Raw genomic sequence first — 110223 nt, 5'->3', positions numbered from 1 at the left:
TAGAAAAAGAGCAAGACTTCGTCTAGCTGCAAAAGTAGAATATTAACAGTATTCTGGAAACTATCTATGATCTTGTGCTTATTCATAATTCTGATGGAAGTGATTAGCCAAGAAACTATGGAAATGCCCCAGAATTAGTACAGGGCAGCTGAAATGCAGTTTATAACCTTGAGAAACTACTACTGCCTTCCCTACCTACTGCCACCTGCTGCATCTTGCTATTGACTTCATCAGACTGATGGGTTCACATAAATGTTTGGAAAGGAAATGTCACATTCCTACACCATCTCTGCCTTTGTGTCCTCAGCTCTTGTCCATAACAGGCTTCAAGATCCCATTGGGATTTGTGGTATTTGGGCATGGTATTAAGCACTTTATCTAAGGTCTCTGAAATACCTGCTCACTGAGTTCTCAGCTCACATCTGCTGCTCACTTATGCTGGAAAGCTTGTAGACCTTTTCCTTTTGCATTATGGGAAACTATCTCAGAAATGGCACTCTGGAGAGTTAAACTTTTTTTTAGAAAAGACTGAAGGAAAAGAAAGGTATGAAAATAGATTAATTTAAAGTTAAATACATGAATTTAATGCTGCTGTGCTTGTTCTAGACTGTCTGCTCCATCTTTTTTTCATCTCCTCCTAAAGGTATAGCTCATTGCTTGCATGGTCTCTGTGCTTGTTCTGTTTGAATTAATCTTTCTCTATTATCCACCTGTGCTAGTGTTTCTGAGCATATATTAAAAAAAAAAAAAAAAGCAGCTTATTTTTAATCTTTAATTTGATAACATAATATAGGGATGAGGCTGGGGGAAGGGAGAGGAGGTTTCTCTGGCCATATTGTGTAAACATAGTCTTTGTCCTGAATCCAGTAGATTACCTTCCAGGCAGAACTATTTGCACCACATAAAGAAAGGGTTAAAAAATGCAGGCAAACCACAAAGTGGAATGGAGAAGTAGATCAACAGTTCAGGCAGGACTTCCTTATTTTGCCCATTCCAAGCAGTGCTGCTTTGGCTGTGGCAGCTGCTCTAGCTCTAAGGCAGAAACAGCAGCTGCCAAATACTACCTTGAGGTGCTGGATTTTTTTTTTTTTTTTCCCCTTTTAATCTCTTCATGCTGGTCTCATGCTCAGCCACGGTGTACTGGTGCAGGATTTAGGGATCAGGCAGCAAACATTAAAACAGTTCTAGACAGTGGTTTTTTTATCCACCATGTCTAAATCAGTGCAACCCTAGAAGGAAGGTAGTGAATGTGCTAATATCAAAGATAATTGCTACACAACAACACATAAGAAACCTTATTATAATGTCCTTAATATTCAAATGTATTCTGGATAAAATATTTTATGCCTGCATATAGTTTTAGATTGTGAGGTAGAAGAGTAAGAACAGAGCAGTAAGTGTGTTAGACGTATTTCTAATACTTGAAAATTGCTAACAAGTCTGAGTGATGAATTATTCCTTGGTTTTACAGAAAAGCCTCTTTATACTTTAAACAAATTATTTGACCCCACGTGGGTTTTCCACTGGTTCCAGAAACCAAAACCCTAGGGACAATGTGTGCATTCCTATGGTCTTGCCCAGATCATAAGGGAGGAACTGAGTTAAAACATAGAGATGATACTTGCTTTTTGCTTTTGCAAGCAATTAACTATTACAAGTACATTCCAATAGATCATTTATTTAAAGGGAGACTTAGCTGAGGATGATCTTCAGGATTACTGCTTTTGCAGATTTCTGCAAGCTGCAGAAGCTAAGTGAGCTGCAAATCACCTTTGTACTGAGAAGAAAAACTCTACCCTAGTTCAGCTAGAAGCTGGGGAGATGCCACCATCATTTTGTTGTGGCTCATGTACTCTTTTCCTGGGTACCCATTTTGGGTGTGTTAGAGGATACCAAACTAGACAGACCTTTGGTCTGACCCAACCATCCATTCCTGCAGGCATAGCTCATATAACATCATTTAGGTAAATGGTAAATGCAGTCAAATCACTGAACTGCGTTGACTGTTGACCATTTTAAAACCTTAATTGGGCAGTAAAACTGGAATCTAGATTATGGGTGGAGTTCTTTGACAGGAAGTATTGTGTGGGAATGCTAATCACTGCACACTTACGGTACAAACCTACCAAATACTTATTAAAGGCTTGTTCTACCTGAAAAGTGAGTGGTAAGTAGAGCATTTTTACATCAGACCACTTCCTTTACCTGCCAGTAATTTCTTCTGATGCTTGTAACTAAAAAGAAATGTACCTGTTATCTTTTGCTGCTTGTGCTTCACAAGCCATATCTATAACAAATAGCACCTTTCTTACACAACTGTTCATTAACTTCCAGTCATTGCCTTCACTAGAAACCTGCTGAAGGCAAATGGAGTATACAGTTGTCACTGAAGACATAATTTAATGGTGCAGCATATCTCTGAAAATTGAGGAATTCACTGAGGAATTCAGCCTTTTTATTGTGGTTAATTGATGATGTGTGGAGAAGACAGTACCTTCATTTTGCTGATCTGTCTGTGGGAAGCTCATTTTCTTCTCCTTTGCTTTTGTATGTGATAAATGGAGCCTTTTTATTGAAGAAGCCATCAAGGTACAAAGTTGAAGCCCTGGGGTACTGCTTTTACAGTCTCCTTTCAGAAGGTACCTCCTCCTTCAAACAGCTGGTGTCCAAGTGGCCCCCAGCATCCCCTACAAAATGAGCTTGTTTCACATGTGGTGAAAAATGGTATTGCTGACCTACTGTGTTAACAGCAATAGTAAATATTGATGGATAGATGGAAGCATTTGGGTGAGAAATCTGTGACAGCCTTTTTATGTGAAAACATTTAGTATCTGTTCTCCCTTTAATCACATTATTTTTACATCAGTGACAAAAACATCCTGCTGTAGTAGGAACACTGGGATCCCATCTGCAGGCAGAAGGAATGGTGTTAGACAGGCCTTACTATCATGTAGATGCAACAGTGTATCAGGCAGACACATTAGTTGCTAGATTTACTGATGCTTTTAGCACTGCTTGAAGAAAAAGTTGCTTTAACCAGGCTTATGAACTTTCAGATGGCTACATAAAATTATATCTTGTCTTTGTTTATCCACAACATAAAGCTACTCTAGTAAAAATAAAATAGAGACATTGTCTTTTAGAAGGTTTTCTATACTTTTATGTCGCCTTAAGGCTGCTTCTCTTTTTCTTGGGAGAAAGCTGATTCATATTTCTTCCAGAAAAGGACCTGTCACTTTCACTTTGTAAAGGCTAGAGCTGTTTGTGATAAATCATCAGTCCTTTCAGTCACATATATGTTTGAATGAAGTGTAATAGTTATTTTTCTTCTGTGGTTTAAACATACACGTTTTGTAGTTGTGCATACTCTCACTGGATTAAGTGTTTTGTAATATATTCAAACATGTCATTGCTGTGACAGAAGTATCCTGGGAAAAAACCACTCTTCCTTAATCCTGTAACAGAACTCAGAAGTAAGTATCAAAACAGATTATGACATATGGAATCACAACAGGCTGTGTAAGAATTAGGAATATGCTCCAGATTTAATGTAGATGAAACTGGAAGCACTTTCATACCCGTCAAAACCTTTTAACAGTGTTTTGAAAACTGATGTTTATATTCTTGAAATGTTTCATCTAGAAGCAACCTCCTTCTTTGGCAAACTTGGTTTAAATTATCTTGGACCTCTGACAACCAAACTGATGGATATACTGATACACTCTGATGTTGTCCTGAAGCTTGTTTTCAATAGGAGATTTAACAGAAGTATAAAATAAAGACTGAGATTTGAGAAACTAGCTCCTGATGAAGAACTAATGTTCTGAACCACTCTAGTGATTTACTCCAGTAAATCACAGTAGGAAAAAACAGTCATATATCAGTCAAGATAAATTTTAGGAATACTGAAAAAAAGTAAAGTGCAGGAGTTGCCAACAGTATTCTCTTTTAGCAAACATTTTTCTTAATTACTCATTGTCTTCTGCAACTCCTGACCCTTCTGTGGTACAGTGTTGCAGCATACATTGCAGTAGCACAGTGTACCTACTGTTTAGCTTGCACATGGTATCAAATGATTCAATAGTTATTAGGTTGTCAAACTCGTGTTAGGTGGAGGGTTAGGCTTACCCAGTCCAGTTTTTCTCATCAGTTCTTACTATTTTCCTGTCCTTAACTTTCTCCATAGATACAGGGTTGCATCCTAGTTCCAGTCCAAGAGAAGGAATGGGGTGAAGGAGACCTGTTCTCCCTCTTAACTCTTCCCCAGCAAAGGAGCAAAGCTAACAACAGCTGCGCAGTCATAGGGTCAGGATGCATCCATGGGAAGTGAGAGTTTCTGGGACCCCAGGAGATGAGAAGATGCTCTACCCTCCCCTTTGGGTTACCAGCACAGGTCCCACCTGTTCCCTTCTCCAGCCCTTACAAGTGAGGTGAGGTGAGATGGAATTGGATTATGAAAGAAAGACAAGCTCTTGTAGTGCACTCTTTTTCTTACTTGCCATCTGCCTCAAAGCATATTTTTATTGCTACTGAGAAAAAAGTCACCCAAAAGAGGTGCAGTGCTCCTGGAGCAAATTAGTGGTATAGGTGAGGAGTACAGAAATTATCTGCTCCTGTTTGCTTGGCTTGAGCAAATGAGCTCTACCCATCTTTATTCATTGCGTGTCACTAGAACAAATGGAGGACATGAAGTGCTTTGTTCTCACCTGGGCTGGAAAGGAAAAAAAAAACCACCAAAAGTAGCATTTAATAGACAGAAGTCTTGGATTCTGGAGTAGAAGTCATGTATGACTGCCTCTCAGATGACACTCCAATTCAGGAAAAGTGCTGAAAGGACAACTGTTGGCAAGTTGCCTTTTTGGGTTATTGAACAGTAAGTCGAAAAGCAGAAGAGATGAGGATGTCTGGGATCCCAGCTGACCATGAGAAATCAAATTGCAGTCTTTAAAAGAAAACTGATTACCAGACATATTAAGCTTTAATCTTATTTGCAGCTAGTAGCCCCAAAGAGAATGCTTTGTTGGAGACCTTCCAAGAACAGCTATTGCAGACAGCTTGTAAAACAAAGAGAATGCGATGGAAATAATGCAAATGTAGTTCAACATTTGCTATAATAAAGTTAGTTTATGACACCCTTTGTAACAACCTCAACAATAAATGCCAGTTTCATTATTGGCAAGTAGTTCTGGTGGGACAAACACTTCCCCAAAGCTTATGTGAGGACAGTATTTACGTATTTCTTCTTACAAAGGGGAATGTGTCTGGCATGGAGATACACTTTTTTATTTTAAAAGGTTTTCTTTTTAAAACACCGTGTAAATACTCACTGAGTGCAAAATTACCTCCATTAAGGTACTGCTTGTTTGCATTTAGTTTGAATGGGTTGCTGCTTCAGATCCTTATGTAGCAAACTGCCAAACCCTGACACAGTGACCTGCATTAGCTGGGGAACTTTTTAATCCCCCTTCTGTGAGGATTCTTTGGCAAGGCTTCTCCTGGCTGTTGTCCTCAGGACATTAAGCCATGCTGCTGACATGATTTACGGTTACATATATCCTGTCAGTGGGATCTGGCTCCTGGTGCCTCTGTTTACTTTGCAGGTAGGCTGAACTTCAGTTCCTCTGCCCTGAGCCTGTGTTGGCATTTGTCTTGGTCCATTCACCTCTCTGCAGCTGTAGGTGAGCCCCACATGTAGGATAAAGATCTATGTAGGCAAGTGCACCCATTAGTGCCTGCTACAGTACAAATTACACAGTGGGATCCCCTCAGCTGTGCGCTAGCTGTTCCCTCTCTCCCCCCCATATTTTGTGGGGTTCTGGGCCCATCAGAGGAGTGGTGCAGTAACAACTGCAAGAATTTTTGCCCCCCTCTAAGCATTCTGCAGTATGTGTGTTAGAATAATTTGAGAGTCTCATGAAATCAGGGTAGCATTGACTATAATTACAAATAATCACAAGGATTTAAAAAATCTGTTTATTTGCTTTCATGTCTTGGAGAGGTCCATATTTTAAAAAATCCCTCTAGTAATAATTTTACAAAGTTGATGTAGCAGTGCTTCACAATCCATAAGCCTGAATCCCAATATACTTCTCTTAGTACAAATGCCATAAGTCCCTAAAATATAGACTACATTTGTGAATGTATACTTACTGCAAAATTACATCTTTTATCATTATGGTTTAGTGAATTCACATCACTTCTAAAGTGACTTTGGCTGTATCTAGATGTTTCACACTGACTTCTTTTCATGAAATTGATACCATTTTTGCTAAGTGAATTTCCTGGACTCAGCTGCAATGCAATAGAATCAATAATCAAGGTGTCATAAAGACATTGCACCACAGTGATTTTGGAGGCATCCTATGTTATCTTTGATCATAAAGGTACAGGTGTTAAGCTGCTTGCATATAGTAAGTTGCTTACTTACAATAGATCATCCTTGCTAAAACTTTTTAGCGTAAATTGAAAAGACACATTTTTGGCATAGGAAAGCCTGATACTTCTTTATACTCACTGCCTGTGTAGAAACATAAGCACATATTCAATCCCCAGCCTATACATGCTAAGCAAAGGCAAATATACAGGGAGGCTGCCTGTTGTAGTACTCAGACCTTGATGAATGTATCAGCTGAGCAGTACAGCAAAGCTCAAAACTCTAAGCCCACAAGGAATCACATTCAGTTTATAGGAGGTGAACATATGCTTAAGTCCTGTGCCAGGCCAAGAATGCCTCCTTGTCTTACTGTTTATGTATTGCCTTGGTATTTTTACATGTATGTTTACTCTGTCACCTGACTACAATTTTAAGCATTTTTCAGAAAGTTTTTTCTTCCCAACTATTTCAGTCAACATTAGTCAAAGCCACTTTTAGTCTAATCCTCAGCTTACCCTGGCTAGATGTCTCCTCCTCAGGAATCCATCATTTGCTTTTGATTATCCCTAGCGAGGGGAGCACAGGCAGCTGGAGTCCAAGTTGCACTTGGTTGTGGCTGCACTCTGCTGCTGCCTGCCCTCTGCTGCTTGAAGAGGCTGGACATGGAGTATCTTATTTAATGCCTTCAAAAGTAGGCAAGTATGCTGCCGCCAAAATATGTGTACATCAAAATATATGGAGAAACAGGATTCTCTATGCTCGCTACCTAGCAAACTAAGTACTCATCCTCAGCAACTCTGTGGTCACAGATTTGTAAGTCACCAGTTTTGTCTAAAGAAAAAGTATCCCAAATGAATAGTTAGGTTGAAAGCTAAGTGCCTTTAAAAAAGGCTAAGTTACTTTAAAAGGTAAGAGCAAGTAGCATCTGCATGTGTGGCAAAGAGGGGAAAAAGAAATCGATCTTGCAGTTAGACAAAATGAAATTACAAGTGGGCTAGTGGCAGCTGCAAGTGTGTGGTAGGTAATGGACTAGAACCAGTGTCTCAACAGAAAGATTTTTAAAAGAGGGACAGAGAACTGCTTGAGAGAGTCCAGCACAGAGGCACAAAGATGATAAAGGGAGTGGAACAGTCCCCTTATGAGGAAAGGCTGAGGGAGCTGGGTCTCTTCAGCTTGGAGGAGACTGAGGGGAAACCTCATTGATGTTTACAAATATGTAAAGGGCGAGTGTCAGGAGGATGGTCAGGCTCTTCTCAGTGGTGTTCAGTGATAGGACAAGGGCTGACAGGTGCAACCTGGGTCACAGGAGGTTCTGCATAAACATAAGGAAAAGCTTCTTCACTGTGAGGGTGACAGCACTGAACAGGGTGCCCTGTGGGGTTGTGGAGTCTCCTCTGGAGACATTCTGAACTCACCTGGACATGTTCCTGTGTGACTGTGACCTACACCAGGTGATCCTGTCCTGGCAGGGGGGCTGGACTTGGTGATCTTTCGAGGCCCCTTCCAACCCTTAACATTCTGTGATTCTGTGAAGCACCAGCAAAATTCCCCCCAAAATTGTGGGGCATCAGTATGCAAGTCTTCCACACTCACCTAACTTTGTCTTACAGGGTTTATTTCCAATTATTTTTTCCCCTTGTTTGAATTCAATTTAGAATCTAGGGTTTCTGCCAAGGAACTTCTTAAACATGTTTATAATAAGCATGGCATGGTTTTTGGGTTCTGTAAACAAATACCTCTTTAAACTTACACATCTTTTCAGAGACTAAAGATTCACTTGTCAAGGAAACCCAGTGTTTTCTGCACAGAAACTTTGCTAGTTAGACTTTTTTTTAAAGAGGGCATGCAAACTTTGATCTATAAATTTAAAAAAGCTGAATTTAGGAGCAGGGAAAGATAAAACACTTCCCAGAATCCAAGTGTCAAAATGTATCTTGGGGTGGGTTTGAAGCCATTTTCTAGCTGTATTAAGTAAACATTGTTATAGGGCACAGGTCTCACATTTTGATGCCACAGTGGGCCCTATACCCATCACTTGGAGGCTCAGTGGGGGCTTGTTGCAGCCACACGACCCAAGGCAACATTTCCTCCAAACGTGACTCTTCCAGCTGCTGCTGGTGTGCCACTTGGGTACCTACACCTACAGCAAAGGCATCCCTGGCCCCGCAATGAGCCCGGCATTGCTTTTTCAGGTGGCCCCCACCAAAAGGCATCGGAAAAACAGTCTGATAGGTCAGGCAGCTCTTGAACGTCCTTACAGACCAGACCTATTTTTAAGGCATCCATAACCGTGCATGCCGCAGGTGCAGCACAGAATCATTGAATCACAAGATCACTTTGGTTGGAAATTACTTTTAAGATCATCAAGTCCAGCCGTTCACCCAGCACTGCCAAGTTCACCACTAAACCCTGCCCCAAAGCACCACATAAACACGTTTTTCAAGACACCTCCAGGGTCGGTGACTCCACCACTTCCCCGGGCAGCCTGTTGCAGGGAGGAGGCAGGGACGGCACAGGGGAACCAACACCGCACCTGCTGCCTTACCACACACCCTGCGCACCAGGCAGAGCCTCAGTCCCTGCCGGCGGCCACGTATTCAAAGCCCGGAGGGACGTACGGGACGCAGAGGCGCAAAGTTCCCCACCCTGCATCCAGAAGAGCCCTCCCCACACCTGGGGACCAGGGGGTACCGAGGGCACCAGCCCCGCTGTACCGGAGAAGGTGGAAGGACAGCACCAGGTACACCGGCACCACCGAACCGGCACCACCGAACCAACCCACTTCGGCGCACCGCTCCCCCGCCCACCGCCCTTGGGCAGCACCACCACCGCCCCCCTCCCCCTCCCCACATCCGGGGTAGCGGAGGGGCGGGGAGCGCGGGCTCCGCCCCGGGGTGTGGGGGACGTGTTCGCGCGCCGATCGGCTCCCCGCCCCTTTCCCTGCGCCCGCCCCCCCCAGCGCCGCCACCGCCCCCGCGCCGGTGATGGAGACGCGGCGCTGAGGAGGGTTGGGGCGGCAGCGGTCAGAGCAGGGGTGCCGGTGCCACCGGTGCGGTGCGCGGAGGACGGGGCATGCGGAGCGGGCGCTACCGGGGAGCTGCAGCTGCGGGCTCCGAGGCGCTGAGGGAGAGGGTGGCGGCGGCGGCTCCTGCACGGGGCTCTGTGTGACCGCCCGACCGCCCCGCTGCACCCGGAGCGCGGCTCCCGGCAGCCGCAGGAAGAGGGGGGCCGAGGAGGTGGTGTCGGCGCGGCGCTTCTTCCCCTGCCGCGGAGCCAGGCAGCTAGCGGAGGCGCCGGTTCCCCGGTGGCTGTAGCGGCAGCGGCCGCCGGCGGCAGCCCGGCTGCGCAACGGCAACGGCGGCCGCGCCTCAAGTTGGTGCGAGGCAGCGGCCGCCGCGACGAGCGGGCAGTGTGCTGCTTGTCCCCGTCCCCGCCGCCGCCCGGAGGATTTATCCTGCGGGACTCTACTCCCCGGGAGCCCGGTGACAGGCGCAGCAGCGGCGGGGCCGGCGGCTCCCGTTGCTTCCCCCCGAGGGCCGTCCTCCTTCCCTCCACCGGCCGCCCTGCAGCGACAGAGAGGGCCGAGGTGAGTGCGGGCTCCGGGCAGCTCGGGTTCCGCTTCCTCCCCTCTCTCTCTCTCGCCCCGCGCTAAGTTCAGGCAGCGCCGCGGGCTTCTTCCCCCTGCGGCCGCCGGCAGGGGAGCCGCCGCCTTGGCTGATCGCCGCTTCCTCCCTGCCGTGCGGACGGAGGACCGGGGCAGCCCCGGCTGCGGTGCCTTGTGGTGGGGCAGCCGCCGAGACGGAGCGGAGCTGGGGGGAGGAACACGACACACGGGCGCTCAAAGCCTGCATGCTGCCTTCCAGCGGCTCCTCGCCTTGCTCCTTGGCGGGGAAGGGGGCGGGCGGGGGGAAGGGGCTTGGTTTCTGGGGGCTGCTCCGTCCTGTTGCTCCTTCCAGGGGTCGGGAGCTGCCGCTCCGTGTCGGCAGCCTCCGGGAGGGCGTGCAGGGGGGTGCCGGGGCAGCATGCCCGCCTCAGCCCCCGCCCCGCTGTCACATCGGGTTCGATCAGTTAATGGTTATTACATAACATGCGACTAATATTTTAGACTTTGTTATCTGCTGGGAGCCGGATCAGCCTTATTTTATTTCCTTTTAATTCATTAAGCTGTCGGGGGATTGGGGAGACGAAGTAGTTGCCTAAAGCAACTTAGTTTTTAAGTGACTTCACCCGTCTTAGCAAAGGGTTACTGCCTCCTTCCACTCCAAGAAAGCAGAATTGTGTGTCGCTCGTCCGACCCGTGTTCCCTCCCTACCCCCCCTCTCTCCCCCTTCCCCTTCACCCCCCCCCCCCCTTTTATTATTAAGTACGGGAAAGTTTCTTTAGCTTCTGCTTGGTTTTAGCAGTCTCTGGAACCTGCCCCTTTGTAAACTTCCAGGGTGAGGTACTGAAATAGAAACTGATTTTAGTGCGGCAGCTGCTGAAAGAACTAAGTTTTATGGCGATGAACAGGAGCGACCCATCCCCTCCTGTTTATATAAATGATGGTGGCATAACGTGAACTGTAAATGAGCGTAGCCAACAGCTGTGCAAACCAAAACTATGCAACTAACCATGTATTTTAATAAACTGCTCCTCTCTGCCTTTGCTTCTTTGCAAAGGCAGTGAAAATCATGCTACTCTGAGCACTTGGAAGACCACAGAGCTCGTTTTTCTTGTAAATACAAAGGATTGCTTATATTGAAGAAAGCATTTCACTTTCTAGTGCCAGCTTCATCGTTTTTTGTCATTTGGAGATGACAAACCATTTTGTCCTTCTGTGATGCTGGTCTCTTGTAAGTGCTATTGCTAGCACATTGAATTTGCTGCATTTTATCAGGCTTACCTTATCAGTAAAACATGAATGAGAAATGTTCCTAAAATGACTGTCGATAGGGAGATTGTGGCAGCGTGGTCATCTTCAGAAAAATGATAGAAATGGTACCTGGCAAGGACACCGTATACAAGACACCCTTCAGATCAAGGTGATAATGGCAACACTGTTACTGAATGCGGTCTGGCTTTTCAGAGTTGAAAGCTACGTGAATGAGGATACCTTATTCACCATACGCCCTTTTTTCAGTAGGAACGGGGTTATTGAAAGACACTAATGAAAGTCATGGAAGTGTTTTAAAAATACCCTGTGGCAGTCATTGCATATCCTAGTGGTGAGGTGGTACTGTTTCGCTTTTATAGAAAAATTCCACACTCACACACTCCCCACTCCGCCCATCATCTGAAACTGGATTTGTTTAAACAAGATCAAATGAGGAATAACCTGTGCAGAGAAATAATGGTGGAAATTTAGGGTGAATTGCAATGCCAAATTACTGCTTTAGTGAAATAGTGCTCTGCTGTCCTTTCCTTGTTGAAAATGTGTTGGTAAAAAATGTATTTGTTGTACACTTTTAAAGTATTTTTTTTCCTTATATCATAGAAAAAGTGTGTGGCTTGTCTTTGGGATAAGAACAAAAAGTAGCTTCAGGGACACTCATCTAAAAATAGGGTACTTACAAATACTTAATTAGAATGCAATGTACATTATGTTTAGCACAAGAGAGTCTTGACAGATTTTATATTTTTAGTGATCTATTTTTTTAGTGCACATAATTCTCAGACTATCCACCTAGAACAAAAGTTTGATTCAGAGAAGCAAGATGATATGGTCTTTGTCTCTGGCATCCTCCCCAGTCTGTTTCTTTGAGTGTTGTCCATGTAGAAGTGCAGGAGCCATCTCTAGATGCAAGTTGACCTGTACTAGGGGCCTTCAGTATTTACAAGGAGAAGGTCTGGCCTACTAATTGAAATAGAAAAAAAATTTAAGGAGACGTAAGACGCATTAAAACACCTTTAGCAGTTGGAGTGGTAGAGACTAATGCTGTTTCATACTTATAGACCAATAACTTTATCAAGTAATTTTTAATCTTGGAAGTTTGTAGTGCTGTCCTTTAGGCCAAGCTACAGTGTATGTTTTGCTTTCTAGGTTTACTCTTCAGCAGCTTGAATTTTATAGGTTGTTGGGAAGGTGGTGGTTTTGGGGTGTGTGTGTGTGTGTCCTCACAGGGCCAACGTGCTGATTTTAGCACTGAAATTTTGGCAGGGGAGTTCTTCCTGGAATTCGTGGTGAAAAGCTGATAGCAGATATTGAATATTTCTATTATAGTACAGGCCTTACACCAGTACTTAATAAAAGACATGAATCCTTGAAAGTGATCTTCCTCACCCCAGTCCAGTTTTCTGTCCTTCTTTGCCTATTGGCAGATTTTTTACTTACGAAGATGCACAAGAAATTGCTCTGAGTGTTTAATTCTACATACATCTGAACTGTATACTTCCTGCTTTAACTGAGCACTATCTTAATTTTTGAGGTATAAATTATTAACCTCCTGTTTATGTTGTTTAGCCTACTTGTAAATATGTATTTTTCATGTCTTGCTTTGTGGTTTTTTAATATAAGCAGCTTTATTTGCTGATTCTCTTTATACAAGTTCCTTCAGACACCTAATTTAATACAGCAGCTTTTTTCAGGTAACGATTAACAATGAAGCATGAGTTTTATATGAAGGTAACTTGCCACTGATGCTTTTGAATCCTGAGACTTAATTTTCAGTAGCGATGTTCTCATGTTGAACAGAGATCTTCCTTGACTTCCACCGGGATGCTTGTAATCCTCTTGTTTAGACTAGATTTACTTAATTTAGAAGGTTGCTGACCATACTAATAATTCTGTCTTTGACTTTCAGTGACACTTCTTCTGCATTTATTAGCACTGAATTTTGTCTGCCACCGTGTTACCTGTACATCATGGTTGATTAGCTCCCAGCTGGTTCCATTTTTGGCTTTCTGTACTTGACTAACCTACACAACTGTTAACTTTTCTACTTTATTTTCTAGATCATTAATTAGTGTCTTTAAGTGTTGCTCGCTTTATGAATCATTGTAGCATTCTGCAGTTAACCTTTTGCCATGTTGAAGTTTGACTATGTATTCATAGTCCAAGCTTCCTATTTCTCAGAACATTTGAAGTGAAGTATAAAGTCTGCAAAATATATCTGCAATGTTGTAATCATGGCTTTTACTCAACTTTTAGCAAAAAGTCTATTCTTGACAGTAGTATTCTAAATTTGACATCTCTAAATAAATTGTTTTAACCATATATTTGTCATAAAAGCATTTTGACACCGTCTCCCACTAACTCTGGCAAAGCATTTTTTCCCTTTTACAGTATTTCTAGGGAGCTTGGTCCATTATGTGAAATCAGCCCAGTACAAAAATCAATGGAATTGATATACTTTTAGCTAATGTATTAAAGAGCTGGCTAACTGCTCTATTATTCATTTTCTGATTGCTTAAATATGGTTTTACACTATGAAATATGAAGATCCTTAAGGGGCATTTACTTTTGGCTAAATTAGAAGCTTGTGACTTTGAGTACTGCATAAATATCTCGTGCATGTACTGCTATAGTAACTCCCAAATCATTGAGGCATTCTTACCATTGGGTTCACATAAAGGTCTGGTTATAATCCACTAAAGAGAATTAACTTGAATTCTAAAGCCCCAGACTGTGCAGGTGCTTTGTAGTTTCTTGTTGGAAATACGAGTTTTATTTCCTGTGCCTTTGTTTGAAGGGCCAATGGAACAGAGCAGTCAAGTTAGGGAGCTATGTTTAGCGGGCATCTTCATAAGCATATGGGCTTGGGGATCTGGTCAGTTAAGAAAAGGTTCCCTTGGCAAGGTGCTCTTCCTAGATTGTCTCTTGATATTAGTTACTTCTGTGGTCCAGGGCTTTATTTTCAATCATTTAAAAGAAAAAACAAAACAGGGTTGGGTTTGTTTTTCCCCTTCTCTTCTGTCTTTATGTGGTAGGTAACTGTGGTATAGAACTTTTATTTTTTACAATAATTTTAATACACAATTTTAATACTTTTTACCAAGGTATTTGGTTTTGGTATTGGAGTGGTCAGCTTCATTTCTATGGAATGAAAAAGGTGTCAAGTTATCCCCAACAGTCAGAGCTTTGTAATGGTGTCTTTTCAGTGGTAGTGTTCAGTGACCATTGCAACACCCATTGATAGGTTCAGCTCATGTGTTTTTCCTTTATTAACGATTTTTTCCAGCATTTGAGAGAGATATATAGGCAGGGCTATAGAGCAGTTCTGTGTTGTGGGCTGCCACGCTGCATAACCTGATAGTCTTTAAGACATTTGTTTGTTCTCCTGTGAGAAGTTACTGCTAGCAAAGAGCAGTATAAATCAGCAGCAGCTCAGTGCTGTGGAAGTTCAGACTGTGGGACCAGCTGATGTGCAGCTGCTGTGAAAATCATTCCTTGTTAAGGAGGGGAGTGGTTTTGTTCTTCTTGTCCTTGTGCCATGCTGGCATCAACTTCCAGAAACTTTGTGCTGTTAGAAAATTTACTCTAACAGATAGGCCAGTTCAGTGTTCTGTGGTCTAGCTGGAAGAGCATTAGCATCCTTTGGAGGCAGAACATGTGAACTGCTCTTTTGTTTCTTAAGACATGTCTTGCTTTTTAAAACTTTGTACTGTAAATCGTGAGCCAGTGTCATGTTGTAAATATTTCACAAAGTCTACTTTATTTTCACTAGTGCTAATACTGGTTAAGCTGTGCAACTGTTAGAATTCTCTAGGAAATTTTTGGTGGGATTGCTTACAGTAGATAAGCTTCTAGTAATTTATTTTTTTTTTACAAATAGTATTTCTTTGTAATCGGATGTGGTACTGTTTCCATGTTGAGTTCCAGAATTTCGTCATGTAAGAGAACACCTGATGTGTAAATGAAGTCGTATGACAAAATTTGTCATTCCAGTTAGGTGGAACAACTGAATCAGGATGATATTCAACATCTGTGTTGCCTGTGAAAACTTGTTACAGGCAAGTGAAACTGTACATCATGTTCTTTGACTTTTTTGTTTTACAGTTCATCAGAATAGACTCCAGAGCTTCAGCTGGTACTTCCACTTCCCATCAGCCACAGGAATTATTATAATATCTCACATGTGCATAAATATCTCACATTAAGTAGTTCTACAGGAGAAAAGAATATACTAGCCTCATTTTATAGGCACAACATAATGAAGGCCAGCAGAGCACAAAGAACTTGAATCCTAATCTGTTTATTTGTATAGAGCCCCAAGTCATCCTTATCATTTTTACATGTGGTTTCAGTCTGCAGTGTGCTAGCAATGCTTTAGTGCAAATTGTAAATGATTACAAGAATTACTCTGATAATTAAAAGTGCAAGGGAGAAGAAAAGCAAATTCTGGTTTGGTTTTCTTTGGTTTAATTTGTTTTTTGGGGGGGGTTGTGTGTGTGTATATTTTTCAGTGTGTAGAGAGATTTGTGCTCATTAAATATCTGAATTAAGAGGCTGACTGATAAGCAGAGTGAAAAATAGATCAAATTACCATGAACCTCTATAAAGAGACAGAGCTGCTTACTACTGGCCTTAAACAAATGTCTCCACATCAGTGTTCTAAAATGAGTTTAACTAGAGCAGCAAGGACCTAAGACCAAGCATAAAGCTCTCACTACAGCCAAAAGCGAGTGATGTAATTTCATGTGGCTGGTTCTTGTCTTTGCTAGGTGATGCTTCTTTAAAAAACAAGCAAAAAAAAAAAAAAGCCTACCACCAACAAAGCACAAGAGACTTCTGAATCTTCACATGGTCCAAGTGCAAATTAGTTGGAGGTGAAAAAATAGGACTGGTGAGAATTGTGCTCTCACTCTGTGACAGTCATTAGTTTGATTATCATTATGAATAATTTACCATTAAGAACAACCTAGGCTCTTATTTGCATATGCTGTTAATGATGTTTCTGCATTAAATACATTGAAGGGAGAACGTTCACTGATGTGGCATTTTTAAAGTATCTTTAAGGATTTATTTAAGTTAAAATGAAACTAATGGATTTATTTAGTTTCCATTTAATTGTGTATTCAGGGTAATTGGGATTGATACACTTTTCAAACACAGAAGCTGAATCCTAATTGCAGATGCAAAACTCAGCTTTGACTATTGTCTCTATTAAGTACTTCTGTAAGAAATTACTTCAATTTCTCCTCATTGGAATGCTATTTTAAATGTCCAGTTTGAGTTAGTAGCTGTCATTAAGAAATTAAGGACACATTTCCACAGAACATTTTTTAAAGACTACTTGATTGTTTTAAACTCTATCTGTAGCATCATGTGAATGAAGTTAATGTCTGCTATCTTTATTTTTGAAAAATGGCTTAAGGCAGCCTACCAGAGGAATCCTGTTCAAAAGAGATACTTGGAATAACAGGTATACTTAAAATAGCAAAAAACCTCTACCCTGGCAAGCAGTGTGGGACTTTTTTCACCCCTTTTCTGGTATACTCTTGCAATTTTTTCTCCAGGGTTCACTGCTCAGATGTTTAAGAAATATAGGAACTTAAGTTAGTAATAGTTGTTTTCAGTTTTCAAATGGTAGAGGTAGTGCTGACATGTGCACATCCTATTACAAATATTAAGCTTCCCAAATTGCAGCAGAGGTTCTGCCATTTAAATATGTTTATTTGAAATATATTTCAAGGGAAGTGAAACTAACACCTTAAGGCCTTCTGCATGCAAAGAGAGGTTATAAAATTTAAATACTTTTTCCGGATGACACTTCTAAGTATTTGATTTTGTGGTTTATTTTGCTGAACTGATGGCCTCAGAAACAGCATGAAAAACACAGGAATTTTATTTCAGTAACTTTAGGAAGTAGGAAAGCACCTTCAGGAGCCTCAGTGTGAATGAAAAATTACGCAGTCTTTGTAACTTCTCACAAACTTGGAAAGGCTTTTAGGTTCTTATCACAGCTTATATTTTCCTCCAGTACTGTTTGTCTGAAAAAAGGGTTACAGATAGGAGCAAAAAGTCCAGTAAGTTACACTTGCTTTTGCTTTCATCTTAATATCTGGCCTCTTAAAAGAACAAACTGATAATGCTATTAAAGTGTGGTCTAATATAGCTGTGGGAAAACAGTTCGAAGCTGCTCACTGGTTCTTCAACTTGTGCTGAAGTTACTTAGGCACTGAAGTGAATAGGGGGAATAATGTGTCAGAAGGGATGCACAGGAATTCTTTATTCTTTATAAAAGCTCAAGTTCCCTGCTAAAGCAGAACAGAATAGGATGGCTCCTGATATGTAAAATGGCATATTCATTTGTTTGTTTGTTTTGCAGCTTTAAATTGGTTTTAGCATATGGCACCACAGGTTTATGTACATGGGATTAAAATATTCTTTAAGTATGTAGATCAACATCAGCCTTAAGGATTGCTCCAACTGTGCAGAGTTCTAGAAGTATATGGTCAATAATGTTGCCTTCAAAATAACTCTAATGTGCTGAGACCTTAAGAAGTATTGATATTATAGCTTTAGAAAAACTAGTAGTCATAGGTTTTACATCTTCTAAAATCTGTATTTGATGTTTGGCAATTAATTGGATTTCTAGGAGCTGCATCAATATTGTATCAAGTCTAAAATAATTTGAATGAAGTAGAAATATGACTTGTACAAAATGTTAAAGAATGAGGCAAAATTTATACTATGACTGTCAAATAACAGACTCCTACAGAAAATATTGAACAATCCATCAATGCTTGTAAAAGTGCATTTGGGAGAAACGCCTAAATGTAATACTGCAGAATCAGTAACTATGACAAAAGCATATGAAAAATCTTGCTGTATATTCAAAAGGCATATGGGACAGTTGTTAGAAGTCAAAGGCTATGGGTGTTTTTTGTTTTTTGTTTTTTGTTTTTTTTATTATAAATTCAAGTCCTAATTTGTAATATTACTCACATTATACTGCTATGATATAATCTCACTGAATGGAAAAGGGTGTTCAAGCATGAACCATTCTAGTGAGTAACCAGAACTGGTTAATCATAACTTGAAAGCACCGTTCACCCTGTGTAGACCCAGCACAAAACTTAATTCTCTGTCAAAATACGCTTGTCAGGCAGTATATATGGTTTCACTTGTGACTCTAATTCATAAAAGCTTTGTATCTGCAGTAGTTTATTTTCAAAAATGCAAGATAACAAATACCCAACAGAAACCAAGTAACCTTGTGTATTGAATTTGTTAAATCTTTAAAAAACCCTCTAAAAAAGCAAAAATCAAGCCTTTTGTTTCTAGAGTTTTTTTGTTTCCTGAATTCCTTGTGTTTTCTTTCTTTTAGTTCATTTTTGATTTTGCAAAGATGTCAAATCACATCTTTTATATTGTCTTGATATTGTCCAGGCAAACTAATCATTGCAAACAGTGCTTGAAATCTGCTGTGTGCAAGAAACCAATTGTCCCAATCTCAGCTGTGATCTGATTCATGAAGTACAATAATATATAATTTTGTTGCTTTGGATTACATCAAATCTTTCTTATGTAGCTTCACGCTATCATGACTACCTTTTTTTTTTTTCCCAAATAATTTTGCATTCCCAAACATGGCAAGAACTTCTTCTGAGTTGTGAAACAATACTTCATGTATTGTTATGTATATTTGAAAGGCTGGTTAGGACTCTCTTTAACCACATTTTCCGCTTTATTGGAAGCATCATAGGACATCTCTGCTTCTTCCTGGAAAACAATGCCTTTTATTTCTTATAGCACACCTCATATCATTTGCAGTGGAGCTGAACTGAGCTGAGTCACAGTCACTGGTTTGCACTAATCCACGAGTTTGGATCACTAGTGTTTTTAAACAAAGAATCTGCAACAGGATGTTTGTTTTGCTTTTTTTTTTAAATGAGCAGGCTTTCTTTATTGTCACTTCTATGCACAGGAACTGAGACTTGCAAGTCAGCTACTGATTTCCAAATCAAATGTTTGACTTTGTGATCCTCAGATAAATTTTCAGTTTCAAGTCTGTTAAGAATATTTGATACCAACTTCTGTATAATCAAACCACCTTTTGTTGCAAAGATTAATGAAATTGTTTCACCACTGATATGTCTGCAGGGATGAGCTGTGCAGTCTATTTCTGTGGAGCAGAAACAAGAACAATTTCTTGTTTTTCAAAGAGACTGCATTTACTGCTGTATCTGTTGCTTGTAACATGCTGGCCAATTGTTTATTTAAAGCAGCTCTTACCAATTGCTATGGTAGCATACCACCTTAACAGCTTTCCTTAATATGTGATTTCTCCATTGCTTCCATTTATTATATTTGAGTGTGTAATGACTGATTGGGTGTATCATCAATATTTATTCAGAATGATGTGGTAATGATTCAAGAATGGAAGTAGATTAATGTATCTGAAAAAAAAGAAAGGTAAAAATAACAGAAATTGCTAGTAATTTGGAGGTTTTTTGTTATCTAGTTTGACATGTCTTGGAGACCTAGGTGTCTCAAGGTAAAGCTCAACCTTTTTCATAAAGTCCTAACTTTTTAAAGTGTAACTCAGGTATTTCAGATAAAGACGAAAATTGCTTCATCGTCAACTTACTGAGAATATTTATTATGCTGGTACTTGGATAGTATTCAGAAATGGCATGAGGTTTTGTATTTTACTTTGCATGCCAGTTCTTGACATAATTTAATTTACTAGAGATATTTCTATGTATTTTGAGTAACAAAATGAATTCCTTTGTTTTAACCTTTGTGTTAAACCATTACACCTCGATGCTGGGGAAGATTATGGAGCAGATCATCTTGAGTGCCATCATGCAGGTTGTGGAGGTAATCAGGCCCAGTCTGCATGGGTTCATGAAAGGCAGGTCCTGCTTCACAAACCCTTCTGCCTTCTGTGACAAACTGGCTTGCTTAGTGGATGAGGGAAAGGCTGTGGATGTTGTTTGCCTAGAATTTAGTAAAGCCTTTGACAAAGATTCCCATAGCATTCTCCTGGAGAAACGGGCATCTCATGGCTTGGGTGGGTGTATGCTTCACTGGGCAAAATGGCTGGATGGCCAGGCCCAAAGAGTAAGCAGAAATGCTGTTTTCTGTTCATCTTCATAAATAAGGCTTAATAGTTACAAATAGTTTTTATGTGATTCCCTCAAGTGAGAGGAAAGTTAAAGACAAGACTTCAATGCACAAATTTTAAAGGACATCTGGAAAAACTTGAAGGCACATGCTTGGCTGCACCTCTATGGATGAAATGTCCAGTCTTCAGTAATGGGAGGGACATTTCCCTGGCTGTACCAGCACTGACTGGGGCTCTGTTCTCTTCCTACAGTTTGTCTGTTTTCTCATGGTATCTTACATATGATAACACCATGGCCTGTGTTAGTCCTTCTTGTAAAATCTAATAGTGTTTTTAGGTGGATGTTTGTCCCAGCCAAGCAACAAAAATAATTTCAGCAAGAGAGGAAGAGTTTGATGTACTGCTCTGTTCACCTTTAGCCCTCCCATCTTGTTTTATCCTCGTGCCCTCTTCTTAATTTGTAGGTTGCTTTTTAGTTATGTTCAATGTGCAGAAGTCCTCAAAATACTCAGGTGGCACAAATTTGGAGAAAATTGAGGAGGAAGACAACAGCTCTACAGTTGCCTGTTCTCTTTCAAGCCTGTCAGTTCACCTGTGAGCCTGTGTTTGGGACTGACCAGATGGCATACCTAGACCTTGGAACAAACCATAGCATGTGGTATGACTTACTGGTTTGGTAATTAAGAGACTTTGTGAAGGTGTATCATGTGGGAAATGGGTGTTTTGGGGTGGAGGAATAAAGGGGAGCTTCTGGCAGCAGCACTAAGGTACTGAGGTTATTGTGAGGGATCAGCCCACAAGTTGTGTTTTCAACGAGGGAGGGTACAGGGGTTCTAGCAGGGGCTATTTGCAGACAGACATTTTCTAAATGTCCACATCCTGTCAGCTATTTTTCAGTGTGCTGATGCCTCTACTGCAGTTGGCCCTTTTAAATTATGAAAAAGTAGACAGCTGCTTCTAGAGGGTAGTTTTTTTAGAAAAATGTGGAGATGTTAAACGACTTGGCTTGCATTAATGAGTAGTTGGTCATATTTCTTTTCCCTGACAGTTTCCACACTTGCTTATGAATTTTGAAGGCTGAATTTACTGAATGTACTTTTTTTTTTAATGGCAGTAGTTTGAAATCCACCTTACAGAGTAGTTATTTTGTTATTTTGTTGTCTTCTGTCCTCTTGAAAAACCAAAGAGCAGAACAGAAGAGCAGCCTTCGAACAAGATGAAGAAATGAATATATTGTTCATACAAGTAAAGTGTGTAAGATGATGTAATTAGGGAGAGGGATAACCTAATTTATTTCCTTCCTGAATGCTGTGAGGAAAAGGAATGAAAGAAGCTCAATTCACTGTCTTCATGCTAATATGGTCACACTAAAATGAAGCTCAGTACCCTTACTGCCTTGGGAAAACCGAGGTTTGTTTCTTAACTGTGGCAGATACGTGTACAGAAAGGTGGTATAAGAAAATTAATAAAGCATCTATCTGCTCAGGCTGTCTTAAAATTCAGTTGTTGGATACTTAGTTATGAACTAATTTGCTTGGTGAGCATCTGATCTACCATGTAATGTCACAGAAACTATTAGGAAATACTTCTTACACTGCAAATGATCCCATAATTGTTTATAATAGTACTATTTCATTTTCCTGAGTGAATGCTACTAAATAATAAGTGCTTGGGTGCTATTAAGAAGTGGAACACTAATGGCAGCGTGGACATGTTTTTAACACCATTGTCACCTATACTCCAGCTTTTACCAGAATCGTATGCTTTTTCTACATGTAACACTATAACAACTTTCTTGTCATTTAAAAAAAAAAAAAATCATTGAAAGAGTTGTTTGCTTCAAGCCTTGAAATGAGCATATCTGAAGAAAAAGCATAGATTATCTTAAGGTGTATTGTAACTGATTTTTCATTTGTTGGTAGTGGTATCTGAATTATATGTTTATCTTGATTTGCCTAGCAGAGATTGCCCTGTATTTTTCTTTGTTGAAGGCTATTTCAAAAGAAGTAGATTGCCTCAAAGAGCCGGTGTTTGAGACCCAGGAAAACTGGGACTGGTTGGCATAAACAATGTTGCCCACCATCTTTTAATTATTAGAAGTAGTTGGTTGTGGGTCAGAACTGGAGGCTTTAGGAGCATCTGAAATGTGAGCCTTGAAATGTGAAAACTTGGGTGCAAGGTCCTGTTGATGACACTAAAGCTGTGATCTCCAGCTGGACAACAGACTGCAGTGGGCAATATGAATGAAACAGTGACACTTCCCTTTTCAACTCTTAATTTGTTGCAGCTACAAACACTGGAGAGTCTTCTAGTCAATATTTGCCTAAAGCCATGCCTTGAGTCTGCAGGTGTAGGCACACATGAATTAGGGCAACAGAAAATTGGTAGGAGAGGGGAACAGAAGAGCTGCCAAGAGAGAATAAAATGTAAACGTCTTGCACTAAAAGGTAACAAAAAATATTTAAATGGGTTAATGGTATCTCAGTAATTAATTTGTCAAATAATGAAAGATATAGTTGTATAGCAAGCTAATTACCCAATGAGTTTGCAAATCCAGAACTATCGAAGTGTTGACTAGGGAGAATCTACTTACTGGCAGGTGGAAGTTTTGACTGGAGTGATTATCCTGTCTGGCCAACCTCAGGTAGGAAAAAGTCAGTTTGACCTACTTCCTTCCTGCCTCTCTTGACTCTGACAAGAGTAAGATTTACTCTTAGTTTCCTTTCTGTGATTCCTTGTGTTTTCTGAAAATGCAAAAATAACAATGGAGAAAAAAAAAAAAAGAAAAGCTTTAAATGCTAAAGACGTTTATATAATTGAGGCAAAAGAGGATAAGCTATGATTAGCAGGAAAGTATCAGTGGGATCTTTGCAAGAAAAGGGAAGTGTTTATATACCCCAGTAAAATGTAAAATAAGCATACTGTCTGCTTTCAGTTACCGCTTAGGTCACACCATTGTAGCCCTGGGGTATGTTGGAATAATTGTTGAGGAGGTAGACAAGACAGTGGATCTGTTTAGGTAAGATGTGAGGTCTCTTTATCAAAAAATTACATGGTAGTCCAAACCAGACAGACAAGATAGTTGTGTAAGAAGTTAAATTTACATGCCTTCTAAATTCTTGTTTCTTTTACATACATGTGCTGAAGATAGCACTGAACTTGTAGTTTTTTGCAGACTTTTTTTCAATATTCATTCTTGATGAGTGAGCAGATTACTGTTGTTATAGTATGGAAAATCTAATTGAATTTTTTCGTATATACATGAGTGTGGAAGGTTGATAAGGCTTTTGCTGGAAGGATCGTATTTAAGTAATCATTGTTATATTCAGAACTTAGTTTCTGTAAATGTGGAATCTTTTTGGTGCAAATCTAAGAGCAATGCTGACAAATCAATGGTTTTAGTATACTTGGTCTGTAGAACACTTCAGTGTGCAAAGCAGAGTGTTCTCAGCATTTGAAGGTGTTGAAGCACATGAGCAGCTACTTATAAATTGTTTCTTATTAATTTTATATCAAAGCTAAATTCATATCAAAGCTAAATGTTCCTGTATCATATCGGGGAAACCCAGCTAAGGTATTTTGACAAATGAATGGGATTCTATTTTGGTGGGATCCTCACAGGGAGATAATTGCAAGCACCAAGTTTTCAACTGCAGAGGAAGGTCTTAATAATGCTTCCTCAGCTGGCAATTCTTATCCAGTTCAATTACTAATGATGAAGTGGATTTGAGTGTTTAAAAAACATAGTGCATTTCCCAAAAAGTTGATACTCTTCAGGTGAGCCAATGTTAAGAGGTGGTTTAGCAAGTGTTGACTTTGTGAAACAGTTGAGTTGAACGAGTTGGAAGGCTTTGTTTTGGCCTGTCTCAAGGTGTGCAAAAGTATTGAGAGTTTCCTGCATGCTTTTCTTAATGTCAAGTGTTTTAAGACAGTATTGTATTTTCAAGGATATTTTCCCTTTTTTTAAACGAGTAAAAATAATTCAGTGTTGATTGAACAAAAGAAGGACATTTCATATTTTTCTTTTCACTTAGATGTATTTTTAAAAGGTGCCTTATTTCATTTTGGTGCTTGTGGAAGTATTCTATGGTATAGCATACCTGCTATCAAGAAAAATGTTCAGATTTTATTCTTCTGAAAGGCACAGTTCTCTCTCTGTATGCTGACAGAGAAACACTGAAAATATCGAGCCTGCTTGTTACAGTTTTATCTTTAGTAACTTTGTTTTTACTGGTTGATTAAAAATTTAAATATTCTGAATGTTTTTGTCTTTCTAGTTTTCATGTACTCTGAGGTAAGCTTCTATAAGATTACTGTTTCACCCTTTTTTAAGAATATTTGAACAAGAATTATTGCTCAATCCTGAACCAGACAGGTGTTTTGGGGAGGCAAGAGTTTATATACCTGTATGTTTTTCCAGTTTCTGAAAAAGCTAAATGGCTGAATTTATATCTTAAAAGGTAGTGGAGGTTTCTAGTAGTGAAAGTTTCTCAGACCTTGAAGCAGTCTGCTAGGTATTGGATTAATAATCATTCCCTCGTGATGGGATGATGTAATTCACAATGTGCCTGGTCCACAGCAGCTGCTACAGAGGTGTTTAAATTGAGGTGGAAAACAGATATAGAATAACTGAAAAAACAAGCAATTGGAGAAACTAGAAGAAATAATTACCATGTAGCAGGCCTGCTAAGATTTAGTGTAACAAGAAAGGCAAGTCACCAAAAATTAAGAATTAAATTGTTGGCTTCACAAGTGCATCAGCCTGCCACTGCTGCTAAAGTTAAGTCTTTTCCTGGCCATGCTTTCCCTTCCTTAGGCATGTATTGTGAAATAGGCTGAGAAATGTCTGTATATCAGTCTATTTCTGTGCTAAATTAGCTCTAACATATATTCAAATGTGATAATGTCAGAAAGGAGTTGGGGAATAGAAGCAAATGCTTAGGGACTAAGGGGATGTTGTTATGCGTTCCTGGAGCTGCAGTGCTGATTTTCAGTGTTCCTCATTTTTAGGCATGATGTGTTTGTAAATTGCTTATGTACCTTGCTTCCTGCATACTGAAGGATCCTCTAGGTCTGTATGTGTAAAAAAGAAAGGCACTGAAAACAGCTGACTGCCTCAGCAGTTGATGAAACTGGGTGTTTCTAGGAAGAAACCTTAAGGTTTGCGGCAGGATTTGGGGAACTGTGTGCTGGATTGCTGCATTGCCAAGGGCTGCATTAAGACAGCAGTGCTTTTTTAAGAAAAGCCAATTCATTGGTTTGTTGTTGCAGTTTCCTCATCCTTGTTATGACGGTGTTAGTACCTGCTACTGGTTTTACAGAAAGAGACTTATGATGGATATTACTAACTACATCCATTGTTTTGGAAACTTGATAATGTAATGTTTCCTGTGTTCCTTTGGGCTAAACAAAGATTCCTGAAATAGGGACCATTATCTCACCTGAAGCAAGAAAATATTTGCCTGCCAGTTTCTATTTAGAAGAGGAATAAATTTGTTTTTGTTTGTTTAAAGTGATCTTCCTACTCTTGCAAATGAGAAATGATAGTCATTTATCAGCTCAGCCAAATTTCAGACACTGTTGTAAGCAGCAGAGCTTTGCCTGGAGGCAGATGAAGATATCCAAAACTAGATTTTCTGTGGGAGAGTTAGTATTTGTGTATGGAGACATATGCTCAGTCAAGCAGTTTGTTGTTTTAGGGTATGTATTCTCCTGTTGACACTGACAGACAGTCTTACTGAAATGCTTTAAATCTGGCAGAAGGCAGCAAATCATTCCCTCCTCACTACCATTTATTTTTCTCACCACAAAATTTGTGTTTAAGTAGAACCTTAATATTGTCAAGGAACTAAGTCCCCAGGCCAGATATTTTTTCCTAAGGGAGGGTCTGTGTATTACACGTGTGCTTTAGGCAAGTTTTTTCTAAAGGTTTACTTTTATGTGCTGTAAACTTACGTTCCCTGAGTTAAAAGTTCTCCCAGTAAGCAATGCATTATTTTAGACTTTGATGTTACAATATATTTGTTCACCTAGTAAACATCTGTCTCCAATACTTCCATTACTTACTAAGGGACTAATGTTGTGATGTGTCATAATGGGCTTCGTAAAAGCTTGTGGACAAGAATATAATTTTCTCATTTTCCTTTTTGACTATGAAGTTCTAATTATACCTGGCAATAGAGTACTCCCCATTTGATTTGTGAGGTTTTTTTATGGTTACATTTGGTTCCAAAGTTAGTAAATATATAAACAGTCTTTTTTAGCCCTGTATACAGCCATAAATGATTTGATTATTAGAACACAACTCAGATTTTTTTTTTTTTTTTAAATGAAGCTACAGAGCTGAATAGACAGTAGTGTGTCCCTTTTGCCAGAGTGGTGGAAGAAATTATATCTCACTGTCTAAATAGTTGTAATTAGATGTGTAGAGCAGTGGTTTTACTTTCGGGTCTTTTTACCACTTAGCACTTTGTTTATTGTCTTCATACGATTGAGATCCTTTGTAAATGTTGGAAGCATTATGTAAATTTAACATTTACATTTCCAAATTAACTAGTTGATTTTTTTCAAGAACTGCCCCTTGTGAATAGCAAGTCTTAGGATCTTGCTTAGATATTTCCCTTTCCCACTGTGCTCACTTTAAAAAATATGCTATAGTGCACACTTAAGTACCCTCTATGTGGGATCTCCAAAAAAACTAAGCCATTGGATAGAAGCAGAACAATTATGTAGTTCCCTTTTTCTATGTATAGGACAGAGCTGTTGTATTTTTTTTTATCCCACAGTTGCCTGCTGCCACTTGCAAACTGGTTTCTTTGCCTTCAGAAGACTGAGGTTGTGATCTTTTAAGCAGCATTATTTGAATGTCCATCACTCTTCATCTCTCTAAAAGCATGGGAAATATTTGTAGTTATCTCACTCTCTTGTAGTACCATTAAACATTCTCAGTGGAAATGGGGAAACTGGGTATGACTGTAAGTTGGGCACATTTTTGTTTTTTCCTAAACCGTTCTTGCGCAACCTCCCCATGTAAGCTTTTCTGCTATTTGGTGTTTGAGGGGCTTTTTTGCTTCAGATTGGAAAAGAAGAGGTTACATATTACTCAACTGGGTATTTTACCTGGGAATATAGCAGACAGCTTTCTTGAAACTCAAAGTTTGAGGGCAGAAGTGATCTGTTTTAATGTAGTTATGTATTTAAGTATTTTGTATTCGTAATTTAACAAGATTTTTTTCCTCAGTAGGTTTGGCTACTTTCACTCTTTTCTCATGAGTCAGGGGAGACTAGAAAAAGCTAAACAGAAAGCCCTGTCTTTTGCAATTGAAGGGATTCTATGTATGATTGCTAGTGTTAATGTCACACACAATTCTTCCAGCAAAGAACAGTACTTTGAAAGTGGAAATTGAGCCGTATTTGTAACTACTACATGAAGAAAACCACTTTGCATTCATACCCCTATGCATGTGTATGCATGCACATATCTATAGATGTAGCTGGGGTTAATGCCAGTTGGCATACTGGAAGGAGTTGATGATTCTGAGTTGTTGCTGTTGCCTGGGTTAAGGCTGTTGCCATAATAGCATTTTTTGAGGAAGATGAGTAGTTGAGCTGTTACAGCAAGTGGTAATTATCTGCTGTCTCCTGAGATTCATGTGATTTCTGGTGCAGTGTCATCAATAAGGTCCAAAGTCAGTGCTTTGTATACAGAAAATGTGTTGGCTCTCATTACAGAGTTCTGCATCTGCTGGAGGTCTCATCTGAGATCTCACAAGTAGAGGCAGAGAAGACGACCTGAGTTTAAAACTACTGGGGAATAGTATAGGAAGGTGGAGATTTTGAGAGGGGGGTCCAGCTTTGTCTTTAACCTTTCAGTAGTCCAGTGCAATAGAAATATTACTGAAAAACTAAAATTCCCACTCTTTGTAGAAAAAAACAACATAAAACTTGTAGTTGACACTAAATCTTATTTTCTTGACTTCTAGTGTTCCTTCATAGTGAATGCTTTGTCAACTGGAGGAGCTGAGAGGTGTCTAATGCCTTTGGCACTGTGGCTCATCCTCCATACAAACCATGCTGGTTGCTTTGCATTGTGAAACAACAAGGGAAGGGATTCCTGGTGGCTGAAGAGAAGGTGCAGAAAGGTGTCTGCCAGCTGGCAGGAGTCATCATACAGTTCTTTGTTGATAGTCCCATTGAAGGCAAGCACACCTGGACCATTGATGCTCCATGCTCATACTTAAGGCTGATGAACATTAATGCTGTAAAAATAAACTGATTTTTTGATTGCATTACTAATGTTTTTGGGTCGTGATGGTTAAGAAAGACTTCCATCATCTTTACAGACTTACAGTGTTGCTTCTGATTTGCAAATTATTTGGTTTTTTCGTCTTTCTGGAGAGCAGTTGTAAGGTTGTGAAAGATAGCTTTTATCTATGCAATTCTGTGTAGGTACTGTTTGAATTATGAAAAAGATATTTCTTACAGTCCAAAGAAATTTATTGATGATGCTGAATATGATAGTTGACACTTTACTGTTGAGAGTAGTAGATTGTCTTGAATTTTTTTGTTTGTTTTTTTTGTGCTTTCCAGAGATGTAGTACTCTCAAGCAGAGTGAAAGTCTTGGGTGAGGAGAGTATTTTACAGTTAACTTTTAAAAAGAATATTTACTGTAAGAAAACTGAGTTCAGTCATTCTTGGTCCCTTTCATACTCTGTGTTGCTTTGAGTCCATGTACCCAGAAGAAAGAAGGTGGTGGGATGCGAGAGCTGTGTTGTTGGCATGGCTGTACTTAGTGGAATCATTGCTTGATTAGTGAACAAACTACTGATGAAGGCCAAGAAAAGTAAGGGCATACACTTTAGATGTCAGCTGTATCAAAATAACTGGTACCCTGATGATTTTTTATTAAGTTTTGGGGAGTTAGTATGATAGCAGTGTGTATTTTACATATGCTAAAACACATATCTGTGTTTATAGTTTTGCTGATTGGGTAGTATAAATTATGCCTATGAATCTTATTTTTTTCTGACAAATTGCATGCAGGAAGAAATATTTGGATTATCTCCATTAGGAAAGATTTATTTTTTTCCCAAAGTATTTCCCTTGCTGTCTTTCTGTATAAGCTAAGACCATGGAGAATTATGGAATGCTTTTGCTGTATGCGCTGGTGTTTTGGTGTGTCAATGGTCGCTTCTTTGAGACAAACAGATGTGGTTTTCTCTGCGTTACAAATCTCTTTTCTTTGGAGTATCATGTCAGGATAATAATCTTCTTTCCTTTTCATGATTTCCTGTTCACTCTTTCTCTGACGTTTTTGACCATGTGAAGGGTTATACCACGGGACTGAGCTGGTAGAAAAACAAGGTGATGATGAAATAGAGTTGGTCACATGCATTATGGCATCTGCATTAATTTTTTTTTAGGGGGGAGGGAGGTGTGTCACTGAATAAACAGAAATTGACTGTACCCACTGGGAACATAATGCATGATTGAAAATTCCCACAGTCAGTCTGCAGGAAGAGATGAAGCTGGTAAGTGGGATAAAGAGTGAGAATTAGGAATATATACTTCATTGGGCATAAGTAGCTCTGTGAGACTGTTGCCATTGTTAACAATAGATGTGTCAGAAGGAAGTTCTCTGAATAACAGGAATGCAAATATTGAGGCTGCTCAGTATAGACACAAACTTGAATATGAGAATTATATTTTGCACTCAACGAACATTGTGGCTGTGAATCTGGTCAGCACTTCAGACTAAAATTTGCTTAGGTTTGAATGAAGGGTCGGAGTATTGGATTCCCCTGAAAAGTCAGTTTTCAAAAAAACCTTTCATTGCTGGATGCCATTTACAAAAGCTAAGGACACCCACTGTGCAGAGGGTGTGGTGCACGTGTTGGTGGTTGTAATGGAGTATAAAACAGGACAGTAAAAATTACTGGCAAGGAAGATCTCTGCCTAAAATCATCCTCATCTAACTTTAATTATGTGAAATACTTTGAGTTGATGTGAGAACTTCAGTTTTAACTGAAGCTGGCTGCATTCAGAGTTCCAAAGTCTCAGCTTCCAATTTGAAGTCTGTAGGTTGTGTGCACAGTTTAAAGCCAAAGTAGTTTTCACTTTGAATTATGTAGCAGTGTAATGTAGTATGGAGCACTTAAGACCTATTCCTACTTGTACCCTTCATCTAATTTACTCATAACTGCTTTTGCAGCATATGGTTTCTTGTTTTTGTTCACCTACATATTCTGTTACTGGTGTCCAGGTCTCATAACCCACATGCCTGTCCATATCAGCACTGTGTATTGGTTGTTACTTTTTTCTGAGTTACTTAGGATTTACAGCAAGAAAATAAAAGGGCACAGTGGATTTTCTTCACCTTGGTTTCTTTTGTCTGCTTCTGGTTAAAATGGCTTTTGTTTAGAGTCAAGACCACGAGAAAATCACCAGCCAGTTCTGTGCACACCGTGCCTTTTATTTTTGCTCTTGACAGAATGTAATGGAAAATCCAGTTAGAATAGAAACGTACTGAAGAGATTTAATTACAGGTAAGACAATCCTCTCTTTGAACATGCAGTTTAGGGAGGTAAATTTGGAAGCCTTATTGTGAAGATGAGAAACACAAAATCAAGCCAATCTAACTTCCTCTACAACAGGAAGCTTGTGGACTGGAGAAAGCCACATGTGATATTCTTGCAGAGCAAGCTAAGGAAACATGGCCTAGATAAAAGAAAAACAACTATTTTAGGCTGTGTATAAAATCTTTAGATTAGCAGTAGTTGGAGTTATATTTTTCAGTAGTTCACTGTCATCAAGGGGAAGCATACTGTATGGGATTTTGTGTGGTTGTTTCAGTTTACTGTTCTTCACAAACTGTTGAATGGAGTGGCATATGCTTATGAAATCTGAAGGCAAGAGGTGTTTGTGAATAAATGCAGGTACACAAAGCAAGGATGGCAATTCAGAAGAATCTTGAATGTTGAAAGAATAGGATGTGATTTGGAAGAATAAATGAAATGATTTATATTTAGGAAAATAATATAAAAGATGGAGAAAAAATATTCAAGTTGTTTCTGCCACCCCATTTCCCTCCCTTTATGTAGGACGAGCCATGGTTTATCAAATGAGATTTAGTAATCCAGCCTTATTCAGAAAGAAGAGGTGTTTATATGTATTGGCATGAATAAATTATGATAAAATTGGGAGGACATATGGCGTTGAAACTTCTGCTCTGTTCTGTATGGTAAGGTTAAAGTACTGTGTCAGTTTTGGCAATTGTACTTAAAGAAAGATACAGGCACAGTTAATTTGCCTTAGGAGGGTAATGGTAATGCCTGGTGGTTTAGAAAAGGTGGTACATACCCAAAGAATGATTGAGTTGGCATTTTTGTAACCTCGAGAAAAGATAAAGGGAAATTAAAAGCTTTTAAGTGTCTGGAAGTTCACTACAAAAAAGTGACCGTCTGTCCTTGGTGGACATGCCCTGCTTACTAATGGCAATATGGACTGTTCTCTGTGTCCTGCTGTTATTGTTTGCTTTCTGTGAGCTTTATGGAGGCTGTTTCTGTCTAGTGTCTGGACAGCACTGAACAAAGATCATCTTAGGATCTTTTGAAATAAAAATGTAAATGAGCAAAATCACTGAAATATGGATCGTCACCTCTCTAGACAAATGTATAGATAAATACTTCAGTTAAAACTCTTGGGCAGACAGAAGAAAACTTGCTCCCAGATTTACCAGCTTGCTTAGCCAGTAACAGGCTCCTTTTCCCATCTGTAAAAATTAATCATATTCTCCACTTCTGTAAGGCACTTGGGTTTTACTGAAGAAAAGGGATAGTAAAAAAGCTAATTTAACTTAAACAATACTGAGAGTTTTGTGTACTACATGTTGCAGTTCAATGTATAGAGATAAGAGAAGTTTGTGTGTGTTTAACCTTCTTGCTGGCTGTGACTAACTTGCTTTGATAAAGGCAGTTGGGTCTCTTCAGAGTCATGTCATGATCTCTTAATATTTAACACTTCCAGAAATGTAACAGTCTTGATGTATATTAGGTGTCCTGCTTGGTATGTCTTGGAACATTTTGTGAGTCTATTTTTCTGTCCCTTTGAAATGTCACTTTTTTTTTTTTTCCCAGGTTTGGTAAAAAATGGTATTATTAGCCAGAACTTAACTAGTTCTTTTAAAATCCAGTCTATAAGATACTAATGTGGATTAAAGAACTGCTTACCATTCCTATACTATCAGTATGCTTTATCAGTATTTTAGTAATCTATCCTCAAATGCAGAAAAAAATTAGGAGTAAAGGCATTTTGCCTTTCTTCTTTGATATGCAAAAGCCAGGGAACTGCCAAGTCTTACTCTTATTTCACCAGCCTCAGTACTGGAGTAATAATTTGTTTCAGAATAAGCAGTTGATAAACATCTTGCCTGTCACTGCCAATCTTAGCTTTCCTTACCATGTATTTTCCCCATGCTGTTATGTTATCGTAGTGTCAGCAGCTTTTCTTTTTTTTCTCCCTTTGACATAATTTTTCATCTGGACAGGCAATACATAAAGCTAATATTTTTAGCAGGTAGAGCAGTACACTTGAATAGCTTAGTAGGCTCATAAATAATATGGCAACTACAACACAAGCTTATAATACAAGGAAAATATTACTTAACTGTAGACAAGTTACAATTGCATTAAAAATTGAAAAAAAATCTGCTTTTTTGTCCATTAAGATTGTTCGCTCTTCAGTTGCCTAGAATTCTCTTCAGACATTGCTGTATGAACTGGCTAAAGAGATTTGAAAGAATTCATTCAATATTGCTGAAATGATAACCCTTAGGCTCAGGAGTTGTTTTTCAGATAGCACTTTTTTTTAGGAGTGAAAAAGCATTACTTCTTAATTTCCAGGTCTGTGTTAGTTTAACACTTGTTTTTTACAAAAGCTGTCATTATAAATGCTAATGTTTAACTTGTGGGCGAGATGAAAAAGTGTTAAAAACCCCTACATCTATCAGCTAGAATATGTATGGGAATACTTAGTCCAAAAGGATGATCATCTGGGAGCTTCTGAATGTGTGCCATTGAGGAGGCTGTTTTCTAGCCTTATCTAGAACAATCCATAGGTTGTTGTGCTAAGTGTTGATGATTGGACAGAGAGCGACATACATAGAACTCAAAAATAGATGACTGCTTATTTGGGAGGACAGGCAGTCCTCCTACTTAAATCATATCATCTGAAAGGCTAACACATTTTAATGACTCGTTCCACCTCTCCTTCTACCCTGCATATGTTGTTTTCCCCACATTCTCAGTTCGCTGCCTTTTTTTAGAAGCAGCCCTTTGGCTTCTCCCTTGCACAGGATTTTGGATTCCCAAATCTTAAATGATGGAAAACTTCCTCCACCCCACCCCCCCTTCCACTTATACCTCAAGCTCAGCCACAGTTGAGTGAAGAACTTACTTCAATTTCTGTTCTTCTAGGACAGCCTTCAGACCTTGTGGATGGAAGACTTCTTTTGCTTCTGTGTTCACATCAGGATGGCTTAGGCCAATCCATTGCTCTACGGTTCCTACCACAGGTGCTCTGCAGCACTGCGTCGGGGATTTTGTCACCAGTGTTGGTGGATCATCCAGATGGCTGTAAACCTGAGGAAGAGGTCAGTACAGTACAACATATGAACCTGGAATTTTTGAACTCTGCTGTCTGTCTGCTTTGGAGCACTTGGAGACTGCAGGCATGCTGCTACTTGGTCACTGTGTATTCCATATTTTTCTGTTCCTTCAGGCTTCTGGTGTACCAGGTCAGTTGTCTGCAGCTGTTAAGTAGGTGTCCATAAGAATGTCTTTTGATACTAGCACAACACTGATTTATGTTACAGTGGTTGTTTCTGGATATTGGAAATGACAATATCCAAGTGGGTAAAGGACCCCATTTTTAGTTCTCTTAAACTTGCCCTTACTCTCTCGGAGGATATCATGTTGAAAAGATTGATCTAAACCCATTATCTTAAGTTTGTATCAGTTTTTCATTCAGCTGAGAAAGCCTGGGTTTTATTTTCTGTGTTTCTACAGTAAATACACTTCTCTTAAAGCATCCTTGTCAGACAAGAGATGACTATTAAACTACCACTGTGTAGTCACTGGTTGCCCAGTGAGGTGTGTAATGACCAAGTTCTTGTCAATTCATCTCTCTGTGTGCATCTCCCCATTTACTATTGTTTTTTTTTTAAAACCTCAGTGAAAGAACATGGAGAACTCAAGTTTAACAACAGATGAGCAGAGATTGGGGAGGACAAGTCGATTTCCTTTGGCAGAGGGATTAACCAATTCAGTTGTATTTAGCGTGTTGTCCTCCACTTAATATTCTTGGTATTGACCTTTTGTGCTTATTTTTCACCTTGTATTTTTTTTTCTTTCTTATGAACCTCTTTGCACTTTCCATAAAGTTAGTTTTCAGAGACTGAGTTCTGAAGAACTCATTTGGGCTGACTTTGAAGTTCAGGTTCAGTGGGGTAAAAAGGGAAAAGCTTATTTCAGGTCTAAGTGGATCCTTTTCCAGTCGCCTTCAAAAGATTTGTCTCTGTCTGGCATGTACTCTTAAAATCAGTGATGTAATCATCAGTTTAGGGGAGAGGGAAAAATACACCCAAAATTACTAATACTGCTGAATAATAGTAGAGACTGCTCAGAATTTTGAAAATAGACTAAAATAAAAAAACCAAACTTTTTTTATTTATTTCTGGGCTTAGTGCTTATGGCCTCTCAACTTGTAGCTCCACTGATGTTTCTTTCACTGTAGCCCAGCCACGTCTTCTGTGGTTGTTGACTCTAGTGGTGAATGTAATGAGGTAGCAGATTAGAGAGAAAATAACTGCTGTGGAGGGATACCTGACTGGTCTTCATTCTTTGGTCTGGGTCTGTACTGGGAGAAAGATCATAGAATCATAGAATGGTAGGGGTTGGAAAAGGCCTCTGGAGATTAGTCCAACCCCCTTGCCAAAGAAGGGTCACCTAGGGCAGGTCACTCACAAACATGTCCAGATGGGTCTTAAGTCTCTAGAGAAGGAGACTTCACAACCTCTCTGGGCAGCCTGTTCCAGTGTTCCATCACCCTTATAGTAAAGTTTTTCCTCATGTTGAAGTGGAATTTCCTGTGTTCCAGTTTGTGTCCATTGGCTCTTTTCCTATCACAGAGCACCACTGAAAAGAGACTGGCCCCTTCTTCTTGGCACCCATCCTTCTGTTATTTATAAAACATTAGATCATGTGTTGGACACTCTCTAGTATATCCATGTCCCTCTTGCACTGGGGAGCCCAGAACTGGACACAAAACTCCTTCAACTGCTGGAACACTCATCTTAATGCACCCCAAGATAACACTGGCCTTCTTGGCCACAAGGGCACGTTGCTGTCCCATGGATAGTGCACCAGAACGTTAAGGTCCTTCTCCATGGAGTTGCTCTCCAGCAAGTCAACCCCTAATCTGTACTGGTGCATGGTGTTACTCCTCTGCAGGTACAGGACTCTGCACTTGTTCTTGCTCATTAGGTTCCCCTTTGCCCAGTTCTCCCATCTGCCCAGATCTTGCTGAATGGCTGCACAGCCTTTTGGAGCATCAGCCAATGCTCCCAGTTTTGTATCATCAGTAAACTTGCTGAGGATAAATAAATCCAGGTCATTGATGAGGATGTTAAACAAGACTGGGCCTAGTACTGACCCCTGGAGAATGTCACTAGTTGCAGGTCTCCAACTGGACTCTGCATCATTGAACTTGACCCTCTGAGTTATATTGTTTAACCAGTTCTCAATCCATCTCAGAGTCCACTCTTTTTAACCCATACTTTCTAAGCTTGCCCATGACCATGTTCTGGGAAACAGTGGCAAAAGCCTTGCTAAAGTCAAGGTAGACAACGTCCACTTCTCTGCTTATATCTACTCCAGTAGATTCGGTCACACCATCATAGAAGACTATCAGATTAGCCAAACATACTTTCCCCTGGGTAAATCCATGCTGGCTGCTCTTGATTAACTTTCTTTTCTTCCATGTGCGTAGAGATGACCTCCAGAATGAGCTGCTCCATCACCTTTCCAGTGATGGAGGTGAGTCTGTAGTTTCCTAGATCTTCTTTCTTGAAGATTGGAGTCACACTGGCTTTCTTCCTGTCTTCAGGCACCTCTCCTGTTTTCAATGATCTTTTGAAAATGATGCAAGACTGGTAGAATAGCAGCACCAAACAGCTCTCTAAGCACTTGTGGGTGCATCCTGTAATGCCCATGGACTTCTGTATGTTCAGTTTACCCAAATGGTCTCTAACCCAATCCTCATTGACCAGTGAGGAGTCTTCCTTCCTCCAGGATTTCTCTCTTACTGCCAGGCTCTGGGATTCCCCAGGATTAGTCTTAGCAGTAAAGACTGAAGCAAAGAAGGAAACCAGTAACTTCCTTCTCTGCATCCTCTGTTACTAGGGCTTCCATCTCATTCAGCAGTGGGCCCACACTTTCCCTATTCTTCCTTTTACCACTGATGTATTTGAAGGAGCCCTTGTTAACTTTTACATCCTTTGCTATATTTAATTCTAAGACGGCTTTGGTCTTCCTTGTTGCTTTCCTACATATCCAGACAATGTTCCTAGGATTCTCCCAAGTGACTAGTCCCTTTTTCCACATACTTTCTTTCTTCTACATGGCTTTTTTTCAGCAGATCCTTGCTCATTCATGCAGGTCTCCTTCTTCCTCTACTCGATTTTTTTACTCAGTGGAATGTGCCTATCTTGCCCCCTACTTTCTAGAGTCTTAGCCCACCAGGTTCTTCCAAGTAGGTCTTTGAAGAGGACAAAATTAGCCCTCCTGAAGCCCAGGGCTGCAGTTCTATTTATTGCCCTGCTTCTTCCTTGTGGGATACTAGACTCTACCATGTCATGATCATTGCCACCAAGGCTGCCACCAACCTTCACGTACCCAACTAGATCTTCTTTTTTCATTAATTCAAGGTCCATTGGCTTTTCTACCACCTACATCAGGGAGTTATCAGTACAGTTCAAGAGCCTTCTGGACTGAGTATGCCTATCTGTGTGGCCTTTCCAAAAAACATTAGGGTGATTGAAGTCACCCAGGAGCACTAGGGCATGCAATCCTCAGGCTCCTTCCAGCTGTCTTTAGAAGGCCTCATTGACATCTTTCTGGTTTGGTGGTCTGTGGCTGAAAACCCACCCTTGTTCTTTATTATTTTTCAGTTTGATCAGTTCCCTGATTTAGTTTATTCATTTCTGGTTAAAATCTTTCTGGCAAAGCAGAAGGCTGGCATGTTGGAATGCGAGAGAAGATGGTAGCAACTATTTACACAGTAGTGTGTTGGTGTAACCATGGTCTAACCGTGTGGTACAACTTTTCAGGTGTATCTGTTCTCTTGTGTTATAAGGATTGTAGTATCTTCAGAGAAGCTAAAAATCTTTCAGACAAGTTACTGAAAAGTAATTTTAAATTAGTGGAGCACAGAAATTTAAAAAGGGCTTTTAAAAGTATCTGATTTTGTTTAATTTTTTATCAGTGATTGTATTACCTAAATGCTGTGGTTTCCAATTAATATATAATTGGATTTACAAATGGATTTACATTGTATCATATATAATATAACTGGATTTACAAAGCAGTTCCATCATATCCTATTTTTTAGTGTTTTCTGACACATTAACCTTTTTATGGTGACCTGTATCTGTCTTGGCTTCCAGTCAGGTATGAATTTTGAGCTGTAAAAAAAACTTAGGTTGCTGCCAAATTTATACCTCAAAAATGATGTGTGCAATTACATACATTAGCTGTTTTTTTACAAAGCACCTGACAACTTCTGGAAAAAAATTGGTGAAGTAGTAAGCATGGGAGTGTTCAAAGAAACTTAAGTAATTTAGTGAAATCTATTACATCTCTGCCATACCTAATGTTCTACTGATTGTTTTCTTTATGCATCTATGCAGAAAATTGTTAGCAACTATGTAGAAAATTGTTAGCATCAATCTTACAGGTAAATGGGAGATTAAAGTGAACTTTTAAAAGAAATAATCTTTCTGCCTTAAATTACCTATCACACCCTTCAGATTTCTCTGGACTGCTGCACAGTGCAATAAATAACAAATTCTAAATTTTATTTACTTTTTTCCCTTGCTGAAGTAATGCCTGTATCTTGATATGGCTATTTCATTTAAATTTGACAAACCTTCTTCATATTCGGATGGAATTTCACAAGATATGATGGATGGAAAATCCTTTTTGGAATCATTAGCTTTAAGTTAGTCTTGAAGTTTGACATGTGGGTGAATCTACCATTTTTCTTTTAGAGAATTAAGAAATAAAATATAGCAATATTGGAAAAGCATGTACTACAGAATGCTTAAAAAGTAGCATTTCCTTGTGAAAACAATTTTGAATGCTTCCCATTATTTAATTGAAAACTAATTTTTTTCCATTTTACTAATTTTTGGTTTTTTAGCACTTCCTTTCACAAAGGAGATCAAAAGCCAGTACATTTGTTTTTTAAAAAAAAAAACACACAGGATTGCAGTATTCTACAGAAGTTAACTTATTGTTTGCATGATACTGCTTTTGATCAAATGTGTGCTTCAAAGTAATTTTAATTTTTTCTTTTCAATGAAGTTGAAAATTGGGAAGAGTTCTCAGTAATTCTATTTAACCTTTGGAAACCCAGCCTGGGATTCCCTGCACAAATGCTGTGGTTACAGTGACTTGATAGGACCACCCAAAAGCTGCTTTAAATTTATATCCACTTAAATTTATATGTAGACTTTTTTCTTTTCTTGTTTGAATTTCCTCTCATTAATAATGGTGTGTTTTCTATAATGGTGTGTCCAGAGTGCAGAAGAAAGTTCATTCTGAAAAACCTATAAAACTAAAATGTTCTTTTTCACATTTGGCTGTACTTATGTACTGCAAGCTGCTCTCTGTTTATACTTTGCATTTTGAAGCTTCAGCAAACCAAGTTTCACTAATGGATTATTATTATTTGTTTTCTTAATTGTTTTGAAGTACAACTCTAGTGAATATGAAGAGGATTACAATATTTACTGTAGTGTGTTAGAGATGAGCCTGAGAAAATTCTTCAGTGTAGCCAGCATTTAGATTCTTTGGAAATACTGGCAAATGAAGTCTTGTTTCTAAATATCTTTTTATTAGGTTGTCTAATATATCTTGTTTAGAACATGGGGGAGAGCACAATGCTGTTTACAATGAAACTGATAGACTGCATTTCCTGTCCTTTTTAGTTTTTCTGTTCTTTTATTTTTTTTCCTATAAAGTCTTTGTATTCTGCAGTTAAAGGTGATTTTATGTTGCTGGCTGACCATGTGTTGTCTCTAGTTTGCCATCATATTTCTGCAAATCTTTCATGACTATTCAGGTGGGCTTTTTGTTAGTCTACCAATCTAGTTTTTTCACACATTTATCTTTGTTAGGGTTTAATTTATTATTATTAGCACTAGCATATGACCTGGGTGGGTCAAATAAATTCTTTTCCTTCTGCTTAATGGAATATGGAAGTTTTGCCTGCTGGTAACTTAGAATAAGCCAAGTATATATCCATGCTCTGTGTAATGCTTAGGGCTATTTTATATATATGTGTGTGTGTGTGTGTGTGTGTGTGTATATATATATAAAGTTGTCTACTTTTATAGTTACACAAAGATGCATTTGGTAGGGTGGTGAATACTGTGTGCATAAGGTTTGTTGAATCATGTGGTCAGCTGTATATTCTTTAGACAGGGTGGGGTCTTTACTTCTCCTCCATCTTTCTCATGATGTTAAGCACTCTTGATTCCAGCAGCAACAGATCACTTTTTCATTCTGTCTTTACTTTACCTGTTATCTTCATTTTCATTTGTATGGTAGCAATCCAGGAGATGTGAATGTAAGAGCAGTGAGGGAAGAACACATCTGCTTGCATGGAGCAGAACTGGTCAGAGCTGCTCCCTGCCTGAGCATTGAGGATGCTTGCTTGACTATCAGAAGGGGAGAGATGCAGTGAAGAGGGAAAGCAGACTTTTGTTATGACAAAGTCCCAAAACGTGAAACTAGTGTTTGTGCCAGTTCACAGTTCAGGATGGGACTGGAGCCTCTGTAAAAACTCTTTTGTGTTGTCAGGCATCGTAGGTGCTTCAGCATATAAACCTCTGCAGCTCACCTGAAGCTTGAATTCTAGAGTTTAAGCTCTAGTCCTCTGGAAATATCAGTACCAGTGGTGAAGACCAAGATGCCATAGGAACAAAGAAAGTATCCACATCTCTAGTCCTGAAGAAGAACCATTGCTATAGCCATTGCTATGCTGGGCTGTTTGCAAATTATTGTAGTGACTTCTTCGTTTCAGTTTCTTTTTTCTTGTCTGGTCTTGAAATTGATCCCAAATTCTAAAGGATTTCCAGGATTCTACAAGTCTGCCTATTGAGGTTTTTATCTGACAGTTCTCTTCTTGCTTACCTATCTGAAGTAGAACCCAAAATATAAACATTGCCTACTTTAGAACTATGCTTTGCTTGGACTAATTTATAGGTCCTTAAAGAAAATCTCGTTTTTCTATTTATACCATGTGTACATTCATGTGGATTGACAATGGAAATAAAAAGCGTGGTATTTCTCAGATGTGTGTTGTCTGAGATCTCTGGGAAGACAGAATTAAGAAAGCTAAATCCTAAAGCAAGTGAGTATAGTGAGTAAGAGGGAAAGTGAAGGATGTATGTGAAGAATCTTATCCTCAGTGCAATACTCCATGTGTTAATTAAATAGAGAACAGTTGTTAAGCAGCAGAAGTTACCTGCTGAGCAGACAGCTTTATGATGTGAAAACAGACTTCATGTGTGGATATATATGCTTAAGAGCTATATGACCAGTCTGTATAAATACAGCCATTTGCTTTCTATGTGGAATTTGTGTTTGCATATGGGTATAGCAACGGGGTGCAAGTTTTTGTGAGAAACACTGCAATAATTTCGTTAATGTATCACAGAATTCAACAGTGCTAGCTTTTAATTTTTTTTTCCTCCCATTTCTGCTCAGGATTTCTAGAGGAAGGGAAGCAAACATATGTTCTCATTTTTTTATAATTGTTTTGGTGCTAGTTTTTTTTTAATGGAGAGCTAAATACTTTCTCTATATTTCAAAAAGCATTTAGCCCTGCAGAACTGTTGAGCTACTTCTGGCTAGAATTTCTGTGTTTCCCTAGGCATGTGTGAAATTTTAGATTTTCTTTTATTATCTGCAGCATCACTATTAAAGGGATGGGAAGTAAAACATGTCAATGAAACCTGTGAATTCTTTACCATTCTTCATTTTATATGAGGTAATGCAAGCCACCATATGTTAAATGTTTGCCATCCTTATTTTTTTCAAATTATATTTCCTACTTCAAGTCTTCATGTTTAGTCACATGCTTTATGCTATTCAGCAGTTTCTAACTTATCTCCTGTATTTGATTTGTCAGCAAGTTCTGCAGTTGCTCTAGGCAGAATTCAGCCAGATTTTCTAGGATTAACACCCTACAGCCTCAGCATGCAATATCAATTTTTCTTTACCTGTTTTGTTTTCAAAGCTTTTTTTATAGAACACTTATACTTTTTTTTTTTAATGTTTACCATGTGTATTGAAGACAAAGAAAAACATTCTTTAAATGTATTTTGTATTTCTTCAAGCTCCTTTTCTGAATTTTAAATCTACAATAGAAAGTTTTCAGGTTTAGAGGTTTCTACAGTTACTCACATAAGGGTAGTTAAAACTGTTCCCTGCTATTTACCCAATGTTCCCAGGACTCTCCTTTCTAATCTGTTTTCTAAATAGCTGATTCTGCTTTTCTTCAAATTTTTTCCCATTAGTGATTCATCCATAATGATGACTGTTTGCCTATGTAATTTTCTGCTTCCTTTAAAAGTGTTTGAAGGATTAATGAACAATTTCATTTCACTCTAGCTTTTGGCTTTGATACATATCTAAAGAATAATTAGGAGCTCTATGGAGGCTAGATATTTTAGAACGTTTGAGACTTAGCTTGCAAGATTGAACAATTTCTCCTAACAGGAGAGAAAGTTCAAGAATGTCTTGTGAAAGATTTATCCACTTGATTGTTCATAATCAGTCTAGGTCATTGTCTCTTAAAAATGTGTAACTAGGTTAGTGACAGTGAATTCCTTTGACCTTGAAGTAGTCAAAGATTTCCTCTTGAAATTTGTGACTATTTTAAATTTTTTTTTAAGTACTCGCAACTTTTTAACTGAGTTGCTAGTTTTATGTTCTAATTTCTATCTTAAAAGCAGAATAGAAAGTAAACTCCAACCCCCTTTGTGTTCATCAATTTTTTCTAAAAGAATTTGCTTATTTCCTCAAAATACTTGAAAAGCAAATGGCACCTGACGTTTGTAAATGTTGATGTGCAGGTTCAAGAAAGTATCATCTGCAGAAAATTCTATTGAGTATTTTAAATCTGTGTGAAGAGTGATCTATTGATAAGGACAGTATTCATTTTACTTCAGTCTCAGCTGGTAAAAACTGAGTTTGCTGTTTCACATTTTAATGTAGAACTTTTAAAAACTTTGGAAGTGAATTTTATTCTCTTGACTTTGCAGAAATATCATAAAAGAAGATGAAAAAATACAGGCTTTGAGAACATAGAACAGCTTGCTGTCTTTTTACTTAGTCTAATCTATTGCATATGATTTATTAAAGAAGATTGCTGACAATAGTAAGCCTGATTTTTTTTTTTTTTTAAACAGGAATTTTAAATTTTAAAAGAATCCTGTCAGCCAACTTCTTCTACTTATAGATGATCTTGCACCTATCAGACGTTTTAAAGTAAACCTTGGAATCTGTGGCTCCTTTCAAGTACTCAAGAATTTCTAATAACCATGTATTTAGTTTTAGTTAGTATATGCCCTGTAAGGCCAAGTGATGCTGCTTTTGGCTAGAAGCCTTCGTGCTGTGTTAACATGGCTGATAAGTATCACATGCCTGAATATCTTAAATATGTGGAGGTGTTTACAGGTTTTGGTTGCAAATAGCAGGTAGTATACTAACTGCCTAATCTCTACTACTGTGACAGGATCTGTTTGTTATATAAATTTTGGGTAGTTCAGTTTTTTATTTCTTGAAAGAGCCTTAAAACTGTCATTCAGCTCTGATAGGGAAGCTAAAATTACATAATTAAAAAAAAAATATTTCTTTTAAATAATGGTGAACTTCCAAGGTCTGTAGTCCACATGACAATTTTTTTTTTTTTTTTTCTTGAGGCAATGGAGGTCTTCACTTCAAACACCTGTGCTGGTGTGACCTGGATTTTCCTCTTCCACTCCTGTAGTGCTGGGGTTGGAAGACCAGCTAGCACAGCTCCTCAGGGATTTATTAAAGGCTGGAGTCAGTTTATAGCTCTGGGATGCTGATTGGCAGGAATGTTTCTGTACTGAAAAAGCTAAGTGCTGGATCACCAGCTGTGAGTCTTTCAAAAAGAAAACACAAAGAAAATCCCCCCTCGGGCCTCTGTGAAGGGTAGCAGAAGGCTCAAGTAGGTCTTACTGAGGTATCTTCAGGAATTAATTATTGTATGTCAAGGATTTATGAGCTTGTTGCATTGCTACCACTGACATGAAAATCCTCTCTTGCTCCTGTTAATAACAAAAGCTTTCCACTGGTAAATTGCTCATTGTCTTCATGCTGCCTGATGAAAATAAGTCAGTATTCTTTACCTGGCTGTTAATCTAAGTCAAGCACACTCAGTAGCCCTCTCTGGGTGTGTATGTGAAGTAGCTGTGCCTCTGAAGAGGAATGTTGTCTCTGTCAGCATCTGAAGCATCAGTAGCCCAATTTAAGACTGCAGTTGTTTCAGGAAAAGAAGTAACTATCTGGCAGCTTATAAATCTGCTTTTTCTAAAAGGATTGCCTGTTCTGTAACTGTCAAGAGAGGCAATAACTGCTCTTCAATGTAAGAAGGAGAAGATATGAATATTGATGGTTTAACTTGCATGCCTGTACTGTAATACTCACGAACAGGATGCCTATGCAAAAATTTACTGACATTACCTTTAAGGTACTACATATCTATGTGTTCATTTTGTTATATGTTGTAATTAAACTAATGATATACTGATATAGTGATATACTCCTAATATTTAAGCAGTATGAAGATGTGTTGTTTGTTGGTTTTTTTTGTATAGGATTGGCAGTATTAAGGAATGGATGCTGAATGTTCATTGGACATAGAAGTGTATTTTAAATCTTAAAGCTGTTGAGAGGATGGAAATGTCTGAAGGATCCCTGAATAAGCCTGTTCATTTTTAGATAATTTTCATTCAACCTGGAGAGCAGACGGAAAAATGGAATTGTTGCCTCAGTTTGATAGCTACTTTGACGTCACAGAATGGGATTCTAGTGAATATCAGTTGTTTATATGAAAACAGTGCTCTTTGTACTTATATACTGTACTCTTGGTTTCCAAAGTTTAGCTATCTTCTTGAGCTTGTGTAGTATTTACAGTGATGTACTGGTAGGGAATATTTTGTCTTCCATGTGGATCAATTTTTTTTAAATTTTTTTTTTTTTTTTAGGTAGAAGTGTTGGAAAAAAAGTATGTAAATCAAATATCTGTGGATTAAGTTAGTTTTGAACATTTATTATTTGATTAAAATAGTATTCATCCAGTTCTTTGAAACTTCACCCATTGCAGTTTGTTCCTGCAAGCAAGATAGGGATTTCTTAAATTCAGTCTAAAAAGTATTTTTATCCCCTAAGGCTGGGGAAATGAAGTAACTTAAGAAAGCCTTTCAAAGAATTTAAGTTTAGGAGTTCTGTTAAATAATCTTCTATTTATTCCCAAAAGCAATCTGTTCGGATAATTTGACATCCAGGGAATCTATGAGTGTGCCTTTTTTTGTTGTTTTTTTTTAAAACCAACTTGAAAACAGCATCAAAAAGAAACTCATGACCCAAGCATGGGGCTGGTACAGAAGAATTTTATGACAAAGATCTGGCATCTGCATTTGCTTCTGGAAGCAATTACTTTCATTGTTTTCATTTATATTCATTACTTTTCTGTGAATTCCAGGCTGTAAGAGTGGGAATAGAAAGGATTGCTTGGATCATTCCCCCAGTCCAGTCCCCTGCAGTGGTCTCTTCTAAACCCACAGGGCTTTGAAACATCTTGATTAAACATCTTGATAGCCAAATACATAGCTCTCCCTCTGCCCTTCCCTTGTGAAATATGTGTATTTACTACCATGTGTAGTAAATTACCAGACTTTGCATTGAAATTTTACATGACTGTGCTTTTTGGGACCTAAAGGAAGGGTTATACGGACTATCCTGGTTTTACCAGAGTAGGTAATCTCAGTTGGTTTTCTTGCATCTTGGGTTTGATAATTTCCATTTCCGTGCCCCTGTTGCAATTAATTTTCACACATTTAACCTTTCTTAAATGGAGATAAACTATATCTATATAGTATAGTTAAAAATTAGGTCATATGAGGTAGTTATTTATCTATAAATGATAATTTTTGTATGAATAACACTGATTAGGAAGAGAATCAGGAAGGACTGTGTAATTGTGGAAACTTTTTGAAAGTGTTGACCAAATGCTTGCTTGATTTCTTGTTAAAATCTGAGGAGACTTAATCAAGATAATACATGACTCATATATTATAGACTCATTTGAGAAACTGCTAAGCCCTCTAATTTGCAAAATTGTAAACTGTTTTCAGAAGTTAAATGATTGTAGTTAGGATGTTTTTGAAAAATATAGGTACCAAAATAGCAATGTCCTTTTCTTGTAGTAACTGAGAGAGTTTAGTTTTGAAAGGGTTTCTACTTAGATTAGAAATGTTATTTCCTTACTATGTGTCTGTACAAGTAATTAGAAATAATCATAAAAATGTAGAAGTTAAGTAAAAACTACCTAGATAACTAAATCAGGAAAATCAGAGGTTCAAATACACAATGACTTGGGTTGATAGAGTTACAAACATTTTGACAAAATTGTGGATAAATACCTGTTGTTCCATTTTTGGCATTACTTTTCTATGTGATGAGCCAGATTTTAATCTCAAAGGAGCTTCTGCTTTTCTAAGCATATTTATGCTTTTAATTCTAATATATAATTCTAATTTATCTGTAGGAAAGTCTTAATGGACTGTTAACTTCTGTCTTTGTGTATAAAGTTAAAACCTGTTTTTTCAAGTCTAGGCAGCTACTCCTGTGTTTCCATTTTATTCTTCATTCCAAGGCCTACCACTTTTAGAAACATAATTGATAGGTTTTTTTCAAATGGTCAATAAAAAAAAGCTAACTGCAAGTTCACTTCTGAATTAAAAGTATAGTCTTTCTGCACAGAGCAAGAAGGATAGAAATGGATTTTTCTGACCTATCTTTCACAGATCTTTCTGAATAGCATAATTGCTTTTAATGAATTTTCCTATTATACAGACATTGCTTCTTCAGAACTTACTGTTGCTGAATTGTACTGAACAGATGACTTTGGAATACTAAAACCTTTCAAAATCTATGCAAGAAGCATAGGCCAACAAAGAGCACTTCTCTCTGCTTTAATTTCTGAGCAGAAGAGGGTATAGGCATCTTTGCTCATGAATGTCTTTCTTGCCTGCTGAAATTTTTCAGAAAAGTTTATTTCTGTGAAGAAGACACAGACCACACTGGTTTTCCTCAGATTAGGTGGGCTGTTTCTCTGATATGAATGTTTTTTTTTTTTCACATTTGCATTTATAACATTAGAACTAGATTTATCCTCAAGCTGACCTATTTACTGATGACCTGATGGTAATGACCTCTCTGCAAGTGAGCACTAAAAACAATCTAACTGAGCGTGGGCCAGTAGAAAGACAGAAAAACCAAATAAAAAACCAGCACAGTAACAAAAGAGTGACTAGACTTGAGTCTACTGTTGACATCACTTTCATTTTCAAATACAGGCATGTTCAAATGGACAGGACAGATATATGGAGTTTGAGACAATGCTCATATTGACAATTTCCGTTTGTGTATGCTTAATGTGTTACCTTAGAGTATGCCAGTCTTTTCTTCCTCATTACTAAATAGACACAGAAGCTAGAAATTGAGATATACGTAGGCCATCAATCTTTCCTTAAATGTTGTTCAGTTGATCACTTGGTTTAAATTGATATTTATAGCTTATAAATAGCAAATATTGTGTCAGGATTTTGATAAGGTATGCCAAAGTCTTTTTATTCATATCTCAAAATTTGGAAAACAAACTTTACATCAGCTTTGTCAGTTTAGGTGCCATATCCAGTGTAGAATACTGATTTAGGTGAATAACTGCAATGAAGTCCATTTTCAGGTCTGTTACAAAGTTGTATTGATGACTGATCACTAGTACAAGCAAAGATGAAATTGGTCAGAAGATAAAACTGACTGAATAGTCGTGTATCATCCTGAAAAAAATTAACAGTCTTCCCCATGCCAACTGTGTTGGTAAAAGAGATGGTAAAGTGAAACAGTGCACTTTATATGAGGAGTATTTTAAAGATGACCTTTTTCTATAGTGTCAAGTGTATCATGGATTTTGTCAAGGGAAAAAAAAATAAATCACTTGACCTTCAGAAGTAACAACGCTTGAACATACCCATTTTTCTTCCTTTCACTTTATTCTTGATATATTACAGCCTCAGTACTCTTTCCAATGTGATTTTAATACTCCTTTTACTTCCAAGCTGTAGAGGTTTTGCTATCTTTTATCCAGTATTTTTAAGGAAGAAAAATACCCGTTTTTGTAAAAATGGTCAGTTTTATTATATTACTCAGTAGCACAGACAATTAAACCTCTTTATTTGGGGGTTTTTGCTGTGGTTACCAAACTTGTTTACAGGTGCAGTTGACTCCTTTGCTGTAAGCACAGACTGCAAGTTCATAGTAAAGTTTCTATTAGACTTCAAAGATGTCCTGCAGAGCAGCTTCGTAGCCTGTTGACACCCAGTCCATATGGATAATAAGGTTATTCCATGCTGGGAACTGGGCTTTGTACTCATATTTATTGAACTGTTTGACATTTTTAACTTACTTGCTTTTCTAGCTCTTGAATGTCCCTTGGGTTGGCCATCCAAAGCTGTTCTGGGTTACTTTTTCAGGGTATCATCTGCACGCACCACTCCTAGTTGGGTGTCACCAGCATCCTTGCTGAGGATGTATTTGGTCCCAGCTGTCAGGTTCTTTCTCAGTGTAGACACTGACCAGTATCAGCTCCAGTTTTGAACTCTGAAGGACAGCACTGATGACTCTGTCAGCGGGACTTTTTACTGATGGTCAAAACTCATATCCAGCTAGCAGTCCAGCTAGCAGTCTATCCACCTGGTAACCCACTTCAATCAGAATATGTCATTAATTTCTGACAATGTAGTTTGGAAAACTGTCACAGTTCTTGATAAAGTCAAGGCAAACAGCGTTTACTGCTCTTGCCTTGCTCATCAAACCTGTCTTCTCCTTAAAGCAAGGTTCTGGGTTGGTCAAGTATGAGATGCCTTCAGTGAATCTGCACTGTCTGTTCCAGGATGCCCTTTTGTGTTTTGTCCTGTGTTTGGTTTCTTTGTATGTGTGTGTCCTGGTATGGGACAATAAATCTGTCATGGTTTAAACTGAATGACAGTGTGATTTGTTTGCTTGTTAGTATTTTTGGTTTCCTTTTGTGTGTGGATGTAGGTGCCAGGAGGAGTGGTTCCATAGTCTTTGCAGGGATTGAAGTGATACTGACTAGCAGATGGTTCGTCAGATCTTTCTTTTCCTTCTTGATTATCTCTTTTCCAAATTCTGAGGCAGCTCTCTGGATCACCATGACCTTTCAGAAATGATAGAAAATGACCCTGCAGTAAGGTCAGTCTGCTCCCTCAATACCTTCAGATGCCTCCCATGTGGAGTTCCTCAGCCCAAATGTCTTACGTGAAACTGCTGACTCAATCTGTCTGTACTGCATGTGACGTTTCTCTCCCACAGATTCTGCTGCTGGACTCTGATCTGTGGCACCCAATGACAAAGGAGGCATAAAAAGCACTGAGTATCTTAGCCTCTTTCACACCTATTGTCACCAGGTCTGCTTCCCTGCTGAGCAGTGAATCCATGTTAACCTCAGCCTTTCTTATGCCACTATACTTACAGGTGCCTTTCTTTTAGCTGCTCTTGTTTCTTCCAAACTTGAAGTTCAGGGTTCCATGGGTACCTCCCGACATTTTCAAGAGATGTTTCTGTATTCCTCCAAAGTAGCTCTGCTTTGGTGGTCTTTGTATTTCCCAGAAATAGTGCAAGAGCCTCTCCCTGATGCCCCTTTTCTCACTTGGTCACACAGATCCCAGGCAGCAGCCTTCGTTCATTAAAAGTGGGTCCTATGGTTTTAAGAGCCTGTGTTTGACACCAGCCATGCAGCCAGGTATTGACAGGCTGTCTGCACTCCTGCCTGAAACTGCAGGAGCTGAAGGAGAGCTCCCATGGGAGCAATTGAGGAGAGGAGTGCCTGGGTCCCAGGTCTCTTATGCTTTACCCACCCCCACACAGCACCCCCACCCCATCTCCCCAAGTGCTGCAGTCACTGTTCATATGCTCAGGGGCACACTTGGCACTTTCATTGGTTCATACATGAATGAATAACCAAGGGGTGGCTGTCTAAGAGCTGAACTGGGGCAGACTCACAAGTCTTTCCGCAGCATCCCAGGTAGTGTAACTGTTCTGGAAACACACATCTGCAGGCTTTCCTTCTGTTGCCACAAGTCACTGATTTTCTGGATTTGTCCCTCACTCCGCTCCAATCTTGGGAGTCTATGTTCACTCATCCTTTGAGTGCAATGCGTAGGTGTCTCCCTTGGATCTTGGGGCTCAGACTTGAGGTGCTGCACCTCTGTGAGGACCTGTCTACATACTGTTTGCCCTACTCATGGTGTACTTATCTGCCCACGTTGTTCTGTAGCTCCTTCACCTTAAGAAGCATCACCTCAGGTAGAGAACCTCTCCCGTGAGTGAGGCTACTCTCACTTCTCCAGCACCAGAGAGAAGTACATCGCATTTCTTGGTGATTGGGTCCTCTTCCAGAGGTCTGTCTGTGTCAAGTCTCTGGTATACTAAGAGTAATTGCTTTAACAGTTTCTGGGCCCTTCTGCTTCACTGCTGTGCGGCCTGAATTCTACTAGTAGGCAGACAGTGGAAGTGCTGCTATGCTATGTATTTTTATCACTGGTTTTAATTCATGAGATGGTAAACTGCCCAAGGGAACGGGAGCCTTTGTCTAGAGAAACAGGGAAGGGCCTTATTGATGGTACCTGGTGTGCATTGAACTTTGCATTGCTGTCTCTTGATGACTTCCCTGGACCCTCAAAGGATTCAGAAGGTTCACAGAGTGTCTCTGACATTTCACTGAAATCTCAATGGGATTTTCTTGCATTAAGAGCAGACATAGTGCCAGCCTATGCATTCTAAAAGACTTGATATAGTTGGTATTTTTATGGACAGAAAGCCTGGGTAACCGTTCTCTCATCCTGGTGTTTTGCTGATTTGAGGACCTTAGTGCTTAGGCACTGTGCACCTGAGTGTTTTTACACTTTCTTTTACATCCTGGTATCTCACAAGTCTGAACTTCAGTAAGTCTGAGGCTGTAAGAATTTATTTAGTTTTCTTTTAAAGCATGCTATTTTTAGTAAGCATTTGTTTTCTTTAAATACAAGTAGGGCAGTGGCATGACTTGATTCTTTGCCAGATCATTTCTATGGTATCCCAAATTAGAGCAGCAGAAAAAAACTATCATGTGGAGAGTTTAAGTGCAGCTCTACCATGTCAGACAGATTTTGTCTGTGTACAGTATTTGTTTCTGCCAGTGGCTGATCCTGTGTATCTAGGGAAGAGAACAGGGGAAGCTGTAATGATACTTCCTCACTGTACTCTCCTCTCATTCAGTGACTTGAGGATAACAGCCAAAGACTGCCTGAAGTGGGGATGAGGACTTGGTGTTTAATAGCTGATGTATAGACCTGCAGCAGTGGAGGGTGTGCTGTAGCAGGCAGTTCCTCTGTAAAACTACATGTTGTGTTGAATGGTTTCCTTTTGTTTTTTAAACTCCTGCTGCTAAATTCACTTGCCAATATGAGTAGGAGTAACAGACAAGAGTTGTTCTCTCTTTACAATCTCCATGCAGCTATTGATTTTATAGATCTGACACTTGATTTAGGTTACATCTCCTCTAGCTAGGAAGAATGCTGCTTTCTTCACCAACATCTTATAGTGAAGCCATCCCTTGTTATCTTTGTCCTTTTCCCCTTCTCACTTGTCCTTTCTAAACCTATAACCTTTTCAAAATGACAAGACTGGATACTCACACAGTGCTCAAGATGAGAAAGCAGATACTGTGTGATGGCATATAGTTATGGTTTGTTTTCTGTTCTTCTTTTAGTAGTCTGTAAGTTGTTTTTTTTTTCCACCTGATGGTTTTATAGAGCTTTATAGCGCACTTCCAAGATCCAGAACTGAGACCCATCCTTGTGTTTATTTAAAGAAACAACAACAACCAAACACCCCCTAGGATTTTTTCTTAACATCCCTCCCTTAATGTTTTTTTTTTGTGGTAATTTCATCTGCTATTTTGTCATTAAGTTGTTAATTAGAGATACATCTGCAGTTCTTTATTTTGTATAGTCATCCCTCTGCAGAACTATATAGATGCAAACTGAGATTGTCCCAGACAGAACTTTATTAGCATTTGATGCACACCTGTGCAGGAAGGAGAGGGATTTACACCCTTCCAGTCGTGTGCAGGTGAAACACTGCAGGCTCCTGCATTGCTGTGCCATCCAAACCTATGCCACTAAGGTATAGCGATGCATAGAGGTGTGAATCTCTGCTGCTGCTAGGAAGAAATAAGCTGTATGATGAAGAGGGCTGTCATAGTATTTTCCCTCAAGAAGTGAGGGAAGGCAGGAATCAAATTATGACAGTGAAATGCTATAGGATCTGAGTCTTAGCGATACAGGTTTTCTATGAAGTTTTTATGTAATCGTGGCTTACACTGAAGTTCTTTCCAATACATTTTTCAGTTTAAGCTGAAAATATGTAGGAGAGTATGTGTGTATGTCAATTTTAAAATTCTCATATGTTTTTGAAGAGTCTTATTTTCTGCTGATTTTATAAATTAAGGTTGCAATTCTGGTTTTAACTAGTAAGCTATTCCCACTAGGAAATACTTTGGGGGTAGTTTGTGTTTAAATAAGTCAGCACTGATGGGGAACCTGCTGGTAAAAATTAATTATTTTTTTTAAATAATATTTTAGTGTAAGTTAACAAGTCCAAAGCTGTTCTTGATTCTGCTTAACCCAATTGTCAGTCAGAAAAATGAGCAGTCCTTATAACAAAATATGCTTGTAATTTGAGTAGGACAATGGGAAGTTTCAGAGGCTCGTATTCTAAAATGTATACATGCTGAAAAAACATGTAAAAGTTTGCTCTATAATCAAGAATTAATCTATTAAAGTCACTTAAAAGATTGAATTTATTAGTTTGAATGTCTAGTGAGCTCAGTGGCATGTGCATACTTTCTTTGCATGCTGTATAACTTTTCCAAAAGGATTGTTTATTTTTTATTTGCAAAAAAGACGTTTGTCTTTTTGATGAAGTTGTAATGTGTCAGTAGACTTTATATAAAAGAGGCATTTGCTGGGCTAGCATGTACTATACAGGAAGAGCATGAGGCATATTAGCCATAGGCTTCATAAAGCACAGATTGATACCTTGCTTCCTGAGGTGTTCCTGGTTTTCATTCATTTAGTTTGTCCTGATTTCCAGAGGCTCCAGATAATTTCTTTTAATTTCTTTACACGTGCTTCTCTAGTGGTCACTCATTTTAGGGCTTCAGTTGATGCATGTTACCATGGCACACAACTGGGGTTATGCTAAGTGACCCTATTCCTTTCATCTCATTTGACTGCACAGCGCATTCATTTTGGTTCATATAGCATTTGTTAATTAAAATTGTGCCTTTAAAATATACCTTTAAAACTTCCTCTTACAGCTGCTGTTTTCAGGTAACTTTTTTGTGACTGTTTTTTTTTTTTGTTTTTTGTTTTTTTTCCAGATATAGAACGTGGTCTCTCAAGCTGGATTGAAGCAACCTGTTGATATTTTTATTTATACTTTTTTTATTTTTGTATTTGACTTAAAGTGCCATGAAAAAATTTGCATATTGCAAGGTGGTCCTTGCCACCTCTTTGGTTTGGGTCCTTCTGGATATGTTTCTGTTGTTGTACTTCAGTGAATGCAACAAATGTGATGAGAAAAAAGAACGAGGCCTGCCTGCTGGAGATGGTAAGTTTTCTGCCTGAATAATTTTAAAACTACACCCATTTAAAGTTGCACTCCTTTTAAATATTTGTGGTTTTTCCGCCCAAAGTATAGTATTGCATCAGCATTTGGGTGTTGCAGAATGTTCATTGTTTCTTTGAATAACTGGGAAGTAAGCATATTGCTTGAGATGTATGTTACAGACTTAAAAGCCTACTTAAGATGTAGAATTTTAAGCACTATTGTATATGGGAAAACTATGCAACAAGCAGTTCAGGAATGTAAGCTATGTTAATACAGTCTAAAGTGTGTTCTAAGTTTTCACCCGTGAGGAGGAAAAGGCGCTGTTAACTTCACTAGAATTGATGGTAAACCAAACCAAAAGCCAGTCTTATTTCTCGTCCTGACCCCACAGCAGAAGCATAGCTAAAACAAAAAAGAAAAACTAAGCCAAAATTTGACCAGTGACTATAGCAATAAGAGACTGTGAATTTTGTGATTAAAAAATATGAAAATAATTGGAATAAACCTGTCTGTAAAACTGACAAGTATGAGGGGGTAAGTACACACAGGTGTCTGTAATTTTTTTTCTTGAAGCTGTATTATTCAATACTAAAGCTCTTCAGATATGCTTTCGGTTTTGTTACTGCCATTTCAGGTTCTGGGTACCAGTTAGATGAGCTCAGTGGGGTGGGGGGTTTTTTGAAAGCCAATACTATTCATGTTGCCAACTTTATTTTAGGGAGGTCATCATGGTAGATCATATGGTAGAAAGGGTTGGCACAGAGAGAATCCTCATCTCATCACTGTCTCAGCTCAGGCATTTAGAACTGTAGGAGGCTACTACCTCCAATTAATTTGTGAAGCATCTGATTTTTCTAGTATGGTGTATCTCCAACCAGAAAAGCTGTGTCTGGGCTTTTTTTTGCTGCTATAGGGAACTGATGCAGTGATGCTCATTATTAAGTCTCATGAGCCAACTGTACTCAGTTAATAGTTTCTAAGAAAACTTTTTCACCTCTTGATATCTGGTATGTACGACTTTGACCTAGCTGGGAAATTTTCTGAGATGTTTTTAAAAAAATATTGCTGTGTTACAGAATAACACTGTGGACACATTTAGGAAATAGTAGTTTTGTTTTGGTTTTTCCAACAATGAAAACAGACTGAGGTTGTTGTTCTCCCCAGAGAACAAAAATATGTAGATATGTAGAGTTGCTGTGCTTAGTACCTCTGAACTGCTGTTTGCAAAACTGTATGCAAAGATTTCAGAGAGGTTCTGCTTCACTTGAGTTCTGTGGGAGAGACTCAAATATTGAGTTGCTTGCATTTCATGTTTAGTTTCTTTTTCACAGAATTGCAGAATTGTCATAGTTGGAAAGGGACCTCTTAATATACCTCCTGAATAAAATACATGTGTCTGGATCACCTACTATAGCATGTCCTTTCTCAAAAAGTGGAAAAGAAAATTAGAAGAAAATGTACTTTTTAAATAAATTTAATCCATCTTTTATAGGACTCAGTCTTTCAATTTTGTCTTCAGAAGTTAGGAAATTTTCTTGAGCCTAAGAAGATGACTGATACTGAGGTGTTAAGGAGTAGATTGCCACGAAGTTTTTACATTATGCTAACTGGAAAATTTGTGCCACAGTTCTCTAGTTCTGTGTTTCAAATAGGATTTTGTTGTTGTTGTTGGCAAACAGAGTTCAGTGCAACAGATGTCAAATTTGTTTTGATAACTGGTGATGTTGATGTTTACATATAAAGTCATTGGGGAATCCTTCAGATGAGGGAAACTGCTATTTTTAGAGATTAATATTGTTACTTTCCCTATTCAAATTTGGTTTCACTTAGTTGAGTATTGCCTTAATTCTGGCTATTTCCTAGCCATTTTATGTGAAGATCCCTGATATCTTTTTTATATCTTATTGGCTTGTAAAGAAACAAACCAACCAAAACTATATGTATGTAGTTTTATACAATTTTTCCAGTTTTTAAACAGCTGACATAGTGAAGTATGCACATAAATACATCTGCTTGACACTATGATTGTAGTTGGCACTGAGACTTGCTTTTAACCTGGTTGCATGCCTGGTCTTAGATATTCTTACTTGCTACTGCAGTTCACTGATTTGGAGTCTGTAGTGGATTTCTTCTCACTCAGCGTGCCTAGAATTTCCTCAGATAAGATTGAGACTATTTTTTTTCTGTAAAGCTTTTAGGAAATTCTGCTGTTTCTCTTATTTTTTTCTCCTCCTGTTCATTTCCATAATTGGCATGATTCAGCATAAATTATGTAAGCATTCTGAATTTAATAGTCTCTTTGTCCATGTCACTCTGGTATATGGCCTCTCTTTGCAATTCCTGGAAAAATTCCATAGCATCTAATGAACCCACTTGACACAGGAGTAAGTTTTTCTGAAGAATTATTAAGTTTATTTCAGCCTGTGCTTGCTCAGTTGGAAATACTAGTCTTCAGACATTTCAGCAGGAGCAAAGGCTTTTGAGGATAGTGTAGGGCAGTTCACACTTTCATGAAGCTAGAAAGTTGCTACCCTTTAGGATTTTAATACAGAAAAAGGAGGGAGTTGCTTTTGCAGAATGAGCCTTCACCTCTGTATTGATGCCATCAGATACTAGCATCTTAAATCATGACCTTCAGCTTATATGTCTAATGGTGGATTGGATGTCTACCACTGTTCTATTTTAGAAATTGCTCAAAATAAGAACTAAGAAAGGAATGGGAATTTGTGGAAAAGTCTGGGTACATGATTCAAGGGAGCTGCAAAATGAATGGGATGAAGGTCTTTGTCTCTGCTGTTTAGGAGATTGAGGGCTGGGAGTTGAAATGATGGAAGTGTGGATCTGAGGGGACACATGGGGAGGTGGAAAAGGAACAGTCACTGGGCTGTGAGAAAGCTGGTGGGATAAGGGGGACTGGCACAGTGTAGTATGGGCCTGGGGAACAACAGTGGTACCAGAGGAGGAAGGATAGTTGAAATCTAGTGACTGTACTTTTGTGGGATGATTTTGGCCAACTGGTGGGCTTCAGCCTTTGCTCACCCCTCTGCCATTGCAGAAGAGAACAGCAGCAGCTTCAGGAGGCAGCCTAGGGAAGTGGAATGGGAACACCTATCAGTCCATGGGAGCTGGGAGGGAGCCTGTGTTTGGCCAGTCTGAGACTTCAGCTCTTTCTTCTCCCCACTGTGACCACTGCAGAGAGGAGGATATAGGTCAGGGGAAGCTTTCTCCTGTGCTCAGCTCTGAGGTTTTCTCACCTATTCTGAGCAACCCAGATGGTGTACAACCCTTGCCCAAACTGCCACAGGTGTTCTTTCTATTGCCATGTCTTCTGGGTAGCAGTTGCTTTTTTTGTAATTACTCTTTGCTTATCAATCATGCTCACAAAGACTAATTGGTGCTGCAAGGCTGTTTCAGTAAGTTGAAAGGATGTTACAAATTGGAAAGAAAATCACTGAACTTTAGTAAGCATCATCCATGTTCTACAGTAGTTTTTTCCAAACTTTAGTATGATATCTAGTTGAGCACTGTTGTTTCTAGATAGAGATTTGTCATTGCAGTCTAGATTTCACAGCCTGGAACAGAACTTAATGATAAGTGCAAACAAGTTCTAGACTTGAAAGAAAGACTTCAAGCAGTTCTATAGCAATACGAAAAAAGGAACCATTCCTGTAGATAAAAGATGTCCAGATAGTACTGTGGGTGTACTAATTATTTTTTTTTTTTACAGCTCTGTCTTACTTCTGTAAGAATTCTGTATGTCAGGTCTGAGTTGTCTTGACTTGAAGATTAAATGAGTCCTTCATTACCCCCAGCTTTAGACTTAAAGATATGGCTGCATTCGATACAGTTTATTTAGAAACTTCCCAAGTTACCATGTTCTAGACCTAGGACTGGTATTGCAAGAGTCTTGTGATCTCAGCTTGTTGTTATTTACACTCTTTTCTTGGGGTACTGACATATTTCCAGTAGGACCAGTCATTTTTGTCAAATGCAAAGCAAAGCCTTGTGTTCTGAATTTTGAACTCTTTGATAAAATGGAATGTATCGCTTGGTTCTGAGTGTTCTTTTTTGCATAAAAATCTGCAAAGAAGAAAAGTGAGAAAATTTAATATATAAAGGACAGATTTAATTTTTTAAAGTAGAAACTGTTCATCATAACTCAGTCTTATTTTACTAAGGCTGAGGTGTGTAAGAGAGGCCTTCTCTGAACTTTTACCTGTCCAAATGCCTTTCTTGTAGTTGTGATGTTTCCTCCAAAGGTGACTTGGCTTTTTTTTTTTTGTCAGTTTACCAATTTATGTCCCCTAAAGACATGTCATGGAAGAATCTACCCCTTTGTTCTGGAATTGGGTGGTCTTACATTTTGAAGTATTTGTTTTTCATCAGACATTGGTTAAAAAAAAAGAAATTGTAGTCCATGGACATAAGGTTCCTCTTTTTTAACAAATGTCTGGAAAAGATCAAGCCCTGTTTGAAACTAATGGTTTACTGATACAAATTAGAATTGTCTGGAAAAACATGACTGTATTTCCCATCAGATCAGATAATGAGTAAGTCATAACATACAGGTCTGAAACTTGAAGCTATAAATTAAATTTCTGTTTGTTTAGAAATATGTTAAGTACACATTTACTGTCCTTCAAAGGAAATTCTTTTCATGGTTAACTTACAAAACAGCACTGTTGGCATTTTTAGCCACATGTATTAGTCATTTTGGGAGAGTGTTGCTGGGTTGTGTTTATATGAAAACTACTATGCTTTTGTGGGAAAGCAGATAACCATCTTCTCTCAGGTCTATGCATTTGTGGTAACCTTTTCTCTCTGCCTGCACACCAAGCTTACCTGTGTTTGCATTTAGTGAGTTCCACTACATAGTACCTGGGTGCAGGTAGCTGTGTCTACATTCTGTAGCAGAAGAGCATGCTTTATTTAGGTAAAATGTTTAAGCAGGTAGTGTATGTTTGCTAATGAAATGTAAAAATTCAACTGATGATCCAACTCGCTAATGTGCTAAACTAGCATTTAACAGCAAGATCTGCAAGTGTGAAAGATGAGTTTTCAGTTAATTTAGCTTTTCAGTTTAAATGGTTTAGTTGAAGTTAAACTTGGGGAATGTAAATGAAAGCAGGAAATATTTTTTTCTTCTAAATGGCAAATAGGATAGGATGAGTTTGGAGAATGCTGAAAAACATAATAAACACAACTATTCTAGCTTTTTTTAATTTTAGGTATGTTGAGCATTTGTAATTTAGCCCAAGTGAACCTATACACTAGTAGTGATACACTTAATAGAAATATTTATGATCTGCCAGTTAATAAAACCAATCTGAATATAGAATATGAAGCCCAAATAATTGTCGTATTGTAAACTGTAATGTTGTGTTAATTCCCCTCCAAAAGGCACAAAAATGTTTCAAAGGTCATGCAACTGCAGATCAGCAGGTTTTGATGTGGGTTCAACCAGACCTTCCCAGGAGGCAGAGATGCAAAGCAAACTGTTGGCTCATGTTAGCTGTGGTTGAAAAAAGTATCTGAATCAGTCTGCTCGGGCTAAAATATATTTATTCATCAGTTTTGGGTGTATGAGTGGCTGGCTGGCTGGCAACTTCTAGTATGACATAGATCAACTTGCAGTGAAGGAATGTTTAATAAGAAGAAAAGGTCTGGTTTGAAGATTTTCTGGATTTTCTCTGCTAAATGTTACTCTGCCTATCAACTAGTCCAGTTGCTTCAGGTACTTGAAAATGAAAGTTTCTCAAGGAACATGTGCTTCTAGCTGATAAATGCTAAATTAAAGCTAGAAAAACGTTTCAGTTGTTAGGAAGTATCTATTTTAAGTCTTAGCATTTCAGCAAGGGGGTAAGGATTGGGCTTTTTAAAAGAAAAAATAATATTTTTACATGACTCCTTGCTCTTGGCATAGGTTTTAATTACACTGTGCTGTTTAAGATGCAAATCAAGGATAATATGAAGCTAAGCTTTTTACTGAGGGCTTTGGTGCCTTTATTGTAAAATACCTCCTGTTTCTCTGTTTAGATCTTAAGTTACTATTTTATTAAAAATTTGTACTGAATTTGTAAAGTAAATGTATTTCAAACTCAGTATTCAAGCATTTCAGTTCAGGAGAAAAGTAAATGGATATTTGTAAAGAATATGTAACAGTTTTTCTCTGCTTTTGGTTTTTCACCCCTTTTGTTTGAAGAAAAGCCCAAACAGTTTGTCTGGTTTCTTTTTCTCCCTTATCAGTTTGATCAGATATTTGATATTTAATTTCTTTTGGTTTAAACATGTGAAGTGTTAGTGTTTCTGTTTTGAGCACTGATGTGAAACTACAAATGTAATTATGTTTACTAGAAATAATGTTAATTATACCAGAAGTTATTTCCAAACTGTAAATGCTGATGTCATCCTGTCAAAATAAAAATGTGGAAATAAATATGAAGTTACAATATTAATTAAATTTAATCTTTACTGAAATCCTTGCAAAGCTAAATATAACTTTTCCTGAAAAGCTTGTGTATGCAAGAACAGTCTGGGGTATAAATGTCTGTTTTTCAGGTACTTTAACAGCAAAGTGAATTGGGACATGATGATGGATAAATATAAACTCTTAAAAGTTTTTTTCAAATGAGTTGTGGTGTCTACAGCAGCACTAAACTAATTCTGTGAAACTTCCCAATATGAAGATTTGTTTTGGGTTCCAAAACCTGGTTCGTTTAGAACTCAGTTTTAGACTGGAACATTCCTAGAATGTGAAATAATATATAAACAAGCAAAAGCAAGCATAGAAGTAGTTACCAACATTTTATTTATTCTTAGTTCCAGAACCCGTACAAAAACCACATGAAGGACCTGGAGAAATGGGGAAGCCTGTGGTCATTCCAAAAGAGGAGCAAGAAAAAATGAAAGAAATGTTTAAAATAAATCAATTTAATTTAATGGCAAGTGAAATGATTGCACTCAACAGATCATTGCCTGATGTCAGGTTAGAAGGGTAAGTGCTTTATATTGTATTAAAAATGTACTGTACTTAAATGAACAGTGTCCTAAGAGTGATCCAAAAGATTTCAGTTCTCTATTAATTCAAAGCTCTGTGTTAATGTTGAAATGAAAAGTAGGAGGGTTTCCTATATATATCTGACTTATTTGTAAAATGAGATTGAACAGGAGAAACCAGGTTGCTTCAGTGTTCTTTAAATTTGAATCTGATTACAAGTATGAAGGTTGTTCAGGGAACAGCAACTAATTTGGTTGAATAAAACAAAGTTAACCTAAGACTTGGCATTTCAGGAAAGAATTAGGTTTTTAAAAAAATTCATTTACCTCTTGTAAAAAGGCAGAGTACAATTCTGCATTATATGGAATAGAAAAAATTTGATGAGGAATAGGTGAAAAATTTCTTACCTAATGAAATGTGCAAAGCCTGATTTAGTTTGCATTATAATTTTTCTATTATTCTTCTGGTTTGGTTTTGATCTTGCCTCTGAAATATTGATCCTTTCAAAGCTATTGGAGTCACAAGTAATTAAAAAGAAAATAGTAGCCTTGTTTTAAATAAAAATAAGATTACTTTATTCTCCTGGGGCTACTCTGGCGGGGTAGCTGAGGACTCCCCCCACCCCAAGCCCCCTTTGTTTATAAAAGGGACTTTCAATTTAAATAAAGCTCATGAAACAAGATTTTTTTCCCAGGCAATTATCTTCATTCTCCTGCAGGAATCCTGATATAGAAAGCTCTGATGTTGCTGCTTCTTTATACAGAAATTCTGGTGGTGCTGGTGTTCTTAATAATTGAGCTATATGTTTTTCAAAAATATTATTTCTGAAGTTTGAATTAATGTAACTTTCCAAGTGATTTTCAGATTTCTTATTAGTCACATTTTATGGTAATCACTTGCCTATTTTTCAGTATAAGGGAAGAAGGCAAATAGTGAACTTGCAGGATTTTCTTTCTTAAATCAGCAGATGTTATGTGAGGAGGGTTAATTGTTTCATGTTACTGCTCTGGTCATGGCTGTAAAGTGCTGACTTCCACCAGTTAACAACTTGTAGTTAGCATTCTCAACTGGTCTTTGCTTTGAGGAAAATGAGTTTTGGTTTTGAGACTTTTGTCAAAGCTGGATGCTAATTTGGGGTAATTACTCTCTTTTGGTTTTGGGGTTTTTTTCTGCAACAGTTGAATGAAAGAAATTAACAGAACTTTAGGCACTTGGTTATTTGGAAGGGAAACATGAGTAATTATTTTTTTTTTTATTATGACCCTAGAAGTATCGAGGAAACTAAATGGCATTATCTGTTTATCAGCATTCAATTAAAAAAATCTGTATTTTTATAATGTAAGTACAAGCATAAGAAAATAAAGTTGTGGATCTATAAAGTTGACTTGATTTTACATTTTGTAAATTCTAGGCTTTGAATTAACTGAAAACTGAAAGAGAAATTTTTAACAGAATTTTACTTCCTAAGCATCAGTCAAGCTTTTGCTGGCAAATGAAATTATAACTTTATTTTAAAGTTGAGCTATAGGAAATTTTGACTTGCAGATTGAGCCGTGCCTTTGCACTTACTGTGCTTCACAGCAAGATATGCAATATAAACTTAGTAATGTTGCATTTGTTTCTCTTGTTCATTTGTATGGACTCAAATTCTATCAAAATACTGTGTGTAGGAGAGTAGAGTCATAAAATAAAATTTTAGGTAAACTGTTAGGGCAGAGCTGGATGCTCCTTTTGTAAATTGCTACCAATAATTTTAACATTTTTTTGCTGTGTGCATTTTTATTAGATTGTGAGAAAAAAATGATCCCTAAAAACCTCCTCCTTTTGTCATCTTTTTGGTGTGTTCTTGGTAAGATCACACGAAATTAACAAGGCTGGGGAGCATTGTAAGATTTCCCAGCAAATCTGAGAACAATAGACAAGGGTATCTTAATCTGTGTGTGTGGGGATTAGTGTTACTTTCCAAGAGTACTATAGCCATTTTCAGAACTATAGAAAACTATAAATGTTTTCCAGTGTTGTGTGTGTGTGTCTTATTGCAGTCTTTATCTGATTGTTCAAAATGCTCACATGGTCAGGAGCACTGTCTGCTGTGTTAGTAGTGTTGCTATATTTATAATTTGTTCTATCTATGTATCCCTGATAATATGGAAACAGTTCTGGGAGAAGGCAAATGGATAATTTCTGATAATTTCTTGCCACATTTACATGGTTACTGCCTGGCTTCCAGTAGCACTTTCAGTCGAGGTTTTGAAAAAGTGGGATATGTTCAAGGGCATACTTTGTGTTCAACCATGTAATTTGCTTCACAGGCTTTGTGGGTTGGTTCCTTTAATGTGATATGGGGGGAAGAGATGACTGTGTCGAGTCCAATAATTCTCTGGTATGTTTTTCTGAAATACAGAAATATGTAGAAGTGGGTTGTTTGGTTTTTTTTTTTCCAAATGGCTAATCATTAAAAAACTGGTGGAAGTCATTGTGCCAGGACCAATTTACCACATGTATTTAATGGGGATGGCATAACCTGTCAACTGCAGAGCAGCTTTTGAAGTAGTTGAAATTATCCTTAATTCTAATTTCTGATTCTGCCAAAACCCTCTGTCACCTGTGTGAAAGCAAGCATGTTTGTGGACCTGCTTGGTCCTTGGGGCAGTGATTTCCTTCATGGGTTACATGTTCTGTCTGGCATGTCTGCCTCTGGGTGCTTTGTAGCTCAATCTCTAGAAGTCACCCCCTGCAGGCATTATGTTTGTGTTATGGCCAAGAAATTTTGTTTCTTTACTAGCAAAACAAATATGTGAGCTGATTTAATAACTTCTAGGCACTTCTGCAGCTCTGGGAACTCCTTAGTAGAAGACATCTACAGAAGCTGAAATCTATGTTCTACTGAGCTGTGCCCCAGTCATATTAACATATTATTTGTGCCAAATAATGAAAATATTTGGCACAAAATTACTGAGGCACATAGATGCTTTTAAAATAACTGACATATGCCTGAGTTGCTAGTCATTTGTGTCTGTAATTGGGAGTGTTATTTACATATTCTTCTTGTTATCCCAAATACATCATTTGCTTAACAGAAAAAAACTGAACCAGAACTAATTTTTTTTAGCCTGGGTACCTCCCTGAGTCTGGACTGGGGCATGTTAATTTAACTAACTAATGTAACTGGCAGTGCCACAACCTCTGGAGGGATGTTGTTGCTGGGAGAGAAGCAGATGTGGGTAGCAGATTGGTTTTAAGTTGTTAATAGAATAATTCTTGAAGCAAGTCATATTCTGGTCTGTGAATCAGTCATTGAAGTGGGAGCTAATTCACAGTTGCCAGGAAAATAGGCAACTGTGGGCTTGACATGATAGCTAAGAGTAAAAGATGGGTCATTGGGAACACTAAAGTCTTGACTTGATTTTGCTGAAGATGAGGCAGGCAATCAATAAAATAGGTGTCATAGACTAGAATAGGTGTTCAGCTATGCTTATGTGTCTTAGCCCAATATTCAAGCTGGAAAGTAGTAAATACATGAATTTTGTATGTGTCATATTACTTAGTTTTGCTCTCGGTGCTGTTGGAGGTGACTTAGAAGCTCATTTGTGAAATGAATAAGTATTGTGTTCTAAGGCTGGAATTTCCAAGCTGTAGTCACTACTTAAGAATTTGTGGAATATACAAAGCATTTAAGGAGACATTTGGGTACCTGGTGTGAGAGTTTAAATCAAATTCTTACTTTTTGCGCTAGAAAAGAGCATCTTCAAACACTTTTCTGGGCTCAAGTGGTCAAGACTGGAAGAAGTGGAGGTGTAGCAGGGACAGGAAAACATAATATGGTTCATGTAAGCTCTGGTCCCCAGTGGAGCTTATGATGCAGCTCTATGATGTGAGCTTCTCCAAAAAGAGCAGCAGCAAGAAGCATGTGGGTAGCTTCAGAATACTGTAGCAACCCTGTCTCCAAGGCTCCAGGTTTTGTTGTACTTGTCATAAGATCTTTTAGTTTTGTTACTTAGTTGGTATAATTTTGCCAGAGCTAAAAATATCAGGCATCTTATACCTGAGTTAGTTCTGCATAATATTTGGTATCTTTTAACTGCCCTTTTGTCAAGCTGTCTGCATTCAGGAGGCAGGCACGTTAGATTTTGAGTTGTACAGATGGTGTTAAGGTATAACCAGAGTTTTGGGCCAGATGGTCCCATGTATTTGAGTGAACTGGGTCTGAATTCATATGAACTGTGACTTCAGCCAGTTAACAGGAGAGAAGGATGCAGATCTCTAAGACCTAAATGTTTGACAAGTACAGTAATGTGGTCAGCTTAAGTTATTATTAAAGGTTGGTTTGCTGAATCAAGCTATCCTGCTCAGTTCCTGCCACCAAGCTTACTTTCACAATCAGGAGGAAATAGACAATTTTATTTCTTTGGTTTAAAGCCAGTCTTCTAAGTTTAAATTACAAGATTGCTTAGAGTTTATAGCAATTATGCTGGGCTTCTTTCTGAGTGAGTCCTTCGTATGACTAATTCTGTTTTTTATTTGAATCGTATTTGGATTTAGGCACTTTTAATTATATGATAAAATATACAAATGTCCTGTTATGGGACTGCAATTTGACTTTCATGAGTGTGCTTTAAAAATATATTGTTATTTTTAAGCCTAAAACGTACATGTGAGAATACACTGGAATTTGGATTTTTAACTTCTCAAAACAAGTTGCTGTGCTGTATACTGTAAGATACTACAGGTGACTCATAATATGACACATTCATAAAACTTACAAAATCCCTGTGTGAGGAAAATATTTTGAGTAAACCTATTCAGAGTAAAATTAGTAAAGGCACACAAACAAGAGCATGCTGTTGGAACTGAAATGTGTGATATTTTACGGGCTTTTTAAACGGCAGCACTTGAAGTATTGACTTCTGCATGAGGCATGTGAAGGTGTGCTTGCTTTTATTTATTTTTGTGTAGGAGAAGAGTTGAAGTGGTAATTTGATACTACCTACATTTGGAGAAAAGGTGGAGTGCAGCCAGGAGTCTTCCCACTGCTCCTGTTGATCCTGATCTGTCAGCTGTGTGGCCATGGCATTCACTGGCTCAATGGATTGCACAGCAAAAGGGGGAAAAAAGTGTATTTTGGTGGATCAGCAAACTGAAGCAACAGACCCCACAGTTATACAGTCTGGTGCAAATAAGAGGGTAATATAAACCTGTAGTGGTGAAAAGTGCTGCTTTTGGCAGCAGCTCACTGTTGCACTGAATTATGTGTAACATGGGGAGAAAAAAGCCTTTCTGAAAGAAAATATGAATTAAAATCCCTATGTGATCATGGGGATTTAAATAGCTCTATAAATTGTGATATGCTTTGTGAACTTCAGGTATTCATTTAGCTCAGGTCATAGCAATGCAAATAATTTAAAAAAAGTTGTCACCATAGGTGGTGGAAAACTTCAGAAGTCTGATCAATGTTTGGTTACAAGCTTGAAATCCAGGCTGTTAATTCAGCTGGCACTTGTGAAGGAAATCTACTGCTCTGATGACCAGCAATGTCACGATGGAAGTCTAAAAGCCTAGAAGGTAAAGACTGCGTAATTCTTTCAAATAGAAAGCCTTCTTGGCTTTTGGGGTGCATATAGCTTGTTACTGGCCCACTGCAGAATTGATATTTGGAAATGTTCTTGTTCACATCAACTTTGTGAGTTGGCTTGAAGAAATTGCCAATAAGTCTTTTTCCTACAGAAAGTTTAGAAGGGAAAGGTCACTTTTAAAATCAGCTTGCTTGCTGTAAACTTTTTTTTTTTTAATACATGTGTGTCTGTATATACACACAAACACTTGTCAATCTCCTCAGTTATGAGTGTCTTCCATTTTGGATGAGCAGCCATATCCTGAACTTCATTCAAATTGATAGGTCAAGTATGGAACACAATTTGGCTAAAAAATTTGTTTGGTTTCAGTCTTTGAAGACAGAATTGTTCTTGCTTCTGTCAAGAGATGCTTTCCTGTGATCAGTTTTAGGATAAGGAAAATTGTCAATTGCAGCTAATTACTTTTGTGAAATTCTGCTTGAATTTTGTAACCACAATGGTTTTAAGAACCATTTTGGATTTTATTTCCAGGGTCTAAAGAAGATTTCTACTTGACTCATGAGATAATGCTACCTTTCTTATATCCAAATCTTTGAGATCAGAAGAAAGGAAAATTTCATACTCTTGATGTCAGGTAAATTATGAAATACTATTGAAAGCAGACATTAAGCTGGTTGGGTTGATATTTAAATAAGAAATTTGTCTGCATTCAGGCTCCCTGTTCTGAAAGATTAATTGGAGTTGTGATATGAATCACAGAAGTTAAAACATCTTTCTTAACCAAATTTTTCTTATTTGATTGGAAGAAATAGCATGAGGGGTAGCATGAAGTTCTGTGCAACCTACAGCACAACCTCTTTCTGAGGCCACAAGTGTGGTTGTATGCAAAGTCTGTGTAGTGAAAAGCTGTTTGGCATGTTTTGGCAGTGATTCCATCTTTCTTGAAAGAATTGGTTTTAGCTGTCTTGTTTCAGTGTGAAAACTTTATGAAGCCCTCAATATGAGGGTTTGGGGTATTCTTAACATTTGTCTCAGAAGCAGATTTATTAACACTCTTGCTCATAACCATGATGTGAGGCTGCTGCTCATATCCAGGGAAGATTTAAGTCAGTGTTCATCAGAAACAAACCACTTGGCTTGACATTGGTGATTGCTGTAGTGTTTTGGCACTGCTACAGGGCGTTACCCTCTGGTGGAAATGTAGGTCAGTCTCAGCAGCTTCAGGGGGACTGAGGCTTATTTCAAAACTGTTTCACCTGTTATTTAAGTAGAGAGGTCTTTTTGCTTTGGGCATAGCTGTGTCTCAGCTTAGTTACGTTAATTCTATTGTTGGCTGTAACTTACGGCAAATGGACAGGTGAACAATGGAGTACTGGCATTTTATGGCACTGCAGTGATGTTCACCAGATATCTGTCATTAGAGTCTGAAATTTCATGAGGCGTTCAGGTTTCTTGATTTGCTTCTCTATTGATTTGACATTACCTTTGGTAGCCTCAATAGAAATGTGTGTTTTCAAGCCTAAGGATACTGATGCTTACTTCCCAGAGACTCCAGTATAATTTAATGCTGAAGATTATGTTGTTTGTACTTAACCAGTAAAACTGAAGAGACTTATTACAGGGGCTCTACTGTGTAGCATTTCCTCAAAACTCCAATTCCAACCTGATTTTCATCAAGACTTGAATTATTCCTTTGTCAGATTTAAATTCTGGGGTGCAATTTATTTATAAGTTCAGCTTTTATTTACAACTGTTGTTTGTAGTATGCAAGATGAAAGATTGTATTAAATCTGTAAGAGGACTAAATATGTTTCGTTCCCTGCCCAATCTGTTGCTAGTACAGCTTTCAACTCTACTGAAAATGTGTCGGTATTATATTGCATTATATTGCACATATAAGCTCCAATCTAAGGTCCACTAGGATTTCCCAACTGAGCTGCTTAATTCACAGAAGACTCTTTTGCTTGTGTTCCATCTCTGTTCTTCTATCAGAGTGCTCTGGGTTGCGTGGCTGGGTAGGAAAACAAGGGCTGCAGAGTTGTTTTACTGCTGCTAATGATTTTGAGCTATGGTAACTTACTGGTCATGCCTTGTAGCTATGAAAGGCTGGTAGAAACTGGCAATAAGATTAGTATAAGTCATAGCAAATCATAGCTCATGTTTTGTCTGAGTCTATTTATTTTCATAATTAGGTAAGCGTGAGTAACCTTGTTTTGAAAATTTGATATTAAAAAAAAGTCTGATGTTAGTTGTCTTCTCATTGCTTCTCTGTGGTGGATAATGTGTTGGAAGCTTCAAAAGGGTAGAGATTTTCCCTGTGATATTTAGAAATTTAGCATTTATTTCTAATGCATAATATGATTATGATGCCATCATTCTTAAAATGACCTTTTTTTCATGTTTTGCCTTGCTGTATAAACATTATAATAGTACATAACTGATTTCCTCAAAGATCTGTGCCCTGTTTAGCTTTTTTGGGGTGTGATTCTTTAGCCTGTGAAGTTTTTAAGAGCTATCAGGGTATTAAATCCCATTTATTACCTTACTTTCAGCAATGATTTCGCATTACTTTGAAGGGTGTGCATACAGATCACTGCTAACATTGTAGATATTTATCTTCCAAGATATGACAGTATTACACATGTAACACTCCCTCTTGAGTTTTAGAAACAATTTCTAAGTGCATTGATCCATTAATGCAATATCACAGTATTGATAAAATGCCAAGTGCTTTTCTGTAATAAGATGGCTGCACCTTTTTTTTTAAGGTGAAATTTGAAGGTTTTGTGAAGGTCCCAACAGAAAACTGGAAGAGGTGGTGTTAGGGTAGCAAAGGGTGGTGTCTGTCCTAAATTCCTGGTGTCTCTGTGGCTCCAGTGAGGGTGGCTGGAGAGGATAAGCTTCATTGATCTCTTGAGTACTGAGCAGAGCTGATAGTTATCAAAATTTCACTTTCTGAGGAATTCAAATGAAGGATCTTGTAAGATCACCTGGTAGATTTCTGTTCCTGCAGTGGTATAGTACATTTTTCTCATTCCTTCCCTGGCATGAAAGAAGAGAGGCTTCCAATTCTGCCAGGTGTGGAGGAGAGTTGAGAGGATATGCTTGTGGTGGTGTAGGCAACACAAAATGAAGAGTTATCATATTTCCTTGCAAGGTGTTGCTGAAGCAGCAATTAAACTCCGAGATTTAAGGGTTTAATTTTGTTTAGACAGAATTACCTTACTTTTGTGTCTCTTCTGGTTATTTTTGTAATGTCTCTTGTGGACTATTTGTATTCTGGGCTGGAGGAGAAAAGAGGAAAGCAGTTTACTGGGAGGCTTTCCAAGTTCACTTGAAGTAGCATCAGCTAGTTACTAAACTGCTATACATAATCCACTGAATAAAGTTCTTTTTAAGATTTTTTTCTGATCATCTCCATACGAAAGACAATCTCTAAACATACAGAGCTTTTATATAAGACTCAAATAACACTTCACAAAAGGTCACAATCATGGAAAAGCATAGTACAACCTAAAGTTGCTTTTGGCCTGCCTTCCATTTAAAAAAGATTTGCAGTGGATTTGAAGCTTTGATAGCAGGCTACAGGGTGTTAGGGACAACGCCTTGTATTTATTTTGCTGTCACTGTTCTACAGCAGTGTTATATACATATGTGCTAGATCTGTCCTCCTTCCTTTGCTTTTAGTTTGTTAAACTTGAATTTAAGTTAAGACCTGTTACCCTGCCTTGTTTTCTTGCAGAGATATGAACTTAAAAGTAACCATGCAGTTCTCAGGAACCAGGCCAAAGTATTCTGAATATATGATGCAAAATTGCAAAAAGGTGAAGTTCTGTGAAGAATTTGTTATAAGTGTCTTAAAAATGTTGGAGCAGAGTCATATCTTTATAGTCCTGTGGCTCCTTTGTAAAACAGCTTTTTAAAGTATAGCTTGTAAGCTCAGTTATTTTTCTCTAATCTGATTTTGATGTGCCATTAAAGATCTTGGATAACTAATTATATTTCCTAAGTACATGAAAGAAACAGTCAAATATTAGGGAGAAGTATGAGGGTAATGCAGCTGACAATGGGGATTTCAATGCATGAGGAGCCTTGCTATGGAGTAAAGAACATTACTGCTTTGAGCATTGGGATGTGTGCATCAAGAAACTGAGGCTAACCAGGCTTTTTGTCTTGATCATGATTTAACAAACTGGCCTATTCTTTTTCTGTGTCTTCGGATAATGGGACAGTAAGTCTCTGTTTGCATTTAAAACATCTGACATTTTGGAGGAGTTTCAACAATCTAAGTAATATATGGAGTCACATTAGCTGAGAGTTTGCATGGTGAGTGCTGTAGATTAAGGAAAGGATGATTCATTCCATGTGAAGTTGACATTCTCAGCTGTTGTTTGGAGTCTTCATTAAATTACTGGAGATGGTATGCCTTCCTAATATTATGCACTCAATTTTAAAATTGTTTAGGGCATGATCCTACAAAAGGAACATAATGCAGTGAATTAAAATTCAAATTGTCTTTAATTCACATCCTATGTGTCATACCCCTCACGGTTATATTCTGCTACTAATGTTGCATAACTTGCTTGAAACTAATGCTCTATTTTAAATTCTGCAGTAATCACTTTCTGGGATAATTGGCTTTTAAAGGAAAGGCAAAAAGGATTCTTCATTTAAATGTTTGTTAGTAAGGCTATAACATGAGGTTTACATGGAGGGCTAACATTCTATTCACAGGTGTCAACTACTTTGTCTTATGTTCTGCAGCAGTATATTCCTGTGGGGAGGAATTTGTCAGTGGTTTCAAAATTAAAAGCAAAGTTGTTTGTTTATTTAGTTGTATATATTCACAAAAAATATTGTACAAATAAAGCTAAAAGATATATATAGAAAGGCAGGTGAAAGGAGTATTAAAAATAAGATATTTACTATTAGGTCTGTCTTTTATCCTGCCTGCATCATGAATCTTTCCAGAATAACTTCACAGTAAGTGCCATATTAAGAATAGTATTTGAAAATTTCCAAGCCAGTGTTGTTATGAAGTTCCTTCATAATAAGGTTGCCATGGCAGCCTTTTACATATTGGTAAACAAGCCAGCCTAGGTAGCTCTTAAATTGTTATACCAGAAGGTGATGGTCTCTGGGGATGGCAATAGGCAAGTCTCATTGTGGAAAGGAGGATGTTCAGCTTTTGCAGGACAGGGCTGTAGGAATGCTTTGCAGGAAGGGCAGGTGTCCCAGAAAAATCCCTGTATGCTTTCCTCTTAGCACTAAAAAGTTTCCATTCAAAGTTGGATCTTAAGTGTTTTGATCTATTTATACTTCAGACAATGTAATGGTTTATAAACATGGTAGTCCCTGGTCACTTGACTGGCTTTTGTTATACCAGTTCATTGAACTGAGGTCAGTAAAATATGTTTTTGGGTTTTTTTTTGTCACACCATAAATAAAGGCAATGATGGGTATGATCTATTTACAGTAGTGTAATTACTAATTACAGTAGTGTATCCTGTGGCTATCCCAGCAAGATGTTCTTGGTGACTGACACATTGTTCCTGCTTTTCACAGAGAACTGCTAACAAGCTTCTCTTAACTTTTTTACAAATACTCTGCCAAAAACTAGAGGAACAATTGGTGGGTTTGTATTGCAACTGTAGCTGAAGGTCTACAATCAGACACTTATTTTCTGGTCTAGGGAGCAGTGCAGCAGCAGGAATAAAACACAGAGAATTTGGTTTGAAAGTAGCAAAATGGGCTTGACAAACATGGGGGAAAAATTAATTGGCGTGTGATTGAATTTGTCACCTGAAATCCATAGCACTTCTGTAAAAAGCTGTTTAATTTTTCAAGTTATACCACAAAAATAGCTTTAGTGGTTGGCATGTTTTGCAAGTTTTGTGTTTGTGAATTACATCAGAAAATGTAGGGTTATATGGCTGCTTTCCCTAAAAATTTTATGATGTTCATGTCATTGAGGTGAACAATTACATTTGGCTGTAATTGCATAGTCAGCATATTATTACAGTGCTGATCCTATTGCTTCAGTTCTCAGAAATGAAACATGATTCCACAGAAGCACTTCGAGATACATCTTGGCTTGTACCTGAACTTACTCGTTACTTTTCTGGGATCTGGAGGGCACACTGGGCTTTTGTCACCACCTCAGACCTGAAATGCCTGTATGCTATGAGAGCTGTTCTCAGTTAGAACAGCCCTGACTAACCAAGTCATCTAGGAAAAAAAAATTATTTTGGGAGCCCACTTTTATCTGATGTTTGATGTTCCTGATTTTTCCAAAGGGGAAAAAAGGGTAGAGAGAGATCCCAACATCATGACTTTTTATTGTCAGGCTGTTTCTTCAGTATTGTTGTTATATGTTTAAGGTAGAGGATACACACTATGTACTTCTCAAGACTTCAAACAGCACAGCTCTTAAGGTTTGTAGAGTATACTTATGCTAAGTATATACTAGTATATACATATATACTAAGGATTGTAATCTATACTTATTAACATATTTTAATAGCATTTAGATCATGCTACATTGAATTGAAATTACTCAACACTTAGGGCTATAATAGGAGCTTTCTTGTTAGAGTGAAGCTCCACTGACTGTTTCTTTTTTCCACTTCAATGTTTTCCTTGTGTTTGACATCTATGTATATCTCATAAGCTTTGGTTCTTCAAGGACTTAATACCATCAAATCGAATGTAAGTTCCTTTGTGTTATTTTGAATGTGCAGGAGGAACAGATCTGTGCAGAGAAGACTTAATTTGTGTTGCTATCTTTTAGAGCAGAATTATATTTTCAGAATTGCTAAGAGTACTTTGAGTACAGCATACTGATTTTTCTAGGAGATACTGAAAATATCACTTGTTTTAAAATAGTATTGCAGAGTGTAAAATGTTGACTGTATCTGGGGTGGCTTGTACTGTGTCATATTTTGCATAAATGTCCTATGTATGCCATTAGGAAAGCCAAGCTTGTGGTCTTCAATGCTAACTTTATGTTAATGTCATTCTTTTTTAATTTGAACTTCTATGGCTCTTCCAACATGTATACAGTGAGGAGGAAAAAAAAACCATTAAATTGTGAAAAATACTTAACTCACCAGTGTTATGAGTACCATGCATGTAGTCTTGGCTTTTTCCAAACTTTAACTGTGTCCAGATTCTTCACCTTTTTTAAGTTATTGTTTGTGTTCATCGTATATTTTTTTTACCACATTTACTTCCTAGTTTAAGTTTACCTTTTTTAATCTTCTCTCTCTCTCTCTCTCTCTCTCTCCCCTCCCCTTCTTACCCCTTACAGCACTAGGGCTTCTCCCTTGGCCTCTGAGAGAATGCAGGCCTAAATTAGGGGCTTGGCTTAGTGTCTCTTCCCAAAAGAGGGGGAGTGGAAATAAATAATCTAGTATCATCTCTGTGTGTTATCAGTATGGATATCTCTTTCATTTCAATACTTTTTAGGTAAAAATAGAAATCTTTGTGCTGTTTTGTCTTGTCATACTTTATTTACCTGATACATTATGAATGTTAGTGTTGATACTCTGAAATAAACCTCAGCATTGGAGTTCCCACGGAAGGGTTTACATTTACAAATATATGGCTTAATTTTGTTCTAGGTGTAAAACAAAGGTGTATGCAGACAACCTTCCCACAACCAGTGTTGTCATTGTTTTTCACAATGAGGCTTGGAGCACTCTCCTACGAACTGTTCATAGCGTGATAAACCGCTCACCTCGACACATGCTGGAAGAAATTGTTCTTGTTGATGATGCCAGTGAAAGAGGTAAGGAGAACATCAGTGCCTTAACTTGCTGCTCTTTTTGGTACAAAAATTGAGACTGACTTTCAGTGGGCTTAGCCCTCCTCAGCAAAACAGTAGCTGGGGTGGGGTAAGGCTGAACAAGCAATGTGCTTGTTTAGAGATGCGGGGGGCTCACACCTTGAGTCCTGTGTCCATTTCTGGGCCCCTCAGTTCAGGAAGGAGATTGAGGTGCTGGAGCAGGTCCAGAGAAGAGCAAGGAGGCTGTGAAGGGATCCAGCACAAGTCCTGTGAGGAAGGGCTGAGGGAGCTGGGGATGTTCAGTCTGGAGAAGAGGAGGCTCAGAAGAGACCTCATCTCTCTCTACAACTCCCTGAAAGAAGGGGGTAGCCAGGAGGGGGTTGGTCTCTTTTCCCAGGCAGCCATCAGTAAGACAAGAGGGCATGGACTTAAGCTCTGCCAGGGGAGGTTTAGGTTGGATATTAGGAAGAAGTTCTTTACAGAGAGGGTGATCAGGCATTGGAATGGGCTGCCCAGGGAAGTCGTGGATTCTCCGTCCCTGGAGATATTTAAAAAGAGACTGGATGTGGCACTCAGTGCCATGGTCTGGTAACTGCAGCGGTAGTGGATCAAGAGTTGGACTTGATGATCTCTGAGGTCCCTTCCAACCCAGCCAATTATATGATTATCTACTGAAAACCAGAGAAAGCTTATCTGTCTGTTTACTTGTCTGTTGATAGTACAGAGTTTGTTTGTGAGTTTATGCCATTACAGCCTTAATTTTTCACTTTGGAATTTTAACATGTTCCTAAAGCTTGAGGGCGTTTCATATTTGATCACCTGGTAAATAAAAACAAAGGCACATTATGTGTTCCTCACATTTAACAAATGTGTTCCTCACACACATTCAAATTTATTGTCAGTACCACCATTAGACTAGGTGCTCAGGAAGATTACTTTTTACTGTTCAGTTACTGGGAAGTTTAAATTCAGTGTCTACATTGTAAGAGATTCCACTTCTTAATAAATAGTATTCCAGATGAAAACTCCATCCTACAGAATAAAACTTTCCATGTGTCATGAAAATAATAGGCAAAACTTGAAGTTGATTATTTTCTAAAAATAAATTTATTTAATTTTACTCTTAATGTTTTTGCAGTCTACGATATAGTAGAAATAACAATGCTCTAGACTATATCTAGATATTTAATTTGTGTTAGTAGTTAATGTTTGACTTTTTCATTGCCTGATCTTTCTTCGTGATATAGGTTATACAATATAACTTGAGGGATAATTTTTTTTCTTGTATTTGTAAGTGGAGATGAGAGCATTACATTTTTTCATGTAAGACTTTTTTTTACATAAAATCAACTTTTTTTCTATATTTCTACATTGCAAGCTTCCTAGTAGGGCTAATAACTAGTAGGCCACTAGAAAGAGGTCTTGGCAGGCATTGGTTTTAGGCTTTTATTTGTATCAGCAGGAATTCCTGTGCTTTATTCATCCTGCCTGATGCTTCTGGTTCCAGTGCTCCAAAATCCACGTTCTGCTGCTTATGGCAATGCCAGCTGCAGAGCAAAACGAGTGCTTGTTGTCCAAACAGCAAGATCTGGCCAAACAAGATCTGTGTGCAAGGACAGATGCTGCTTTTCAGGTCCTATGGTAGAAGTAGCATTATGGTTACAATGGCTAACAGGAGGTTTTATATCTGAAGAAATTGACAAGTGGATTTTTGCACACACGTGGGAGAAGCCATGAGTTTCTTCGTGTTGTGTGTGTGTGTTTGGTGCCATAGCATGTTCACTGACCAATGCCAAACTGTGTAGGTCTGGCACATGGCTGGCTGTGGAGTAGCCAAGTAGCCTGAAGAGAGATCCTATCAGCTTGCTGAGCTCTGAGCAGTCTGCTTTCATAAGGAAGCACAGCTCATCCACTCAGGTTGTGTTTGCACGTGTATCAGCCTCTGTTCCTTTCCTCTCTCGGGCACCCTCGTGTGCTTTTCCTTTCTTACCTGATACTAACTTTACCTGCTTCAGCCAATTTCAGTGTAATTTTGGAAGACGGGGCAGATGTCCTACACTGGCAGTAGAAGAGGGATGCACACACAGGGGGCGAAGTTGCCCCATGAATGTGTTTGAGATTAGATGAAAGTTGTGATGAACTTCTTCTTTTAAGAAGGCACAAAGCCAAATTTTCACTATTTTCACTTGTGGTGATTTCCCAACTGCATCCCCAATTTCTCATAGTTTTTCAACCTTCATATAAAAACTGCAGGGTTTTGGTTTTTTTTTTTTTGTTGTTGTTGTTCTAAAGCATGTGAAAGTACCTCCCTTTCTTGGTTTTGTTCCTAGAGAGCAATCCTTTATGAACACAGCTGCTGGTATTCGGATTCTCAGTGCCTGTAATAGGTTATTGTGGAGGCTTATGCTTCCTTAGTGGAACAGAGTACATTTGTTTTGGTTAATAAGCTTTTCTGCACAGACTCTTGCTAGGAAAGCAAAGTTTATTGCAAGTGTGCTCTGTTTCATTTGTTAGAACAATCCTTAGTACTAGTTCAAATAAGTATTGATGATGAATCGTGATGGTTCAGCTTTCAATACGACCTAGAAATAAAGAGCAGATAATGTTAAATAATGATGACATAATATATTTTTCCTCTTCAATTTCTTTTTTAGAAAAAATAAATTTTAACATAAGCCATGTCTTCCTTATGAAGTAGAATCAGAGTCCAGTTGATAAAGTATTTGGCTCTCTTCTAGATAGTTTTTCTGGGTTTCAGTTAGGTAATGAAAGCAAGGTAGCATAATCCCAGGCTGAACGATACAGAATTTCAGACTTGTTTTGTGTTCTTACTGAATGTGTTCCAATATTTAGTTTTGAAATCTGTGATCTTTGTTTCAGAGCACTCAGGTATGTTTTATTTGTAGATACATTCAGCACTTACTGGAAGTTTTATTTTGTTTTCCAAAATCTTGTTACAGTTCCAGCAAGCATGCTTGTACAGTAAAACAAAATGAAGGGGTAGGATGCCTGAAAATTTGAAGGTTTTGGTATATGCTGCTTGAGCATTCTGTGATGAATTAAAACAGCATATCATGCACCTATTTATTCTAAACAGTAAAGCTTTATTCTTACAGTAAAGTAAAAGAAGCAAGGCAAATCTGTAATATTGTTTTCTAATTACTGATCAGAATTGCATGGGTTATTTTAAAGAACTGCTTCCTTAAATTGATAAGTATTGGTAATTGATAGGAGAACAGGAGAAGCCAGGATTACTCAGTACTTACAACTAGGTCAGTACTGAATGGCCAACCATGATAATTGGTAGATTGCATCAGGATAGAACACACTTGCAGAAGTCAGTTATACAGATCAAAGAAACTTAACTAAGACAAAATTCCTTCCAAAACATCTTATAAAAGTATTTACAGTTCTTAAAACTGTTTGCATGCCTACACATGTTAAATGTTTTACTGTAAATTTATTTTAAAAATTTTGAAATTTATTTTTTCATTAATATTATTACAAATGTGACTCAGTAATAGAATGGGCAAGGTATTTTTCAACTTAAGTGCTTACTTGACTTTAACGGAATGCGTTTACTTTTTTTGTCTTGCTTAGTTCTGCTACTGCCACAGAAGATGCTCTTTAAGCTGTCTATAGTTGTAGGTAAAATAGTGCCTAAAAAGTGCCTAAAATTAGGCACACTTTTGATAGAGAAAAAGTTTGAAAGGAGTATCCAGCAGAAAGGGTTCAGTTATGCCTCTGAAAGTGCATGAGTTACTATTTTTCCCAAATAGAAGTATCAGGTTTGGTTGTGTTTGGGTTTGGTTTTTTTTATATATCAAAACCTCACTCTGTCTGAAGTGTATGAGGCAATGTTAAAAATGTGCTCAGCTGTCATCCTGTGTGACTCGTAAACAACTGACTCCAATGCATAACACTTCTCATCTGTGTTTAATATAGGACTTAGTATAAATATGACCATTAGCTTTGTATAGAAAATCATCTCTACAGCTTGTTTCTGGCATTTCTTGCAGGCCAAAATACACTGAACTACTTGAACTGAAGGAGCAGTTCGTGAGGGATGTGTATTACTCTAAGCAACTGCTCTGCAGGGAAAATGTGCTGCTTGGATTTGAGCATTTAACCCTAATTGCTGGTACCAGAAGAACCCCAGAAATCTTGATGGCCAAGTTATTTTTCCATGCTTTTGTAGGGATAAGGCTTTACCTTTTTGCTTATTCTGCTGTATTTCTAATAATATTTTAATAATATTTTAAGGCCATAGTTACTGTATATCTGGCAGTGTTTTGTGTTCCTTCTGAAGTTTTTAACGAGGTGGCAGTTCCTGAGATTATTTTTATGGACATGGTTAAACATTGGAGGAGAACTGTTCTTAACTCTATTCCCTCCACAGTGAAAACACTTCATGCATCTTGCTATATATTTCTTAGGGAAAAATATGGAAGTACTTGAAAAGATAAATTGAAATTTTAAATATTTTATGGAGAAAATTAACACAAGAGGAAAATTTTTCACTGTGAGGACAGTCAGACATTTCAGTGGTCTCCCAGGGAAAGTGGTGGACTCCCCCACTTTGGAAAGTTTTCAGCTCAACAGGGTGCTGAGACCTATCATATAAACAATAATATTAGAAGGGCTGGACCAAGTGATCCTTGGGGTCCCTTCCAACCTGACGTTCTATGATTCTGTGAAAATGTAAGTAGGACTTAAGATTTTTGTATGCAATATGCTGAGCATTACTTTGTTCAATGTAACGTTGGTTTCATTTTGTTTCTTGACTGACCACAGTTGTATTATTGAAATCTTGTTCTCTTCTACTCTTCCTGCTGGCAGAACTTTACTATTCTGTTAATGTAATTGTGCATTCAGGGACCAATTTCAAAGCCCTTAATTCATTCAGCATTAAGTGGTTAGAACTGCTCTGAAAGGTTATCACTAGTACACCTGAAACATGGAGAGGAATATGTTGGTTTGTGTGATGTGCTCATTAGACAGTTACCATAGAGGGAAATTCTTTGTCTGTCATGAAAGCCATATGCATTAAAACTACAAACATTAACGTAATATCAGTTCTTTGAAATTAGTGGCTTTGGAAAGCTACACTGTAAAGAGATGAGATTATATTTGCTACATACTCAGCCAAATTATCTCTGTGCTCAGCCCCAAAAGGCCTGCAAAATGTTCAGACATGTACGCTTCATTTGTACTAATAAACATTTATTCATTTGATTCTCTTTTAATAGGCACAGTAAGAATTAATGAGACTAGCATTTCAGGTCTTTCAAATTCTTCTAGTATGGTTCAGCTTCCAAGATGTGTCACAACTTATTTCTGTGGGTTTTCACGACAGTCCAACAATGTACTGAAAAAAATGCAGAGGCAATTAGAGCTCATTCATCTGGAGCAGTGGTAAGGAATGGTAATCACCCTCAGGTCAGCTCTGCCTCTTGAGATTTACTAAACAGCCACTAAGAGTTAATGCCATGCTTTTTTCCCCCTCCAGCATCACACTTATTCTTGTTTGAGGTACTTACTATCTTATGCTAAATCCTACCAGAAGCTTTGCAGTGTTGTAGTACAATTCATTCCCTGTAGTACAAGAGCACAAGCTGGTGCTGTTGAACATCTTTGCCAGCTACATCCACAGTGGAACTGTGTGAACCTTCAGAAAGTTTACTGACAACACCAAGCTGTGTGGTGTGGTCAACATGTGGGAGGGAAGGGCTGCCATCCAGAAAGACCATGACAGGCTTGAGAGTTGGGCCTGTGCAAACCACATGAACAAAGGCAAAGTGCAAGGTCCTAGAAGTGGTTTGGGGCAGTCCCATGTAAAAATACAGGCTACTGAGAGAACAAGTGGAAAGTAGCCCTGAGAAGGACCTGGGGTTGCTGGTTGTTGAAAAACTCAACATCATGGGTCAGCAATGCGCTGCTGCTGCCCAGAAAGCCAACCATATCCTGGGCTGCATCAGAAGGTCAAGGGAGGTCATTCTCCCCCTCTGCTCTGGTGATAGCCCACCGGACTACGTGTGCAGCTCGAGAGCCCCTAGCAGAAGGACATGGAGCAATTGGACTGAGTCCAGATGAGGGCCACAAAGATAACTGGAGGGCTGGAGCATCTCTCCTGTCAAGAGTTTGGGGTTGTTTGGTCTGGAGAAGGGAAGGTGCTGGAGAGACCTTACATGATGGAGTACCTGAAGGGGGCTTACAGGAAAGCTGGGAAGGGACATCTTACAAGGATACGTAATAATAGTACAAAGGGTAAAGGCTTTAAGCTGCAAGAGGGTAGAATCAGGTTAGACATTAGCACGAAATTCTTTAGTGTGAGGTTGGCAAGACACCAGAACAGGTTGCCCAGAGGCCACCTCCCCAGAGGCCAGGTTGGATGGGGCTTTAAGCAGCCTGACCTAGTGTCAGGTGCCCCTTCCCATGGCAAGGGGCTTGCAACTAGATTATGCTTAGAAGTTCCTTCTGACCCAAACCATGATCCTGTCTCCCATGTACGTTCAGTGTATCATCTGTAGCGATGTAAGACTATTTTGCCTTTTTTACAGATTTGAAAACTGCAGTAACTTGCAGAAATCTGATTCTGTGACTGTCAATTGCATTCTCTCTCAAGTCTTTGTTCTTCCTTTGACATCATCCATCTTAGTCTTCTTTTTCATGATGGACAGAAACTGTGCCTGGCAATGGGAAATGTGTTAATTTGGCGACTCTTTGTTAATAGGAGTTATTTTCAGTCTCTAGGCATATGGTATTCAGTTACGGCTATTGTATTTTGAATATTTTTTCCCTGGCTAAGCAGAGTTTTGTTGATTTAGATATTCATACATGTATGATTTTGTCTTTATTTTTGGTTTTGGGTGTTGTGATAATTCAATAGAAAAAAATTAGCGAGAAGTATGTAGAGAAAGCACAATTGAAAAGTTAATTTGACCATGTTTTAAACTGCTTGCAAAGAAATTATCTGTAAGCCATATTCCTGTAAGAGGCAATTAATTGTGTTCTACTAGTCGGCTCTTTTTTTTTATTGTCTTGGTAGAGAAGTGCTGTTGTCTAAAAACACTTCTGAAAGGTTTTGAAATTAGGAGCTGCATCTACTCTGCAATAAAAACTTGTCTATTCCACCTGGCTTCTGTGTAAGCACTCTACACTGTTAATTTTTGTGTTTCCAATAAAGAAGAAGAGGAGGAAGAACTTCCTGCTCTAGCAAGTGAAACACATAGAGATGTTGAAGGACATATTGTGAATTGCAGATCTACCAGTAGAGGAAAGTAGATGAGAAAGTACAAAAGAGAGTAAAGAAAGAAGGAAATGTCTCTGAATTCAAGCCTCTTCATTAAAAAAAAACACTGAACTATGTAACTGAAATTTTCCCTGGTTTTGATCATTCTTTGCAGACTTCTTGAAAAGACCGCTGGAAAATTATGTGAGAAAATTAAAAGTACCTGTTCATGTGATTCGAATGGAACAGCGTTCTGGATTGATTAGAGCCAGATTAAAGGGGGCTGCTGCTTCTAAAGGCCAAGTCATCACCTTTTTAGATGCTCATTGTGAATGTACAGTAGGCTGGCTTGAACCTCTGCTGGCAAGGATCAAAGCTGACAGGTAATCATCCATCTATTGGTCTGTGTGGTTTGGTTTTGTGTTGGTTTTGTTTGGGGTTTTTTTTGGTTGTTGTTTTTTTTTGTTTGGTTGGTTTTGTTTTTGTTTGGCTTGTTCTAAGTTGGAAAAATGTCCATTTGGAAATGTTCCAAGTATTACAATATAGCCTACAAACAAATATTTACTTTCTGAAGGACTGGATAAGTTGTCTATCTTCTCATTTGTTTAAGGATAAGAGGCTAATTCAGTGCAGCTTTTAAAAAGTAAAATTTGGTTTAAAGTGAAGCTCATATGGAATGCCTGGGATAATATGGTGAATAGTAGTTGAGAGAGCAATCGAGTTTGAGGTGTTCTGTCTACAGCCTAGCCCATTTCTTCATGAACTTGAGAAGAGATCCTTGAGGAAGAAGTAGAGCCCTAATCTCCTGTAACATCCACACTGTGAGCATGAACTGCCAGGCTTACTGCTATCAGTTTCCTCATCCTGGTTTCTTTATTTTGTAACATTTGTATTATGGAATTCTGTGCTGTGATTTGGTTCTCAGGGGTGTGTTCTAAAGTTAGAATAGTTACTGGCATCATACTCATCTACGCTGTGGGAACCATAGCTTTGTAATTCTATGATAAGTCAAAATTCACAACTCTAACATCCAGGATAGTATGGTAGAAATTGCGTTGAGAGGGGGGGAAAAAAAAGCAAACAACACTGAAGTTAGAGAATGTTCTGCTTTTTATAATATTCATACATCTGACCAGTACCTCTGTGTTTGCACACTACTCTGTTAGTAAACAGCGTATTAAATAGACTGGATATTAAGTGTTACAGGTTTCTGGGGTTTTTTCTTGTGTTTATAGATAAAAATAATTTTTAAAATTTGATACAAAATATAGCATTGCATGATGACAAAGCTGCAAGTAATAATCTTTGGAGATGTGCTAAGACACAATACTAACCTTTAAGTGATCATTAACACACATTTCTATGAGACTACATTACATACCTTGTTACAATTTTTTTGCAAATGGCCCAACTAAATAAGTCCTTTGAATTCAGATTCAAACTTTTTACAGAGCTTTTTCTCTGAGGATGGTTATTTAAGTGTCTTTGAGATTATTAGAATTAGTTTCTATGAGTATATAAATTAATAATGCCAGGACACTGACAAGGAAGCCTCTTTCTGTTGAGTTTGCACTAATTATACTTTTTGAACAATTACTACCATTTCTTAGTCCTGAGGGCATATAAGAATACTTCCCAGAGCTAATGACAGAGTTTTCATTCCAAAACATGCAGGTTACTTTGAACTGCTTAATTAAGAACCGAAAGCTTTTATTTTCTTTACAATCACTGTATAGCATTGAGAATGCTATGATCAATTTTTCCATCTTGTAATAATGCAAATACCATTTTAAGAACAGAGCTATTATTGCCAAAATTCTATCAGGAAAAGACATTTTCATGTAGATGAATTAAAATTAAAACAAAACTAGAATCAAACCAACTTTTTTTACACCTTAATTATTTTTTCTTTCCTTTTCTTAGGAGAACAGTAGTGTGTCCCATCATTGATGTAATTAGCGATGACACCTTTGAATATATGGCAGGTTCAGACATGACCTATGGTGGATTCAACTGGAAGTTGAATTTTCGTTGGTATCCTGTTCCTCAGAGGGAGATGGATCGACGGAAAGGAGATCGAACCCTTCCTGTGAGGTAAGGAGAAATTATAAAATTGGTTAAAATTTTCACCTGGTGTTTACTCATCTTCTCTAGATTAATCTTGTTAGTATTTAATCAGTTCTTTCATAGCATTGTTTTTGTCTGGTTGAAAGACTAGCATAAAAGTTCTTTCATGTGTATTGGTTGTTGTTAACTTTTGGATTAGTCCCTTTAGAAATATTTTTTAGTTTTATGTCAATTACCAGTGAATTACTAGTTTCTATAATGATGCATGATTTTTTTTAAATTGAAAATTATTTTAATCACCTATTCCAGCAAATCATATTTTGAAAACATGCCTCAGTGTTTGGCGTGTGTATGTTTGTGTGCATGTTCATGTACATGTAAGCTAAATGTCTTCCAAGTGCATGGTTGGGAGGTGAATTTCTAACTTCATGTCATGTACATGTTATGGCAAAGGTAACAAGAAGCACAGATAACTTGCCTGTAATATGTATTTTTTAGCAATTGCAAGTTTTCTGGCCTCAGTGTTCTGAGAAGTGGCAATATTTACTAACCACAAACTTGAGGATATGGCCTTTGCTGTTTTCAATTGATTTGCATTTAAGAAATCCAGAGGTCATCTCAGGGTATAGTACAGTTTTGGGTTTTTTTACCAGTAAGGAATTTGCAAAAAAAATCTGGATGTAACAATTTTCTTGTATGAAGCAATAACAGTGAACACAAGCAGGCTACTTCATGGCCTCTCATAACTTTGTCAAGAACAGAACTATAAATTTCCTGTAAGAAATTGGTTTCTTTTTCATGAGTTACCAGCATTGGAAGCAGGAGTCTTTCTCAGAAATAGCATCAGCTTTCTACAGGCTGTTGCTCTATCTGGACTCCAATTTGAAGTGAGAAATAGGGAGAACTGTCACTAACTGGTTCCATCTCTGGAAAATTTTGAGCTAGGAAGCACAGTGACAGTAAGTTAATTTGGATGGAAGCCCACTGAGAAGGAACATGTTAGCAACTTGAGAAATAAAAAGCCATTTTGTCAGTACAAGTGTTATAAGACTGATGCTTACTTTTTGTCTTTGTCTCCCCCCTCTCCCCTCTTTCCTTCCTTCCAGGACACCTACAATGGCAGGAGGCCTTTTTTCAATAGACAGAGATTACTTCCAGGAAATTGGAACATATGATGCTGGAATGGATATTTGGGGTGGAGAAAACTTAGAAATTTCTTTCAGGGTAGGTAAAACTCTTTTCAGTGTTTTACTACTCAGGACAGTTCATTTTTAGTTCTTTGATCTGTATAGATCTGCTGCCTGCATCAGTGTCCTCTCTGCGTTGTTAGAACTTTGCTTTCTGTCCAGTTCCTCCAGTGAAGATGCACAGGCTGTCAATAGACAGTGCATGGTGAATAGTTGGTATCCCAAAAGATTGGGATGGTCATTCTGAAGCATGATTGCATGTGTGGTAAAAGGAGTTCAATTCTAAAAGCTCAGGAAGCATAAGTCAGGGGTGATGTCATCAGTGTGTGGTTTGATGTGTCAGTGAAATGTATCTCTGTTATAAAACAGCAAGAAGAGATTGTAACTTAATTATTGCATGCCCTCATTTGGATGTAGACCTAACCAGTGCTGTTCTCACTTTCTTTCCTACCAAATAGCACTATTTCCTGTTGTTTTTACTCATCAGCTCAAAGTACATAGGTGGATACTTGTAAAGGAGTTCAGTTTTCTGAATCTGCCATTTTCAGAGGCCACCCCCCAAAGGAAAAGAATTTCAGAAACTTTACTTGAAAAGTAAAGGGGATTTTTATGTGGAGAATCTGTTTTCTAATGGACTTTTTTGGACAGATCACCACCTGTTACTTCCCTGTGATTCATACCAACCTTTTCCTTTCTTCACTGGCAGCTTGCCCAGTTCCCTAAAGTAGTCTCTTGCTGATGCATTATTGCTGTGAGGCCCAATGTGCTCTTTATTACTGTGTCTTACTCAGGCTTGTGAGCAACTTTATCTGTTTGGACAGGAAACAGGCATATGTTTCTCTTCCATGCACTATGCATTTGTTTAGACCCAAGCTAATGTTGTGTCTCATACTTGAATAAAAGCAAGTGCTGAACGTTTCAGTGACTTGCAGGTATGCAATAATTGTTCTACCACTTTCAGATTTGGCAGTGTGGTGGCACATTGGAGATTGTAACTTGCTCACATGTTGGGCATGTGTTCAGAAAAGCAACACCCTACACGTTTCCAGGAGGTACAGGGCAGATAATCAATAAGAATAACAGACGGCTTGCAGAAGTCTGGATGGATGAATTCAAAAACTTTTTTTACATCATATCTCCGGGTAAGCAAGTGTTTGGTTATAGAAATATTTATTAAGAATTTAAATGGTATTCCTACTTGAAAAGAAAATGAGTATTTAAATAAAAATGTTATTGATTTGAAGTTTGTAAGGCAAAGCCCCACTGAAAGGAAGGTCTTAATTGAAAAATAATTTTGTTGGCCAGATATGCCCTTAAAGTCTTTTCAATCTTCCCCCCTTCTCCTGTCACTTTTGCCCCCCTCTCTCATCCTTTTTCCCCCCTCTACATTTTCCAAAAATGATTTATGAATGAGCTTCATGTGCAACAGAGTTTAAAGCTCAGTGAAATGTCAAAGAGTTAAATGATAGTGCTGAAAACCAGCCATCCAAATGCATCTCATAATGTGCTGGAGTTTGGCCTCTGGCTCCAGTGTGGTAGGTGTTCCAGGCTGAATAGAGAAGTGATTTAAATGAAACCCTGTGGAAGGAGTGGCGAAAGTTATTATCTTTTGGCTTGGTAAAGTTTGAACTTCACTATCCAGAGTATAGAGGCAAATTGCCAATGTGTTTGACTTCAATATTTATTATGTTTCTTAAAATGAATTTTAACAAAACATGAGGACATAAAATAGAAGAACAGATTTCCTATGAATCTCAAGCTTTCTGGGAAAAAAAAAAAAAAAAAACGAAAGAAAAGGTCAAGAGAACAAGGGGAGCCTGGGAAATACTGAATTATTTATTTTCTTTCAGGGTGTTTTTGTTGGTGTTTAAAAAAACAGAGACAAATATTGAGTTGCAACAGGCATCCTCTCTGAATAAGTGAGACATTAGACACATTCAACTTCAAGTACAAAGTGGTAGATCTGTGTGTCATACCTGCTTTTCCAAGGACATATCTAAAAATATAGTATTTCCTTATGACTTACTTATTAAGCCTGCGTTAATATTGAAGTTTAAAAGCTGTAATGCAATACATGGAGTCTGTACAGTGTCAAATTTTAGATTAGGTGTTTTAAGAATACTTGGGAACAAATGACTACCAATTTATGGTGATTTTTGTCTTAGGTAAAAGCATTACTCAAGATTAGGATTTTTTTTTTTAATTAAAAATAATTCTTCCTACTGCCCAAAGCTAGTTAGCTGAAATCAGAAGCTAACAGCTTATGGTTACTACTCTGTGTTATTAACAAAGAATTGTGAATTCAAACATGACATGTAGAGATGTATAATTCAGAAAAGTTGTCTGCAAATAGGTGTTATAATTTTTGGTTAAAATTGCTTGCATGACTGCATAGTTTTTATACTAATAGCCTGAATGTACTATGGACAGGGAAGTGCTCTTGCCAAGCTCCTCTTAAAGCATCTGCACCCACTGACTGGCACACCACCTCGTCTGTGTGTCTGTATTGACACTGCACTAGAGTTTGATACTACAATTTCCAAATGTTTAAATCATAGGTTCACATATTACCTGAATAAGTTGGGTAATTCTGAAATCACTTAGTTCATTCTTAGCTGTCATACAGTAACTGTTGTTCAGAGGATGAACACATAAATATATTCAGTGCTGCGCATGCCTCTTGCCCTCTAAATCCATGTAAGTTGTGAGAGCCATTAATTAGAAAGGATTCCTATGTTGGGAAGTGCACAAACACCTTACTGTTGTTATTCTGGTATCTCCAGTCTTACTTCAGTTTTGCAGACCCTGATTTTACCTGTTGACATGAAATAACACAAAATTTCAGTCTTTCTGGCCAGTAGTTGTCTTGGGAACTCAGTTCTATCTCTGCTGCATTGGCTCATTTAGACATATTCTGCTTTTACAGGTATCCTTCTAATATAAAAATGTAAATATACAATTCTTTCAGCATGCTGATGTAGTGACCCTCAGCACAGTACAATACACAGCCTGTGAATCTCTTTGCTAGTATGATGTGTGCTTTCAATGTTACTGTGACAGTGTCATGACTTCTTGTGAGGGCTGAGGTGAGAATTTTTTAGCCAATGCTTGTTTTCAAGCCTGGATGAGTAAGGAAAACAGGCAATTCTGTGTGCACCTATGTTTTTTCTCAGTAGTTGACATAGATGAGAAAATTGGATTTTGAAGGAGGTAATATACAGATGGGCATCATTGAGCCTAGCTAACAAGAAGATTGTTTCCTCCTTAATGTCCTTTGTCTTCTGGATCTGTACTATAGTGAATCATAGAGGGATTTGGCCAGGAAAGCAAACTGAAGATTCTCAGGTAGCTTTCCCATTTCATGTAATCTGTGCTGTCTGGGGAAGGGGGGAAAAAAATAATAAAAAAAGCTTAGTGCTTGAATGATAGGAACTCAAGAGACTTTTTACTGTTGATATAATGTAGTTAAATGGAAAGCTCCTCTCATGAAAAGTAAGTCTGTAATCCTTTTTTGTTTAAAAAGTGCAGTCTAGAACAAATTTCTTGTCTGTTTTCAGTTTTTAGGCCTTTTAGAAGCCACCTCTCTGCTTAGAAATGGTTAGGTACAGATGTGGATTGGGCAGGAAAATGTTGTAGCAGCTGCTGCTCAGCCAAAATAAAGTCTATCTCATTGGGCACAACAGCTCTTCTCAGTGACAGTAATGGCACTACCTCTAATCTTTTCTCAGTACCCAACAGTTTTCTTCTTTAACAGTGTTAAAGCAGAGTGTTGTTTCCCAGGCCATTTCTTAGGCTTTCAGAAAACAGATACAGCATGTGCAGGTGAATAGTCTGATACCTGAATTCAGTTGTTCTGTGGACTCTGCCGCTTCTTTCTTCCTAGTGTTGGCCTTTAATGATTTTCTCCAGTCTGAAATACTAGGGTTGGATTGCCTAAGATGAGGCTTCACAAGATGACAGTGCCAGCTTCAGGGCTTGCAGTGAGGAAAGCAGCTTGCTTTTCATGGCAGGTGATAGGGCTTCACCCCCCTCTCTTTTTAATTGTTTCTCTTTGTCAACTGATTTGACTTGTTAAACATGTCAGGATCATTTGTCCTGTGGACATTTGTCCTTTCTGCTGGTTATTTAGCTCCCATGTCAGCACAGGTGGTGCAGCAGGAATCAGAAGCTAAGCAAAGGAAAAGTGCACATTTCTGTGGCAGCAACAGCTAAGTATTGATGTTGGCTTACCAGAGCTACCTCCCCCTAAACTTCTCCTGATAACTAACTGATGATAAACTGACAGTTGTAGAATTTGTTGGAATCCTTAATGTAAAGGCAAACCATGGATACTTTCAGACTTTGTGTTTTCCCCAATGCTGCATCTGAGTTTGGGTTCCAGCTCCTACATGCTCCTCCTGCTCCCTGCCCAGCATGAATCCTTGGCATTCAGCAGCCTCTGGCATCCCAGCTGAAGGCATCCCAAAATGCAGCTTGGTTACAGCCTCATCCAGTTTGTATGGAAATTAGTTCTACTGTTGACCAAAAGTTTGCCTCAGGAAGCATCTTCCTATGCACTGGGCCTAACTGGACAGGCCTGAAAGGACAGATTACAGAATTGCCTGCACAAGGGACACCTAGACAGAGACTGAGGTGTTTAAGCCCTCTGACCCAGTTTTCAGGATAAGTTTCTAATCACTGCTTGCACTTGTCTCTGGGCAAGCATGGTAAGTGAAGGTTCAGAATGTACATGGATATTGGTTTTATTTATGTACAAGGGGGAGGACAGAGAAGGCTCTGAGTTGAGAGTGATAGAACTTGTTATGTAGCTAAGCCCACATTAAAAATACATATCTGACCAATTCCTCGTATTCTTGTTTTCAGCTAGCATTGCCTATTAGTTTTAATTGGGAATACAAATAATGTAGCTGTTCAAATGGGTTTTAAATGGTTATTGCTTATTGAGTTTCATAAGACTAAACAGACAAGTCTGATTTTTAACAGAAGACCACTTTTAGATGAAATAGTTTTCATCCTGTGCTTTTAAAGGTGATTGAGCAATTTGTAAACATGATGAAAACACACTTCTTTTTTTTCCAAGCATTTTAGCGTAAATATTGCCACATATTGAAATTGGCAAGCAAGTCCTCTGCTCTTTTGAAATGTTGAGAGTGGCAGAACTGCTGCAACATGTCTGATGAGAAGCTTAAATATGAGGTGGCAAAGAAAACTAAACCGATAGGCTATTCTACTGATAGACACAATTTGTATTTATCTTTTTGTAAAGGTGTAAGGAAAGAGTGTTATACATTATTAATCAAAGAAGTCTGGTGCTGCATACCAAGCTTTAGGAACAGTGGCAGCACAAGCAAGTGTTGTGATGAGTTGTACATTTGTATAAGAACAACTGGTGATGGTGTGATTGGATGATTTGATGTGGGGATTTTGACTTACCAATATTTATTTTTCAGTACATCTTTAAGCATATGTATGAAAAGCATACAATTGTCCCACTGCAAACAGCAAGCTGTGTGACAAATAGAATCATCAGGGATGTCCAGTGTTTCAATGTAATTGGGGAAATATATATATTGCGTGGTTAAATAAAGACAACCGTAGCAATACTGTTGAATACTATTTCAGATTATTTTTCCTGTGATGAAACAAACCCACAAAAAAAGTACAAAAAGTTGGTTTTGTACTGTATGTTACTGTTTTGTATATAAATTCTACCAGTCTGTGGAGGCATTTTAGGCTTAATTTTTTTATATGCATTGTTTTGCAGTTTTCCTTATTAGCTTCTATTTTTTCCCCCAAAAAGAAGTTACACATAAATAAACTGCCTATGCACTGTATAGTGCAAATGTATAGGAACACTCAAGCTAGTACCGAGTTGTATAGATAAGGTACCAGGAACCTGGAAAACAGAGTAATTTGGCCCTGTTAGAGGACACCCCTAAGGTAACTGCACTGCTTCTGCAATTCAGTCCATCTGCTTGGCCTGATGCTAAATGTAGTCTGTGTGCCAGTGTATGGTTTGGTGCAGACCTAACTTCAGAGAGGATTTAAAAAAAATTTTTTTCAAACTAAAAATGGTTAAATGGAATATAGTACCTTTTATTTCATTATAATGGAGGGAAAACCAGCTCACACTTTAATTTCTACATGGTAATCTTTAAAACTGCTTTAAGAAACAGCATGCTTGTATGCTCTTAAGTATAACTTTGCATTTAATTCTTTAGAGTTGTGACTTGTTGCTACTCAGTGATGTGACAAAGCCTTAGCAGTGTTGTTTTCTGAAGGTCAGTGTAGCAAACTGATGAATGAGTTTTGAGTATCATAAGGTTGTTCTAAGCACGGTGTAAGTGCTGAATCCATCAGCTGCTTTTTCATCATGGAAAAATGAAGAAGTCCATACTTGGCTGTGGCTGGTACAGCCTTTCTCTTCCTACTTCATCATCCTTTGAAAGAATGTTCCTTTTGCTGGGGAGGGAATATTTGCTGTGGCAAAGATAAGGCAGTGTTCTAGGGAGGATTTCTCTTCTTTTGTTTTGTTTTGGTTTTGTTTCTTTGTTTCATTTTTGTTTTATTTTGAGGTTTCTTTTGTGACTGGAAAGCACAGGCAAATTTTCTGGGGTTCTATTCCAGGAGATTCTAAAATTCCATTCACACGAATCAAACATTAAAAAACAAGCTTTCATTCTCTTTCATTCCCTTACCAGTATAGTTTTCCAGGATCTTTTTTTAAAAAAGCCTTTAGCTAAATAACAAACAAAACAAACCCCAAGAACAACCCACAAACAAATCAAACAACCAAAAAAACCCAGTCTAAAGTCCTGAGTAGCATTTTTCACTTGTTCTTTCTTGAATATTGAATAACTAATGTTTTTATTGATATTTACAAACATTTATCTGAAATTATGTGTCTTAATTGAGTAGAAACACACCATCTGCTGGCAGGTCGATTTCATAACAGAGTATGCCCACTGGGAAATGTCTCGGACAGTTTCAGAAGGTCAACAATTTTAAACATAATTCACAATTCTCTAAGTGGAGGGATTTCTGAAAAAATGTATGTAGCTGGAGGTATATATTGTGGTGATCAGCTGAGCCATCAAATGCCCTGCATGGGGATTTTAAATTCCAAGGACTTGTTCTTTTTTGGGCTGGGTTTTGGTTTGGTTTGATGTTTTTTTTGTACTGTATTACTGTGGGGCCGTGTGGTATGGAGTGTATTGTGAAAAATTCAAAACAGAATGTTACACGTGAAGACTTGAATTTATCCTACCCTTAATTAATTAATATTGCAATATTAAATACAGTAGTGCTTAATTATCTACTGATCAAGCACACTTTCCTCAAGCCTTCTGCAGATAGGACTTGCACAAATTAATTTTCAGAAGGAATTAAAGGAGTCATAAAGGAGTGAGAAGATAGAGGAAGAATGAGCACTTTGATAAATGACCAAAGGAGAAAAAGGGAAGCAAAATACCACAAAAAAAAAAAAAAAAAAAAAAAGAAGGATAGCAATCCTAATGGTGAAAATAGTTTCTGCAGGTGCTGCAGTTATGTTGAACAAATACTGAATTAATAAAGAATTTGTTTCCTGTAAAAAGGTAACTTTCTGATTGTTTCTTTTTGCAGTCAGATGATGAAGGGTCCATCAAATGGTACCTGCCTTAGAGAATTGAGTTAAAATGGAATTCTCCTTACTCTGCAGGAGACTGCTGTTTTTCACTGCATAGATATTCATCCCCGTTGCCATTGTAAATAGAATGGCAACAGTGATTATAACTGCTTCAGCCTTGTTCCAGTGATAACTTAGTAAACAATTGTATTCAAATAGTTCCATAAACCACAGGTGAGAGATGGCCATGTGTAGCACAGATGTAGTGATTCAATCTTTTGTGTCATTTTTCTGGAAAAAGAGGTCAGAGCTAGTGACTGATGTGTTCTCTCTGAAAATATAGACAGCATACTGTCATATTAAAAAAAAAACAACTTTTTTTTTTTTCTGTAGGACAACTTTCTAAAGAGAAAAATCTTTCATGCAAGCAGTGTGTTACACTAATCACTTTTGTATTAAGTGGAATCATAAAAAGTTTATGAGCAGCCATTAAATAAAACTTCTGTTTCCCCAGGAGTTACTAAAGTTGATTATGGTGACATATCCTCACGACTTGGATTAAGACGCAAGCTCCAGTGCAAGCCTTTCTCATGGTACCTGGAGAATGTTTATCCTGATTCCCAAATTCCACGCCATTATTTTTCTCTGGGAGAGGTAAGATTTTAGCCTATATATTTGTTTACCCTATGAAAAGTATGTTGCAAAGTAAGTTGTTTATATGCTGAACTAAATAGTGCTAGCAAGTTATCTCCAGCAAAGTTGAGTATCTTGCACCTGTGTTCCAGCCATGTAAAATGATCCATCTGGCTTCTCAGTGGGGCAGAAAACTGAACTCTGGTTTTATAATACTATAATTTTAATGTGTTCCTTTTTCTTTACTACAGTACTAGATGTCACAGAGGAGGACTTTAGAAATATTTCTTCAGCAATGTATAGTTATGGATAATTTTCAGTATAACATTCTTTATATAGAGTCTGAGCAGCACTTTGCTTAAGAACTAGACCAGAACAAGCAAGAACATTGCTTAAAAACTGCTTTAGCTTTATCCCCAGAATGCTGATCCTCAAGCCTTGCTGGGCATTTTTCTCTTTTTTTCTTCAATGTTTCTTAGGTGACTGTAGAGGTAGGACAGATGATGCTGTCCGAAATAAGTAGGCATCTATTCTCCCTTACAAATCATGTTGAGTCAAATTGGAGGGTGATTTTGCACTGTTTGTTTTTAAAAGAAACTTTTTAAACAAAATGGAGCAGGCATGATGTTAGGAAGCAGAAATTCATGCCTGCTTACTATATAGTAATAGAGGGATTAAGGCTGTAACTCCAGAAGGGAGAAAATTGAACTCAATCACCTATGATTTAAAAGGGAATTAAACCTACTGTGCCTAGGAGTGTGCTTCAAAACTTCTGGTGGTTTTGGGCTGGAGATTGAATTGTATCCATTCTCTTAAGCTGAATCTTTGAGCAAAAAGAATCCCCAAGATGTAAAGATCCCCAAAAATAAGGAAAGAAACAAACATGATTCTGTAACCTGCTTTTAAGTTTGAGTCTCAGACAGTGGTTTCTTGTTGTAATACAGTTCCTATATTTTACATTTCATTCAATAATTTTTGGACATGCAGCAGAGAAAACTTGTGCCAGTGAGGTTTGAGGTGAGCCTAGTTCTCTTCTAAAAACAGCAGCCTTTGGTGATGTGCTTTTTTTTACTTCCAGATAAGAAACGTGGAGACAAATCAATGTCTGGATAACATGGCAAGAAAAGAAAATGAGAAAGTTGGAATCTTTAACTGCCATGGGATGGGTGGCAATCAGGTGACAATTCTTTATAATATTAATCTACCAAATTATTTAGAACACTACTTCTCATCAGAATAATTTTTTCAATTATTTCATTAGTTATACATAAACTTCATCTTTAGCATATTTTAGGGAGACCTTATTGAAGAAGCTGTCTGTAAGAAGAAAGGTGTGAGGTGTGTTGGTGGTTTATCATTTGCAGGGTTTTGAGGCCTGATGGCAACAGGTTTTAGATAAACTGTTAAGCAAAAAGTTAAATGAGGAGGAGTCTGCTATAAGCCAGCCTTCCTCTCCTGTAGGGTCTCTGGAACTTTCTCCCAGTTAGACCTCCAGACTGGAGTCGTTATGTCAAAAAAAATGATGCCTGTACTTGGAATGCCAGTTTTAGTGTACATTTTTCTGCATGTTGGTTCTGGAATTTATTTTACATCTGTTTTTTCATTCTCCTTCATTAATAATTCTTGATGAATTGTTTTCTGGTATACAAAGATCACCTGTGCTGGGGATCCTCCTTTTTCTATGCAGAAAGCAGTCTGCAATTTGAAAACATATATTTTGTCTGAAGAGCTTGTTCATACAGTGTTTATATTAATGTTCTATAAATTTTTAAGAAATAATCCGTTCTATACATGCTGAAGGGGAAATAGTTACAAATGAAGTAGTGCACAGATGCTCCCCCTTCTGCCCACACCACCAATATTCAGTCAAATTTTGTTTCAGTTCCTCTCATTCTTTTTTTGTCCAGGTTTTCTCATATACTGCCAACAAAGAAATTCGAACAGATGATCTGTGTTTAGATGTATCTAAGCTTAATGGCCCAGTAACGATGCTTAAGTGCCACCACCTAAAAGGAAATCAGCTTTGGGAATATGATCCAGTGGTAAGTCTTCTAATGATTTGTGACAGGAAAATGAGAACTTTTTTTACATGTGCCTACAGAGCAATGTATTCCTTTGTGGGACCACTAATTAACAGCCAGAACAGGAAATGTCAGGGTTATGTTCCCCCCATCATTAATTTCAGTGTAGTCACTTGATGAGCACCTGTATTGATATAATTTCCTGATGAGATTTTAGGGTCCTCTTAAAGGAATAGTTTCAATGTGCTCTCAGATATTTTGAAGAAGGATAATATGATAATGTAGTGTTCTGTTAAGGTGAGATCAACAATAGAAAACTATTCCAGGCATCTACTAGCCCAATAAAAGGTAATGCTACTGATTTGGTGACAATTTCAGCACCTGGTGGCTTACCTCACACCAGATTAAAAAGAAATACTTTTCTAATTAAAATATTAGCATCCCAAAATTGTAAAGAAGGCTTTACGTTTCTAGTTATGGCTGCACAGTTAAGCTAGACATGCTTAAAGCTGCTTTATTTTAATCATTCTTTCTTGTACATAATGTTCAAATTTACTTTGAAGTTCATATGTTGAGCTGCCATCGCTAGAAATTATTTTCTGTTGATATCTTCATTGTTACCATGATTTTCAAGCTCTAAAAACTAGTTTGTGTTTAAGTAGTGCCTGAGTTCTGGCATGGCTAGTTAAAAAACCCTAGAAAATACTCAAACTTGTTAATATAAAATCAGTTTACTCCAAAGGACTGTTGCAAGAAAAGTTGTGGAAGAGGAATCTTGATGGTATTATCACGATAAATATTTGATAAAGAGAACATGTAGATGTTTAGGTGCTAAAAAGTCTTTCCATTAATTTTTTTTTTTAAGTGGAGGGATGTTTCTAAGTCAATAAGCTTGCTATAGTTTTTAGTAGCTGAGGTGTTAATGAAACCTACAACTTTTAAAAGTAGAATATGAATAAATGATGATTTTCTGATTAGGATAGTTAATGTTGAAAGCAGTGGATCTCTACTAGGATTTCTGCACAGTAAAAGCAAATGCTGATAGGAGACTGAAGAAAGTTGTTGAAGACTTTCAGAATGAAATGTGAATTGAAATTACTACATTTGAGTCTTGGGAATCATTCATTCTTGCTTTTAATGTAGTTGCTTTATCTAACATAAGTAAATAAGACAAACAGTACTACTATGTGCAACCAAGCAGCAAGTCCTTTTTATTTTATTTCTAATTTATCAATGCTAATAACATTGCATCTACAGACACCTAATTGCAGTAGTCTGTCTCGCAGTGATTGCCACAGACTGCAAAACAGAATTCTCCTGTATCAGTACCCAGACATAAGTTATGCTGTATGTGGTTTTGTCATTATTCCGTCAATGGAAGATCTTCTGATCTTCAGAGCTGGTACTGAAAACTGGCTAATAAAGCACAAAATGAACTTGGAGAATACTTAGCAAGAACTGCCCATGCAGTTGTGTGGTCTTTGGTTTGGTTTTTTTTCCCCTACTGCCTCTGTTCAGGAGGTGTGTAAGAAACCCCTTTCACTCAATGGAAGGAAAAGAAAGGAGGCAAAAAACCCCAAAGTTGTGAATGTTCCAACTCCATTCATTCTTTTGCTGCTGTATGAGTGCAGGAGATTGATGTGCAGAGATTTTTGTTGTGTTTTTTTTTTTTTTTTTTACCTTTTGCTGCTTGTGCACAAAAGGCCTGCCTGTTCTGCCACTTTTTAGTCAGTCCAGTACCCCAGTTGTGCTGCTGAGTGAGAAGAAACACTGATAGTAATGCCAGTCAGGACCATAGACAAGTTGATGCTCGAAGTATCTGTAGCACAGTGGCAGAAAATGCAGCTTCTGAAGACCTCTTCTCCATGAGGACAGTGCTGAGGTAGATAAAGTGTTGTATGGAAGGCTGCATAACTAAGATTAGTAGATACTGGAAAAGATACATATGTGTGTGTGTCTTTTCACTTTTTTTTAGAAGAACATGCTTTCTAAAAGTAACATAGTACAAAAATAACATAAAGTGAGGTCAGTTTTGTGTCCTCAGGTGAGAAAAAAGTGTATTGAATACATATTCAGTGTGTTCATTCCAGTCTGATCGAAACTACTACTGGAACTGGTGGTTAAAATTGTATATTTTGCCAAACTTTCATTTGTAACTCCTTGAAGATTCCCAGCAGTAAAGTCCTATTTAAAGAATGATGTATAGAACGAGAAAGCATCATTTAGAATGTTGAGTGTAGTGAAATGAGGCAACCAGGTGCCACTAATTACCAGGCAGTGGGCATGAGCTTGTGTCAAGCCCACATGTGCCTAATTAGGGTGGGCCCCCACTGCGCATGAGCAGGACCAGGGGCCAATAAAAGCTCATGCTCACTCCCTGGCAATTAGTGGCACCTGGTTGCCTCATTTCACTACAGTTGAGTGCTCTGTTTTTCATGAAACATGGTTTTTAGTATATAAAACATCAAATGGTAGATGTAGCCATTCTTTAGAATCGGGATCTAGAGTCAGTATCCAAGTTGTCTTGCTTAGTTCCTATTTACCTACGGAAGAAATTTAATGGCTTCTAGAAAACCTTTTATTAGCTTATGCCTGGTGATTTCTGTAAAACTGATTTTTTTTTCTTTTTGCCTTCCAAGAAATTAACCCTGTTGCATGTGAACAGTAACCAGTGCCTGGACAAAGCCACCGAAGAGGACAGCCAGGTACCCAGCATCAGAGACTGCAGCGGCAGCCGCTCCCAGCAGTGGCTGCTCCGCAACGTCACCCTCCCAGAAATATTCTGAGAGGTTCTAAAGAGAAGCAAGGATTGACTGGGCTACCTCGGCTGATGCTTTGGCTACACTGTTAAGTAGCTACAGAAGAAACTTCTGCTCGGCAGAATCCACAGTTTGTCAGCTGTTAGAACTCGTGCAGCTTCTCAGTAGCTGTGAACCAGCCTTCCTGTGTAAGGATGTGAAATTACCACGCATACGAGTGAAACTGCACCCACTGATGTTTACAAGATCAAAAGAGTTTCTTCCAGCAAATAATGTAGAGAACGTTTGGACAGTGGAAACATAATCAGTGAAATAGTCTCTCTGAAGAGCTGCATATCATTGTAGTTTGCTTGCACATCAGTAACCTCTGCTGAAAGTGCTGTTGTAATGAAGAAAGTTCCAAGAATTTTTTTTTTCCTGGTTAGCAGTGGTAACCAGACTACTAAATGTAGATCCACAAATACATGACAGAGCTGGAAACCAGATTCAGTAACATGAGATGTGAGTTCTGTGGTTTCAAAACAAAAAGTAAACAGGGTTTAATGGAAACTACATCAGAACTATGAAAAGTACAATTTGTTATAGTGAAGTATCAAATTTATATGTAGATTTTATACCTCAGTGGGGAAAAATAACCAAGTCAAAAGGCGTTTTTCTTTTGCAATTGTGTGATAGTTCATAAGTACTTTTTTTCCCTGGTGGGTCTAAAATTATTTTCGGCACAAAATGAGCGTAAGAATAAACTTAGCTCTTGAATGTCAAATCAACTTGTTTCATTTTTTTAAATTTTAATTTCTTGGCTGTTGGAATTGTATCTTTTTATTACTGTCTGAAAACTGGAGGTTAACATGCTGTCTAACTTTTTTTTTTTTTTTTTTTTTGTCCAGACCCACTGTTTCAGTTTATACTTGGGTCAGTCAGCTTATGGACTTTCATGGCCAAACAGAAGATTTAAGTACACTTTGAAAATAAGTTAACTTGATGGAATACATTTAGCACCCAAGACTCATACTACTGTACTATGGTTTTGTTTTCATAGCAATAAATCTTTTGTTCTTTGTTTGATTTCAGTCATCAGAAAGCCAGAAATAAAATACATGATTTGGGAAGCAGGAGATCAGCGAAACTGAAGGTTTTTCTGAATCCTTTTTCACTTCATATTCAGATGTGCTTCATTGTCAAGTGCATATTTAGATTAGACTCTGAACTGTAATGTTGATCTGCTGCTTTTTTCTAATAAAACCTAAGGAAAAATAGCTAAATTGGCATGGTTTTTAAAGTTAACATAGCCAAAAGCAATATGACTATGTCATTACATTGGTCTGCATTTTTAACTGAATTGCTTTGTTTTGTTAAGAAAAAAATCTGTGTGGGCTGATCTTGAAAATGAGCCATTGAACACTCAGAGTATACATTAAATTTTCTTTTGGAAAGAAAAATGAGATTTACTCAATGAGAATATTTTTATGATAAGTGTCATTGTTTGGCCAACTGTCCTGTAAAGCAAATTAAACCTAGACTCATGCAAACATTGTGTGGAATTATATTTGGCTGTCATGGCCATTTTAAATTTGCTATTCTAACTTGGTTTAGTCCATGTTATTTCCATTATTTCTTCAGAAGTACACAATAGTTTTCATACAAAAAGCAGGGTAAATGTTAAAAAATTGCAGCTCCTTTAAAAATATATGGGATCAATTGACGTGAGACTAATATTACATAAACCATTCAAATGTATAACTGTCTTCTTTATTTGATCCCCCTTCTTGTATAGCCTGCACTTCTTACAAGGTCAAAGTAGGTTTATAAAAGTACATTTATCATAATGACACTGAAATGTGCCCAAATGACTTTTAGGAAACCTAAACACCTCTGCCTTTATGGTTATATGAGAGGACCTGTTCCTCTGGTACAGTCTGTGAAGAGAAGAGGATGGGTGACACTGTCATCATATGTAACTGATACATTTTCTTTCTCCTTGTATCCTCTGGGGTCCTTTCCACTTTTATACTGAAGTGAAGGTTGTGGTTGTGTGATGCTACATATTAGCCCACAGAAAACTATTTCCAGTCTTCTGCTGTGTTAACAGTGCATGATGGTTTGGATCATGTTTTGGATATTATTTTAGTGTATCTTAGCAAACTTGCTTTTTTTTTTTTTTTTGTGGGAGGTGGGTAAAAAGGAGGTTATGTGTTCAGAAATAATTTCACAAACTCTGAATACATTCCTTTTAAAATACTGGCAGTGAAGAGGCTCTAAATCAGAGGTGGGTAACCTGTGTTAGAATGAGAACTGAAAGTATTGGAAGTACTGTGTAAAAATCCTGTTTTCAAAATTTCCTCATGTTTTAGGTTTCATAAGTGTATGGCACATCACTGAACATACAAAAAGGAATAGATTTTCTCTTTATATTTTTAACTTTGATGATTACTGCTGTGATGGCCTCTTAATAAAACAAGTGCTATGGTTTGTAATGGAACTAGAACTGTAGGCAGGTCTCACCATTACTCTGATTTTGACCTTTGTTAATTTGATGAGTTGTTAAATGTTGGTCAAACAAAAATGCAGTAACAATCATCGCACGACTGAAAACTCACCTATTGAGTTGTCAGCTTCAGAAAACTGAAGTAACAATCTAATTTCAAACTTACACCTTACCAGACATTACCTGCAAAGGTAATGACTGAATACAAGCAGGGAGGGGAAACAACAGATTTGTAAGGGTGTCTGCAGCTTCCCTGTGTTTGGCTTGAAACGCCTTGGCTCAGCCACTCCTGTGCATGGCTGGCAGAGGAATGTGCTTAGATTGCCCATTTTGCCAGGGCTCTTGCTCAGCATTTATACAGGCTGTGTTGGTGTGAAACGCAACTTCTCCAAAGATTCCCTGTCTTTTAGGAATGTGTTTCAAATATTCCACGGTATTCAGCATGCTTCGGACATGGCCACGGGTGGAGTAGCTTTGCAAGGCGGTGATCTCCTCCCTTCTCTTACCTGCCCCAGGTGTGGTGGCTGCTGTCAGAACTCCCTGCTGGAACTGCGGGAGCCTCCTTGGCCACTCTGTTTAGCTGTAGTCTCCCAGGGGTGCTCCTCCACTTAGAGGTAGAAGTTATTTCTCTGTCCCTGATTTGAGTAGGAACATTAGTTGACTCCATCCTTTCAGAGTTACAGGCATTCTGAACTGCTTTCCATCTGATTTGTTTTCCTGTACTGAAGTTTTCACTTGGAATATTTAAAACCCCTGTAGTGATTTAGTTTGGACATGAGGAGACCGAGGGGGGACCTCATTGATCTCTACAACTAGCTGAAAGGAGTTTGAAGTGTGAGGTCAGTGTTGGCCTCTTCTCCCCAGTGAATAATGAGAGGAACAGAGAACATGGTCTGAAGTTGCACTAGGGGAGGTTTAGATTAGGTACTGGGAAGAATTTCTTTAATGAAAAAGTGGTCAGGCTCTGGAACAGCCTGCCAAGGGAAGTGGTTCAGTCACCATCCCTGAAGCTATTTAAGAAATGTGTAGATGTGGTACTTCAGGGCATGCTCTAAGTGGCCCAGATTGTAGGGAGGTTGGTTTTGTTGTGGCTTTTTTTTTTTTTAAATGGTTGGACTAGGTGATCGCAGAGGTCCTTTCCAACCATGACTATTCTTGATTTTTATTTAACCTGTTCTGATAAAAAAAAAAACAAAACCACTGTTTTTTTCCTACTGTGTAACGTGCCTGCTTTCTTAGGCATGTGAGTAATTTATAGTAGAAATCCCATTCTGCTTTCCAGTGCCTTTGCATTTATGACTGCTTTGTTCAGATCAAATGCAGGAGGAAAAAAAAGAGACCACTCCTGTCTTATTTGACATTGATAGTAAATACAGGCAGAGTAAGTGGAAAAATCAGTAGTTGTATTTTGAAGAGAATATGTAAACACTTTTTGTCCTTCCGTCCTGTGCTCTGTGTTTAGCATAAATGTTCTATGCTCTGAAGACAGTGTTCTGTTCTCCATCTCTTATTTGCCTGTGCAAAGACATTTATCAAAAAACAGCAGTGCCTTTTTAACTGAGTTGAAGTGTGTTGTATATTATAGTATAAACCTTGGATAGCTACACAGTGCCAGGTCTGATTAGGTCATCTTCTGTCAGCCCAGATACTGAGAATCACAGAATAGTGCACAGAACTGAATGTTTTGTTTCAGTCTGCCAGTTATTCTCTCAGTATGCAGTTAAGTTGCATTTTAGTAGCTTTATTTTTATGGTAATACTATACAAAAGGGCTCAGCAGTCACTTTTATTTTTTCACAGAAATGTTCCTCATATGAGATATGCAGATATGAGAGTTGTAAGCAAAAGAGAACCTCTCTGTTATAAGTTAGCAGCAAAAGTAAGATAATCTTTCTAATTCTTACTCTGCAGAATGCTTCTTAGGTGCTCTATTTGTTTGAGTAATGTAATGCATTCAGAGAGATAGGGACGAGGGGCAATTGGCACATGCTGGAACATGGGTAGGTCCATTCGAACATAAGAAAAAACTTTATTATGAGGGTGACAAGGCACTGGAACCGTCTGTCCAGGGAGGTTATGGAGTCCCCTTCTCTGGAGATATTCAGAACCTGCCTGTCTGCAGTCCTGTGTAATGTGCTCTGGGTGATCCTGCTGTAGTGGGAGAGTTGGACTGCATGATGTCTTGAGGTCCCTTCCAACTCTGATAATTCTGGGATTCTGTGAGATGAGCAAAACCTATTTCCCCTCCAAGGTATGTGAGAAAATGCAAGTATACTTCAGAAGATAAACTGAGAAATAGTTCCTCAAAGCTTTCCTTCACTACATTATCAGTTCCTCCATGCATTCAAAGTAAGAAATGTGGGAAAACTAAATTTTTACAGAATAGATTTTAATAGCTTTAGGAGCCCTGCATCTTATTTGAACTTAGGCATCATACTAGAGATTTAGGGTCAGGCAGAGATACGTGAAGTTAAAATGTCCAGGCTTGCACAATGTGAGAGTACTGTTTGTTCTCAGGTCTAGAAGAACATTTCTTACAATTATCTTAAGGCAAGTAGTTTCCAAGTTTGTATCTTACTCTAAATGCTAATAACAGAGGTGGTTACTAAACATAGTTGTGATATTATGTGAAGGTGTACAGTACTTTGAATAATAAAATAGTACTTTGTGTAAGAAAAATTTTTAACTCAGAAAATAATTGGTACAGAGCTAGTAGGTTATCTAGAGACCAGAAATTACGACATTGAGATGAAAACTCACTACATTGTTTGCTTCTTTTCTTTTTGAATCTTGAAGAATCCATTTGTGGCATTTGGCTTGCATTTGTTTCAGTGTCATATGATCTTTACCATGCCAAGCCACTGAGCCAGGTGATGATAATGTGTATCAAACCCAAACTCTGACATGAAAGCAAGCTGCTATGGCTGGCAGTAAACCAAGTAATTGCCAAAGCATTGGTATAATGCAGGAATATAGAAGCAATTATTCTATGTTGCTTTCAGTTCAATTTATAGATTTTTTTTTTTAATTTTTGAAAGTGAACTGCTAATAGAAAGGAAGTTAAACCAGTGTTTTAAGTGTTTACCACTGCTTCCTCTGAATTCTAGAAATATGCCTTTCCTACAAACTTAACCTTGGCAAAAGGAGGCACCTATCCTGTGAAGTGGTCCAAGAAAAACCATTGGGTCCATGTCCAGCCCACAGTACATGGGAAAGGAGCCTAGCCTTCATTGCTGTGGCAACTTCAGCACTGGAAATATTCAGAACAAAGAATTTGAGAATACATTGTAGAGTTGCCTTGGCTGCAGAATGAAAAGATCTGGATTGTTTCAGAGCAAAAACCTTGTTTCAAGTTCAGTGAAAACAGAAAGAATTGTCTAGCTGCTGTTTTCTGTCATGGTTTTGATGTATGTGAATTGATTTAATCGGAGTATCTGTGTCCCTAATGGATCTTTTTGGTCTGAAAATGTTTTCAGGTAGTTAACCAGATTAGCAAAGTGGTAGCTTTGGATCTATACCAGTTAGAGGGAAAAAGCTGGAATGACCAATTCTGGTGGTAAGTACTCTGGGATTTAGGGATGTAACTGCTGTCACTGTAAGTCATTGCCATGGTGTGGTAAGTGGTGGCTTGTCAAATGCCAAGAAACCCTTCACTTACAATGTCTCCTGTAGTCTTCAAGTCAGGGAAGTGCTGGGAATGGAAAGTGTCATTTCCATTACTAGGGTAAAGAACCTCTCCCCATGTGAAATGAAAATAGAAATGTATCCTTGAGGCAGGAAGATGAAGTTGCACATGTAATTCCATTCAGATGTGGCTGTACTAATATGGTGAATGAACTCGAGACAAATCTCAAACCAAAAATCTTCTCTCTCATTCCCAGATGCTGAAAACCACAGGAACCAACTCTGTAATACCCATATTTATGGCTAACTTGAATGTAGTAGCTTTCAAAACTCTCCCTTTGTACTTAGAGCCAGTCATTCTTCTATCTGATCTGTTGGGGTTTTTTTGTTTTCTGGTTTGTTTTTGGTTTTTTGTTTTTGTTTTTTTTTGTTTGGTTGTTTTTTTGGTGTGATCTTGAATGTGAATTACTAAAAAGAAAAGCAAATAATTATTTAATTGCAGATTGTGCATATGCGCATGTTTATGTGAAGCAGTTTAGACAAAAGCATATTAAAACTCTTCAGCCAACTCCAGCCGAAGTTCAGCCCGGAGCAGGAGTGTGTACACCCTATCACTTGAGAGGCTGTTTTACTCTGTGTTACATGTTGTAGGCATGCTTAGCCTTGTCTGTCATGCTTGGTGCATAAGTCAGTGCCATCTCAAGCCTGCTCAGTCACGTCCCTTGGCAATGGGAACACTTCATTCTTCTCCTCCCTTTTCCATGGTGCTGGACTGCTAGGAGTTGTTCTGTGCAGTTTCCACTTTTCTGCCTTGTACCCTTGCCCTGGAAATTGTGTTTTGGCCCTGTGTGACATGCCTGGAAGGAAACTGTATCTTCTTCTGAGTCATGAGTTCTGTAGAAAACAGACCCCAAAGGTCTGGTTTATTTTTGGCGAAGGACTTGCCAGAAACAGAATCTCTTGAATATGTCCAGATCAGTGCCCTAAGACACACTTTCTTTTTCTCTGATTCTTGAGTCCAACTGGATCGTGAAAACTTCAGAGGTCATTGGAGTATAATCCATTAACTCAGTTCCTGCAGTCAGATTTATGATGATGTTATTTTAAGTAATCACTGGAATCACTAAATGTTTTTTCCCAAAAATCCTTTCCCCTCAATATTTTATCAGTAGAGGAGGGATGTTTTGCCTGTATCAGGACAGAAACTAGAGAAAATTTTTGCTATGGTCAGGCATAGGTATTTTAAAGCTACTGGTTCACTCCAGGTCAGCACACCTGATCTGCTTTGTAGTTGGGATTGAAAGCCACTTGCCTGTGGGCACACCTCTCACACCTCTGTGTCCTCCCAGTGTGCATGGACAGGTGGTGATGACCACTTCACCTGATCCCACAACAGGTTCCTCAGGATTGCAGAGCTGACATCTAACAGCTTGGATGGATGGGTGGTTTTGTTTTAAAGGTCACAAACTACTGATCAAAATGTTTGGGGTTTTTTTTTTGTGGTTGATCTACTTTGATACTTGGAAGAGGGGAGCCTCTGTCCCCTTTTTACTCAGTAGTTAAAGGTGCTTCAGTATGAAGTATTTGCTTAGAGGAGAACTAGTTTGTTGGCTTATAAATGGAGAAGAGGCCACATTATCCTGAACAGTGAACAGGCAACACCCATTGCATGGTGTTTCATCAGTATCTGCTAGGATGCTACCAGCAGCTGACAACACATTGTGAGCATCTGATAAAATATCCACATTAGAGCAAAGTGTTGTGATGTAGAAGTGGCTGATCAATGATATTAGTGCACTGAGCCTCAGATTTTCTTGTGGTTCATTTACTGCATATTCTGAATATTCTGGAACACCGGCTGAATTAGTTCACATTCCTATATCTTGTGTAGGAATTATTAGGGAGTAATGTGTAATGGAGTCTCTTTCAGATATGGCACCGAGTCCACCTGTTAATTGTATGTTTGACTTGGACATCATCAAGACACATTAATTGTTCTCATCCTGTCAGTGGTGTGTGGGAAATAAAAAAATTAAAAAGAGGTGTCTATTAGGTGTGATTCTGTGTGTAAGACCAGAAAGACTGATAGAGGTTTCCTTCATTTTTCAAAGAGACGACAGAACTAGACTCTTAGTAATGAAGGCAATGTGGTAGCAATTATGTGGTCTGAGGGTTCTGCAGGGATAGTAGGAATGACTCCATGGATTTCTCAAAGCTGTTCAGTGATGCTGTCCCTTCTCCCAGACCTCCTGAGGGAGAGCTGTGGAGCGCTGTGTTCAGCAGTTCTCTGCTTTTACCTCTCAGTTGCTATGTATGTCAGTTGCTCAGTATTATCACAGGCAGTTTTGTCTTTCTCAGGAGACAGGAGGTTCTTTAGATGAACCCACAGAAGGTTGTTTGTAGCATTAATTGACAAAGCAAGGGGAATGGTCATCCCTGTGTTTGTACCACTGCCTCTTTGGAGAGTGAGAAGTGTCCTCCTTCTTTGCAGTGTGCTTCACCATAGCTGGGATTATATCATTCTTCCTGCCACTTCTTAAAGACATGATGTGAACACTTAGGGTTAACATGGCATTGGTAAAGGTATTTGTGAAGTTGCTGTTTGAGAGGCTTGAGAAAAAACAGGTCATTAATATTCAGTATGTCAGGCACTTCATATTAGCAGCACAGGTGGCGTCATACATCTTGCTTTCCATAATATGAGTTTTAAGTTATTTTTATTTTGCAATGGGAATTAATTCAGATTCCTCCATGTCTTTTTCCCCTTTCTGTAAGAGTTGTTAGTTTCTCCCTGTCAGTCAGGTGGCTGAGAAGAAACTTTGATGGTGCTAGGATACATCTGGAACCTAAAGCAGAAGAGTTTCCCCACTATGGGTACTGGAAATGAAGAATTGTGGCCTATGTATAACCAAGGTGCAAATGTGCAAGTAGACTGCAACTTAGACAAATCAGTTAGGAGTTATCTCACTTCAGTGCAAACTTGTGATCACTTTTTTTGTTTTTAAGCTGATTAAGTGAACCTTTGCTTCTGAATATCTTGATTTTTTAGACCATGAAGCCTATTTTCTGTAAACTGTTGCAAAAAGCCCATCAAGCAATTGTTCCTGCATCCTGTGGGTTTAACTTGATGTCTATAAATTTCAGCTTAGTCTTTTTTAGGATGTGCCTGGACTTTGAATATTATCTAGCTAAAGTGCATTATTAGAGCTGTATGTAATTAAGGAGAAAGGGATTAGAAGATCATATTCTACCTGATGAGGTTTGGATTAAAAGGTAATGACATAAAGTACTTATTCCTTGCTGGCATGTCAAAACAAATGCCAAAAGAAGCCAGCCCTACTAGTGACCATACTTTGTTTTAATGGTTTCTTACAATGAGGGGAATATTTTAAAAACTTGAGCAATTGAATATGTTATTTTGAATTTCTCAATAATTTCTAATGCTTCTGTACTTACTGAAAGCAGGATTATTGTCTTTTAAACTCCAAGATGACTTCTTAACTAGTTTTTGCTCTCTATGCAATCATTTAAAATAGGAAATGTTTGATGTCAGCACAGGAGTCATTCTCCTCCATTCGTTCAACTATCTTGCAATAAATACATATATCTAGGCTGAGTCCTAGAAAAGACAAATGATTTCTCTTCAAGTTAGGATAGCCAAAACCCTATCTTGGAAAGTACTGGAAAAAGACAAATCCTCACAAGTGTCAGCTAAGCTTTAACCTATTAATTTATGATCCTTCCTCTGAGACAGGTGACCTAGCAGCTGGCATGCTTCCTGCAGGCAGGTAACTAATGCCTAACACATCCATGGGGAACCACCAGCTCAGTGAGAAAGGCCAGCTCTGCATTTTTGCCACTGCAGAAGTGTACAGGACACTTGTTTTGGACTACAGCTGCTGAGCACATCCCGTGGATGTGGGCTTCAGGAGGTTTTAGTAGACACAGGGGCAGTTTATTGAGAGACAAGAGCAAAAGTCTGTCACAGTATGGTGACAACTGGAAGGAAGCATGATGCAGTGTTACCCTCTGAAGCTTTGCTCATTGTGACTTCTGTCACTCTTACAGCATCACTTTTGTCTCTTTCACAGGAGGGACTTCTGGATATCCTGAAAGAGTCAAGCATTATTCCAAGGCTGGGGAGGCTGTTTTTCTCAAGGTCAAAGCAGCATCAGCCCCAGGACTGGCATTTCAGTAGCAGGGACTTTCTCCCTGGAAGCACAAGCACAGCAGTGGTGGTGGAGTCAGAGTGTGGCCATTGTAGTTGCTTCATGCTCTATTCAGTTTTCATTTGCAAAAGGGTTAGCCCACAGAAGCTGTGCTTCTCTTCTTACTGAAAAGGTGATGCTTGCCTTTCTCTCCCTTTTCCCCTTCATGCTTAGAACAGGCTAATTTTCAAATAAAAGATTTGCTTAATAGTCAAAGGAAAAAAAAATTGTTAGATTCCCTTTTTGTGGGAAGGAAGGGTGCAGATATGGGGAAGCACAGAATGTAAGGCACTGGTTTTAGTCTTTAATGTCTCCTGAACTGCACAGAAAGCCTAACTAGGCAGGATTCTGCAGCTGTCATCATAAGTATCTGGTTCATGGGAAGAAAAAGTGATACATAAAGCAATTTTTCTCTAAAAAAACCCACTTCCATGGCTGAATATTTTGAATTGTTTACCCCTCAAGAATACACAACACATCATTTTGCAAAGAATTGGCAAAGTATTCTGAAGATGATGACAGCTAAAAGAGCTCACTCGGTTCTTGTTGGGTCTAGTCCCACTTTCTTGGCATTGCAATGTGGTTTTTTGCTCTTTTTGTTGTTGCTATTGAATTTTTTTCCACTTCCCCCTTGCCTTGAATTCCAAAAATGTAACTCTGTGGTTACATTAGAGGATTGATATTGGGATAGAGTAGGAGGTAAGCAGGTGTGGTGCTCTTGCAGTTCTGCTTCCCACTGCTAACCCTGTTAAAGGCAGTTGCTTCATCTGGTTTTTCTCATTAAATCAGAGCCAGTCACCCACCCTCCTCTTTCTGATCTCAAACCAGGAACCAAAGACACCATTACATTTCAAAACCTTCCCCACACGGGGTATATCTGTCTGACATTATCTTCTCTCTCCTTTCCCTCCCCGTTGCACAAGTATTGTGTAACACTAAAACCGATGTCAACCCTGTTCAGTGGGGACATCTGTATCCATGGATTTGTTTGACTGCCTTTTGGACTGAATTGCTGTGGCAAATGCAGTCAAACCAGCACCAGCACAGTCCCTGGCATCCTGTGGCTGCCCAGCTCCTGCTGCCACCTCCCACCTAGTCCCCACATTCCCCTGAGGTCACTTGGCTGCTCTTGGCCTCAAGTGGCTCCTGCTGCACCTGCCTCTAAGGTGCAACCATTTTCAAAGTGACAGCTTAGTGGTACCTGCAATGAGCAGAGCTGGAGCAGTCAAAGCCAGGGCTCTTTCTTTAGCCATCTCCTTGCTTGTGAGTCTCATTGTGAGTTTCTCCCAGGAGGTGCAGTCTTGTTTTCCTCTGCGTAGTGAAAAGCTTGGAGAAAACTTCTGGGCATTACAAGCAAAATGTTTTACATAGCAGCAAGTGATCGTGTCTTACAATTTTTACTATCTCAGAAATTTTACAATTGTTTTGAACAGATTTGAGGTGTTTGTACTGGACTGATTTTTGGCATCTCCTTTTTCTGTTGTTAAAGCCAGGAGCATCAGGTTCTATGAATACAACTGTGTAAAGCCAGAGGCAGCTATAAAGCATGTGAAAGACGTTAAAACCTCTTTACTGTGCCTAACAATGTTGTAAGTTCTGTGATCTGAAATTTTAGGGTCATGTAGGATTAGCAGTAATACCAGCTGTCCTGTCAAAATTCATCAGAGCTGTCTTAAAATGCTGTGGTAGGCATGGAATTGCCCCCATCCTAAGTACTCAGGTCCATACCCTATCCAAAAAGTTGAGGAATATAAAGAATGAGACTGCAAATCTTTCCATCCTCTGTCAAACAGATTTCTAGATGACACTGAAACTGTTCTCAGCTGATGTTGTAGAACCAGTGTGCAATTGGCACCACATTTTGATTCAGAGCACACTGGTTAAAATCTGCAAGACAGTTATCCATGACTTTTATATAGTTTGCAGATTTTGCTTTGACAGACAAAAAGTGCCCTTAATTAAAAGAGTAGAGGTAGCTCCAGTTATTAATTTGCACTGCTGATGAATGGTCTCTCCTGTGCTTGTCTGGGTATGTAAATCGAACATATCTGTGATAGTAATTTTTTTTTTTAATAAGGAGTAGGAATGCAAGACCTACAGCATTTTTTTTCTTTTTTCCTTAGCTACACAGAACTGAACTTCAGTCCTGAAGATCGAGGTGTGTACAAGTATTGCACTTTAACCCTAAGTCTTGTTTATTCTAAAACTGCATAGGCTGGTTGAATTTTATGTGATTCCCACCCTTTTTTAAAAGATAAAAATAGTGGTCATTCCTGGCATTTTTTCTTTCTGTGCTTATATTTTATTGTACCTCAAGAACTGGCCCAGCATGGACTTGATCTTTCATACCACTCAC

General features: G+C 38.2%; 1 protein-coding gene across 3 annotated transcripts; it reads left to right on the top strand.

Moving 5' to 3' along the window:
- The first annotated feature begins 9402 nt into the window (after window positions 1–9402).
- Window positions 9403–99080, top strand: GALNT1 (polypeptide N-acetylgalactosaminyltransferase 1). 3 transcript variants are annotated; one of them, XM_030445538.1, is made up of 13 exons: window positions 9403–9959; window positions 33843–34013; window positions 53462–53691; window positions 60511–60685; window positions 73884–74050; window positions 81454–81661; window positions 83202–83372; window positions 84452–84569; window positions 85494–85674; window positions 92653–92792; window positions 93850–93948; window positions 94679–94813; window positions 97432–99080. In XM_030445538.1, the coding sequence occupies exons 3-13, from the start codon at window positions 53553–53555 to the stop codon at window positions 97576–97578; spliced, it is 1680 nt and encodes a 559-aa protein (XP_030301398.1). In that variant the 5' UTR covers window positions 9403–9959; window positions 33843–34013; window positions 53462–53552; the 3' UTR covers window positions 97579–99080. The 3 variants fall into 3 exon arrangements, with proteins under 3 accessions (XP_030301398.1, XP_030301397.1, XP_030301399.1); XM_030445537.1 differs by having other exon boundaries at window positions 33838–34013; XM_030445539.1 differs by lacking the exon at window positions 33843–34013.
- Window positions 99081–110223: the final 11143 nt, after the last annotated feature.

Source organism: Calypte anna, chromosome 2 (genome assembly GCF_003957555.1).
Source record: "Calypte anna isolate BGI_N300 chromosome 2, bCalAnn1_v1.p, whole genome shotgun sequence".
NCBI lineage: Eukaryota > Metazoa > Chordata > Aves > Apodiformes > Trochilidae > Calypte > Calypte anna.
This window is presented reverse-complemented; position numbering and strand designations above follow the sequence as displayed.

Coding starts and splice junctions, on each gene's coding strand:
- GALNT1 (XM_030445539.1), top strand. CDS start 53,553: ATGAAAAAATTTGCATATTGCAAGGTGGTCCTTGCCACCTCTTTGGTT. Junction 81,662..83,201: donor GCAAGGATCAAAGCTGACAG/GTAATCATCCAT, acceptor TCCTTTTCTTAG/GAGAACAGTAGTGTGTCCCA. Junction 93,949..94,678: donor ATGGGATGGGTGGCAATCAG/GTGACAATTCTT, acceptor TTTTTTGTCCAG/GTTTTCTCATATACTGCCAA.